Here is a 109780-nt window from a genome sequence, read left to right as displayed (position 1 = left end):
GTATACTTCTAGGAAAGAATCTGAATATTTGAATGCTGTGATAAACTTTCAAACACTTAGACAACTTGTTTGTGCTTTAGATGTCTGATAAATGGAGGACATTATAATTAGTACTGTTTACTTTTTAATTTGACGTGAGCCTAAACACCCTTCCTCCGCCCTCTAAAGAATATCAATGTTCTGTTGAAAGTCATCTCTTGGGAATCAAGACGCAGATTTTGGGAGGAGTGGTGTAGTGGTATAATTAGCTATTTAATTTGATAGAGTTAAAGCATCCTCCTTCCACCTGCTGCCATACCAACTGTGTCAATTGTCTAGCAACAACAAGGTTGTAATGGTAGCATTCCATTCACAGTAACCCAGGGGCAAGAGGGTCAAACTAATGTACCCACACCCTGGCTTAAAAGTCTGTTACCAGGCCCTTTACTACATTCTCTGTCATCTGTATGTAGTGGTCAGCTCATTGCATAGCAGCCTTGTGTAGTGATGCAGGGCTGTCTTATGGTAATGCCCGTTGACATCAGAGTGCAGTGATGGTGGGAGAATAAAATGTATAAAACCTGCAGGCCATATATACAGTGCAACTGGTTTCCCTGGTTGGTTTAAGACTAATGACTGGTGAGCAGGGACAAGCTCTCTACAACACAGATTCCAGTCAGTCACCACCAGCTGGAAGTGTTTCTCTCTCCACAGTCAAATTACACATCTGAGGGTACTACCTGGACCCATGAGCTGCCCGCTCCAGCTGTCTGCAGCATTGATCTCCCTTCCTCTCTCACACACCCTACAAGGCATCCCCTCTCAATCCACTCTCTCTCATCACTAGCGGGCAGTGTGGATGATTGCCATTTGGCCAAGAATGTTAACCTCAGAGAATTCAATTATCTGGTTAAATGAGATGAGCAGTAAGTAGGCAGTGAAGTTGATGAGGCTCAACAGGAAGCCAGCTATACAGACCGTGTCAGACATAGCTGGTCAAAGCACAAGTGCATGATGGAAATGGATGCTCAGATAGGATGGCAGCAAAATGTATCAGATAAATCAGGCAAGTCAAACAAACAGCTTCTTTGTGTTATGTAAGTGTAACAGTTTCGCTTCAGTCCCTCTCATCGCCCCTACCTGGGCTCAAACCAGGGACCCTACGCACACATCAACAACAGTCACCCTTGAAGCATCGTTACCTATCGCTCCACAAAAGCCGCAGCCCTTGCAGGGCAAGGGAAACAACTACTTCAAGGTATGGCGTAGCATACCGTATATATATTTTTTCTTTGCATATCTTTTAAAAATATTTTTCTAAACCTCAACTTCAAAATGTTTTCTAAATTATTTTTCTTTACTTTCGAACCGGAATCCCCCAACAGAAGCTAACTACTGCCAGCGGTCATCAGCTAACCTCTAGCTAGGAAATCTCTCGCCAGTTTACACAACACGATTCAAACCAGAGCATCCCGGCCTTATTTACTCTCCATATCCCCGGATTCCTACCGCAAGCTCTGAACCTTTTCACCCGGACCATCGCAGCTAGCTAGCTGCAATCCGAGTGGCTACTCCTGGCTAACGACTTTGTCCCGAAGCAAGCACCAATTAGCCTAGAGCTAGCCCATGCTAGGCCCATCTCCCGGCTAGCTGAATAGGTCCATCAGCCAATTTCTTGGGCCACTATACCTATTTTGCCAATTGGACTGGGCCCCTTTACTACATGGAACCCTACAAATCCAACACGGCTGGTCTGCCAACAGAATAGCATGAGGAGGCTCTGCACGAGGAGGCTACAACAGACTTCTTCCGTCGCGACGTCCCTCTAAGGCCCTTCTGCTAGCTTGCTAGCCCCGGCCCTCTAGCTGCCTGAATCGCCGTGTCTCCAGCCAGCTTAACTACTCATTGGACCCCTATGATCACTCGGCTACGCATGCCTCTCCCTAATGTCAATATGCCTTGTCCGTTGGTGTTCTGGTAAGTGATTATTGTCTAATTTCACTGTAGAGCCTCTAGCCCTGCTCAATATGCCTTAGCTAACCCTTTAGTTCCACCTCCCACACATGCGGCGACATCACCTGGTTTAAATTATGTTTCTAGAGACAATATCTCTCTCTTCGTCACTCTATGCCTAGTATTACCTACACTGTATTCACATCCTACCATACCGTTGTCTGTACATTATGCCTTAAATCTATTCTATCAAGCCCAGAAACCTGCTCCTTTTAATCTCTGTTCCGAACGTACTAAACAACCAGTTCTTATAGCCTTTAGCCATACCCTTATCCTACTCCTGCTCTGTTCCTCTGGTGATGTGGAAGTTAATCCAGGCCCTGCAGTGCCTAGCTCCACTTCCATTCCCCAGGCGCTCTCATTTGTTGACTTCTGTAACCGTAAAAGCCTTGGTTTCATGAATGTTAACATTAGAACCCTCCTCCCCAAGTTTGTTTTATTAATTGCTTTAGCACACTCTGCCAACCCTGATGTCCTAGCCGTGTCTGAATCTTGGCTTAGGAAGACCACCAAAAACCCTGAAATTTCCATCCCTAACTATAACATTTTCCGACAAGATAGAACTGCGAAAGGGGGCAGAGTGGCAATCTACTGCAGAGATAGCCTGCAGAGTTATGTCATACTATCCAGGTCTGTGCCCAAACAATTCGAGCTTATACTTCTAAAAATCCACCTTTCCAGAAACAAGTCTCTCACCGTTGCCGCTTGCTATAGACCACCCTCTGCCCCCAGCTGTGCCCTGGACACCATCTATCTTCAGAGCTCGTGCTGCTAGGTGACCTAAACTGGGACATCCTACAATCTAAGCTTGATGCCCTCAATCTCACACAAATTATCAATGAACCTACCAGGTACAACCCCAAATCCATAAACATGGGCACCCTCATAGATATCATCCTAACCAACTTTCCCTCCAAATACACCTCTGGAGTCTTCAACCAAGATCTCAGCGATCACTGCCTCATTGCCTGCATCCGTAAATCGGTCTGGAGTCAAACGACCACCCCTCATCACTGTCAAACGCTCCCTAAAACACTTCAGCGAGCATGCCTTTCTAATCAACCTGGCCCGGGTATCCTGGAAGGATATTGACCTCATTCCGTCAGTAGAGGATGCTTGGTTGTTCTTTAAAAGTGTCTTCCTCGTCATCTTAAATAAGCATGCCCCATTCAAAAAATATTGAACCAGGAACAGATATAGCCCTTGGTTCACTCCAGACCTGACTGCCCTTGACCAGCACAAAAACATCCTGTGGCCTACTGCACTAGCATCATATAGCCCCCGTGATATGCAACTTTTCAGGAAAGTTAGGAACCACCACAAGACCATGGAGAATAGGAGCACCTCCTCCCAGCTGCCCACTGCACTGAAGCTAGGAAACACTGCCACCACCGATAAATCCACGATAATTGAGAATTGCAATAAGCATTTTTCTACGGCTGGCCATACTTTCCACCTGGCTACCTCTTCCCCGGTCAACTGCCCTGGACATGCCCAAGCCTCCGCAATTTCTCCTTCACCCAAATCCAGATAGCTGATGTTCTGAAAAAGCTGCAACATTTGGACCCCTACTAATCAGCCGGGCTAGACAATCTGGACCCTCTCTTTCTAAAATGATCTGCCGAAATTGTTGCTACCCCTATTAGTAGCCTGTTCAACCTCTCTTTCGTATCGTCTGAGATCCCCAAAGATTGGAAAGCTGCCGCGGTCATCCCTCTCTTCAAAGGGGGAGACACTCTAGACCCAAACTGCTACAGACCTATATCTATCCTATCCTGCCTTTCTAAGGTCTTCCAAAGCCAAGTTAACAAACAGATCACCAACCATTTCGAATCTCACCGTACCTTCTCCACTATGCAATCTGGTTTCCGAGCTGATCATGGGTGCACCTCAGCCACGGTCAAGGTCCTAAACGATATCATAACTAGAGGTCAACTGAATATGATTTTTCAACGCCGACACCGATTACTGGAGGACCAAAAAAAGCTGATACCGATTAATCAACTGATTTTTATATATTTGTTATAATGACAATTACAACAATACAACACTTTTATTTTAACGTAATACATCAATAAAATCAATTTAGTCTCAAATAAATAATGAAACATGTTCAATTTGGTGTAAATAATGCTTTTGCTTTTGCATTACTTACACCAAACTGAACATGTTTCATTATTTATTTGAGACTAAATTGATTTTATTGACAAAGTGTTGGAGAAGAAAGTAAAAGTCCAATATTTGCCATGTAAAAATAGCTAACATTTAAGTTCCTTGCTCAGAACATGAGAACATATGAAAGCTGGTGGTTCCTTTAACATGAGTCTTCAATATTCCCAGGTAAGAAGTTTTAGGTTGTAGTTATTATAGGAATATTTCTCTCTATACCATTTGTATTTCATATACCTTTGACTATTGGATATTCTTATAGGCACTATAGTATTGCCAGCCTAATCTCGGGTGTTGATAGGCTTGAAGTCATAAACAGCGCAATGCTTGAAGCACAGCGAAGAGCTGCTGGCAAATGCAGGAAAGTGCTGTTTGAATGAATGCTTACGAGCGTGCTGCTGCCTACCACCGCTCAGTCAGAATGCTCTATCAAATATCAAATCATAGACTTAATTATAAAAACACACAGAAATACGAGCCTTAGGTCATTAATATGGTCAAATCCGGAAACTATCATTTCGAAAACAAAACTTTTATTCTTTCAGTGAAATACAGAACCGTTCCGTATTTTATCTAACGGGTGGCATTCCTAAGTCTAAATATTGCTGTTACATTGCACAACCTTCAATGTTATGTCATAATTATGTACAATTCCGGCAAATTAATTACGGTCTTTGTTTGGAAGAAATGGTCTTCACATAGTTCGCAACGAGCCAGGCAGCCCAAACTGCTGCATATACCCTGACTCTGCTTGCACAGAACGCAAGAGAAGTGACACAATTTCCCTAGTTAAAAGAAATTCATGTTAGCAGGCAATATTAACTAAATATGCAGGTTTAAAAATATATACTTGTGCATTGATTTTAAGAAAGGCATTGATGTTTATGGTTAGGTACACATTAGTGCAACGACAGGGCTTTTTTCGTGAATGCGCTTGTTAAATTATCACCCATTTGGCGAAGTAGACTGTGATTCGATGATAAATTAACAGGCACCGCATCGATTATATGTAACGCAGGATAAGCTAGATAAACTAGTAATATCATCAACCATGTGTAGTTAACTAGTGATTATGTTAAGATTGATTGTTTTTTATAAGATAAGTTTAATGCTAGCTAGCAACTTACCTTGGCTCTTTGCTGCACTCGCATAACAGGTAGTCAGCCTGCCACGCAGTCTCCTCGTGGAGTGCAATGGAATCGGCCATAATCGGTGTCCAAAAATGCTGATTACCGATTGTTATGAAAACTTGAAATTGGCCCTAATTAATCGGCCATACCGATTAATCGGTCGATCTCTAATCATAACTGCCATCGATAAGAGACAATACTGTGCAGCCGTATTCATCGACCTGGCCAAGGCTTTCGGCTCTGTCAATCACCACATTCTTATCGGCAGACTCAACAGCCTTAGTTTCTCAAATGACTGCCTCGCCTGGTTTACCAACTACTTCTCTGATAGAGTTCAGTGTGTCAAATCGGAGGGCCTGTTGTCCGGACCTCTGGCAGTCTCTATGGGGGTGCCACAGGGTTCAATTCTCAGGCCGACTCTCTTCTCTGTATACATCAATGATGTCGCTCTTGCTGCTGGTGATTCTCTGATCCACCTCTACGCAGACGACACAATTCTGTATACTTCTGGCCCTTCTTTGGACACTGTGCTAACTAACCTCCAGACGAGCTTCAATGCTATACAACTCTCCTTCCGTGGCCTCCGACTGCTCTTAAATACAAGTAAAACTAAATGCATGCTCTTCATCCGATCGCTGCCCGCACCTGCCCACCCATCCAGCATCACTACTCTGGACGGTTCTGAGTTAGAATATGTGGACAACTACAAATACCTAGGAGTCTGGTTAGACTGTATACTGTCCTTCCAGACCCACATTAAGCATATCCAATCTAAAATTAAATCTAGAATTGGCTTCCTATTTCACAACAAAGCATCCTTCACTCATGCTGCCAAACATACCCTCGTAAAACTGACTATCCTACCGATCCTCGACTTCGGCGATGTCATTTACAAAATACCCTCAACACTCTACTCAACAAATTGGATGCAGTCTATCACAGTGCCATCTGTTTTGTCACCAAACCCCCATATACTACCCAACACTGCGACCTGTATGCTCTCATTGGCTGGCCCTCACTTCATACTCGAGCCCATCCAACTACCTCATCCCCATACTGTATTTATTTATTTGTTTTGCTCCTTTGCTCCCCAGTATCTCTACTTGTACATCTATCACCCCAGTGTTTAATTGCTATATCGTAATTAACTTGCCACTATGGCCTATTTGCCTTACCTCCCTTATCCTACCTCATTTGCACACTTTTTTTCTACTGTATTATTGACTGTATGTTTGTTTATTCCATGTGTAATTCTGTGTTGTTGTATGTGTCAAACTTTTTTTTTTTTTTTTTTTTTAATTTTTATTTATTTATTTATTTTATTAATTTCAAATCAATACATAAAATCACATGAGGGAACACAAGCATACATAGATTACAAACAATAGACAATCGAGCTAGGGGGTACAATATCACATTACAATTACACAAGGACCTTAAGGGACATGCATATACTTACAATTCAAACAGCTTTTTTGTTAGTAGAGCATTTAACTGTCTTAAAATACAGTTCAATTTATTTTTGTAGGGTACGAAAATGTGGTTTTCTGTTTGTAAATTTACATTTGTGTATATGAAATTTGGCCAAAAGAATAATAAAATTAATTACATAAAAATGATTCCGCTTATTTCTATTGTATGTGAAGAATCCAAACAGTACATCTCTCCACAATAGTGTAAAATCTTCATAAATGTGTTCAATTATAAACCTACTGATGTCTTGCCAGAGTTTTCTTACATGAACACAATGCCAAAAAAGATGCACAACTGTTTCTGGGTGGTCATTACAAAAGGAGCAATTTGAGTTGATGTTTTCCTTAAACTTCTTCATATAGTGGTTGGCAGGATAATATTTATGAATAATTTTAAAGGAAACTTCCTTAATTTTGTTAACAAGTAGGTATGTGTGTGGCAACATCCAAACTTTTTTCCAACAGATATTCTCAATAAATCCATTCCAATAAGGCATGACATAAGGTATAGATACAACATCCTGCTGAAACAAGGTTCGTATCGCTCTGTTGTTGAATGGACCAAAAGAGAAACAAATCTTTCCTACTGATGAATCAACAGAGTCAATAGAAGGTAGGCTCTGAGGGTCAGGTCTTGACATGTTCCTGAATAACATAGCAACACCTGAGGGAATGGCATCTAAAACAATTGCAAAATCTTTAGGTGTTACAGGGACCTTGTAAAGTGATAAGAATTCTTTATAACTGAGTAAAAGACCCTCTGCATTTACCAGTTGGCTCACCAATAGGATATTATTTCGGAACCAATATTCTAAAAACAGAGAGGTATTTTTATACAATATATCCCGATTATTCCATATATAATATCTGTGTGGAGAAAAATTGTGTTTATAAATTAAGGACCATGACAAGAAAACCTGCCGATGAAAAGCAGAAAGTTTCACTGGAACTTTGTCAATATTATAATTGCAAACCAACATGAAGTTAAGGCCTCCAAAAGTAGAGAAGACATGATGAGGAATAAAATTCCAGATAGAAGTGGGTCTTCTTAGAAATTGTTTTATCCAATTGATCTTAAAAGTATTATTTAAAGTAGTAAAATCCAGAAAATTCAGTCCTCCATTCTCATAAGTGTTCATTACAACAGTTTTCCTAATGTAATGGGTACGGTTTCTCCAAAGAAAGTTGAAAAGCATCTGGTCTATCTCCTTGCTTATTTTACGGTCAAGATATAAAGATAGCGCACCATATGTTAGTCTAGAGATACCTTCAGCCTTGGTTATTAGGACGCTTCCTTTAAAAGATAAGTCCCTCTGTAGCCATTGATTTAGCTTCTTCTGTTTTTTTTAATAAGAGGGTTAAAATTTAGAAAGCCTCTAGACTTCTGATCCTTTGTAATGGTTATGCCTAAATATGTAAGTGCTTCTTTTACTGGAATACCATAATATGAAGGTGTCACACAATCTTTGACAGCCATGAGTTCACATTTCTTAATGTTAAGATATAGACCAGACGCTTTGGAAAAGGATTGTATCACATTGATCGATATGGGAATTTGGTTAGCGTCTTTCAGAAAAAGTGTAGTATCGTCAGCCAAGCTGTATGTATGTGTATATGTATGTATGTGTTGAACTGCTCCGCAGGTCTCAGAGCGAGTGACGTCACCGATTTGAAATGCTATTAGCGCGCAGTGTTGCCAATTTAGCGACTCAGTCGCTATATTTAGCGAGTATTCAGACCTCTAGCAACTAATTTTCAAAAAAGCAACTAGCGACAAATCTTAGTGACTTTATTGGAGACTTTTGGAGACTCTGACATGAAAGCACGTATTGTTCTTACTCTTCTCAACGAGCAGCGGATGCTGCCGTGGGCCCCACCCCGTCCCAAAGCACTCACATCCCATCCTGGTTTACAATAAAAAACTATTAACCTGAATTAGGGCCAGACTAGTTACCATAATTTTCTCACATTGCCATTGACAGTTTCTTCTATTGTCTCTTTTTGGTCCATTTAGATTGTATACAAAAAAATGTAAAAAATGTTATGGTTAAAAATGTTCATGTTTTACTGTGACTTGTTGTAGGCCCCTAAGTGGACCCTAAGGTTAAAAACCAAATTAAGAAAATTAACCTAAAAATATATATATTTTTTAAACGAAGTGTCTCTTTTGGGTCACATTTGCCGGTCCCAAGCCCGGATAAAGGAGGAGGGTTGGAATTGTGACATAAAAAATAAAATTAACCTGTCTACGATACTGGTTCCCAATTGGGAATCACCCCTCCCACGTGCAGCTGAAACGGTGGCGCATGGAACGCAAAAATATTCTTAAAAATATTTAACCTCCACACATTAACAAGTCCAATAGCTCAAATGAAAGATAAACATCTTGTTCATCTAGCCAGCAAGTCAGATTTCTAAAATGTTTTACGGCGAAAACATAGCACATATATATGTAAAACCACCACCAGACACAGCTCATTTCAATAGCCAAAACATGCAATCAACAAACGCAGGATTAAAAAATAAATCGCTCACTAACCTTTTGAAAATCTTCATCAGATGACAGTAATATGACATATTACACAGTACATATTTTTTTTTTTCAATAATATGCCATTTATATCCATAAATGTCCATTTACAGTGAGTTCACCTTCAGAAATTACTCAAAAACGCCCGCAGGAAATCTATGTAGCGCGGCAAGATAACGTAAAATAGACATCATAAACTTTGACTAAATATACATGTTCTACATATAGTTAGAAAGATACACTGCTTCTTTATGCAACCGCTGTGTTAGATTTATTTTTAACGTTACAGAAATCGCACACTATTCCATATTGTGAGACAGCGCTCAGTTCCAAGCTACATTTCCACGTAATGTTGGAGTCAACAGAAACACAGATTTAAGCATAAATATTCCCTTACCTTCGATGGTCTTCGTTCAGAATGTTCTGGAAGGCTTCATACTTACCCAATACATCGTTTGGTTTCAAGTCTTGCGTCTTTGTATTAGCTACTGCTAATAACATCAGCTGAAATGCACCCAAAACGTCCTCTGGTCCGGATAAGTTGCGCATCAAAACTTCAAAATTACACATTATATGTCGACTAAACAGGTCAAACTAAGTGCAGAAGCAAGCTTTATGATGTTTTAGACGTGCAAAACAAACTTCAATTCAATCGCCCATCGTCTGCCCTTCTCTTCAGTGCTGGAAACAAAGGAATGACTGTGACCAATTCGCGCCCATACGCACAGCCTATTCTCTCGTGGCACGCACTAATTTCACTCCCATAGGGTCAATTCTCGCAACGGTTTGAAGCTCTAATGAAAGAGGACATCTAGCGGAAGAGATAGAAAGTGTCCGCAGAATCATAGCTGGTTGGGAAGGGTGGGGGCCATGACGTCAAAGTTGCTCCAACTTTCATGGCCACAAAAACTAGTTTGGAAGAATGCCTGCCCTGTGAGTTCTGCTATACTTACAGACATAATTCCAACGGTTTTAGAATCTTTAGAGTGTTTTCTATCCAATAATAATTTTTATTTGCATATATTAACAATTTTTGACAGATTTTTTTTCCAGTTTACTAGGGGTACCCAATCTCTCCAAAGGGGGCGTATGTCTGCCATATCCTCAACAGGTTTAAAAGAATCGACAGAAGTTCATTTGTAGTTCTAAACATATAGGGTGTTTTTTTACTCACTTTTTTGTCTCTCCCACAAAGTTATTAATCTCTCCGACAACATCCATCACAATTACATGCACATGGCCGATTATGCAAATTAGGTGATGACGTCATTTAGCGACTTCTATCGATTTTTAGGACAGCCAATAGCTACTTTCCTTACTAAGGACTTGGCAACACTGTAATAGCACGCACCTCGCTACCCATTTCACACCGGTTACATAAGGACAGTCTCGTGGTTAAAACAGACACACCTTCATACAGTTTGTTCTGTGTTTTTGCGTGTCCATGAATCCCACATAAGTCTTCCATGGTAGTGTGTAATCAAACAGTACTCTGTGGTCGCGATGGCAATCTGTTTTGTTGTTCTATGGCTCCTTCATTTCTGTCCTTTTGCCAGAGACAGCAGTGAAGCAGAACTGACAGACATGCAGAGTGGAATCAGGCCCTCTGTTTGCTTGTGTTTGTCTCCAGGAACAGGATTTGGCCTTTTCAAATATGTCAGCTTGGTTAAAATTGTTCACCTGTTCATAGCAGTAACTTACGAGGACACCTATGTCCAGAACTCTGCTCGGTACCAATTATTTATAATTTGAAAAAAATATTGATAATATATATAATTTGTACACAAGAAAATAAATTGATCATCTTCTAAATATTGCTTCCAGCATTGATCAAAGATCAGAACACTATTATTCTTGACCTGACTGAGTTCTATTCACACCTGCCTCTCTGCGAACGAGTGGAATCATGAAGTGGTTTGTTTGTCTGGTCTATTCATTCCTTTTCAGTAGATGCTCTTATCCAGAGCAATTTACAGTAGTGAGTGCATACATTTTCATACTGGTCCCCCATGGGAATTGAACCCACAAACCTAGCATTGTAAGCAACATGCTCTACCAACTGAGCCACATCATCACAAATCATACAAACCTAAATGACCAACGTATTTACATTAAGGATTGTAAGGATGGTCAATTAATACTGCACAAAACGGTGGGTTTCCATGTTTTTTTATCAAAAAATATATTTAATTTGATGTGGAAGTTTTGTATCTTTGCCTATCCCTTTGCACCTTTTGATGTAAATGCTTGAGGACAAGGTTTTGTTCTTTGTGGATTCCATTAGAATGACAATCACAGAGAAAGGGACAGGGCAACACCTCTTACAATTCTAACTATTGAATCCTGCAAGATACTGTTCTTAACTATACAACAAAAAATTATTGTGCCTGCTCTACAGAGGTATATCAGTTGAAAAAATATATATAATAAATGTATTCTGATTTTTCAGGGGGTGCTGGCTATGGACATCCCCCAAACAAACTGACTCTGGGAGAATGAGTGCACAACTGCAAACAAGTCGATTATAAATATGTCAGTCAGTCAGGGGGATAGCCTCTGGCAGAAACTTCTATTGGCAGTAACTGGCAGTAACGTTGAAGGGCTCTGGTTAGTATCACTTAGCTTGCTAGAAGGATGAAGTAAGAGGCTAATGTTAAACGAAGCCTAACTCAGCAGGAGCAAAAATTACACAACTAAGTTCTCGTAATAACTTTGCTTTACAGAGAGTAGGCTACTACTGAGACAGAGTGAGTGATATGGCACTGGTGGGCGGAGGCAGGCTGCAATGCATGCAGGAGGAACTAGAGGAGACAGAGAGGAAGCAAGCAGAGAGAGGGTCAGAGAGGTTAGTGTAGTGGTTCCCAAACTTAGGGTTGGGGTCCCCTGAGAAAAAGCTGTACTAATCTTATCTCCACATGCAAAACCTGGACCTGTACAAATCAGCTGGGCTAGACAATCTGGACAATCTGGATGTGTAACTCTGTGTTGTTGTATGTGTCGAACTGCTTTGCTTTATCTTGGCCAGGTCGCAGTTGTAAATGAGAACTTGTTCTCAACTAGCCTACCTGGTTAAATAAAGGTGAAATAAATAATAAACATGGCATATCTTCTCTATAGGCCTACATTAAAATGCAATCAGTACAGTTCTAAAAATGTAATACATTTTAGTTTTGATGCTGATGCTACATGTCAGTGTGAATAATTTATCATGTTTCCCCCCTTTTCAGAGGTATAACATTACAATTGTATAGCTAATAGGCTATGTGTTTGTAGATCGACTGAGGTGAATAAGCCTACAGCAGCCAAGGTGATCATGTCTGGGGTCATTTTTTCTTGTTTTTGCTGTTCTTCAAATACCATTTTAAAGTTTTTTTAAATTGTATAGAAATGCAGTAAATGAGCTTCAACTTAAAAAATAAAAAAAATCCTCCTCCATCCCCTTCCAGGCCTCATTAAAACTCAAACCCTGGTTACGGCCCTGCACCTGTTGTCCACAATGGATGCCACGTGAGGAGGAGGCTGTCACACAGCTTCTCCAGTCAAAACAAACAGTACTCGTATTACGATCTACCCGTAGGAACTGATTTGGGATCAGTTTTCCCCTCTCTGGTCCTGATCTTTCCACTGTAAGCTTCACAATAGCACTGGCCCTTTTCCAGCAGCTCAGGACTATTTCTCAAAGCAGGGACACACTGGCCAACTAACTTTACTATTTTTCCCAAATATTTGGAAAATATGGTTAAGTATTGACTTAAAGCACTCAGACACAGTTATATTTACACACACTATTTCATTTAGTGATGTCTTAATTGCTTTTGCTGTTAAACTCTCTCTTTGATCCGGCCCAAAGCAGAGAGTAGAATGTGGGTCTTGAGTAGTTTTATGGAGGCAGTCTTGACAACACAGTAGGGGCAGTAGTGAGTTATATGGCGCCCCCAAGTGGCACAATATTGCCACACCACCACAAAGTTGGGGAAAGTGAAGTGAAAGATGATACATTTCTTCCATTGCAGAATAATCCTTGATTGGACTCTACATGCTTTCTTTATATCTTAACAAACCTGGATAGATTCAAACTCTAGAGATGTGATTTAACAACTAAGACACTTGATCTTACTAATCTAGTCAAGATCAAATTGTTCCATTAAAGGAAAGATTTGTTGATCAAACTATGTTTTTATTTAAGGTGTGGATAAGGTAGTACTTGAGTGAATAAAAACAGTACAAAATGTAATTCAAACTGAAAAACACAGATATGAGACATGAATGAGACATGTGAAACACACTTAAGTCCCACAAAAATGCAGCATTGTGAAAAGCATACTAATTCAATTTAAAGGCCTTTCCAAGAAATATATCTATCTTCGACCAAACTATAAACCTTTTCAAATAGAGCTGTTGTCCTTAGTAAAGCCAATGTGAGCTCAGTATCAGAGTCATTGTCAGTACTGTACTGAGCTGACAGAGCAGAGGGATGCAGGTGATTCTCTAACTGTCCATCAGAGGAAGTCAGAACACTGAGATAGCAAGTTCAAACTTGGATTCCACAGCTTTTATGTTCCATTCTCCAGGTGACAGTTGGATGTAATCCAGCCCCCAGTGTCCTCTTTCCTAAACATAACATAGAGGGAGACTTGTCACTGCACTCTAAGGAAGTCTTCACATCACAAGTTGGCTCAGCTCAGAAGAGCGGGGACCTGGAGGACAATCTCCATCTCTGCCTCAGCTCCTGTTTTGAGTGTTCCCCTCTCAGGAAACAATCCCAGACATTGTGTGGCTTAGTCTAAGTGAGAGTTCCCCCTGCTGGGCTGGAGTGTGAGGCGCTGTGGCGTTTTCTGCAGAGCTGCCTTGGCCGCGTGAGGACGCATAATAGCCGGCCTCCCTGGTGGTCTGCACAAGACGATTGGTTGAAGCCCGTTGACAGACTGCACAGAAGCTCCACCTGTTGGTGACCTGAGCCCTCTGACCAGTGGGCTGGAGGCTGGCCTGTGGGGCATGTGGTAAGTAGTCTTGAGCAGCAGAGGGACTTTGGGCCTCACAGCCTCCTGGAGCCCCTGGCTCTCCAAGATGCGGACTCCTGTGACCGTCTCTGAGTCTGTATGGTCTTCAGCAGGCCTTACAACAGCCCCAGCCACCCCACCACTGAGCCTCAGTCTGTGTGCTCGCAGCACTGACAGCCTCCGGCTACCAGGGGCTGATGTGGCACTTTGAGGGGGAGAGGGCGACAGAGTGCAGTCAGGGGACAGGGAGAGCCGGGCCACTTCAGGGGATTTGGCTTCTCTCGGAAACACATCTATAAATTAAACATAGTTTATTAGAGAACATTTCAGACTGTGTTGTGGTAGTGTGATCTCAAGTTATTCTGTGTTCAAATCCCTGGATTTATATTTAGGTTTCTTGGTTTTATATTTCATATACTGAGTAGGTTTGGCATGTTTGATAGCCTTCTTAACCAGAGATGAGAGAGACTCGCCTGGAGAGGGGGACTGGGAAGACGAGTCTGTCGAGTCAGTGTTTAACCAGTGACTCAAACCAGCGCTCTCTTTTTTTCCCTCCTCTTCTTCCTCCTTGCCACTGAAAATGTTGAGACTTTCATCATCCTCCTCTTCATCACCATTGAGGATGGTCAGTATCTGAGGCCCATCCCTCTCCATGGCTAATAGACGTCTGGAACATAAAGCAATAGAAAACAGTGAAAAGTTGGTTCAGTCATTTCTCACACAGACAGTGAGTGAGTGAGTGAGTGAGTGAGTGAGTAGGTGGTCAGTACTTGTTATGCTGTTCCCTCCAGGCCCTGAGCTCAGAGAACACATCACTGCCCTGGCATCCTTCTTGCTCCTCAAGGTCATAGGTGTGCTCCGGAACATGGAGGGGCGGGGTGCTAGGAGTGGACACAGGGGAGGGGGCTGCATTCTGCATAAGGAGGATGTAAGGGAATTTGATTAAGCTGGCCCGGGCGCCTAGGTAGGCGGACTTTGCACCGGTTGAAAAGTGATTGCATTCATTTTTGAACCAGGCTGCCTTCCGGCGAAGTCGGCTCAAAATAAAATTGACGTAGTTTAAGCACGTGGAGTAATCAGTAGCATTCTGTGTTTTCACATACAAAAGTTATTACTTTTCATGAAAATGTATTATCTGCATTCCCAATGAAAACTAGTTAAATTCTAACAGATATTTTATGCTGTACATTCCTGGTTGAATTAACGTTGTTTCCACATTATTTAACCAAAAAATACAATGTGTTGACGTTGAATCAATATGGAAAACTGATTGGATTTGCAAAAAGTCATCAACGTGAGGGAATTTAGTATTTCTTTCAGAGAACTTTTAACCTAAATCCAATGACATGGTGAAATGTTTTGTTGATTTTACCTTGAATTCATGTTAGTTGACAACTCAACCAAATGTAAGTCAAAACTAGATGTTGAACAGTGGGATGCTACCTTGTTGACCAAACGACAGAGATAGCTGTTTGATTTCCGCAGGGCGCGCCTCCCTCACCGGCTTCGCCCGATCACGTGACGGGCCATAGCCCGGGTCAACCCTGGCTAGCTTAATAAAATCCCCTGGATGAGGATGAGGATGATGGATGAGGTTCGCGATAGAAGAGGGATAGCGAGACGGAGGGAGCCAGAGACTAATAGAGGGATAGGAATAGTAAGGATGAAGAGATAGAAAAATAATACAGAGGGAGACAAAATACAGAGAAGATCTGAAAGAGAAATTAGGGATAAAGATTAAAGAGAGAGAATGACAGCTCAAGAGAGAGAAGAGTGTGACAGCAGTTTGAGAGTGAGTGACGGATGGCAGGTCTATAGAGATGACAAAGTGACAGATCGCCTGGCATTGGCAGTGCTCCATCTGTCATGTCACCGGGGCAACAGCTGCATCCCTCTATCACCCTCCCCTCCTTTCTCTGATAATTATCTCTTTCTGTTCATCCTGACATCACATTAGAGAGACAGGGGGAGATGTCACGTCACCCAGTCATAATGGCCTGTCACAAAGAGGGGTAACCACAGGTAGTATAGCGGTTAAAGACAGCATGTTCGAAACCTGCCGTTCTACCCTTGATCAAGTGTGAGAGAAAAAGTACATATTTACCTGATTTATTTGATATTAATGGTTAACAATTAATATTGAACTAATATTAAGACATTTCTGTCCTGCTAATGCTGTGTTTTTATGGTCTCCACTCTAGTTCTCTGCAACTAATCTGGGCGTATGGTCACCAGAGATGGCTTGAGCTGACAAACGAGTTAAAGACTGCATTACATAGAAAATAATGTGTTTTACTAGAGATAGCTTGGGAGTAGAACAATCCCTCACCGCGGGGGTGACACACCAACCATGACTAAGCATTCTTAGTGTCAGCCTATATATAGTCAGCTATATAAAGAACTCTGCATTTGTGTAAGGGTTAGGTTACTCGGTCCAACACTCAAGGGTTTTGGGTCAACCAGCCTCATTATTGCAATAATTAATCGATATTGAAAAAAGATAATTGTTTGAAGAAATGACAAGGTCTATCTCACTTGATTAGAATATTCCATGACACAAGGTAGTTGACCCCAACAACAACTGCTCCTCGGATGACGCGAGCGTCGATTAAGGCAGCCCCCCGCACCTCTCTTGATTCAGAGTGGTTGGGTTAAATGCGGAAGACAAATTTCGGTTGAATGCATTCAGTTGTGCAACAGACGACATATCCCCTTTTCCCCTACGCATAACTACTCCCCTTCACTCTGGGCCACTTTCCCCTGAAGCTGGAAGACAGAGTGTCAAATCTCTGCTGTGGTCAATGTGCCAGAGAGGACTCAAGTTTGTCAAATAAGGATTGAGATGCTGCAGTTAATTAGTTTCATGCTAATGATGGGTCAACAAACCCTCATCTTCTGTCGCCTGGCTCTGAGGGCCTGGACAGGGCTCCCACAGAACAAGACCTTCCCTGCACCTGGAGAGAAACAAAAACCATTCCATTACAATGGAGGATAGCCAATCAGGGATGGGATTGTCACAATATAGGAATTTAGAAAAATTGATAAAAGGTATAAGGCATAGTATGCCTGAATTCTGGGGTTGGAAAATCAAAGATCTCTGATTTAAAAATACATAATGAATCTTCAGACACTGTTACAAGATGTCCTCATGGTGGCAGTGTTGCATAATTATACAGGTGAACGGTACTTTTTCAAAAATAAGTAAAAAATAAATCAGAAACGGCTAATTAACACAAAAGGATACAAAACAATACGCCTGATTCATTATATGGACCTATTCAGGGACATAAACTGAAGCTTTATATGTGGAGATGGTAGGGCTTTCAGTGCCAAGGACACCAATAAAGTGTCTCACCGTGTGTCAGAATGCTAGCGTCTGGGTCCACAGAGACTGGATCTGCATCAGCAGAACCAGATCTGGACCCAGGAGGGGAGAGGGCTCTGTACCCAGCCGCTGATAAGGGTCGCGACCCAGAGAGGGGTGTGGAGCCGGCTGCTGAGAGGGGCCTGGCAGTGACTGGTCGGCTGGAGGGACGGGAACTGGAGAGGCTGCTAGCTAGGTGCTGGCCAGAGCTGGGTCTGGAGTAGACACACACACTGGCTGCTCTCTTCTCTATGGCCAGACAGGGAAGAGGGAAAATATTGCATATCAAAACACAGAGTAGCAGAACTGGCCTGGTGGATCTACTGTTCAGATACAGTACATTTGGAAAGTATTCAGACCCCTTGACTTTTTCCACATTTTGTTATGTTACAGCCTTATTCTGAAATTGATGATTTTTTCCCCCTCATCAATCTACACACAATACATACCATAAGCAAAAGCAAAAACATTTATTTAAAATGTTTGCAACAAATGTATAAAAAAAATAAAAAACAGAAATATCACATTTACAGAAGTCTTCAGACCATTTAATCAGTACTTTGTGGAAGAACCTTTGGCAGTGATTACAGCCTTGAGTCTTCTTGGGTATGACGCGACAAGCTTGGCACACCTGTATTTGGGGAGTTTCTCCCATTCTTCTCTGCACATCCTCTCAAGCTCTGTCAGGTTGGATGGGGAGCGTCGCTGCACAGCTATTTTCAGGTCTCTCCAGAGATGTTCGATCGGGTTCAAGTCCGGGCTCTGGCTGGGCCACTCAAGGACATTCAAAGACTTGTCCCGAAGCCACTCCTGTGTTGTCTTGGCTGTGTGTTTAGGGTCGTTGTCCTGTTGGAAGGTGGAACTTCGCCCCAGTCTTGAGGTCCATTCTGTACTTTGCCCCGTTCATCTTTCTTTTGATCCTGACTAGTCTCCTTGTCCCTAACGCTGAAAAACATCCCCACAGCATGATGCTGCCACCACCATGCTTCACCGTAGGGATGGTGCAAGGTTTCCTCCAGACGTGGTCAATTCAGGCTAAACAGGTCATTCAACAGAGAACCTTGTTTCTCATGGTCTGAGAGTCTTTAGGTGCCTTTCGGCAAACTGCAAGCGGGCTGTCATGTGCCTTTTACTGAGGAGTGGCTTCCGTCTGGCCACTCTACCATAAAAGCCTGATTGGTGGAGTGCTGCAGAGATGGTTGTCCTTCTGCAAGGTTCTCCCATCTCCACAGAGGAACTCTGGAGCTCTGTCAGAGTGACCATTGGGTTCTTGGTCACCTCCCTGACCAAGGCTCTTCTCCCCCAATTGCTCAGTTGGCCGGGCGGCCAGCTCTAAGAAGAGTCTTGGTGGTTCCAAACTTCTTCCATTTAAGAATGATGGAGGCGACTGTGTTCTTGGGGACGTTCCATGCTGCAGACATTTTTTGGTACCCTTCCCCAGATCTGTGCCTCGACACAATCCTGTCTCGGAGCTCTACGGACAATTCCTTCGACCTCAAGGCTTTGTTTTTGCTCTGACATGCACTGTCAACTGTGGAACCTTATATGTGTGCCTTTCCAAATCATGTCCAATCAATTACATTTACCACAGGTGGACTCCAATCTAGTTGTAGGAACATCTCAACGAAGATCAAAGGAAACAGGATGTACCTGAGCTCAATTTTGAGTCTTATAGCAAAGGGTCTGAAAACTATGTAAATAACATTTCAGTTTTTTATTTTTCAATACATTTGCAAACATTTCTTAAAACCTGTGTTCGCTTTTTCATTATGGGGTATTCTATGTAGATTGATGAGGGAAAAATATAATTTGCTCTATTTTAGAATAAGGCTGTAACGTAACAAAATGTGGAAAAAGTCAAGGGGTCTGAATACTGAACACAAATGCACTGTACACACACAGACAGATATGCACACAAGCAGATGCAAGCACATAGATCCATACACACACACACACACACACACAGATGCGCACACACACACCCTCAGCTGTCTCTGTAGAGCTGCAGTCTTTAAAAGACTCTCTGAGCAGGGCCCAGTCTTCCCCCATGGAGCTGCTAGAGCGAGACCCCGCCTCCTCCCTGGCATGCATGTCGTCTAGGTAACGCAGCTGTGGGACCAGCTCCCTCACCAATGACCGGTAGCAGTACCCCTCCTCCTCCTCCTGGGAAAAGCAGAAGACAGCATACACAAAATAAAGGAGGAGGGGGGTTGGTTGTATCTGGAAGAGAGCCCAGCCCACACCTCATTAGACTAATCATGTTTCATATGAGCAGATGAGAAGTTGAATTAGGCTAAGTTTGATAAAACAGGGCCCACCTCTGGACGACTGTGATAAAGAATGATAGATGATACAGTAATAGGACTGCATAAAAGGCTTCAAGGTTGTACCTTTAGTTGTGATTTGAATGGTTGATAAAGGCCAAGGTAAGTCCAACCTTTCAAAGTTAGCCTTTCAATGCCAAATAAACAACACTTAACACCAGTATACCATAACATAACACAGCATAACATAACATAGAGCTTTAAGGCACAATGAATGTGTAACTTCTGTTCAAAGGAGGAGACAAAGAACATGGTTCTGAGTGGGCCGATAACAGAGTACTAATAAAGGCAATAATCTGCACTTTGTACTGTGCTTTGATCATTTATAAGCACTGAGAGACAGCTCAGAGAAGAAAGGGGAGAGAGAGAGAGAGACGATTCTGCTGCTGCTGAGAGATCAAACCCACAGAGAGAGGGAGTGAGATGGGGAAGAGGGTTTTAGAGAAGTGGGGGGGGGAAGAGGGGGTTAGAGAAGGGGGGAGAGAGAGAGAGAGAAACCCAAGGACCCCACTCTCAGTGCTTGGACCAGGCCTAATGCATATTCAGATCAGTCTTCCCTCCCTCACTGCCCCAGTTTCCTAAGTCCTGCTGCTGACGGGGTAGGTGAAAATAAACACATTCACTCTGTCCCAAAAACCCTACAAAGCACTCACAGCCTCACAGGCCAAGCTCCTGGGCTCTCCTAAAAACCCACAATTGGTAAACAAGATAATATGTGGCACAGGAACTAGACTAAAGCATGGAATGATATGGGCAGGAAGCATCGTTCAGTCATACCACTTCATTGTGTCATTGTGCGATAGTAAAACCTTAATAAACCACTTTAATATGGGCTCAATCCCATCACTCAAAACATATATGCTAAAACCTTACTACAGTATATTCTCCACCCTGCCCAGTTGAGCAAGATTTATACTAACCATCACCACTTTACCATAGCTGGTACCATCCCTACTTACACAAGCAAAACAAAGTTAAGCCTATATGAAATACAGTGTAGGATAAGAAACCCCAGGTGCATAGGCTCCCTAGGCCTGGACTTTGTCAAATGAGAGCAGCCTGTTTTGGTGTTTGTTTTGCTTTGAACACCACTTCCCTGTTCCCTGCTCTCCAGTTCCACTCCATTCTGTCTGATGCAGACAGACAGATAGACAGACAAGGACAGACACACAGGTAGGTTTGTCAAACATTTGATAGTACTTAGCACCTCTGAACAGTGTCGCCAAACTCTTTTGTTTACACACAGCAAAGACCTTGAAAGTTGTCAGCCACAGCCTTGTTAAAATACTACAAACCAGAAGGTGGCAGTAGCGTTGTTTGGCCTTGCATATCTGTGCATGGTCTAGATTCCAAGCTTTCTACACCATTGTTTCGATTTTGTAGAAAGCCCTTGATGATACTAGTCAGATGGCCACAGCTAGTTAACTACCTAGCAAGAAGACAAGGGAACCATTTAATTCGTAATCCCATACTGCCAGTGCCAGCCCATAGCCAAAATGTTTAGCTAGCTAGCTAAGGTTTGAATATTCGCTAGCGAGCAAAACAGCTAGCTAGCTAAGGACACTGCACTAACTCAGCAGCTAACACAGGAAACTATCTAACCCGTTGTGATTTAATTATTATGTCAACACTAGCTATAGTGGTTAGCTAGCATGGCGGAAGTATTTTGTGTTGTGTGCATTGCGTCTGTGCACTTACAGTGCATTCGGAAAGTATTCAGAGCCCTTTCCTTTTTCCACATTTTGATACGTTACAGCCTTAATCTAAAATGGATCAAATAAAATACATTTCCATCAATCTAAATTGAGCTCGAGCACTCAAAATTGAGCTCAGGTGCATCCTGTTTCCATTGGTCATCTTTGAAATGTTTCTACAACCTGATTCGAGTCCACCTGTGGTACATGTTATTGATTGGGCATGATTTGGAAAGGCACACACCTGTCTATATAAGGCCCCACAGTTGACAGTGCATGTCAACGCAAAAACAAAGCCACGAGGTCGAAGGAATTGTCCGTAGAGCTCCGAGACAGGACTGTGTTGAGGCACAGATCTGGGGAAGGCTGCTAAAACATTTCTGCAGCGTTGAAGGTCCCCAAGAACACAGTGGCTTCCATCATTCTTAAATGGAAGAAGTTTGGAACCATCAAGACTCTTTCTAAATCTGGCCGCCCGGCCAACTGAGCAATTGGGGGAGGAGGGCCTTGGTCAGGGAGGTAACCAAGAACACGATGGTCACTCTGACAGAGCTTCAGAGTTCCTCTGTGGAGATGGGAGAACCGTCTCTGCAGCACTCCACCAATTAAGCCTTTATGGTAGAGTGGCCAGACGGAAGCCACTCCTCAGTAAAAGGCATATGACAGCCCGCTTGGAGTTTGCCAAAAGGCATCTAAAAGATTCTCAGACCACGAGAAACAAGATTCTCTGTTCTGATAAAACCAAGATTGAACTCTTTGGCCTGAATGCCAAGCATCACATCTGGAAGAAACCTGGCACCATCCCTACGGTGAAGCATGGCGGTGGCAGCGACTAGGAGACTAGTCAGGATCAAGGGAAAGATGAATGGAGCAAAGTACAGAGAGATCCTTGATGAAAACCTGCTCCAGAGCACACAGGACCTCAGACGGGGGCGAAGGTTCACCTTCCAACAGGACAACAACCCTAAGCACACAGCCAAGACAACGCAGGAGTGGCTTCAGGACAAGTCTTTGAATGTTCTTGAGTGGCCCAGCCAGAGCCCGGACTTGAACCCGATCGAACATCTCTGGAGAGACCTGAAAATAGATGTGCAGCGACGCTCCCCATCCAACCTGACCGAGCTTGAAAGGATCTGCAGAGAAGAACCGGAGAACTCCCCAAATACAGGTGTGCCAAGCTTGTAGAGTCATACCCAAGAAGACTCAAGGCTGTAATCGCTGCCAAAGGTGCTTCAACAAACTGAATACTGAATAAAGAGTCTGAATACTTATGTAAATATGATATTTTCATTTTTTTATAGACATTTGCAAAAATGTTGAAAAACCTGTTTTTGCTTTGTCATTATGGGGTATTGTGTGTAGATTGATGGGGGAAAAACAATTTAATCAATTTTAGAATAAGGCTGTAATGTAACATAATGTGAAAAAAGTAAAGGGGTCTGAATACTTCCGAATGCACTGTCTCTAGCTACCATCCCATAGCCTGCATTGCATATGAAGTGTGACTAAACTAATCCGTGGACATAGAGAAAATTAACATTTGTGCTCGCTGATTGGCTAAAAGTCAAGTTGTTGGCCACTGACGAGCATTGGCATATTCGTTGCTACCGGGTTGCATGCAGGTACCACTTTTGTTCTAGCAAGAGAAGGAACGGCTTCTCACTGTGATAAGTAGCTTTCGGCGGTGAGATTCTTGGTGTATTTCATACTTTAAAGCAGCCTGGGATCACATCCAGACTCACTGCATTTTGGCCAATATCATCTGGGCCCATCTGAGAGAGCATGGCTCACAGCCAGAGCCCGGCATGGCTCACAGCCCCCCATACACACACATACACAACTTGAGTATCTATGATGATTCAGTAATGAATTCAATAATATACACAATTGTGGAATTGTGGTGAGGGTTAGAAGATACAGTAGGAGTGTGTATAGGTGAGGTACCTGTGTGGCGTTGGGGTGGGGGAACATACAGACGGGGTTTCCCTCTAGGGTAAGTGTGCGGAGCTGGGAGCAGAGGCCCAGGTACTGCACCTGCACCAGGTCATTCACATCATTCCCTTCCAGGTCCAACAGCTGTAGATTCTCCAGCATGCTCACCTGACTCAGGTCCGACACACTGTTATAGGCCACATACAGCTCCTAGCGTAGGGAGAGAACATACCAACACAGGTTCAGATTTAGTGTCGCTCAACTGTTATTTGCACATAGTCAAATGCATAAGACTTCAACTTTTGTTGAATTGTGAGATTTTCACAGGTGAGCAAGGTGGGTAGAAGCCAGGTGGATTAGGCAGGTGGAACAAGTCTATCCTCTAGTTCATGATGGTCTACTGCAAAAGTTTTCCAGTAGCAACTCTACCTTGAGAGAGGAGAAGGAGGGAATCCCATCCAGGTCTGCCAGGTTGCAGCGAGACATCCACAGCACCTGCAGATGGGACAGCGTGGTTCCCAGGTCCCTGGGAGACATAGACAGCCATGATCCAGAGGCAAGGGTGGAATTGTACCAACAGAACATCAGGTGCCGCGACATATGGTTTATGAATTTATAAAATGTGAAATGCAAATCAAGGATGGAAAGAAAATAAATTGCCCTGTAACATGAGTCCTAACTTTTGAACGGTTTAGGCTAGAGACGAGAAGTTTTCTGCAATGTAAAAGGTACAACGTGGCGTTTTTTTTATGGTACACTACATGGCCGAAAGTATTTGGACACCTGCTCGTTGAACATCTCATTCCACAATCATGGGCATTAATATGGAGTTGGTCTTGTTGGAAAGGTGGCACGTTAAAAGCCACTGAGCTCTTCAGTACAGGCCATTCTACTGCCAATGTTTGTCTATGGAGATCGCATGGCTGTGTGCTCGATTTTACACACCTGTCAGCAACGGGTGTGACTGAAATAGCCGAATCCACATACTATTGGCCATGTAGTGTATCAATAGGCGGTGGTACAGCGAATCCTAATCAGACTTGCCCGAGCTCAGGGTTGGGTAGGTTACTTTCGAAATGTAATCCATTACAGTTAGCTGTCCAAAATTGTAATCAGTAACGTAACTTTTGGATTACCCAAACTCAGTAATGTAATCTGATTATATTCAGTTACTTTTTTGATTACTTTCCCCTTAAGAGGCATTAGAATAAGACAAAAATGTATGTTACCAATTGAACAACATCTATTGCAGGATAAATCAATGTTAAAGTTTTCATAGCTGGCCATATATGGATGTTCAATTTTACTTTATGGGTTGGTTATATGTAGGCTTCTTCTAAGTCATCGCTTTGTACCACATATATGATTAAATTATATATATATATATATTAATGTAAAGATAAGTCACAAAATGGATGTAGCAACTACAGATTACCCCTTTAACTCTATCAAAAGTTTACAAGTTTAAGCATGTGTCCATTAGGCCTATGGAACATTTTTATCGGCATGAATTAGATTGAGCAATAAAAGCCTTACTTTTATTCCATAGTCTGGGATCCGCACTGTGCAGCTGTTGCATTTTTCACTGGCTGTCCACTGGTTTCAAAAACAATGATTGATTGACAGCTTAAACTTCTTGAATTCAACCATTATTGGGTTCAAATACACATTTAGATTTGTGAACAGCCATAGCAAATAGCTAAATGAGAGAGCAGCAGTGCGATTCACATCAATGTGCTATGTAGATATCAATAATAAGTGATATCCGTATCACCGTAGACTACACCACTGCTGTCATCCTTACCTCCAAGTGTTTATTCAAATTGGATCATCTTTGGATGCCGACAGCAGTCGCACCATTGGAAGTCATACAAAAGGCATATTCTTGCTCTTTTCCCGCGATCCATCAAACACATTTGGTGTGTCATCATAGTGGTCTCTGACTTGTGGTCAGACTCGCTAAGGTAGAACAAACTTAAACATGCGCCTTTTTACAATGCTGATTTTAAATGTCATTGGGAAAACAACGATATTTTTTCCGCAAACATTCTTTCTGAATTTAAAAGTAATCCTCAAAGTAATCATCTAGGTTTTCAAAAGTATCTGTAATCTGAGTACAATATTTTAGCTGGTACCGTAACGGATTACATGATATCCTACTGCCCCTTTTCCCAATGCATGTCCACACTTGTATTTTGTTTTTATTATGGATCCCCATTAGGTGCTGCCAGAGCAGCAGCTACTCTTCATGGGATCCAACAAAATTAAGGCAGTTTATTCAATTTTAAAACATTACAATACATTCACAGATTTCACAACACACTGTGTGCCCTCAGGCCCCTACTCCACCACTACCACATATCTACAGTACTAAATCCATGTGTATGTATAGTGAGTATGTTATCGTATGTGTGTATGCATGTGTCTGTGCCAATGTTTGTGTTCCTTCACAGTCCCCACTGTTCCATAAGGTGTTTTTTTAATCTGTTTTTTAAATCTAATTTTACTGCTTGTGTCAGTTACATGATGTGGAATAGAGTTCCATGAATTCATGGCTCTATGTAGCACTGTGTGCCCCCCATAGTCTGTTCTGGACTTGGGGACTATGAAGAGACCTCTTGCGGCATGTCTTGTGGGGTCTGCATGGGTGTCAGAGCTGTGTGCCAGTAGTTTAGACAGACAGCTCGGATCATTCAACACCTCTCATAAATAAAGGTAGTGATGAAGTCAATCTCTCCTCCACTTTCAGCCAGGAGAGAGTGGCATGCATATGATTAATACTAGCTCTCTGTGTATATCCATGGGCCAGCCGTGCAGCCTTGTTCTGAGCCAATTGCAATTTTCCTAAGTCCTTTTTTGTGGCACCTGACCACAAAACTGAACAGTAGTCAAGGTGTGACAAAACTAGGGCCTGTAGGACCTGCCTTGTTGATAGTGTTGTTAGGAAGGCAGAGCATCGCTTTATTATAGACAGACTTCTCCCCATCTTAGCTACTACTGCATCAATATGTTTTGACCATGACAGTTTACAATCTAGTGTTACTCCAAGCAGTTTAGTCATCTCAACTTGCTCAATTTCTACATTATTTATCACAAGATTTCATTGAGGTTTAGGGTTTAGTGAGTGTTTTGTTCCAAATACAATGATTTTAGTTTTAGAAATATTTAGGGCTAACTTATTCCTTGCCACCCACTCTGAAACTAACTGCAGCTCTTTGTTAATCGTTGCAGTCATTTCAGTTGCTGTAGTAGCTGACATGTATAGTGTTGAGTCATCCACATAAATAGATACTCTGGCTTTACTCAAAATCAGTGGCATGTCGCTGGTAAAGATTGAAAAAAGCAAGGGGCCTAAACAGCTACCCTGGGGGATTCCTGACTCTAACTGGATTATATTTGATAGGCTTCCATTAAAGAACACCCTCTGTGTTATGTTTGGCAGGTAACTATTTATCCACATTATAGCAGGGGGTGTAAAGCCATAACACATACGTTTTTCCAGCAGCAGACTATGATCGATAATGTCAAAAGCTGCACTGAAGTCTAACAAGACAGCCCCCAATCATTTTATCATCCATTCCTCTCAGCCAATCATCAGTCATTTGTGTAAGTGCTGTGCTTGTTGAGTGTCCTTCCCTATAAACATGCTGAAATTCTGTTGTCAATTTGTTTACTGTAAAATAGCATTGTATCTGGTCAAACACAATTTTTCACAGAAGTTTACTAAGGGTTGGTAACAGGCTGATTGGTCGGCTATTTGAGCCAGTAAAAGGGGCTTTACTATTCTTGGGTAGCGGAATGACTTTAGCTTTCCTCCAGGCCTGAGGGCACATGCTCTCTAGTAGGCTTAAATTGAAGATGTGGCAAATAGGAGAAGCAATATTGTCTACTATTATCCTCAGTAATTTTCCATCCAAGTTGTCAGACCCTGGTGGCTTGTCGTTGTTGATAGACAACAATAATCTTTTCACCTCTTCCACACTGACTTTACGGAATTCAAAAGTACAATTCTTGTCTTTCATAATTTGGTCCGATATACTCGGATGTGTAGTGTCAGCGTTTGTTGCTGGCATGTCATCCCTAAATTTGCTTATCTTGCTAATGAAGAAGTCATTAAAGTAGTTTGCAATATCAGTGGGCTTTGTGATGAATGAGCCATCTGATTCAATAAATGAAGGAGCCAAGTTGGCTATTTTCCCCAAAATTTCATTTAAGGTGCCCCAAAGCTTTTTACTATCATTCTTTATATAATTTATCTTTGTTTCATATGGTAGTTTATATGTATTTTTTATTTAGTTTAGTCACATGATTTGTTAATTTGCAGTACATTTGCCAATCAGTTGGGCTGCCAGACTTAATTGCCATACCTTTTGCCTCATCCCACTCAACCATACAATTTTTAAATTCCTCATCAATCCAAGGGGATTTAACAGTTTTTACATTTTATTAATGGGTTCATGCTAATTAGTAACAGGAATAAGTAGTTTCATAAATGTGTCAAGTGCAGCGTCTGGTTGCTCCTCATTACACACTATAGACCAGCAAATATTCTTTACATCATCAACATATGAATCACTACGACACTTCTTGTATGACCTCTTAAAAAGTATATTAGGCTCAGCCTTTGGAAGTTTGGTTTTCCTAGATATGGCTACTATATTGTGATCACTACATCCTATGGATTTGGATACTGCTTTAAAGCAAATATCTGCAGCGTTAGTAAAAATGTGATCAATACATGTTGATGATTTAATTCCTGTGCTGTTGACCCCTCCATCTGCCACTATCCCATCTCTCTCTCCCCTGCACTCTCTTCCCGCTCTACCCAGCCTCTGTTATCTGTCCCCCTGGACCTCCACTCAGCACACTCCTCACAGTCCCCCCCAACTGGCCTCCAGAACCCAGCCAGCACACGGCACTCTCAATAACCCCTCCAGCATTCCAATCCCAACTCTTCCCAGCCATCGCATTCACTCCCAGGGCCATAGATTACATTTCAATTGATCTATGACTTCTGGTCAGCACCAAATTTGAGCATACTCTCAAAAGTGCCCCCCCCCCCAACCTTAGCAGCCTCAGGAAGCACACTCTCCACTTTCCCACCTGACTTCTCACAACACCAGCAGCCCCAGTATCCAGTTGTCCCTGACCACCATCCTCCCTCCCCGACACTCTCTCCTCCTCAGCCCCCGCAGCTCAGAGCAGGAAATGCTATCAGGGGCTGTTCACGTCCGGCCGGCCCTTAGCTGCTCATCACAGGGTGGGTCACACAGTTCTCCATCTCCACTCTGCTCCTCTCCTCTCTTATCCCTTGTTCATGTACAGCTCTATCTTCCCTCTCCTCTCTTATACTTCACTCCCTCTACAGGACTCCCAGGATGCGTTACACAGGTATATTTCTTCCCTCTGCTCCTGCCCTTTCCTCTTGTGTTCTCTGCTTCCTGTTCCCCAGATGCATCTGACTTCATCTTCATCCTACAACGACAGGCTTTGTCCAGTAGCACCTTGTCAGTCTTGCCTGGTTCCCCGATCTGTGTGCATTGTACCACTATACATACAAATGAAAAAGGTTCTAGCTAAAGCAAAAACTGTTCTGGCAACCAGACTACTGTCTGTCTGCTGTGCGATTTACAGGTGGGGTGCATCTGCTCCACAGACAGAGGACCTCAGTCAGATTTGCTGCTCCCCCTCGTCCTACTGTCACAGCTCCCTACGTCCTGCCTAAGTGGAAATAAAGACTCTGCACCTGTACTGTGTGATGTTCCCATCCCATGCCCAACCAACAGGGTCTCAGTCTTCAAAGCACAGCGCTTAACCATATCCCTGTCCTCTAGAGCCTCCTACTCCAGGGTGTTTCCTGATGCAGACAACCAGACCAGGGTGAAGCGTGACAGGGATCCCCATGGGGCGACACTAGCTCTGGTTCCAATTATGGCTCTCTTTGTGGGAGGCTGGGATTGTACAATCTGAGCCACTGGCTTGATCCTATTCTTTAACTTTTATTGTTGGTGACACCTGCTGCTACAGTCTAGTTCCACCCTCAACTTCTGGATTTGTCTCTGTACTACTGTGCTGTTTGTTGCTCTTTGGCTATCTGCCAAACTTTTTGGTTTTTACTTTTAATGCATTTTAACTATGTTTTTTCCTAATGCTAATTTTTTTATGAAACTTTTTCACCCCAGACACTTTATCTAGACATGGACCTACAGGACCTCCACTAGGCGAAAAAGCTAGTGAGTAACATTAACACTATGTCATCTGTACTCATAATATACACGAGAACTATTGCTTTATGGTGAGGATAGCCGTGTTGCAAGCACAGCTTCATATGCAATCGTTAGGCAAGGGCAATTTAAGTGTAGGAAAGGATGAAACAGCGTCTGTGCCACCAGTAAATTCAGATTGTAGTATAAATCCCCCCACAGTCCCCGCAGCCGGAACATATTCTCTAGGCTTCTAGAAAGAAATGCTGTCGGCATGCTCAACCGGTGTTGCTCATTCAGCCGACAAACTTTCAACCGGTTCTCCCCATTAAGCAGCCAGTCGGAGTCAGAGGCCAAGCCTTCTCAGGTCTCTCCTCCACCTGTTACGGTGTCTGAGCCGTCGGAGCCTCCCACCATTAGCTCTGACAAATTGAAAACCTTAGTCTTTGGCGACTCCATTACCCACAATATTAGACTTTAAAATAATTATCCAGCGATCATACACAGGGGGCAGTGCTTCCCGATAAAAAGACTAATCTGAAGATGGTGCTGGCTAAGGCTATTGTAGAGAGTATAGGGATATTGTTATCCACGCCGGCACCAACGGTGTTAGGATGAAACAGTCAGAGGTCACCAAGCGCAACATAGCTAGAAAGATGTGTCGGCATCGAGTAATTGTCTCTGGCCCCCTCCCAGTTAGGGGGAGCGATGAGCTCTACAGCAGTCTCACAACTCAATTGCTAGTTGAAAACTGTTTTCTGCCCCTCCCAAAATATAGAATTTGTAGATAATTGGCCTTCGTTCTGGGACTCACCCACAAACAGGACCAAGCCTCACCTGCTGAGGAGTGGCGGACTCCATCCTAGCTGTAGGAGTGGTTTCATTTTATCTATCAACATAGACAGGGCTCCACAATGAGATAGGGTGCAGGCCGCAATCTGTTAGCCAGCCTGCCAGCTTAGTGGAGTCTGCCACTAGCACAGTCAGTGTAGTCAGCTCAGCTATCCCCATTGAGACCGTGTCTGTGCCTCAATTTAGGTTGAGCAAAACTAATCATGGCGGTGTTCGCCGAAGAAATCTGACTGGAATAAAGACCTCCTCCGTTACTGTCATTATTGAAAGAGATTGTGATACCTCACATCTCAAAATTGGGTTACTTAATGTTAGATCTCTCACATCCAAGGCAGACCCCGAGCAAGGTACAAATCTGTCGTTCTGCCCCTGAACAGGCAGTTAACCCACTGTTCCTAGGCCGTCATTGAAAATAAGAATTGGTTCTTAACTGACTTGCCTAGTTAAATAAAGGTCAAATTAAAAATAAAAATACATTCTTGATGTGATTGGCCTGACTGAAACATGGCTCAAGCCTGATTAATTTACTGTGTTAAATGAGGCCTCTCCTCCTGGTTACATTAGTGACCATATCCCACAAAGGTGGAGGTGTTGCTAACATTTACGACAGCAAAATTCAAATTACAAAAAAATGACTGTGTTTTTGTATTTTGAGCTTCTAGTCATGAAATCTATGTAGCCTACTCAATCACCCTGTTAACAGGCTCCTCCTACAGCGTTCCTCTCTGAGTTCCCTGAATTCCTATCGGACCTTTTAGTCATGGCAGAAAATATTCACATTTTTGGTGACTTTAATATTGACATGGAAAAGTCCACAGACCCACTGGGTTTTGTCCAACATGTCTCCGGACCTACTCATTGCCACAGTCATACCCTGAATCTAGTTTTGTCCCGTGGAATAAACATTGTGGATCTAAATGTTTTTCCTCATAATCCTGGACTATCAGACCACCATTTTATTACGTTTGCAATCGCAACAAATAATCTGCTCAGACCCCGACCAAGGATCATCAAAAGCCGTGCTATAAATTCTCGGACAACCCAAAGATTTCTAGATGCCCTTCCAGACTCCCACCACCTATCCAAGGACATCGGAGTGCAAAAATCGGTTAACCACCTAACTGAGGATCTAAATGTAACCTTGTGTAATACCCTAGATGCAGTCGCACCCCTAAAAACCAAAAAAAACATTTGTCATAAGAAAATTGTTCCCTTGTATGCAGAAAATACCCACGCCCTGACTAGCTTGGAAACACAGTACCGTGCAATATTGAAGAGGCCTCACCGCTGCTCGATAATCCTATTTTTCCAGCCAAATTGAGGAGAATAAGAAAAATCCAAAATGTATTTTTGATACTGTTGCAAAGCTAACTAAAAAACAGCATTCAACAAGAGAGGATGGCTTTCACTTCAGCAGTAATGAATTCATGAACTTCTTCAATGAAAAGATCATGAAAATTAGAAAGCAAATTACGGACTCCTCTTTGAATCTGCGTATTTCTCCAAAGCTCAGTTGTCCTGAGTCTGCGCAGAACTGCCAGGATCCTAGGATTTTTTAATCCTGTATATCGACACATTCATGAAAATAGTCTTGGCCTCTAACCCATCAAGCTGCATACTGGACCCTATTCCAACTAAACTACTGAAAGAGCTACTTCCTGTGCTTTGCCCTCCTATGTTGAAGATAATAAATGGCTCCCTATCCACCGGATGTGTACCAAATTCACTAAAAGTGGCAGTAATAAAGCCTTTCTTGAAAAAGCCAAACTTTGACCCCTGAAATGTTTTAAAACTATCGGCCTATATCGAATCTCCCATTCCTCTCACACATTTTAGAAAAAGCTGTTGCACAGCAACTCACTGCCTCCCTGAAGACAAATAATGTATATGAAATGCTTCAGTCTGGCTTTAGCACTGAGACTGCACCGAAGGTGGTAAATTACCTTGTAATGGCGTCAGACCAAGGCTCTGCATCTGTCCTCATGCTCCTAGATCTTAGTGCTGCTTTTGACACCATCGATCACCACATTCTTTTGGAGAGATTAGAAACCCTAAATTGGTCTACACAGACAAGTTCTTGCCTGGTTTAGATCTTATCTGTCGGAAAGATATCAGTTTGTCTTTGTGGATGGTTTGTCCTATGACAAATCAATTGTAAATTTTGGCATTCCTCAAGGTTCCAGTTTAGGACCACAATTGTTTAAACTATATATTCTACCTCTTGGTGATGTCATTCGGAAACACAATGTCAACTTTCACCGCAATTTAAAAAAAATAAAAAAAATAATCACCTTTATTTAACCAGGTAGGCTAGTTGAGAACAAGTTCTCATTTGCAACTGCGACCTGGCCAAGATAAAGCATAGCAGTGTGAACAGACAACAACACCGAGTTACACATGGAGTAAACAATAAACAATAAGTCAAAAACACAGTAGAAAAAAAAAAAAAAAGAGTCTATATACATTGTGTGCAAAAGGCATGAGGAGGTAGGCGAATAATTACAATTTAGCAGATTAACACTGGAGTGAAATTATCAAATGGTCATGTGCAGGTAGAGATACTGGTGTGCAAAAGAGCAGAAAAGTAAATAAATAAAAACAGTATGGGGATGAGGTAGGTAAATTGGGTGGGCTATTTACCGATGGACTATGTACAGCGATCGGTTAGCTGCTCAGATAGATGTTTAAAGTTGGTGAGGGAGATGAAAGTCTCCAACTTCAGCGATTTTTGCAATTCGTTCCAGTCACAGGCAGCAGAGAACTGGAACGAAAGGCGGCCAAATGAGGTGTTGGCTTTAGGGATGGTCAGTGAGATACACCTGCTGGAGCGCGTGCTACGGGTGGGTGTTGCCATCGTGACCAGTGAACTGAGATAAGGCGGAGCTTTACCTAGCATGGACTTGTAGATGACCTGGAGCCAGTGGGTCTGGCGACGAATATGTAGCGAGGGCCAGCCGACTAGAGCATACAGGTCGCAGTGGTGGGTGGTATAAGGTGCTTTAGTAACAAAATGGATGGCACTGTGATAAACTGCATCCAGTTTGCTGAGTAGAGTATTGGAAGCTATTTTGTAGATGACATCGCCGAAGTCAAGGATCGGTAGGATAATCAGTTTTACTAGGGTAAGTTTGGTGGCGTGAGTGAAGGAGGCTTTGTTGCAGAATAGAAAGCCGACTCTAGATTTGATTCTAGATTGGAGATGTTTGATATGAGTCTGGAAGGAGAGTTTACAGTCTAGCCAGACACCTAGGTACTTGTAGATGTCCACATATTCTAGGTCGGCACCATCCAGGGTGGTGATGCTAGTCGGGCGTGCGGGTGCAGGCAGCGAACGGTTGAAAAGCAGGCATTTGGTTTTACTAGCGCTTAAGAGCAGTTGGAGGCCACAGAAGGAGTGTTGTATGGCATTGAAGCTCGTTTGGAGGTTAGATAGCACAGTGTCCAAGGAAGGGCCAGAAGTATACAGAATGGTGTCGTCTGCATAGAGGTGGATCAGGGAATCGCCCGCAGCAAGAGCAACATCATTGATATGTACAGAGAAAAGAGTCGGCCCGAGAATTGAACCCTGTGGCACCCCATAGAGACTGCCAGAGGACCGGACAACATGCCCTCCGATTTGACACACTGAACTCTGTCTGCAAAGTAGTTGGTGAACCAGGCAAGGCAGTCATTAGAAAAACAGAGGCTACTGAGTCTGCCGATAAGAATATGGTGATTGACAGAGTCGAAAGCCTTGGCCAGGTCGATGAAGATGGCTGCACAGTATTGTCTTTTATCGATGGCGGTTATAATATAGTTTAGTACCTTGAGCGTGGCTGAGGTGCACCCGTGACTGGCTCGGAAACCAGATTGCACAGCGGAGAAGGTACGGTGGGATTCGAGATGGTCAGTGATCTGTTTGTTGACTAGGCTTTCGAAGACCTTAGATAGACAGGGTAGGATGGATATGCGGACGACACACAACTGTACATTTCACTGAAACACGGTGAAGCCCCAAAATTGCCTACCCTCGAAGCCTGTGTTTCAGACATAAGGAAGTGGATGGCGGCAAATGTTTTACTTTTAAACTCTAACAAAACAGATATGCTAGTTCTAGGTCCCAAGAAACAAAGAGATCTGCTGTTGGGATCTAATAATTAATCTTGATGGTTGTACAGTCGTCTCAAATAAAACTGTGAAGGACTTCGGCGTTACTCTGGACCCTGATCTCTCTTTTGATGAACATATCAAGAATATTTCAAGGACAGCTTTTTTCCATCTTCGTAACATTGCAAAAACCTGTAACTTTTTGCCCAAAAATGATGCAGAAAAGCTAATCCATGCATTTGGCACTATTAGACTACTGTAATGCTCTCCTCTCCAACTTCCCGGATAAAGCACAAACTAAACAAGGCTGCTAGAATCTTGACTAAAACCCCAAAATTGTATCATATTACTCCAGTGCTAGCCTTCTCTACGCTGGCTTCCTGTTAAGGCTAGGGCTGATTTCAAGGTTTTACTGCAAACCAAAATAGCATTACATGGGGTTGCTCCTACCTCGCTCCCCACGATTTGGTCCTGCCGTACATACTAGGGATAAACAATATCAGTAATCAGTGAACATATCGGAATCGGACGATATTAGCTAAAAATGCCAACATTGGTATCGGTACCGTAAGATGGCGCCGGAGAAGAAGGCAGACGTTTTACGTGCCCCCAGCCGATTGTGTTTTTTGTTTTGTTTATTTGCAACTTGTTTTTTAACTTATTTTGTACATAATGTTGCCGCTACCGTCTCTTATGACCAAAAATAACTTCTAGACACCAGGACTGCGATTACTCACCACGGACTAGCATAATTATTTTTTTCCTTTCATGACTGACGAGCCAGACACAAAGGATATACTGCTTCCTCGGGAACAGGCTCGATCCCCGTGATCTGCGTGAAGAGGAGGCGGAGAATGAGGGGTCGAAGGTCAGGCTGCCTTCTGAGAATTTGTAGGTTATCGAATAAACCCCCATTTCCCTCCATTCTGCAAGCATACGTGCAATCTTAGGAGTTACGCAGAAGATTAAACTACCAACGGGACATTAAAAACGAACATCTTAAGTTGTGGCTGAACAACGACAATATCAACATACAGCTGGCTGGTTATACGATGTACTGGCAGGACAGAACAGTGGAGTCTGGTAATACAAGGGGTGGCGGTATATGTATTTTTGTAAACAACAGCTTGTGCACGATATCTAAGGAAGACTCAAGTTATTGCTCGCGTGAGGCAGAGTATCTCATGAAAAGCTGTAGACTACACTACCTGCTGATAGAGTTTTCATCTGTATTCTTTGTAGCTGTTTACATACCGCCACAGTCAGAGGCTGGCACTAAGACAGCATTGAATGAGCTGTATTCCGCCATAGGCAAACAAGAAACCGCTCACCCAGAGGAGGCGCTCCTAGTAGCCGGGGACATTATTGCAGGGAAACTAAAATCCATTTTACCAAATTTCTATCAGAATGTTAAAAGCGCAACTAGAGGAAAAATAACTCTGGACCACCTATACTCCATACACACAGACGCATACAAAGCTCTCCCATGCCCTCCATTTGGCAAATCTGACCATAATTCTATCCTCTTGATTCCTGCTTACAAGCCAAAATTAAAGCAGGAAGCACCCGTGACTAGATTAATAAAAAAGTGGTCAGAGGAAGCAGATGCTAAGCTACAGGACTGTTTTGCTACCACAGACTGGAATATATTCCGGGATTCTTCCGATGGCATTGAGGAGTACACCACATCAGTCATTGGCTTCATCAATAAGTGCATTGTCGTCCCCACAGTGACTGTACGTACATACCCCAACCAGAAACCATGGATTAAAGGCAGCATCGGCACTGAGCTAAAGGCTAGGGCTGCCGCTTTCAAGGAGCGGGACTCTAACCCGGACGCTTATAAGAAATCCCGCTGTGCCCTCAGACGCACCATCAAAGAGGCAAAACCATTACAGACTACAAAGGGTAGCACAGCCGAGAGCTGTGCTACAGATGAGATAAACTACTTCTATGCCTCGCTTCGAGGCAAATAACACTGAGACGCATGAGAGCACCAGCTGTTCTGGAAGACTGTGTGATCATGCTCTCCGCAGCCGATGTGAGTAAGACCTTTAAACAGGTTAACATTGACAAGGCCGCAGGGCCAGATGGATTACTAGGACGTGTACTGCGAGCATGAGCTGACCAACTGGCAAGTGTCTTCACTGACATGTTCAACCTCTCTCTGTCCGAGTCTGTAATACCAACATGTTTAGGCAGACCATCATAGTCCCTGTGCCCAAGAACACTAAGGTAACCTGCTTAAATGAATACTGACCCATAGCACTCACATTTATAGACATGAAGTGCTTTGAAAGGCTGGCAATGGCTCACATCAACACCATCATCCCAGAAACCTTAGTGCCAAGTCTTTGTCCAAGAGGCTTCTAAACAGCTTCTACCCCCAAGCCATAAGACTCCTGAACATCTAGTCAAATGGCTACCCAGACTATTTTCAGTGCCTCCCCCCCTCTTTACACCAAGAGGCTTCTGGCTTCTTAACCTCTCTGACCTGTAAGAGATATTTCTGAGAGCAGTGAAGAGGTAGGGTGGGTCAGTCCGGTGGTTGTTTGGTCAAAAAGGTTGTGGTGTAGTGTATTAACCTCTCTGGGATATGTGGGACGAGCTTCATTTGTTGGCACTCCAAAATGTTCCATAAACATCACAAATGGTCCTTTTGTTCGATTAATTCAATCAATATATATCCAAAATGTCAATTTATTTGGCGTGTTGGATCCAGAAAAACACTGGTTCCAACTTGCGCATCGTGACTACAAAATATCTCAAAAGTTAACTGTAAACTTTGCCAAAACATTTCAAACTACTTTTGTAATAAAACTTTAGGTATTTGTTCACGTAAATAATCGATAAAATTGAAGACGGGATGATCTGTGTTCAATACAGGAGTAAAACAAACTGTAGCATGCTTTCTGGTAACGCGCCTCTTTCTAACAGTACACTTCAAGTGACCCTCGTTCAAGATGGCCGTACTTCTTCATTACACAAAGGAAAAACCTCAACCAATTTCTAAAGACTGTTGACATCCAGTGGAAATGATAGGAACTGCAAGAAAGTCCCTTAGAAATCTGGATACCCAATGAAAGCTCATTGAAAAGAGAGTGACCTAAAAAAAAAACACATCTGAATGATTTGTCCTTGGGGTTTCGCCTGCTAAATAACTTCTGTTATACTCACAGACATGATTCAAACAGTTTTAGAAACTTCAGAGTGTTTTCTATCCAAAATCGACTAATAAAATGCATATCTTATTTTCTGTGGATGGGTAGCAGGCAGTTGAATTTGGGCATGCATTTCATCCGGACGTTAACAGCTTCTACCCCAAGCCATAAGCCATAAGCCTCCTGAACATCTAGTCGAATGGCTACCCAGACTATTTGCAGTGCCGTCCCACGTAAAAATGTTGCGCTATACGTGCAAAACAGCATTCTAAAACTAGCCCATTTGAAAGAGTAACATTTGAAAGAGTAACAAAATTTAGGCGAGACAACTTAAAGACGAAATCCATTAATGCCAAGATAATGGAATTCATGGTCCTTGATAATCAACCGTTCTCTGACGTGGGTGATGTTGGCTTTCGCCGACTTAGGAGCACCGGTGCACACTACCAAGTGCGCTATTTTTCAGATGTTGTCCTACTGGAGTTACACAGTAATAGTGTCACTGCTATTAGCTTCACGACATACGAACTATGGAACGCCGTTAGGGTCTTTGCGTGTCAAAAAAGATACAGTAGCACTGTCAAAGCTGTACAAAAAAAGTCTGCAAACAAGCAAACACAGGCCACGAAGGATTTGTTTACAATACCGCGTTGGTAATAAAGCATAACTTGTTCGACCGCAACTTCTGGGATAGCTAGCTTTAGCTTGGTACCTAGCTAGAACCAAGACAACCAGCCTGAAAACAATGACCAGTAGAACATAGTCATTTTCATTATTCTTAGCAATGATTTAGTCCTTGTGTGTAAGTATTAGCTAGGTTGCCACTTGTTGTTCACCTATTGAAATTGAACTTCAGTTCATGAAAATAAATAGCTAGTCAGCAACTTAACCCTGGTGCCCAAAGTTAACGTTATAAGCAAAGAACTAGCTTAATCTGGCCAGTGAGGCTCGACCACATCAGGTTATGTGGAACAACAGTGGAATTTGCGGTTTGCCTTCAAAATTAAAGTCTCATTGACAGTAATGCAAATTAAAACAAATAGTAGAATTATGCCATACTTTTATTTTGAAGGCTAACCGCAAAGTCCACTATTGTGGCTAATCCTTATTGTGGTTAGCTTCATATAGATGGGTCCGACCACCATATATCAAATAGGAACCGTCTTATAAATTAGGGTTATTTTAGATGACACCTAGCTATATAGTTAGCTAGCTATCTATAGCTACTGAAACAGATGTTGTGTTATTTGACGTTTATATCTTTTAAGACACGCAAAGACCGAAACGGTGTTCCATAGAAATCCTGGTTGAGAATGAAACGACTGATCAACGAAACAGATTTTGATTATGTTTTACTGGTAATGGGGACATACGTAAATGCCAACAAAATAACTTTTTGGTCTGTGTGTGTGTAATCTTTATTTAACTAGGCAAGTCAGTTAAGAACACATTCTTATTTACATCCCGGATGACGCTGGGCCAATTGTGCTCCGCACTATGGGACTTCCAATCACGGCCGGATGTGCAACAACCTGGATTCAAACCATGCTCTAGACTGCTGTGTCCATGTGTGTGTGATAACTATTTAACTGTACTAGCTTTAAAGGCCGCTAAAATTGTAAATATCGGTTATCGATATCGTATTTTTTGAAAATGAAAATATTGGATATCGGTATTGGGCAAAAATGTCATATCGGTGCACCACCAGTACATACCTACACATACGCTACGGTCACAAGACGCAGGCCTCCTTATTGTCCCTAGAATTTCTAAGCAAACAGCTGGAGGCAGGATTTTCTCCTATAGAGCTCAATTTCTATGGAATGGTCTACCTATCCATGTGAGAGACTCGGTCTCAACCTTTAAGTCTTTACTGAAGACTCATCTCTTCAGTAGATCCTATGATTGAGTGTAGTCTGGCACAGGGGTGTGAATGTGAACGGCAAGGCACTGGAGTAACGAACCACTCTTGCTGTCTCTGCCTGGCCGGCTCCCTCTCTCCACTGGGATTCTCTGCCTCTGACCCTGTTACGGGGGCTGAGTCAGTGGCTTACTGGTGCTCTTCCATGCCGTCCCTAGGAGGGATGCGTCATTTGAGTGGGTTGATTCACAGAAGTGATCTTCCAGTCTGGTTTTGCGCCCCCTCAGGCTAGTGCGGTGGAGGAGATCTTTGTGGGCTATACTCAGCCTTGTCTCAGGGTAGTAAGTTGGTCTGATATCCCTCTAGTGGTGTGGGGGCTGTGTTTTGGCAAAGTGGTTGGGGTTTTATCCTGCCTGGTTGTCCCTGTCCTGGGGTGCCTGTCCGGAGGTAGTGTCCTGTCTGAATTTAAGTATGCTTCCTCTAATTCCGATTAGAGCAATTAGGAAGCATTTAAGTACGCTTCCTCTTCCTCTGATTTTTCCAAGATGTCGCAGTAGTTTTGTTTTTGTCCCATGTAAATAGTATTTTTGGTAAATTTTGAATACTCATTTCAATCTCCTTTTTCCATTTTCAAATTAAATATACCTTCCTGCAACCCGCCTCACCCAATGTGGTATGGATCTGCTATTTTTTAGACCTTATCACTGGAACCTCCATCAGAAGCTAGCTGTCAGAAGCTAGCCAACTAATTAGCTACTTAGTCATTGGCTAACACTGCTAGCGGTCTTTACCTTTAGCACGGACACCAGCCGCTTTAGCACGGATAGCCCAGATAATACCTGCCAGTCTGCACAGCGCAATATCAGCCCTGAGCATATCGGACTGCTTCTTTTTTCCACTACATCACCGGATTCCTGCCGCAAGTTCTGGACCATTACACCGGATTGTCACAGCTAGCTAGCTGCTACCGAGTGGCTAACGCCCTTGTCCAGAAGCATGCACAAGCCTCGAGCTAGCCCCATCTCCCTGCTAGCAAACAAAGTACACCAACTATAATACCTCTCTTGCCAATTTGGCCTGGACCCTTTGTCAACACGGAGCCCCGCCGATCCATCACGACTGGTCTGCTTATCTGCTAATGTAATTCAACTGATGTGCTCTCAACCGGCCTCTGCGTTGTGGATGTTGTGAAGATCTGCCAAACTTACCCTCATAATACTGACTATCCTACCGATCCTTGACTTCGGCAATGTCATTTACAAATTAGCCTCCAACACTCTACTCAGCAAATTGGATGCAGTCTTTCACAGTGCTATCTGTTTTGTCACCAAAGCCCCATATACGATCCACCATTGCGACCTGTATGCTCTCGTTGGCTGGTCCTCGCTACATATTCATCGCCAAACTCACTAGCTCCAGGTCATCTATAAGTCTTTGCTAGGTATAGCTCGGCCTTATCTCAGCTCACTGGTCACCATAGCAATACCCACCTGTAGCACACGGTCCAGCAGGTATATTTCACTGGTCATCCCCAAAGCCAACACCCGCTTTGGCCGCCTTTCCTTCCAGTTCTCTGCTGCCAATGACTGGAACGAATTGCCAAGATCACTGAAGTCGGAGACATACATCTCCCTCACTAACTTTAAGTGTCAGCTGTCAGAGCAACTTACCGATCGCTAGAGCTGTACAAAGCCCCTGTAAATAGCCCATTCAACCAACTACCTACCTCATCCCCATATTTGTTTTTGTGCTCTTTTGCACACCAGTATTTCTACTTGCACATCCTCATCTGCACATATCACTCCAGTGTAAATTGCTAAATTGTAATTACTTTGCCACTATTGGCCTATTTAATGCCTTACCTCCTTACTTCAATTGCACACACTGTGTACAGATTTTTCTATTGTGTTTTTGACTGTACGTTTTTTTAATCACATGTGTAACTCGTTGTTTTTGTCACACTGCTTTGCTTTATCTTGGCCAGGTCACAGATGTAAATGAGAACTTGTTTACAACTAGCCCACCTGGGTTAAATAAAGTGAACTAAAAAATAAATAAATAAAATTAAAATAATTCTCTCTCTCTCTCCCCTCCCGGAGGACCTGAGCCCTAGGATCATGCCTCAGGACTACCTGGCCTGATGACTTTTAGCTGTCCCCAGTCCACTTGGTCGTGCTGCTGCTCCAGTTTCAACTGTTCTGCCTGCGGCTATGGAACACTGACCTGTTCACCAGACGTGCTACCAAGTCCCGGAAGTGCTGTTTTCGACTTTCTCTCTCTACTGCACCTGCTGTCTCGGTCTCTTGAATGCTCGGATATGAAAAGCCAACTGACACTTACTCCTAAGGTACTGACCGGTTGCAGCCTCTACAACAGTGGTTCTTAACCTGGGTTCGATCGAACCCCAGGAGCAAAAAAAAAAAAGTGGTCAGACGAATATGTACAATATGGATTCACATGTATAATGGAACGTGATGGGAGTCAGCGTCCTAACTGCATGATTTGCAATGCCAAGTTGAGCAATTCTAGTCTAGCACTGGCAAAACTAAGAACACTTCCTTAAGATGCATGGAGATGGAAAATACAAGAACACAACGCTCGCTGAATTCAGGGTGAAGAGAGCCAGATTCGATGAAAAGGCTACTCTGCCTGTTCTCGGCTTTGTACCCATCAACAAACCGATCCTCACAGCATCGTACAAAGTTTCTTACCTGATAGCAAACCACACACCATTGGTGAAACACTCATAAAACCAGCTGTGTTGAAGATGGCGAATATCATGCTGGGAAAAGAGGCTGAAGTTAAGTTATCCAAATTCCTCTTCCAAATGACACCATCAGCGACAGAATAGAGGACATGAGCAAAGACATCTTGGCTCAAGTAGTTGCAGTTCTGATTTCAAGCCCGGCAAAATTCAGCCTTCAACTCGACGAGACCACAGACATTTCCAATCTAAGCCAGCTTGCTGTATTCGTGCGCTATGTGAAAGACGTTGTGATAAAGGAAGATTTTTTTTATTTTGTAAGCCTCTTACAACAACAACTAAGGCAGCCGATGTGAAGAAACTTGTGGATGACTTCTTCAAAGACAACAATCTTTCATGGGATATGGTTTCTGCAGTTTGTACGGACGGAGCTCCAGTCATGCTGGGAAGAAAGTCTGGTTTTGGTGCGCTAGTGAAAGCCGATGCACCACACATCATTGTTATGCATTGTATTCTGCACAGGCATGCGTTGGCAACAAAAACCTTGCCTCCAAAACTGGCAGAAGTATTAAAAATTGTAGGGAATGCGTGAACTATGTGCGAACTGAGGCACCGCATCTTCAGTGAGCTGTGTAAAGAAATGTGCTCTGAATTCAAAGTACTTTTCTACCATTTACCATTCTAACGTTCGGTGGTTATCCCGGGGACAGGTGCTGAATCGTGTCTTTGCCGTGTGTGTGGAATTAGCCCTGTTTTTGCAAGGGCACCAACATTGTCATGCAGATTGCTTCAAAAATTCTGAGTTCATTCTCATTTTAGCGTACATGGCTGATATCTTCGCAGCTCTCAATCATCTCAATCAAAAGATGCAGGGCGGTGGAGTCAACATCATCGAAGCGGAGGAAAACCTGAAGGCTTTTCAAAAAAATCTACCGTTATGGAAACGACGAACAGAGAACGATAACTTCGCAAACTTTCCCCTGCTGGACGACTGTGTAAGTAAGATCGAAGATGTATCTGGAATCGGAGACATTTCTGTACCCGCGGAACTGAAGCAAGCAATTGCCACGCACTTAGATGAGCTTGCAAAGTCTCTCGACGGATACTTCCCTACAAGAGAGTCATATCCAGAATGGGTGAAACAGCCGTTCACGTTTAGTGTTGAGACAACAGACGTCAATGATGAATACCTCGATGAAATCATTGAAATTCAGCAGAGCCAGGTTCAACAGCAACTCTTCAGAACAACACCGCTTTCAACGTTTTGGTGTCAACAAATGGTAACGTACCCTGTTATTGCTAAGAAAGCTCTGGAGATTTTCATACCGTTTGTTATAACATATCTTTGCGAGCAATCCTTTTCGAGGATGCTGGGCATAAAAATGAAGAAAAGGAAGACTTTGTTGCGAAAATGTGCCAAGGTGAAGCCGCACATTTCTGAACTGGTCTCTGAAAGGCAACAGCAGAAGTCACACTGATTTGCAGTAAATATTCATTATGTTTTTGTGTGAAAATCATGTTTTGACGATTTTGTTCTTTGAACACAGTGATGTTGATGCACGGTTGCACGGTTGATGCACCAGTAAAATATATACCTATGTTTTGAATTTGAAAAAATCATATTTTATTTTTCCAATTAAGAAGGGTTCGGTGAATGCGCATATGAAACTGGTGGGGTTCAGTACCTCCAACAAGGTTAAGAACCACTGCTCTACAACCACTGTGATTATTATTTGACCCTGCTGGTCCTCTATGAACATTTGAACATCTTGAAGAACAATCTGGCCTTAATGGCCATGTACTCCTATAATTTCCACCTGGCACAGCCAGAAGAGGACTGGCCACCCCTCAGAGCCTGGTTCCTCTCTAGGTTTCTTCCTAGGTTCCTGCCTTCCTAGGGAGTGTTCCCTAGCCACCATGCTTCTACATATGCATTGCTTGCTGTTTGGGGTTTTAGGCTGAGTTTCTGTATAGCACTTTGTGGCATCTGCTGATGTAAAAAAAAAAGGCTTTATAAATACATTTGATTGATTGATAGGAAACCCATACACAGTGGGTCTGCTGCTTTGTCCCCTATCATAGAGACTGAGCATATACAATTGAAGTCGGAAGTTTACATACAGTTAGGTTGGAGACGTTAAAACTTGTTTTTCAACCACTCCATACATTTCTTGTTAACAAACTATAGTTTTGGCAAGTCGGCTAGGACATCTTTGTGCATGACACAAGTAATTTTTCCAACAATTGTTTACAGAAGGATTATTTCACTGTATCACAATTCCAGTGGGTCAGAAGTTTACATACACTAAGTTGACTGTGTCTTTAAACAGCTTGGAAATGCACAGAAAATTGTGTCATGGCTTTAGAAGCTTCTGTTAGGCTAATTGACATCATTTGAGTCAATTGGAGGTGTACTTGTGGATGTGTTTCAAGGCCTACCTTCAAACTCAGTGCCTCTTTGCTTGACATCATGGGAAAATGAAAAGAAATCAGCCAAGACCTCAGAAATTTTTGGGGGGATCTCCACAAGTCTGGTTCATCCATTTTCAAACGCCTGACGGTACCACGTTAATCTGTACAAACAATAGTATGCAAGTATAAACACCATGGGACCACACAGCCGTCATACCACTCAGGAGACACTTTCTGTCTCCTAGAGATGAACGTACTTTGGTGCGAAAAGTGCAAATCAATCACAAAACAACAGCAAAGGACCTTGTGAAGATGCTGGAGGAAACAGGTACAAAAGTATCTATATCCACAGTAAAACAAGTCCTATATCGACATAACCTGAAAGGACGCTCAGCAAGGAAGAAGCCACTGCTCCAAAACCGCTATAAAAAAGCCAGACTACGGTTTGCAACTGCACAGGGGGATAAAGATCGTACTTTTTGGAGAAATGTCCTCTGATCTGATGAAACAAAAATAGAACTGTTAGGCCATAATGACCATCGTTATGTTTGGAGGGAAAAGGAGGATGCTTGCAAGCCAAAGAACACCATCCCAACCGAGAAGCACGGGGGTGGCAGTATCATGTTGTGAGGGTGCTTTGCTGCAGGAAGGACTGGTGCACTTCACAAAATAGATGGCATCATGACCCCAAGCATACTTCCAAAGTTGTGGCAAAATGGCTTAAGGACAACAAAGTCAAGTTATTGGAGTAGCCATCACAAAGCACTGACTTCAATCCTATAGAAAAGTTGTGGGCAGAACTGAAAAAGCGTGTGCGAGCAAGGAGGCCTACAAACCTGACTCACTTACACCAGCTCTGTCAGGAGAAATGGATCAAAATTCACCCAACTTATTGTGGGAAGCTTGTGGAAGGCTACCTGAAACGTTTGACCCAAGTTAAACAATTTAAAGGCAATGCTACCAAATACTAATTGAGTGTAGGTAAACTTATGAACCATGAAATAAATAAAAACTGAAATAAATAATTCTCTCTACTATTATTCTGACATTTCACATTCTTAAAATAAAGTGGTGATCCTAACTGACCTAAGACAGGGCATTTTTACTAGGATTAAAAGTCAGCAATTGTGAAAAACTGAGTTTAAATATATTTGGCTAAGGTGCATGTAAACTTCCGACTTCAACTGTACGGGCCTACCTGCCTTTTTACTGTGAAGTACTGCTAGCAGTAGTATTTGTAGTACTTGGAATGCAGAAAGTGCTTTGTTTTACCTAGTCAAAGAGAAGTAAAAAACTACAACGCATAACTATAATAGACATACAGAGACAGAGCACTATAGTGGAACTTTCCACTTACCTCACTGACATTATCATACTGTTGTTCATTTTCAGCTGCACCAGCTTGGGCAAGTAGGCACCTGCAAGATGATAAGATAGAGAGACGTTCCTCACACGTCACAGAGGGCCGATGACTTGATTGGGTCTTAAACAGATGGCTGGCTCCCTCCCAGCCATGCCTCAACAGGCCTACAAACTCCATTCATTAGCAGAGAGATTGCGAGTGAGATGGACTCTACTGCTAGTGCACAAGCCAGACGCACGTGATTCACCCCTGTGCAGACAAACTTCAGTCATGCCTGCACACGTTGTGCAACTGAGGTTTTCCTAAGGACATAGGTGAGCATGATGGTGCGGTTCTTTCTGGTCTTATCTTTTAAACCAGTGAGAAGAGAGGGGGAGGGAGTTGTGCCCAGTGAGAGAGCTTTGGTACAGTACAAACCTGAGGGTGAATTTGGCATGTTCTGTTTTGTGTGTCACACAGCTACAGTGATTTTTGTCTGGTCTTTATCTATGTCTGACGAGAAACCATGTCTGTATAGATTGTGACGGTCTTCATGTATCTATGCTATAAGTCATTACATGAACTCATCAAGTGTGAGTCGATCAACCCTGTACATTTCCACATTTGCAGTAGGTATGGCATAACGCCCACTTCGTGTTTGATTAAAAACGAGGATTCACATACAGTACTATTGATATACACTTCATATACAATACATAGTCCCCTATAAATTCAAATACTGCATGCAAAAATATGTATATATCTATTTGTAATATAATACAAATACAGTATGGGCCTACACATGTAGTGGACTGAAAGGGTAGTGTATGCTGCTTGACCAGTGATTGTCTCTCACCAAAGTTGCCCAGAGTGCTCTCCTGAGTGTCCACACACATTTCCAGGGAAGTGACCTGAACTAGGTCTTCTGTTCCCGACAAGGCTTTCTGTGGGGTCAGAGAGAAATATGTCATGGTCTTTATCAAATTGATTCTCTTAGCTGACATTATGTAACAGCACACTGGTTGAATTAATGTTGTTTCAACGTAATTTGTCATCCTATTGTGATGTGGAATCTACGTGGAAAGCATTTGGATTTGCAAAAAATTATCGACCAGTACTGTTTATCTAAATTTCAACCCGTGTTGCAAACATTGAAATTAGTGTAAAACTTAACTTAAATACAATGACTTAACCTGACTAACAGGTTGTTACATCAATCTAATTTCAACATAGTCACCAGAACAGAACTATGTATACATTAAAAGTGCATAGAAAATTCCATGTAGAAAAGTAAACAATATTTTTCATCCTATATACAATATACTTTATATTGGGTGGTTTAATTTATGTAGAATTTCATGATTATTTTTATGTTTACCTTGTTTCAATGTTGATAGTAAAATGATATGTTTGAATCAACATTATTGTTTCAACGTCATGCCATCAACCTAAATAAAGAGGTGTATTGAAACAAAATCTGAAGCCACAGTCAAACGAACAGTGACTTGTGCTGGTTTATGAGGGATAATGAACTTCATTGATAACAAGTCTTCCATCCAGATGCCTACCTCTAAGTATAACCTGGTCTCAGTGCCTTTTTGTATTATTCTGTACGTAAATCTGAGACTCCTTTTAGCATGATATGCTACTTTTTGTATGGTATGTATTAAATTGTGGATGTCCATTATGCATTTGCATGATACAGTATTATACGAATTCTAGCTAGCTGGCTAACGTTAGCTACGCTAGGGGTTAGGTTAGGGTTAAGTTTAGGAGTTACAGTGCATTCGGAAAGTATTTAGACCCCTTGACTTTTTGCACATTTTGTTACGTTGCAGACCTTATTCTAAAATGTATTAAATAGTTTTTGTCCCTTTTGTCCCTTTTTGTCCACACACAATACCCCACAATGACAAAGCAAAAACAGGTTTTTAGAATTTTTGGTAAATGTATATAAACAAAACTGAAATATTACATTTACATAAGTATTCAGACACTTTACAAATGCTTACTTACAAGCCCTTAACCAACAATGAAGTGAAGAAAAACATACTTAAAATAAAAAATAATTAAAGAGCAGCAGGTAAATAACAATAGCGAGGCTATATACAGGGGGTATCGGTACAGTCATTGTGCAGGGGCACCGGTTAGTCGAGGTAATATGTACACGTAGGTAGAGTTATTAAAATGACTATGCAAGAAAAAGGTATGGCAACAAAAAGTATGTGAACCCTTTGGAAATACCTGGATTTCTGCATAAATTGGTCATAACATTTTTGCTGATCTTCATCTAGGTCACATCAACAGACAAGCAGTCTGCTTATACTAATAACGCACAAACAATATGTTTAATTGTCTTTATTGAACACACTGTGTAAACATTCACAGTGCAGGGTGGAAAAAAATATGTGAACCCTTGGATTTAATAACTGGTTGACCCTCCTTTGGCAGCAATAACCTCAGCCAAACGTTTTCTGTAGCTGTGGATCAGACCTGCACAGCGGTCAGGAGGAATTTTAGACTATTCCTCTTCAAAAAACTGTTTCAGATCAGCAATATATCAGCAATATTCTTGGGATGTCTGTTGTGAACTGCTCTCTTGAGGTCATGCCATAGCATCTCAATCGGGTTGAGGTCAGGACTCTGATTGGACCACTCCAGAAGGCGTATTTTCTTCTGTTGAATCCATTCTCTTGTTGATTTACTTATGTGTTTCGGGTCATTGTCCTGTTGCATCACCCAACTTCTGTTGAGCTTCAATTGGCGGACAGAGAGCCTAACATTCTCCTGCAATATGTCTTGATAAACTTGGGAATTAATTTTTCCGTCAATGAGAGCAAGCTGTCCTGGCCCTGAGACAGCAAAGCAGCTACAAACCATGATGCTCCCTCCACCATACTTTACAGTTGGGATGAGGTTTTGATGTTGGTGTGCTGTGCCTTTTTTTCCCTACACATAGTGTTGTGTGTTCCTTCCAAACAACTCAACTGTAGTTTCATCTGTCCACAGAATATATTTTGCCAGTAGCGCTGTTAAACATCCAGGTGCACTTTTTCAAACTTCAGACGTGCAGCAATGTGTATTTTGGACAGCAGTGTCTTCTTCCGTGGTGTCCTCCCATGAACACCATTCTTGTTAAGTGTTTTACGTATCGTAGACTCATCAACAGAGATGCTAGCATGTTCCAGATATTTCTGTAAGTCTTTAGCTGACACTCTAGGATTTTTCTTAACCTCATTGAGCATTCTGCGCTGTGCTCTAGCAGTCATCTTTGCAGGACGGCCCCTCCTAGGGAGAGTAGCAACAGTACTGTACTTTCTCTATTTATAGACAATTTGTTCTACCGTGGACGATGAACATTTAAGAAATACTGGTGGATGTGTTCATACCAACCCTTACCACCTGGGGCATGCCCGTCAGGAAGTCCAGGATACAGTTGCAGAGGGAGGTGTTTAGTCACAGGGTCCTTAGCTTAGCGATGAGCTTTGAGGGCACTCTGGTGTTGAATGCTGCACTGTAGTCAATGAATAACGTTTTCACATAGGTGTTCCTTTTGTCCAGGTGTGAAAGGGCAGTGTGGAGTGCAAGAGATTGCATCATCTGTGGATCTGTTTGAGTGGTATGCTAATTCCTCCAGTATGGGGTGAGTAATCGCTGTCCTGATATCTAGAAGCTCTTTTCTGTCATAAGACACGGTGGCAGAAACATTATGTACAAAATAACGTGAAAAAACATACAAAATAGCACAATTGGTTACGGGATCGTAAAACAGCAGCAATCTCCTTCGGCGCCATTGCTTGATCTGGCGGCTTCTTGGGTTTGACGCTACAAATTTAGCACACCTGTATTTGGGGAGTTTCTCCCATTCTTCTCTCCACATCCTGTCCAGCTCTGTCAGGTTGGACGGGGAGTGTCGCTGCACAGCTATTTTCAGGTCTCTCCAGAGATGTTCAAGTCCGGACTCTGGCTGGGCCACTCAAGGACATTCAGAGACTTGTCCGGAAGCAACTCCTGCATTGTCTTGGCTGTGTGCTTAGGGTCGTTGTCTTGTTGGAAGGTGAACCTTCGCCCCAGTCTGAGGTCCTGAGTGCTCTGGGGCAGGTTTTCATCAAAGATCATTCTGTACTTTGCTCTGTTCATCTTTCCCTCAATACTGACTAGTCGCCCAGTCCCTGCCGCTGAAAAACATCCACCACCATGCTTCACCGCAGGAATGGTGCCAGGTTTCCTCCAGACGTGACGCTTGGCATTTAGGCCAGAGTTATTTCTTGGTTTCATCAGACCAGAGAATCTTGTTTCTCATGGTCTGAGAATCCTTTAGGTGCTTTTTGATAAACTCCAAGCAGGCTGTCATGTGCCTTTTACTGAGGAGTGGTTTCTGTCTCGCCACTGATTGGTGGAGTGCTGAAGAGACGGTTTTCATTCTGGAAGTTTCTCCCATCTCCACAGAGGAACTCTGGAGCTCTGACAGAGTGACCATCAGGTCCTTGGTCACCTCCCTGACCAAGGCCCTTCTCCTCTTGTTCAGTTTGGCCGGGCAGCCAGCTCTAGGAACAGTCTTGGTGGGGGAAGAATTTAGCTAAAAGGGTTAGGGTTAGGGGAAGTGTTAGCTAACATGGTCAGTAGTTGCAAAATAGCTTTAAAAAAGTAGCAAGTAGTTGGAAAGTTGATAATTAGCTAAAGTTGATGAGATTCGAACTCACAACCTTTGGAAACAAGCTGGGCTATCATGTCAACACATTTAGACATTGATCAGCTTTCATACTCATTTTTGTAGACCAGCTAAATAACATTAAATATTTGAAAGTAACTAACTTTCCTTAACAAGCTGTCTGTGAATGTACAGTGCCTTGCGAAAGTATTCGGCCCCCTTGAACTTTGCGACCTTTTGCCTCATTTCAGGCTTCAAACATAAAGATATAAAATTGTATTTTTTTTTAAGAATCAACAACAAGTGGGACACAATCATGAAGTGGAACAACATTTATTGGATATTTCAAACTTTTTTAACAAATCAAAAACGGAAAAATTGGGCGTGCAAAATTATTCAGCCCCTTTACTTTCAGTGCAGCAAACTCTCTCCAGAAGTTCAGTGAGGATCTCTGAATGATCCAATGTTGACCTAAATGACTAATGACGATAAATACAATCCACCTGTGTGTAATCAAGTATCTGTATAAATGCACCTGCACTGTGATAGTCTCAGAGGTCCGTTAAAAGCGCAGAGAGCATCATGAAGAACAAGGAACACACCAGGCAGGTCCGAGATACTGTTGTGAAGAAGTTTAAAGTCGGATTTGGATACAAAAAGATTTCCCACGCTTTTAACATCCCAAGGAGCACTGTGCAAGCGATAATATTGAAACGGAAGGAGTATCAGACCACTGCAAATCTACCAAGACCTGGCCGTCCCTCTAAACTTTCAGCTCATACAAGGAGAAGACTGATCAGAGATGCAGCCAAGAGGCCCATGATCACTCTGGATGAACTGCAGAGATCTACAGCTGAGGTGGGAGACTCTGTCCATAGGACAACAATCAGTCGTATATTGCATAAATCTGGCCTTTATGGAAGAGTGGCAAGAAGAAAGCCATTTCTTAAAGATATCCATAAAAAGTGTCGTTTAAAGTTTGCCACAAGCCACCTGGGAGACACACCAAACATGTGGAAGAAGGTGCTCTGGTCAGATGAAACCAAAATTGAACTTTTTGGCAACAATGCAAAACGTTATGTTTGGCGTAAAAGCAACACAGCTGAACACACCATCCCCACTGTCAAACATTGTGGTGGCAGCATCATGGTTTGGGCCTGCTTTTCTTCAGCAGGGACAGGGAAGATGGTTAGAATTGATGGGAAGATGGATGGAGCCAAATACAGGACCATTCTGGAAGAAAACCTGATGGAGTCTGCAAAAGACCTGAGACTGGGACGGAGATTTGTCTTCCAACAAGACAATGATCCAAAACATAAAGCAAAATCTACAATGGAATGGTTCAAAAATAAACATATCCAGGTGTTAGAATGGCCAAGTCAATATCCAGACCTGAATCCAATCGAGAATCTGTGGAAAGAACTGAAAACTGCTGTTCACAAATGCTCTCCATCCAACCTCACTGAGCTCGAGCTGTTTTGCAAGGAGGAATGGGAAAAAATGTCAGTCTCTCGATGTGCAAAAATGATAGAGACATACCCCAAGCGACTTACAGCTGTAATCGCAGCAAAAGGTGGCGCTACAAAGTATTAACTTAAGGGGGCTGAATAATTTTGCACGCCCAATTTTTCAGTTTTTGATTTGTTAAAAAAGTTTGAAATATCCAATAAATGTCGTTCCACTTCATGATTGTGTCCCACTTGTTGTTGATTCTTCACAAAAAAATACAGTTTTATATCTTTATGTTTGAAGCCTGAAATGTGGCAAAAGGTCGCAAAGTTCAAGGGGGCCGAATACTTTCGCAAGGCACTGTAAATTCAGAGTGAAGTTGGGTTTATGTAGGCAACATTGACATCCGTTTCACCCAAATGACACCATTTCAAAGAGTAGCTAGGTATACTATCATTCATTCATGGTTGATTGTATATTAAGAAGTAATTATCATTAGACATAAATAGGATGCCAAATTAATGATATTAATAATAAACTTTCACCTTTGGATATTGTCTTTTATATGAAGGATGGTTAGTTGACTTCAAATGTAATCTACAAGTTAAGAATTAAGAATAGGACTAAATCAAACTTATTTCAAGCACATTATTATTGCTATTCTTTAACTTCGATTTTTAGTTGAGAAGGAGACATGAATCCATCTTATCAATCAACTGGATATTGAATTGTGAACGCAACCAAACATCAACGTTTCATGCTTGGATAATATATTTATATATACACACACTACCGTTCAAAAGTTTGGGGTCACTTAGAAATGTCCTTGTTTTTGAAAGAAAAACACTTTCTGTCCATTAAAATTACATAAAATTGATTAGAAATACAGTGTAGACATTGTTAATGTTGTAAATGACTATTGAAGCTGGAAGCGGCTGACTTTGAATTGAATATCTACATAGGCGTACAGAGTTCCATTATCAGCAACCATCACTCCTGTGTTCCAATGTCATGTTGTGTTAGCTAATCCAAGTTTATCATTTTAAAAGGATAATTGATCATTAGAAAACCCTTTTCCAATTATGTTAGCACAGCTTTAAACTGTTGTTCTGATTAAAGAAGCAATAAAATTGGCCTTCTTTAGACTAGTTGAGTATCTGGAGCATCAGCATTTGTGGGTTTGATTACATGAAACAAAGAACTTTCTTCTGAAACTCATCAGTCTATTCTTGTTCTGAGAAATGAAGGCTTTTCCATGCGAGAAATTGCCAAGTAACTAAAGATCTCGTACAACGTTGTGTACTACTCCCTTCACGGAACAGCGCAAACTGGCCCTGACCAGAATAGAAAGAGTGGGAGGCCCCGGTGCACAACTGAGCAAGAGGACAAGTAAATTAGAGTATCTAGTTTGAGAAACAGATGCCTCACAAGTCCTCAACTGGCAGCTTCATTAAATAGTACCCACAAAACACCAGTCTCAATGCCAACAGTGAAGAGGCGACTCCGGGATGCTGGCCTTCTTGGCCGAGTTGCAAAGAAAAAGCTCAGACCCACTGTCAATAAAAATAATAGATTAAAATGGGCAAAAGAACAGACACTGGACAGAGGAACTCTGCCTAGAAGGCCAGCATCCCGGAGTCACCTCTTCACTGTTGGCATTGGGACTGCGTGTACTACTTAATGAAGTTGCTTTTCTTTCAAAAACAAGGACATTTCTAAGTGACCCCAAACTATTTCTGATAATTATGCTGAAATTATGTTAATGTAACAAATCTGTAAGTCAGTTTAAGTCATTGTATATAAGTTGAAGTTTTACCCTAATTTAAATGTTTATAACGCTCGTTGAAATTAGATGTAAACAGTACTTGCTGACTTTTTGCAAATCCAAATGTGTTTTCCACATAGATTCCACGTCACAATAGGTTGACATACGAGGTTGAAACAACATTGATTCGACCAGTGTGTGCCCAGTGGGAGTGTTCTGCAGTAATTACTCTGGCTTTTGGAGAAAAAGAAACCAGTGAAAGCTTACCTTCCACAGGCGTTGACAACATTCTAAATTCTACTCATGACTGTGTCTATTGTCTGTCTGTCACTGGAGGAGGTAGCCAGGTTCTAGGTTAACACCACAGATGATTATGGATGGGAGTGTTTGCACACCATGCCTTTTGGCTCAGCGTAATCAGAACGGTGCACAGACACCAGAGATAAATCAAAACCTCCCCAATAGCTTTAATGGCCACATCTCAGTAGGCACACCTATGTCTCCTCCCTCCTAGAGACCAATCTCACTGACAAGGCTAACAGCATTCCCACCAGGCAACAGCACCACAGCTTAATTTATAGTATAAACTAGCCCATCAAATAATTTCAAAAGTGACGCTGAAAGAGAGGGAGAAGAGTGTTCGTTTGCGCAGTGTTTGTTTTGATAAAATGCTAACCAACACACTCCATTTAAAAGTAACACTGCAAGGAAAGATTATCCAGTGTGCCATTCATCAACCTCTGATGCAAGTGAGACTTTTATTAATGTCCCCTCATATGTCCACTCAGCAATCAAGATAATGGAGCATGTTAATAGCTGTCAGAACAGTGTCACGTCGGAGTCATAGCTCATTCGCTTAGTCACGTGTCTGTTCCTTCAAGCATCTTTTAAATGCATAGGAATATAGGAATGTACAGGCGTGGACAAAAGATTTGAGAATGACACAAATATTAATATTCACAAAGTCTGCTGCCTCAGTTTGTATGATGGCAATTTGCATATACTCCAGAATGTTATGAAGAGTGATCAGATGAAATGCAATCAATTGCATAGTCCCTCTTAGCCATGCAAATGAACTGAATCCCCAAAAAACATTTCCACTGCATTTCAGCCCTGCCACAAAAGGACCAGCTGACATCATGTCAGTGATTCTCTCGTTAACACAGGTGTGAGTGTTGACGAGGACAAGGCTGGAGATCACTCTGTCATGCTGATTGAGTTCGAATAACAGACTGGAAGCGTCAAAATGAGGGTGGTGCTTGGAATCATTGTTCTTCCTCTGTCAACCATGGTTACCTGCAAGGAAACATGTGCTGTCATCATTGCTTAGCACAAAAAGGGCTTCACAGGCAAGGATATTGCTGCCAGTAAAATTGCACCTAAATCAACCATTTATCGGATCATCAAGAACTTCAAGGAGAGCGGTTCAATTGTTGTGAAGAAGGTTTCAGGGCGCCCAAGAAAGTCCAGCAAGCGCCAGGACCGTCTCCTAAAGTTGATTCAGCTGCGGGTTCGGGGCACCACCAGCACAGAGCTTGCTCGGGAATGGCAGCAGGCAGGTGTGAGTGCATCTGCACACACAGTGAGGCGAAGACTTTTGGAGGATGGCCTGGTGTCAAGAAGGGGAGCAAAGAAGCCACTTCTCTCCAGGAAATACATCAGGGACGGACTGATATTCTGCAAAGGGTAGAGGGATTGGACTGCTGAGGACTGGGGTAAAGTTATTTTCTCTGATGAATCCCCTTTCCAATTGTTTGGGGCATCTGGAAAAAAGCTTGTCCGGAGAAGACAAGGTGAGCGTTACCATCAGTCCTGTGTCATGCCAACAGTAAAGCATCCTGAGACCATTCATGTGTGGGGTTGCTTCTCAGCCAAGGGAGTGGGCTCACTCACAATTTTGCCTACGAACACAGCGATGAATAAAGAATGGTACCAATACATCCTCAGAGAGCAACTTCTCCCAACCATCCAGGAAGAGTTTGGTGACGAACAATGCATTTTCCAGCATGATGGAGCACTTTGCCATAAGGAAAAAGGGATAATTAAGTGGCTCGGGGAACAAAACATTAAGATTTTGGGTCCATGGCCAGGAAACTCCCCAGACCTTAATCCCATTGAGAACTTGTGGTCAATCCTCAAGAGGCGGGTGGACAAAGAAAAACCCACAAATTCTGACAAACTCCAAGCATTGATTATGCAAGAATGGGCTGCCCTCAGTCAGGATGTGGCCCAGAAGTTAATTGACAGCATGCCCAGGGCAGATTGCAGAGGTCTTGAAAAAGAAGGGTGAACACTGCAAATATTGACTCTTTGCATCAACTTCATGTAATTGTCAATAAAAGCCTTTGACACTTTTGAAATGCTTGTAATTATACTTCTGTATTCCATAGTAACATCTGACAAAAAATATGTAAAGACACTGAGGCAGCAGACTTTGTGAAAATGTAGATTTGTGTCATTCTCAAAACTTTGCCCACGAATGTATATAGCTTTCTGTCTTCATACGGGTAAGGAACCCAAAAATATGACTCAGCAATGTCGGCAATGCAGCCCATATCGCAACCAATAGGTTTTCTGCCGAATACAATTGGGCGATTCCATGCCAGCGTAGGCTAAAAATATATTTTTGGTATCTCAGATTGTTCTGGTAGGATGTTTGACATGCTTTTTACATTTGTATCAAATGTTTTTTAATAATTTATTTTTTATGATAGTGGAAATTTTAGACCTACAGCGCCTTCCGAAAGTTTTCACACTAAAGGTTGACCGATTAATCGGAATAGCCGATTAATTAGGGCCAATTTCAAGTTTTCATAACAATCGGTAATCTGCATTTTTGGACACCAATTATGGCCGATTACATTGCACTCCACGAGGATATTGCGTGGCAGGCTGATGACCTGTTATGCGAGTGCAGCAAAGAGCTAGCTAGCATTAAACGTATCTTATAAAAACAATCAATCATTCTTAACATGATCACTAGTTAACTACACATGGTTGATGATATTACTAGTTTATCTAGATTGTCCTACGTTGCATATAATCATTGCGGTGCCTGTTAATTTATCATCAAATCACAGCCTACTTCGCCAAATGGGTGATGATTTAACAAGCGCATTCGTGAAAAAAAGCCCTGTCGTTGCACCAATGTGTATCTAACCATAAACATCAATGCCTTTCTTAAAATCAATACACAAGTATATATTTTTAAACCTGCATATTAGTTAATATTGCCTGCTAACATTAATTTATTTTAACTAGGGAAATTGTGTCACTTCTCTTGCGTTCTGTGCAAGAGGAGTCAGGGTATTTGCAGCCGTTTGGGCTGCCTGGCTCGTTGAACTGTGTGAAGACCATTTCTTCCTAACAAACACCGTAATTAATTTGCCAGAATTGTACATAATTATGACATAACATTGAAGGTTGTGCAATGTAACAGCAATATTTAGACTTAGGTATGCCACCCATTAGATAAAATAGGGAACGGTTCTGTATTTCACTGAAAGAATAAACGTTTTGTTGTTTGAAATAATAGTTTCCGGATTTGACCGTATTAATGACCTAAGGCTCGTATTTCTGTGTGTTATTATATTAAAATGAAGTCTATGATTTGATATTTTATAGAGCAGTCTGAGCGATGGTAGGCAGCAGGCTTGTAAGCATTCATTCAAACAGCACTTTCCTGCATTTGCCAGCAGCTCTTCAAGCATTGCGCTGTTTATGACTTCAAGCCTATCAACTCCCGAGATTAGGCTGGCAATACTATAGTGCCTATAAGAACATCCAATAGTCAAAGGTATATGAAATACAAATGGTATAGAGAGAAATAGTCTTATAATTCATATAATAACTACAACCTAAAACTTCTTACCTGGGAATATTTTAGACTCATGTTAAAAGGAACCACCAGCTTTCATATGTTCTCATTTTCTGAGCAAGGAACTTAAACGTTAGCTTTTTAACATGGCAAATATTGCACTTTTACACTTTGTTTTTGCATTATTTAAACCAAATTGAACATGTTTCATTATTTATTTGAGACTAAATTTATGTTATTGATGTATTATATTAAGTTAAAATAAAGTGTTCATTCAGTATTGTTGTTACTAAAAAATATATATAAAAAAAAAAATACAAAATCGGTATCGGCTTTTTTTGGTCCTCCAATAACCGGTATCAGTGTTGGAAAATCATAATCGGTCGACCTCTAATTCACACCCTTTAACTTTTTCCACATTTTGTTGTGTTACAGACTGAATTTAAAATAAATGACATTTAGATCTGTTTGTCACTGGCCTATACACACACACACACACACACACACACACAAAATACCCCATAATATAAAAGTGTAATTATGGTTTTTGAAATGTTTACAAATTAAAAGCTGAAATGTGTTGAGTCAATAAGTATTCAACCCCTTTGTTATGGAAAGCCTAAATAAGTTGAGGAGTAAACATTTACTAAACAAGTCACATAAGTTGCATGGACTGTGTACAATAATAGTGTTTAACCTGATTTTTGAATGACTACCTCATCTCTGTACCCACACAATTATCTGTAAGGTCCCACAGTCGAGCAGTGAATTTCAAACAGATTCAACCTCAAAGACCAGGGAGGTTTTGTAATGCCTCGCGAAGGGCACCTATTGGTAGATGGGTAACAAAACAAAAAAAAGAAAAAACATTGAATATCCATTTGAACAAGGTGAAGTTATTAATACACTTTGGATGGTGTATCAATACACCCAGTCACTACAAAGATACAGGCGTCCTTCCTAACTCAGTTGCCAGAAAGGAAGGAAACCACTCAGAGATTTCACCATGAGGCCAATGATGACTTTAAAACAGTTAGAGTTTAATGGCTGTGATAGGAGAACACTGAGGATGGATCAACAACATTGTATTTACTCCACAACACTAACCTAATTGACAGAGTGAAAAGAAGGAAGCCTATAAAAAAAAAATCCAAAACATGCATACTGTTTGCAACAAGGCACTAAAGTAATTCTGCAAAAAATGTGGCAGATTGTTAACTCTTTGTCCTGAATACAAAGTGTTATGTTTGGGGCAAATCCAATACAACACAGTTCGAAGTACCACTCTCCATATTTTCAAGCACAGTGGTGGCTGCATCATGTTATGGGTATGCTTGTAATCGTTAAGCACTGGGCAGTTTTTCAGGATAAAAAATAAAATGGCATGGCAAAATCCTAGAGAAAAACCTGGTTCAGTCTGCTTAATGCTAGACACTGAGATTAATTCACATTTCAGCAGGACAATAACCTAAAACACAAGGCCAAATCTACACTGGAGTTGCTTACCAAGAAGACAGTGAATGGCCGAGTTACAGTTTTAAAAACGTATGGCAAGATCTGAAAATGGCTGTCTATTAATAATCAACAACCAATTTGACAGAGCTTGAAAGATTCTGAAAAGTATAATGGGCAAATGTTGCACAATCCAGGTGTGGAAAGGTCTTAGAGAATTAAAAATGTATGCACTCATTACTGTAAGCTTCTCTGGATAAGAGTGTCTGCTAAATGACTAAAATGTTACCCAGAAAGACTCACAGCTGTAATCGTCGCCCAAGGTGCTTCTACAAAGTATTGACTTAGGGGTGTGAATACTTCTGTAAATCAGTATTTCTGTATTTAATTTGTTAATAAATTTGCTAAAATTTCTAAAAAAGGTGTTCACTTTGTCATTATGGGGTATTAGAGTATGTGTATATGGGTGTGGGGGGAAAACGATTTAATCAATTTTGAATTTAGGCTGTAATACAACAAAATGTGGAATAAGTCAAGAGGTATGAATACTTTCTGAAGGTACTGTACTTTATACATGACTCCTATAAGACCTTATGGTCCGTGAACTGTTTATGATACAGACAACATATTGGTGTCATTATACTCCTTATAGTGTGCTCTAGCATATGGAGTATGTATAGATTCTGAAATAGAAATATTCACATGAATTTATTCAACTTTAAAAATCAAAATACCCTTTTTGATTTGGTTCATTTTAAAACATATTGTTTGGAATAATAGGCCTATACACTACGATAACATAAAATGTCCAGAGTGGGCTCTCTGCTAATTCTGAAGTTATGATAAATGTTATGAGCACCACCAACACAGTGAATGGGAAAATGTATTGCTGGTGATTTGCTGCATATGCAAACCTAAAGGAAGGCTGTGATTGGGTTAATGATCTATAGTGTCAATTTCTATGTATAAAATGGGTAATTTCCTTAAAAGTACCAGAGAGCTAACTCTGGTACTCATGATTGTCTCATAAATGGTTTGTGATACAAATGTAAAAAGCATGTCAAACATATTCTTCCTCCCAATGAAGTTTATGTTAGAATCTGAGATAGCAAAAATATTTTAGGGCTACGCTGGCATGGAATTGCCCAATTATAGAATTGTGTTGATGCACTAAATTCAGTCAAGCATGCTTCCACAGCTATAATTAGCCTATAAAAAGGGCCACACCCCTCCCTTTACCAATAGGAGCCCCACCAGCTTTTCTGGAGAGAGGTAGAGCTCCACCTGCATGTCAGAGTCCTCATAAGCAGCAGGGGTTGGGTTCATCTGACCAGACCCACTCAGCTCAGTCACCAGTACCCTCGCTGAGTCCTGGGAACAAATCATCACTCACAGACACCTGGAAGTGGTCAAATAATGGTAAATAATAATAGGTTAGTGAAAAAAGTAACATTCTGTGCAGGGGCAGACTGGCCCATCTGGCATTTACATGAAATGCCTGATGGGCCAGTCCAGTTTTGGCCCAGTGGGTCTGTCTAACCTGGGTTTTTTTGCACAAAGGGATTGCTAATAATGGGGCCTGGAGGAAAAATGAAATACAAAAAAAAAAATAGGCCAGTGTGGGGGGCCTCAAGGGGGAAAAAAATAGAAATGCCAGGGCCGATTTCTGGTCCCAGTCTGCCCCTGATTCTCTGTGTCAGAAGGTTGGTAGCCTACGTGGAAATTCAGGGTGATGATGTAGCTCCTGTTTTTGCAATGGAAACCATGGAATAATATAGCTAGCTTTATAAACTCAAAGCATATAATATTTGGCTTATCATTATCAACTTCTGATTAACATACTGTATCTAACGTATGTTGTATCAATTCCTAAAGAAGACATTCTGAGGCACTGTCAGAAGAAGTAACTAATCTGGACATTTGGTTAGTTAGCCTAGCTAGCTAGTTAGCTAGCTGACATCCCACACTTAAAGCTAGGATATGAAAACAAGCGGTCTAACATCTCAATTGCATACAAGTTTGTTGACGTTTTGATTGGCTGCAGATAACAAATGACTGTAAAAGGCTAAATGTAATCACAAATAACTCTTCATTATGATGATCAAATATCCAACGTCGTATTTTTTTCTTACCTTATGAAGTGAACATTCTTCAGAGCATTTACAAAGACACGCACAAGTTTGCTTGACAACGCACCCAACTTCCTGGAAACGATGATAAAGTTGGCTTTGCCCCTTGGGATATGTAGTCAATATGTTATCGTATTGATCGATTACAACAACGATGATACATGACCATACATGTTCGTTTCAAAGTTTATTGGTCGCAGTTTAGCATATGTTATAGTTGGTGCAGCTAAATGCTTATGTTAGTATCTCCATTAAACTGTCAAACAAGTAGGCCTACACACATATACCAAATTAAATTTGTATGTCATCTATGTGTAACAGTATAATTTTAAACCGTCCCCTCGCCCATACCAGGGCGCGAACCAGGGACCTTCTGCACACATCAACAACTGACACCTACGAAGCGTCGTTACCCATCGCTCCACAAAAGCCGCGGCCCTTGCAGAGCAAGGGGAACTACTACTTCAAGGTCTCAGAGCAAGTGATTGAAACGCTATTTAGCGCCCACGCTAACTAAGCTAGCCGTTTCACATCCGTTACACTCACCCCCCTTTTGACCTTCCTCATTTTTCCGCAGCAACCAGTAATCCGGGTCAACAGCATCAATGTAACAGTACAAATTTAGACCGTCCCCTCGCCCATACCCGGGCGCGAACCAGGGACCTTCTGCACACATCAACAGTCACCCTCGAAGCATCGTTACCCATCGCTCCACAAAAGCCGCGGCCCTTGCAGAGCAAGGGGAACTACTACTTCAAGGTCTCAGAGCAAGTGATTGAAACGCTATTTAGCGCCCACGCTAACTAAGCTAGCCGTTTCACATCCGTTACATATGTATATATACACAGGATGAATTTACACAACATATAGAAGAATTAAGAATTATATGTAGGCTACAGCAGCAGGTATAGGCTATTGCAGTGAGCAATGTCAAGAGTCCAGTATATAAATAAATATGTGGTGTGTATAAACAGTGCAATGTACAGTAGTACAAATATTAGAATGAGATGTGTCGAGAATAAAGTAGGCCTACATAAACACAGTTCAAAACTCCATGGCAAATCGATAGAATTGCAAGAATTAGCTTCCAAACCAGAGTCTGGAATATAAAAATGTACTGTATGTATATGAATGGTGTGTATAGACAGTATGGACAGTAGGCCTATGTGAAATAGGTGTGTAAAGCAGTAGTTATATAGGATGAGCCATAACTAGAATACAGTATATACAGTGCCTTCTGAAAGTATTCATACTTCCACATTTTGTTGTTCCAGTCTGAATTTAAAATGGATTAAAGATACAAAGATACAAATACACCATAACACAATACACCATAATCATGATAACAACACCCACCAGTAGCACACGTTCCAGCAGGTATCTCACTGATCATCCCCAAAGTCAACACCTCGTTTGGCCGCCTTTCCTTCCAGTTCTCTGCTGCCAGTGACTGGAACGAATTGCAAAAATCGCTGAAGTTGGAGACTTATTTCCCTCACCAACTTTAAACTTCAACTATTTTCTACTGTGTCATTGACTTGTTTGTGTTATTGGCTTGTTTATTGTTTACTCCATGTGTAACTCTGTGTTGTTGTCTGTGTCACACTGCTTTGCTTTATCTTGGCCAGGTCACAGTTGCAAATGAGAACTTGTTCTCAACTAGCCTACCTCGTAAAATAAAGGTGAAATAAAAAAATAAAATGACAAAGTGAAAACAAGTTTAGATATTATATTTTTAATACATTTGCATAAACATAACAAGGCTATATACACACACAAGGGATACTGGTACCAAGTCAATGTACAGGGGTACAGGGTAGTTGAGGTAATATGTAACTCAATTGTAGGTAGGGGTAAAGTACTATGCATAGATAATAAACAGAGGGTAGCTGCAGCGTATGTGAAGATTGTGTGCGTGTGTGTGTGTGTGTGTTGGGAGTATCAGTGTAATATGTGTGAGTGTGTGGTTAGAGTCCAATGAGTGTCTATCAAGCCTGTGCAAGAGAATCAGTGTAAACAAATAAGAAAAAATACAAATAAAAGGGGTAATTGCAAATTGTCCAGGTAGCCATTTGATGAACTGCCCAGCAGTCTTAGGGGTAGCCCTGATATATGGCCCTGGTATAGACATCCTGATGGCAGAGAGCTCAGCTACAGTGATGTACAGTGCCTTGCGAAAGTATTCGGCCCCCTTGAACTTTGCGACCTTTTTCCACATTTCAGGCTTCAAACATAAAGATATAAAACTGTATTTTTTTATGAAGAATCAACAACAAGTGGGACACAATCATGAAGTGGAACGACATTTATTGGATATTTCAAACTTTTTTAACAAATCAAAAACTGAAAAATTGGGCGTGCAAAATTATTCAGCCCCCTTAAGTTAATACTTTGTAGCGCCACCTTTTGCTGCGATTACAGCTGTAAGTCGCTTGGGGTATGTCTCTATCAGTTTTGCACATCGAGAGACTGACATTTTTTCCCATTCCTCCTTGCAAAACAGCTCGAGCTCAGTGAGGTTGGATGGAGAGCATTTGTGAACAGCAGTTTTCAGTTCTTTCCACAGATTCTCGATTGGATTCAGGTCTGGACTTTGACTTGGCCATTCTAACACCTGGATATGTTTATTTTTGAACCATTCCATTGTAGATTTTGCTTTATGTTTTGGATCATTGTCTTGTTGGAAGACAAATCTCCATCCCAGTCTCAGGTCTTTTGCAGACTCCATCAGGTTCTCTTCCAGAATGGTCCTGTATTTGGCTACATCCATCTTCCCATCAATTTTAACCATCTTCCCTGTCCCTGCTGAAGAAAAGCAGGCCCAAACCATGATGCTGCCACCACCATGTTTGACAGTGGGGATGGTGTGTTCAGGGTGATGAGCTGTGTTGCTTTTACGCCAAACATAACGTTTTGCATTGTTGCCAAAAAGTTCAATTTTGGTTTCATCTGACCAGAGCACCTTCTTCCACATGTTTGGTGTGTCTCCCAGGTGGCTTGTGGCAAACTTTAAACGACACTTTTTATGGATATCTTTAAGAAATGGCTTTCTTCTTGCCACTCTTCCATAGAGGCCAGATTTGTGCAATATACGACTGATTGTTGTCCTATGGACAGAGTCTCCCACCTCAGCTGTAGATCTCTGCAGTTCATCCAGAGTGATCATGGGCCTCTTGGCTGCATCTCTTATCAGTCTTCTCCTTGTATGAGCTGAAAGTTTAGATGGACGGCCAGGTCTTGGTAGATTTGCAGTGGTCTGATACTCCTTCCATTTCAATATTATCGCTTGCACAGTGCTCCTTGGGATGTTTAAAGCTAAGGAAATCTTTTTGTATCCAAATCCGGCTTTAAACTTCTTCACAACAGTATCTCGGACCTGCCTGGTGTGTTCCTTGTTCTTCATGATGCTCTCTGCGCTTTTAACGGACCTCTGAGACTATCACAGTGCAGGTGCATTTATACGGAGACTTGATTACACACAGGTGGATTGTATTTATCATCATTAGTCATTTAGGTCAACATTGGATCATTCAGAGATCCTCACTGAACTTCTGGAGAGAGTTTGCTGCACTGAAAGTAAAGGGGCTGAATAATTTTGCACGCCCAATTTTTCAGTTTTTGATTTGTTAAAAAAGTTTGAAATATCCAATAAATGTCGTTCCACTTCATGATTGTGTCCCACTTGTTGTTGATTCTTCACAAAAAAATACAGTTTTATATCTTTATGTTTGAAGCCTGAAATGTGGCAAAAGGTCGCAAAGTTCAAGGGGGCCGAATACTTTCGCAAGGCACTGTATTGTGAGATTTTGAGTGAAAACCTCCTTCCATCAGCAAGGGCATTGAAGATGAAACGTGGCTGGGTCTTTCAGCATGACAATGATCCCAAACACACTGTCCGGGCAACGAAGGAGTGGCTTCGTAAGAAGCATTTCAAGGTCCTGGATTGGCCTAGCCAGTCTCCAGATCTCAAACCCATAGAACATCTTTGGAGGGAGTTGAAAGTCCGTGTTGCCCAACAACAGCCCCAAAACATCACTGCTCTAGAGGAGATCTGCATGGAGGAATGGGCCAAAATACCAGCAACAGTGTATGAAATCCTTGTGAAGACTTACAGAAAACGTTTGACCTCTGTCATTGCCAACAAAGGGTATATAACAAAGTATTGAGATAAACTTTTGTTATTGACCAAATACTTATTTTACACCATAATTTGCAAATAAATTCATAAAAAATCCTACAATGTGATTTTCTGGATTTCTTTTTCTCATTTTGTCTGTCCTAGTCAAAGTGTACCTATGATGAAAATTACAGGCCTCTCATCTTTTTAAGTCGGAGAACTTGCACAATTGGTGGCTGACTAAATACTTTTTTGCCCCACTGTATATTTGGACTTGTTTGTATTTATTTTTTGCTGAAAAGTGAACTTGTCTCCCAGTGTCCGTTGGAAAGCAGAATTAACCTAGATTTTCCTCTAGGATTTTGCTTATGCTTAGCTCTATTCTCGTAAAAAGAATTGGGTGTACATTTTTGCTGTAATTTTTACACCCTTTTCTCACCAATTACTATCTTGTCTCATCGCTGCAACTCAACAACGGGCTTGGGAACGGCGAGTCATGCATCCTCCGAAACATGACCCGCCAAACTGTGCTTCTTATTAACACCCACTCGCTTAACCCAGAAGCCAGCTGCACCAATGTGTCAGAGGAAACACCATTCAACTGATGACCGAAGTCAGCCTGCAGGCGCCCGGCCCTACACAAGGAGTCGCTAGAGCGCGATGAGCCAAGTAAAGCCCCCCTGGCCAAACCCCCCCCCCCCTAACCCGGATGACGCTGGGCCAATTTTGCACCTCCCTATGGGACTTCCGTATTCCGCTTCCAGATGGTAGTGGGGTGAACATGCTGAGGCTTGGGTGGCTGAGGTCCTTGATGATCTACTTCTTGGCCTTCCTGTGACACCAGGTGCTGTAGATGTCCTGGAGGCCAGCTGCAACCATGTTTCAGATCATTTCGTATTGTTCTGTACATAAATCCAAGACACTCCATTTAATATGATATGTTACGATTCGTTGGTATGCATTAATTAGTGGATGTCCATCATCCATTTCATTAGACATGTTAAAAATTCACAAAAATATGTTACCATTTGATATGATATGTTACAAATTCCAATTAGTTGTTGCTAACTTTGGCTAGGTGGCTAATGCTAGCTAGCTGGCTAAAGTTAGCTAGGCTAGGAATTTGGGTTAGGAGTTACATTAAAGGGTTAGGGTTAGGAATAGCTAACATGCTAAGTAGTTGAAAAGTAAATAAAAAGTAGCAAGTAATTGCAAAGTTGCTAAAATGCTAAAGTTGTCCGTGATGAAATTCAAACACTCAACCTTCTCGTTACACACCCACCCTCCTTTTGTTTTTTTCTTCAGTAACCTTCTGTCTTATGTAACCGTACCAAACATAATATACACTACACGACCAAAAGTATTTGGAGACCTGCTAGTCAAACACCTCATTCCAAAATCATGGCCATTAATATGGTGTTGGTCCCCCCTTTGCTACTATAATAGCCTCCCCTTTTCTTGGAAGGCTTTCCACTAGAACATTGCGGCGGGGACTTGCTTCCATTCAGCCACAAGAGCATTAGTGAGGTCAGGCACTGATGTTGGGCGATTAGGCCTCGCTCGCAGCAGTCAGCGTTCCAATTCACCTCAAAGGTGTTTGATGGGGTTGATGTCAGGGCTCTGTGCAGGACAGTCAAGTTCTTCCACACCGATCTCAACAAACTATTTCTGGACGGACCTTGCTTTGTCTTAAAACAGGAAAGGGCCTTCCTCTAACTGTTGCCACAAAGTTGGAAACACAGAATCGTCTAGAATGGCATTCATTGCATGCTGTAGCGTTAAGATTACCCTTCACTGGAACTAAGGGACCTAGCCCAAACCATGATAAACAGTTCCAGACCATTATTCCTCCTCCACCAAACCTAACAGTTGGACTATGCCTTTCGGGCAGGTAGTGTTCTCCTGGCATCTGCTAAACCCAGATTCGTCCGTCGGGCTGAATGAAGCATGAGAACACGTTTCCACTGCTCCAGAGTCCAATGGCGGCGAGATATACACTCAAATTTATTTATAAAGCCCTTTTCACATAAGCTGTACAAAAACATTTTGGATGCACAAAGTGCTGTTCAAAAACCCAGCCTAAAACCCCAAACAGCAAGCAATGCAGACGTAGAAGCACGGTGGCTAGCAAAAACTCCCTAGAAAGGACAGAACATAGGAACAAACCTAAGAAGGAACCAGGCTCTGAGGGGTGGCCAGTCCTCTTCTGGCTGTGCCGGGTGGCAATAACAGAACATGGTCAAGATGTTCAAACGTTCATAGATGACCTGCTGGGTCAGATAATAATAATCAGCGGTTGTAGAGGGTGCAACAGGTCAGCACCTCAGGAGTAAATGTCAGTTGGCGTTTCATAGCCGATCATTCAGAGTCAGAGACAGCAGGTGCGGTAGAGAGAGGGTCCAAAACAGCAGGTCCGGGACAAGGTAGCACATCCAGTGAACAGGTCAGGGTTCCATAGCCTTAGGCAGAACAGTTGAAACTGGAGCAGCAGCATGACCAGGTGGACTTGGGACAGCAAGGAGTCATCAGGCCAGATAGTCCTGAGGCATGGTTCAAGGGCTCAGGTCCTCCGTGAGAAGAGAAATAGAGAGTATACTTAAAATTCACCGAAGTCCTTCATAGTTTTATTTGAGACGACTGTACAACCATCAAGATTAATTATCAGATCCCAACAGCAGATCTCTTTGTTTCTTGGGACCTAGAACTAGCATCTCTGTTTTGTCAGAGTTTAAAAAGTAAAACAGTTGACGCTATCCACTTCTTTATGTCTGAAACACAGGCTTCCAGGGAGGGAAATTTTGGGGCTTCACCATGTTTCATCGAAATGTACAGCTGTGTATCGTCCGCATAGCAGTGAAAGTTAACATTATGTTTCCAAATTATATCACAAAGAGGTAGAATATACAGTGAAAATAATAGTGGTCCTAAACTGGGACCTTGAGGAACACCGAAATTTACAGTTGATTTGTCAGAAGACAAACCATCCACAGAGACAAACTGATATATTCCCGACAGCTAAGATCTAAACCAGGCTAGAACTTGTCCGTGTTGACCAATTTGGTTTTCCAATCTCTCCAAAAGAATATGGTGATCGAGTATCAAAAGCAGCACTAAGGTCTACACCACTACAGCCAACGCTTGGCAGTTATTGTACTGACGTTGCTTCCCGAGGCAGTTTTGAACTCAGTAGTGAGTGTTGCAATCGAGGACAGACGATTTTTACTCGCTACACGCTTCAGCACTCAGAGGTCCCTTTCTATGAGCTTGTGTGGCCTACCACTTCACAGCTGAGCCTTTGTAGCTCCTAGATATTTCCACTACACAATAACAGCACTTACAGTTGACCGGGAAAGCAGGGCAGAAATTTGACAAATGAACATATTGGAAAGGTGGCATCTTATGACAGTGCCACATTGACATTGAAAGTCACTAAGCTCTTCAGTAAGGCCATTCTACTGTCAATGTTTGTCTATGGAGATTGCATGGCTGTGTGGTCGATTTTATACACCTGTCAGCAACGGTTCTAATAGAGGATTTACACTTACCGGAGGCTTTCCGAAATGTGATCCGGAGGCTCCGTAAAGTGAGTTTGCAATTGCAGAGCCTCCGGAGGCTTGCCGAGGGCAAATCAAGCTCTGTACCGCATCGCTGTGTGCATCCAAAATGTTTTAACAATGTGGAGGGCTCCGTATAGCTCCGGATTGACATGATTGGTTGATGGTAGATGAGGGTGGAAGGTCCTGTTTAAATACAAATGTACTTCCTTGACAACTTCCTTCACAACAGCTCTACTCTGTTCGCGAAGAAGTTTGAACTTCTGTGGAGGCCGCATCACAGTAAATGCTATACTGCCACTGCAGATGTCAGATTGACCATGCAGAGACTTTAAGCCAATTTATGCCTGCTCCATTTGCAATCCGGAGACTGTACAGCTGGTTAGACAATTGCATAGCCTCTAGAGGTTTGTGGAATCCAAATTGAACTCCGTACCGCATCACCATGCACCTCCTAAATTTTGTAACAATGTGGAGGGCTCGCTCCGCATTGACATGATTGGTTGGTGGTGGCGGGAGGTCGTGTATAAACACAAACTCACGTTCTTGACAACTTCCTTCATAGCAGCTCTGCTCCGCAAAGTGCAAAAAGTATGAATGTCCTGACTTCTGCAGAGGCCATACACAGTAAACTCTGCATAGCCACTGAAGAGCCTTTTAAAGGCGTTGCATAGTCAATCCGATGTCTGCATTGGCCATGCAGCCTTTTTGGACATTCATACTTACTGCACTTCGCTGAGCAGCTCAGAGCTGTTGTGAAGGAATTTGTCAAGGAAATTAGTTTGTGTTTATACAGGACCTTCCACCCTCACCTACCATCAACCAATCATGTCAATGCGGAGTTATGGCGCCCTCTTCATTGTTACAAAATTTGAGAGGCACATGGTGATGCGGTACGGCGCTCAATTTGGCCTCTGGAGGCTCCGCAATTGCGTTACGCCATCCATATGGTGCCTCTGACCACATTTTCAGATCAAACATAAATTGGCTCTTAGCATAGCCTCGGGAAGTAGGGGAGCTGAGGGTGCTGCAACACCCCCTGAAAAATCTGAATAATTATCATTTAAAAATCTTTGTATTTCTTTCACAAAAGTTGTGCACTGGGCCTTTAATTGTCCTGCATTAGCTGACTGACATACGATATAGCCGAGCCAACGCAATTAAAACCTTTCAACCCCCCCAGTCTGCCAAAAAAAATCGCGGCGCCCTCACCCCCCCAACTACTTACTGTAGCGATGGCTCTTACGGACCAAGCCGAATTTCTTCAGCCTTCTGAGGTTGAAGAGGCGTTATTTCTCCTTCTTCACAACGATCTCGGTGTGGGGGGACCTTTTCATGTCCTCGGTGATGTGCACGCCGAAGAGGACCATGAAGCGTTTGACCCTCTCTACTGCGGCCCCATCGATGTGGATGGGGCGTGCTCTCTCTGTTGTCTCTTGTAGTCCACGATCAGCTCCTTTGTTTTATTGAGGGAGAGGTTTCATTTTGGTCTACACATTAGGCCTATATTAAAATTAAAACAAATCTACATTTCTAATTTAACTCCCAGGTTGACTTTATCTAGGATTAGGCTAAATTTAGAGAATAAAAATGCATAAATCACGTGAAGATTACTCCGGCATTTGTAATTGTACTGCGATATGCCCACACTGCCGCTTTATATTTTGCAGTGTTACAGATAGGCCTACCGACCAATGTAATAACGATGGTCAAAACAGGCAACTAAACAGCGGTGTATTCATTACGGAACCCGTTTAAGAACGGAAACAAACAGCAAAACGAGAGTTTCTATTTAACAATTTCAGGTAAATTCCTCATCGTTTGGTTCTGATTGTTTCCGTTTAAGAAACGTTTTGTTACAGAATCGGCGGAATGAATACACCCCTGTGCTCACCGGGGCGGTTCATACAGGGCTGGGCGTGGGCTCCAACAGACTTGACTTCATCCTCTCCGTCTTCGAAGCACATTGTGCGCTATGATTTAGCCTCGCGTACAACATTGAACGAATGCTGTAAAAATTGGGCTAAAAAGTATGAGTTCTGGAATAATAACATATTTATGTTGTCGAACACTGTTGTGAGACATTCGTTGAGAAAACGGGCCTACCATTTGTATTTCTATTCTTGGAACACTCAGAAGCTACTGAGTTGAAACATTGTTTCCAGTAGACCAAGTCACGCTCCTGATTATTGGGTAGAGCTCTGCTTGTTGTAAGTATTGCGTGCACGTTTTTCATCTATTACACAAATATAAGCTATTTGAACTGTCGCTCAATGTTATTTTTTTGTGCTTGGTCCAGTGAACCCATACAGGGGACCAAAAGTAGTGTTTACAGCTCGAGCTCGTTCACACGGCCACTGCTGCGGCGCACCTTTTTATTTTTTTTAGGACATTCACACGTACATCAGGCTGAATCTCGTTGGCAAGCACAACATTGGGAGGTGTAGCCTGACGTTTTGGCAGACAAACTGCTATTCGCGTGATCATTGACCCAAACCATAGGCATATTGGTAGGCCTATTGAATCAGTTTGTGTATATTATTTTCTCAAATATAGGAATTTAGTTCGTAGGCTAAATCCCCTGGTCAGCCCATAAACTTCACGGACAGGGGGTCATCTGCTGCTGATATATAGGCTAAGCTAAACCAAGGAAGGCATACTAGAAAATGAACCCCCTGATATTTTCATTGGCATTGTCAAGAAATTCAAGTATTAAACTGTTGCCATTTTGTATGGCCAGGCTATTCGATGAGCGCTGCAATAGTGGCTGTAGCTTGAAGACCACACAGACAAGGGTGACGCCCCGTCTTGTAGGCTACACCGAATTGTAGCACTGCGGAAGTTGCATTTAATTTTTAGGCAGTTGATTAAGAACCCGATTCTACACTGATATGATTGGTCAAGGACCAGGAATATATTATTTTTGTAGTCTAGAGACAGCCGACTAGTGTCGGCTCACCAGACCACAACGTCGCAAGTTTGTCTACGTCGCATGCCTTACATTCGAAGCTGATGCTTGGAATAACATGCGATTTTGTTGTTGAGTAGCCTGAAGTAAAAAAAATAATTAAAAAGCATGGGAGGCCTGGTATTTCCGGTAGAATATCTCACATAAGGCTAAATACAAAGCTAATTCAACAGCATTGCTATTTTAGCTACCGATGCCTACCAAGGTGTAGCGACTCATTGCTCCTCAGTGGGCTATGACATCATACATGCGGTGTTGACCAAGAGACAGATCTATGACCCATGATGTAGCCTAAAAGCATAATATATTCTCAGTCTTTATATGCCTCCATTTCATTCGTTGCAGGTCAGTTTCACCCATCGTCAGTCATTAGGTGTTTTGATAACTTCATATATTTGTTTGTTATGATGATGACCATAATTATTAGTAGTAAGTAATAATACAGAATAGACCAGTGCTTAGTAATACAGTAGACTATTATGAGTGTATGCCAAATGGAACAACCTAAGTGAAGCATGATTCATGTCAACAATAGCCCGTGAGAGCAATACCGTTTTATACAAAAAGTGATCATGCTGATCAAGGTCTCTACAGATTTACACTCAAGCTAGATACACCATTGATTTGGACACTCTTAGATTTAGAAAGGGTTCTATTCGTGTAAAGGGTATGGTGGTGGTATATAACACTTGATAATGGTTAGCTGAAGCTACATGAGGGACATGGGCACTTCTCTAATTCTTGGGAAGAGTGGCTTTGTGTTGGGGATTGTTTACTAATAGATTCAATGGATGGTCTCCCAGTTGCTTTCTATTGTCATGGAGCTGAATAGAAATAGTCTTTGTCCACTAATGGTCCTGGCTGTATTGTGTGTGTATGTGTGTGTGCTGTTTTGTCTGCAGGTCTCTTCTCAGCCTGTGTTCTTGGGGAGGACTATAGAGCAGAGGATTCTGGGTGGGTTCTTCCTTGTCCAGGAAGGCCTTTGTTTACGTAGCTCTCAGGGATGGCTCTGATTGTTGGTGGGGGTTGTCTGATGAATCATCTCACCTGATCTCTCTCTCACACACAAACACATACACAAAAACACACTTATTTACTCACCATGAAATGCTTAGTCACAAACCTGACTGTTAACAATATATGTATCTCATATTTCTTGATCAGTTATTTTTTTTGGTTCTCATTTTATGTTGCATTGACACTTAAGTGGGCCCTTCCCGCTGCACAGCCTACATGCCAGTGGCCCACAGGTGTCAGAGGCTATCAGGTTGGCAGTGTTTAGTGTGGTCATCTGTCCTATTCATCTCACCACCTGGCTCCATCACCTGATCCCTGGTTAACAACCTGAAAGGATGACCCAATGGAAAAATGTCACATTTTGCTAAGAGGCTGTTTTGAAGCTAGGGCCCTCACCTCTTCTCTCCCTCTGCACACAATGTCACTATTGGCGAGAGCAGAGGGAGCACTGCACTTCCACCCTTCCTGCTTTCTGATAAGATGCTACATCTCGATTCCAAGTCTCTTAATTAGTTGATAAACTGTTTTGTTCTGTGATCCTATTCATATCGTGTGCGGGCTTCTATCTTCACATTGTGTTCTGATGTAATGGGGTTAGTCCTGAAGGCCTCGGTATTTACCTTATCTTGTAAATGGAATGATTTTCTGATGCTGAATTGTGTCAAGGCTGGGCTACATTGTGTTGTAGCATTGCAGCTGAGCCTCATGTAGTGATGGTGCACTGGGGGGGCTTGGTCTAGGCTCCATGATGGTTTCTCAGTGTTCGATTGTGATCTTTCCCTAGAGAGGTTTCTCTTACCATCATCGCTCCATTAAAAATCTTTCCCTGCTATGGGCTTGTGGCTCTGCCAATATGGATCCTTTAACCTATTAAGTGTTTTAGTTGAGAGAGTGGCGACGCATGAGGTTCACTCTTAAGTTCTATATCCTCGATAGAGGATGTGTGGGGCCGAGAGCGGGACAGTTATTTGTGTATTCAGGTGGAAAGGTGGTCTACCTTTCCTCAAAAGAGTGGCAAGAGTAGCATACTACTAGCAAGTCAATGCTGAATACAATGAGTTGTGTTCTGCCCCAAGGTACAGTATACACTGAGTGTACAAAACACTTTTTAATCCTTGAGGCAATTGAGACATGGATTGTGTATGTGTGCCGTTCAGTGGGTGAATGGGCAATACAAAAGATTTAAGTGCCTTTGCACAGGGTATGGTAGTAGGTGCACCGGTTTGAGTGTGCAAAGAACTACAGCGCTGCTGGGTTTTCCAGCCTGCGCCCTCAGTAAGATGTCGTGTCAGATTATCCTCATGGTCCAGGCAGAGCTCTAGAGTTTCAAAAGGAACTGTTAATTCCCCAGCTCGAGGTGGCCGTGAGCTATATATATATATAACCCTACACATGTTCATGTACCACCCCTTGAGTAAAAGGGCACAACCACACAGAGATTTAGTGGAGTAGGTCATCAGACAGGGCTGTGGCCGAAGACTGAGAGTGTTTAAGACTTTTTTAATATGCGTCACCATTTCAAAAGTGCTTACGCAAGGGGTTGACTCCTCCATTCTTGACCTCTGTTATGTTAGAATTCTGGATCAATTCATTCATTTAAAAAAATCCAGACTGTGTTTACTGTAGTGGTGGGGTTTTGGAAACTGTGTATGACTGCTGTAGCTGTGTGGTGTGTGCGATTTAACCGTATGTGTGCACTGTAACAGTGGTGTGTGTGTGTGTACACTTAAGGGGCTAATTAAGACTGGTAGAGAGACTCAATGTGCTCTGGCCCTAATTACCAAACAGTCAGAAAGAGAGGAGAGGGTATGGCTGGCACCGGGCACTGCCACAGGGAGAACTCTGCAGTTTGTGTGCATCCCATGTGATGGTGTCCTCCTTCAGTAGTAGCTAGACAAACACCACAGGACTGATCCCTACAGACAACAAGTGTTCCTGGAGTCAGCAGGCAGGGCGGCATCACATATTCATCTCCCTATGTATGTCTGGATTATTAATCAGCCTCTGACAGTCTAGATTGTCAGTGCATGGCACAGCTATGTCTCCCCTCACCCATAGAGGAGTGTGTAAAAAGCTCCTCTTACCAGTAACAATTCAAATCTGCCTAGACTGCCGCTATTGGCTCTTTCCAATGTGGGCACGTCTCAAGGAGATGTCATATGATGCGACTTACATGTAATGGCATATTAGAGTTGAACTGTTATTCTCATGATAATTCAACCATCCATGATACAATTTGGAAACTATGTACTGTACTTGGTGGTGCTTTTTGAAGCTATTGTCTCAAAGCATTCCTTTCTGTTGAACCCTGACGCCTTTCACTTTCACTTCTTCACAGAAACTAGTTTCCCTCCCTGGAATCCCAGGGGTTTTCTTTCAAACTGCTCCTACTCTCTTCTGCCCTTGGCTTTGTCAGAGGAAAAAATCTCAGGAACCACATTGGTGTGATGTTTATCTATCTTCTGAGATGCACAGCATAAGTAAAAATATGTCCTAGAATGTGCCAATTGTAACTGTAAGATATTGATTGATGGGCAGCTGGTGGGGAGACTGGAGAGTCTGGCTACAGGGTCATTCAGATTAGAGGACGACCAAATATGATTAATCAACACCGATACCGATTTATTGGAGGACCAAAAAAAGCAGATACCAATTAATCGGAATATGTTTTAAAATAAAAAACAATTTGAAAAATAAATAATAATCATTTTAAATGTAAAAAAAAATGTGATAATGGCAGTTAAAACAATACTGAATGAACACTTATTTTAACTTCATATAATACATAAATAAAATCATTTTAGCCTCAAATAAATAATGAAACATGTTCAATTTGGTTTACATAATGCAAAAACAAAGTGTTGGAGAAGAAAGTAAAAGTGCAATATGTGACATGTAAGAAAGCTATCGTTTTAAGTTCCTTGCTCAGAACATGAGAACATATGAAAGCTGGTGGTTCCTTTTAACATGAGTCTTCAATATTCCCAGGTAAGAAGTTATTATAGGACTATTTCCCTCTATATCATTTGTATTTCATTAATCTTTGACTATTGGATGTTCTTATAGGCACTTTAAAGGTGTAAAAGAAAATTGGCCAAATCGGTGTCCTTAAATACAGATTTCCGATTGTTATGAAAACTTGATATCGGCCCTAATTAATCAGCCATTCCGATTCATCGGTTGACCTCTAATTCAATAGATGGGCAGTGTAATGGGGGAGGTGAAACAGGTGAGGAGAGGAGGAGCACCAAGGGGCTGGGATGGTTTGGACAGGGGAGGAGTAATCGTCACTGTCTCCCAGATTGGCCCACCTTGAGCTGGGCGATATATTGTGGATACCGGTTTGCAGGTATGGATCCAAATCCCGCCTTTAATTATATTTTGATACAGTGCTAAATTATAAGTTCTACACATTGAACTACTTCACTGTCCGTTTTGTTCTAGTTTGGTTGAGTATAAAGCCCTTTGAAACCACTTAAAACTAATTTGTTGCGATTCAAGGGTCATGCTCTATATATTTAGAATTTGAATTATTCAGTAGCAGAAAATACCGCCATACTGTCAAAACATTTGAGAAATATTCTGATATCGCTTCGGCCCACCCTGTCCATTCCGTTGATTTGGTTGTGCCTCTCATTTCCTTTGATGTTGTCCACCTTTCTTCCAGGACACACAGCCCAGTAAAAATGATCTGCCTCCCACTAAATCTCCATGTTGAAAAGGCAACAACGACCTGTGTGCAAAAAGTCATCTCCCCTGTTTACACAGAGGGATAGAGCAAAGCTGCAGCTTTTCTCTCTGGGCCAGACCTCCATCACTGTAGAATGTATCACTGCTTTTTATTCTGTTACAGCCTTCTGCTGCAGGAGATAACACTACAGTAGCCCAGGGTATGTCCAGGCTCAGCCAAGAGACACCGCAAAACATGACCTCCACCTCAGCTGCTCTATTAGCTAGTATATGCCCAGTATCTGGCTATGTTAGAGCACAGTGTGTGCATAAACGAGAAGTGTGTTGTTTTTTTTACTGAATTCATTTACTTGGAAGAAGGAAGCTAAATGTTTGCCCACATGATTGAGAGGTTGTGGTAATCCCCTCCTGTAGTGTTAGAATTATAGCCATCGGGTTGTTTTTTGCAAGCCTGTGTGTTGACATTGGCGATGGTCTAGCCGATCTAGAGAGCTACCTGTTTCCATGAAACCCCTTGGCAGTCTGGTATAGAGCCTGTTGGAACAGCTGTGCAGGAGAAGCCTTGAGGGGTTTGGAGCGGTGGAGAACAGACCAGCGGGCAGTTGCTCTGTCAGCAAGCAAGAAGCCTTCCTTCAATCATTAACATCAGTGACCCAACAGTCCACTCATCAACAAGGCACTCTGGTCTCTCTCTCACTCACACACACACACACACACACACACACACACACACACACACACACACACACACACACACACGGGCTCTAGATTAGCAGAAGTGCATGACGTTCAATTAATACACTACCACATCGAGAGACAAATATAGGAGTTTACTTGGAGTGTTTGTGTTGCCTTTGACTCCCTGCCACTGCATTAGCCTTGTAAATGGGCTGTTTTTTTGATGGTGTGTATCCTGCTGTCATCAAACTGTCCAGAGTCCAGTTTGGTGTCACTAGTTACTCCTCTCGGAACACTGCAGTACCTGTGCAGGCATATTAGTGTGTGTGGACTGTACACACAGGGCGTGTGTGTACAGTTTTTTTTTTTTAGCACATTAAGGAGTAACATGGCTTCATGGAGCTAAAACTGTAAAGGGGGACAGGAGGTTAGTGTAGGCTAGGGGATGCTGTGTTTGACTGTGTCAGGAAATACAAAAAGCAGCTGACCTGTAAGGGATATTTCTGAGAGCAGTGAAGAGGTAGGGTGGGTCAGTCCGGTGGTTGTTTGGTCAAGAAGGTTGTGGTGTAGTGTATTAACCTCTCTGACCTGTAAGGGATATTTCTGAGAGCAGTGAAGAGGTAGGGTGGGTCAGTCCGGTGGTTGTTTGGTCAAGAAGGTTGTGGTGTAGTGTATTAACCTCTCTGACCTGTAAGGGATATTTCTGAGAGCAGTGAAGAGGTAGGGTGGGTCAGTCCGGTGGTTGTTTGGTCAAGAAGGTTGTGGTGTAGTGTATTAAAGGAGTAGGATGCTTCTATCCGGTAGAAGATCCAGGGTCTGTTTGTTAGCAAGTCATCTGTGTGGGCAATGTTCCCTCTAATTTTTTCCTGGCACTGAGCAAATTTCAGGTCCGCTAAGCGCAAACTTGAACATGGTGACAGTCGCCAAGTAGGTTGCTGTGGCTATTTGATCATGATGTAGGCCTACCAGAGTTGCCTACCACAAACAATGGAGACAAATGCATCCCATAACATTTTAACATGGAAATAGCTGATCTGTCAGTAGCAGCAAATGTGTGGTGTAAAATGCAAACCTTTATTCCATGAGGTTTAGAAAAAAACATGCAGGGATTGATATTAACTGGTGTATCCACTTGTCCTTCAGACAAGGAGACGACTGAAAATGTTGTGGTGGTTGATGCAAGAAATCACTTTACAAAATAGTCGTTATTATTTGCATACCATTATTAGAGAGAAACAGACAAGTTATGCTACCCTCTGCCTATTGGCTACTTAGCTTATTTAAGACTGTCTCAATGCAACACTGCCCCTTTAAGACAAAAAAAGCTCTTTACCTGACTCGCTTTTCAAAGATAGTTAGAAATGCACACATTTTGTGCTCCTGTTGGAAGCAACCAATTGTTGACAAGAACATGGCTAACTGGACTAATAACTCACTAACTAGCAAACAATTTGAACAAATGTGCACAGGTGGCTACATTCAGCTCTCACTTTGATATCAATAAAGGTCATCTACTCGTGACCGCTAATGCTTTAAAGACAGTCCAGTTCAAAGTGAATGGCACAGATCCATATATGACCATGGCTATTTGCAAATAGGCCTACTACAGCTCTGATTGGTTATGGCGCACCGGTCTGTATAGAGTACTGCAATGCAATACACTCCTCCTCCAATGTGCTCTCTTGCACAGATAGTTTTGCATACTAAACCTTGTATAGTTTGTTTTCTTTTGGTATGTTACATTGAAAGTGGCTAATATTGTGTTGAAATTCTAGAAAGTTGAGTGAAGTTCATTCTCGTGCTTTTCTGCATTGTCTGATATTTCTTCTGCACAGTAGTCTGAGTGGAGCTGTGCATGCGCGCAGCTTAGAGGAATGTGTGTGTGGGTACAGTAGAAGACAAAGGGTAGGGCATATCCATACAGTGGGAGGAGGTGTGAGTTGGTTGGCTGTCCCATATCTTTAAAAAAAAATCTGTCGAGCTATTGGACAAGGGAGGCTCTTCTATAAACCTGTCATTATAAATTACAGGGGCAAAGAATAGTCCTTATTGCAGTCAGTTTACCCCTTCACTGACTTCATCACGGTGTCCTGCCGTAGAGAAGTGGTCATGAGAAGGATATGTAGGCTAACTGACTGATGGGAAGCTGCTGAGTGTATACCAACGCCCTTATGACTCCCCACTGCTGCTGTTTGGCTCATGTCCTTTGTCATTTCACGGGCCATTGTGTGTGCGTGAGTATGTATGGTTCGTGCAGCTTACTTGACAGTTGACACCCTGACCCAGCCTGTCAGCCACGAGAGTGAGAGTACAGTGGCTGGACTTCAGCTGAGTGTCTCTTTTAGCCATGCAACACTACCCAGAACACTGGGGTAGGGGGTTTTAGCTTGTCAAATCAGAAGCCTACTGGTTGGCTTCGTTTACTGAGGCTGGACCTGTGATGCATGTGCTGAGATCGTATGGGAAAATTACAAGTTGATAGCTTTCTGTTAGCTGTTTTTGTTTTAGGGCACTGATGTCCTATGAGTGAACCACTGTAGTCTGACACTGTTCTGTAGGTTTAGGTGACACACTAACTGTGTGTTATGACACATGGAGCAATACCATCACCAGTATCTCCTCTGTCATCTAGGCTACATTCATATCTGATGATCTGTTGGAATAACCATGGACACTAAGTTATCTCTGAATCTCTGTCAGACACGCTCCATTCTGCAATCTGTTGCAGTGAGAGACTGGATGTGTACACACCGTTCAACTCGACACCTTACTGTGTCAGGGTCTCAATACTCTTACATTGCTCCCTCCCTCTCCTTCATCACTGATCGGTGAATGGATTGGATACAGTAGATTTCCACCATATAGCTCTCACCTGTCATGTTCTGGCCTCTCAGATCAGTGGTCAAAACAGGCTGAAGGATGCATTCTAAAGGATTCACACACACCGCCTGTGTGTTTTGAGTCCCTTTCTCTCCAGTCATGTCAGATACGTGATTTTTATTTTATTTACATGTAACCTTTATTTGGCTAGGCAAGTCTGTTAAGAACAAATTCTTATTTACAATGACGGCCTACCCTGACCAAACCAGGATGATGCTGGGCCAATTGTGCGCCACCCTATGGGACTCCCAATCACGGCCAGGTATGATACAGCCGGGATGGCATGAGGAAAGGATGCATTCTTGAAGAGAACAGGGCCTGGTCCAACTGGATCATATTTACTAGGAGACATGTATAAGCAGGCAGGAAAAATGGGGAGGGACCTACCTTGTCCAATAACAAGTGCTCGGTTTTTGTTGAAAACATTTTCCGTTGCAAAACTAATGAATGCGGCCCGAATTGTTTAATGAGAGCCACTGATTTATGATAGAGTAGCCCTGTGTCATTTCTGCGCCGGACCCAACCACTGAGGGGGGTGACGAGATACACCCGGGAGACCCAATTGTTCTGACTGTGACATCATGTTGTAAAATTTCTGTGTGAATGTTCCCAGTTCAATAATTGCACGTGCGTCTCTTTATGTGGATGGCTGAGCTCGTCTGGATGTTTCATGATTTTCAATCATGTTAGGTGCCTGTATTTGTACATATGCAAAACATACATTTGTGGTCTAGGCTGACACCCTTTGGATTGTTTTGGAACTGCTCAGTGTGCGCAGCATGACTAGCTACACAAACGGGCACTCTGAAGGAGACAAAGCCATTTTATATATTTTGTATTGTAATTTGCACTTATTGTATTTGACCTAGATATTGTTTGTATGTATGAATATGTAGGCTGTGTGACATTTAAAATGTATGTAGTTCTGTCCTTGAGCTGTTCTTGTCTATTAATGTTCTGTATTATATAATGTTTCATATTTTGTGTGGATCCCAGCAGGGACGTCACAGAACCTCCGGGGCTCAGCCCTGAAGACCTGGGGCTGACTCTGGGGAAGGGGGAGTTTGATCCCCGCGCGACCGAAATGAAGCGCCCCGCACTCTGCATTGCAGGCTAGCCATTTCCAGAAACAGAACAATATTGCATATCTCACTGCTTTCTTCCATGCGCTGTCTTCTCCTGATGCCAAATAAACAACACTTAATATTAATTCAATGGGTTATGGTCAGTAAACCCATTTGAATAATATTTATACAAATATATTCTATTAGCAAGTACAAAAATACAAGTGCATAACTAGATGGTAATTTTCACGCCTCGTTGTCGGTCACATTACTGCTCACTAATGTGTAGTAAGGTGTTTTATCTGTTTTTATTGCTATCTTGTCTTACATGGGATGGCAGAGTTCCATGTAGTCATGGCTCTATTTAATACTGTGTGTTTCTCAGTCTGTTCTGGACCTGGACCTGAAGAGACCTCTGGTTGCATGTGATGAGTGTCCAAACTGTGTGCTACATTTTTGAACAGATAGTTCAGTACCTTCGACACCCCGCACAAAGACCAATTTGAGATGCAGTCATTCTCTCCTCAACTTTGAGGCAGGAGAGGTTGAGATGCATGTCGAAGTGCAATACGTGCCGCTTTGTTACCGGCCAACTGCAAATGACCTATGTCCTCTCCCGCACATGGCCACACAGCTGGGAAGTAGTCCAGGTTCGACAAAACTAAGTCCCGTAGGGCATGTCTGGTCGACTGAGATGTGAAGAAGGCAGAGCAATGTCCTATCATGGACAGACCTCTTCCCATTTTAGCAACCACTAAGTCTATCATTTTTGACCATGACAGCTTGCGATCTAGGGTTACACCCAGCAGTTTAGTTTCTTCAACTTTCTCAATCACAACATTTATTCAAGAATAAATTAGGTTGAGTGAGTGAATTGTCACAAAAACAATGCCTTTCATTTTTTTAAATAAATGTAGCACCAGCCTATTGCTAGTTACCCATTCTAAAACTTACTGGAGCTCTATGTTAAGGGTTTCAGTTATTTATTTTACTGTTGCAGCCGACGTGTATACTGTTGAGTCGTCAGCGTACATAGACGCCCAGGCTTTATTCAAGGTCAGTGGAAGGTCTTTAGTAAAAACAGAAAACAATAATGGCCCTAGCCAGCTGCCCGCGTGGTACACTAGAACAATATTAAAATGTTCGTAATAAAACAAGTATTTGCAAGCAAAACTAGCCAAGATTACCGTTTGTACAACAACTGCATTCTCACACATCATGCAACAGACGTCATCAAGCACACGCAACAGATCAGTGTACAGTCATGGCCAAATGTTTTGAGAATGACACAAATATGAATTTCCATGAAGTTTGCTGCTTCAGGGTCTTTAGATATTTTTGTCAGATGTTACTATGGAATACTGAAGTATAATTACAAGCATTTCATACGTGTCAGACTTTTATTGACAATTACATGAAGTTGATGCAAAGAGTCAATATTTGCAGTGTTGACCCTTCTTCTTTTTCTTTTTTTTCTTCTTTTTTCTTTTTAAAATTTTACCCCCTTTTTTCTCCCCAGTTTCGTGGTATCCAATTGTTGTAGTAGCTACTATCTTGTCTCATCGCTACAACTCCCGTACGGGCTCGGGAGAGACGAAGGTTGAAAGTCATGCGTCCTCCAATACACAACCCAACCAAGCCGCACTGCTTCTTAACACAGCACGCATCCAACCCGGAAGCCAGCCGCACCAATGCGCCGGAGGAAACACCTTGGTTAGCGCACACTGCGCCCGGCCCGCCACAGGAGTCGCTGGTGCGCGATGAGACAAGGACACCCCTACCGACCAAGCCCTCCCTAACCCGGGCGACGCTAGGCCAATTGTGCGTCGCCTCATGGACCTCCCGGTCGCGGCCGGTTACGACAGAGCCTGGGCGCAAACCCAGGGACTCTGATGGCACAGCTGGCGCTGCAGTACAGCGCCCTTAACCACTGCGCCACCCGGGAGGCCTACCCTTCTTTTTCAAGACCTCTGCGATCCTCCCTGGCATGCTGTCAATAACTTCTGGGCCACATCCTGACTGATGGCAGCCCATTCTTGCATTATCAATGCTTGGAGTTTGTGGGGTTTTCATTGTCCACCCACCTCTTGAGGATTGACCACAAGTTCTCCATGGGATTAAGGTCTGGGGAGTTTCCTGGCCATGGACCCAAAATATCGATGTTTTGTTCCCCGAGACACTTAGTTATCTTAGTTTGCCTTATGGCAAGGTGCTCCATCATGCTGGAAAAGGCATTGTTCATCACCAAACTCTTCCTGGATGGTTGGGAGAAGTTGCTCTCAGAGGATGTGTTGGTACCATTCTTTATTCTTCATTCTTTATTCATGGCTGTGTTCTTAACGAGAGAATCACTGACATGTCAGCTGGTCCTTTTGTGGCAGGGCTGGCAGGACTGAAATGCAGTGGAAATGTTTTTTGGGATTCAGTTAATTTGCATGGCTAAGAGGGACTTTGCAATTAATTGCATTTCATCTGATCACTCTTCATAACATTCTGGAGTATATGCAAATTGCAATCATACAAACTGAGGCAGCAGAATTTGAAAATGTATATTTGTGTCATTCTCAAAACTTTTGGCCATGACTATACTGTCTACACTCGGTCTGTTTTTATTAATTCTTATTTTTATTTCTTTCATGTCAACAACATCTTTAACCATTGGAATTTCTGATAGCTAAAGATTCCGCGACGCAGTTAGCTTTTTCAGCTGGACTGCATGTTTGTGTCCTGGATTCCTGCAAAAAAACACAATAGTTAGCATAATTGCTAACTGTTAACAGAGCAAGTTAACGCTAGCAGTGCTAGAGTCAACACCAGTGGTATGTGTCTACGTCTGGGCTCAAATGTGCTAGGTGTGAGATCTATGCAAGAGAAACAAAATAAGGTGGAACTGATATATTTTGGAACAGACAATTTGTTAATTTATCATCAAGCAGATTTGGGAAGAGATTCTCTGGCTGCTAGCTGAGCTGTGGGGAAAAACAAGATGTACTTTGATGCAGACCAGGCACACACAATTTCAGTTCTGAATGCATCTTACAGCCAAGGGGTCGATGAGTTGGGGGTCTACTGTCACCCAGGTGCCCATGTCCAAGACATCACCTCCCTCCTGCCCTCAGTATTAGACAACTATTCTAATATTGTCACCATTTGCACTCACGTTGGATTTAACGACATTGGTTTTCAGAAATCTGAGGAACCAAAGGACTTCAACATTCTCTTGGACACCCTTGTTTGCACATGGAAGAGAACACTATAGTCTAACAAAACCGCTCCCAGAATCTTAATATCAATTTATTTCAGCCAATCATCAGTCCTTTGTGTTAGTGCCGAGCATGTTGAGTGCCCTTCCCTATAATCATGCTGAGAATCTAATTAGTTTTCTATAAAATAACTGATCAAACACAATTTTTTTCTGAAAGTTTGCTATGCACTTGCAACAGGCTGATTGGTTGGCTGTTTGAACCATTTAAAGGGTGCTCTGCTATTCTTGGGTAGTGGAATGACCTTTGTCTCCCTCCATGTCCGAGGGCACACACTGTTTTTTGAGGCTTAAATTGAATATGTGGCAAACAGGAGTCACAATGTATTCCGCTACCAACCTCCGCAATTCACCATCCAGGTTGTTGGTACAAGGTAGTTTTCACCTCTTCCACACCCACTTTGTGGAACTCGACCACAGTGATTTTCTTTCGTTATTTGGTCCGTTATGCAGGAATATGAAGGCTCAGTATTTGTTGTTTGTATGTCATGCCTAGGATTCTTTTTTAAAATTGTTTTTAAGTTTGCTAAAGTGGTTGGCAATATGAAAGGGTTTTGTTATGAACAAGCCATCTGCCTCAGTGACGACAGTTGGAGCGTAGTTAGGTTTTTTTTGCCTGGAATTTCATGTGAAGTACTCCAGAGCATTTTACAATCATTCTTTTATATCATTTACCTTTGTTCTATAGTATAGTTTCTTCTTATTTTTGTTTAGTTACATGATTTCTCAATTTACTGTATGTTTGCCAATCCTCTGTTGTCAGACCTATTTGCTATTCCCTATGCATCATCCCTCTCAGCCATGCAGTTTCAACTAATCATCTATCCATGGGCGAATTTGGCAATTCTAACAGTCAGGCCTGCGCCCATCAAGAAACTATCAGTAACCAGAAGAAGCATCATACTCAACTGTCATTAAGGGGCTATTCAAATGCTCTGCTCACGCGCTACACACATGCTTTCAGAGAAACAGCACCTCTATGCTGTATATATAAAAAAAAAAACATGAGGCTTCTGATTTGTGAGGTAGGCATCAATGAGGAGCACTCGGTGTCAAACCTCTCCCTCTCTCTGTGTCTCTCTCGCGTTGTGTGGGAGTGGATTGGAACATTGAGTACCTTCAGCACATTTGACATTCCTCTGATGGGGACTCACTCAGCTGCCCTACACACACATACACATCAAACCTCTGGGCAGAGGTGGGGGTAAACAAAATAGTGAGGTAGGGGTTCAGGGAAGCTAATGTCAAACAGAACACGTGCGAATGCATAGACATCTAAGAACAGAAAACATTGTGAAATGTATGAACCTTTCTCTCCCCCTCCTATCTGCTGCTCTCTCCTCTCTCTCTCACAGCAGTGTGTGTGGGGAGCAGTGAGGATGACTGAGTACAAGTTGGTGGTGGTGGGGGCTGGAGGTGTGGGGAAGAGTGCACTCACTATCCAGCTCATCCAGAACCACTTTGTGGATGAATACGACCCCACCATAGAGGTATGTATGTATGTATGTATGTATGTATGTATGTATGTACTGTTCATTTTTTAACCATCAGTTGAGAACAAATTCTTATTTACAATGACTGCCTAACCTGGCCAAACCCTAACCCAGACGACGCTGGGCCAATTTTGTGCCGCCCTATGGGACTCCCAATTACGGGCCTGTTGTGATACACCCTGGAATCGAACCAGGGTCTGTAGTAGGGATGCACCGACGTTACATTTTTGCCCGTTACGATATCCAATATTTTCCTTGCCAAAAAAAAAACAATACCAGTAACCAATATTTCAAATTTTAGTGCCGTTTTTAAGCATTATAGTACAGTTAAATTGTTGAAACACACGCACACACTGACCAAAAAGTAATTTTGTTGGCATTTACATATGTCCCCATTACAAGTAAAACATAATCAAAACCGATTTCTTTCACTTACTTGCTGTGCTGTTTCGTTGTTCAGTCGTTTCATTCTCAACCAAGATTTCATCATACATGTCAAGCAGTGAAGTTTCAGCTCTGTCTGTCCGTGGTCTCGCTTCCCCAGTGCGCACTGTCACTGTCCGTTTCTATCTTGTCCAGCTGTGTCTAACATTTCACGTAATCCCCGTTTCTTGTCTGCACCGAAGTAGCAGTCCTTGTACCCACCGACTCGCTTGTTCACAGCCTCTAGTCGAGTACTTTTGCAAGTTTTAACTGCTGACACAGACTGGGTCTTTGTTGAGCAGACGTTTCAGTGCCATGACAGAGGGTATCACGTCTGCTGCAGACGCAGTTGATGAGCTTATTTCTTGAGTCAGTTGTTCAAATGGCACTAGGAGTGTGTTCATGTTTCCACGTTTCAAACATGTTCTCAAATGCCATTGAAATAGCAGCAGCGGTATGAGAACCAGCACATTCTGGAGCATGCAATACGGCTTTCCTCAGTACGAAATCCTCGTCGACCCTCTGTGCTGTCAGACTCAGCATGCTCATGGAGCTGACGTCGCTGGTCCAAATGTCTGTCGTGAAGCTAATAGCAGCGACGCCCATAGCAAGTAGTTCAAGGATGTGCGTTTCTCCGGTAGGGCAACATCTGAAAAATAACACCTACTTGGTGTGTACCGGGGCTCAAGGTGCTCGGCCAGTTGGCGAAAGCCAACATCATCCACGACAGAGGACTGTTGATCGTCAAGGGTAATGAATTCCATTATCTTGGTGTTAATGGATTTCGCCTTTGAGTTGTCTCGCTGAAATGTTCTTACTCTTTCAAATGACTGCTTGACTTGAACTTGTTTAGTTGTTGGGAGTGTGCGCTTAGTTTGTTTTCTGCTTTTGTTCCAAGTAGTCCCTGAATGTCTGGGGATGATGCACTTTTAAATGAGTAATTAGGTTTGTGGTGTTGAAAGATTTCACTTTCTCCCCTCAGGAAATAACAGCAGCACAAACGTTGCATATGGCCTTTTTGTTATCTTCCTTTGAAACTTGAAAATCGATCCACACAGCAGACATGGGCTAGGTTAGGAATGTTGTGTTGCACGTGTACCTCTGTATTTTTCGCGCCGTCATTGTGTTATATAGGTATGCACATCAGCTTTGACATCGGTTTTGCACATCGGAGTTAAACTAAACATCGGGCGATGTTGGCATTTTTAGTTAACATCATCCTATTCCAATATGCTTACCGATATAGCGTGCATCCCTAGTCTGTAGTGAAGCTAGTAGCACTGATATGCAGTGCCATAGACCACTGCGCTTCTCGGGAGCCCAAGTGCGTTTCCAGAGCTTCTGTCCACATCTGTAGCTGATCACTGTGGTTGATGTCATGCGGATGTGGCCCCTCCCCTGGTCTGTAGTTAACGGAGTGGAGTTGGCTAGTGTGACTACTGGCTCACTGGAGAGACCACTTAACTACCAGATCTCATTACCAAACAAGCTACTCATTATCAATTAAATTCTCCAAATGTCAGGTTAAAAAATATATATATTTTAAAACATTTTTTACTACACCGCTACTCCTAATTGAGTTCCTCTCAGTTCACTATAAGAGATTTTTAGAGACTGAGAGGGAACAAGAGAGTCTGCTTTCTCTTCTCTCCCTCTCTCTTTGTCACCACGCCTACCTCTGGCCAGACAATGTCCTTTTTGTGTGTGCATTCCTGGCCCCTATGCACTAGCACAGAAAGACCCTGCACCCTGTGCCTGTGTGTTGGGACACTAAACCCTGGCCCTGCACTCTGCCCCTTTTGATACCACTACCTCTTCTCTGGCCAGTCACACAGCATGGCTAGTCACACAGACTATCAATCAGGTCCCAGATCCAGACTCCTGCTTTAAGCCTAGTCAAGAGACCTGTGTAAATGGTTGGTTAGTATACTGAACATGCATCAATGGATTTCAGCTTACACTTCATTAGCGCATTCATTACAGATTGTAGGGTGTTCACCCGTAAAAGGATTAATTCATTCAAGGTTCATACAAATGTGTCCATTCCATAGAGAATTCAGAAAATAAATCATCCAAAACCCATGTCTACCTTATATGGTTCAAACGTTACAAAAGATTTACTCTGAGAATATAGCATGTTTAGAGTGAATATAATGTTATCACTGGAATGATCATGCAGTGCTGACTGCTCAATAGAACTCTAACATGCTGACCAGACCTCACACGCGCAATTTGTCACCCCACACCAGACGTAATCAGGACACAGGTTGAAATATCAAAACAAACTCTGAACCAATTATATTAACTTGGGGACAGGTCGAAAAGCATTAAACATTTATGGCAATTTAGCTAGCTTGCTGTTGCTAGCTAGCTTGCTGTCTAAATTGGATATAAACATTGGGTTGTTATTTTACTTGAAATGCAGAAGGTCTTCAACTCCGACAATTAATCCACAGATAAAAGGATAATCCAACTGTTTCTAGCAAATTCTCCTCCTTCAGGCTGCTTCTTCTTTGGACTTTATATGGTGGTTGGCAACCAACTTTTCTTTAAGGTGCATTACCACCACCAACTAGGCTGTGGACCTCAGTTCATCTTTCATTCACCCACGTGGGTATACGCTCCAAAAAATCAATGAGGTGATGGAACGTGGGTATATGCCAATGAGGAGATGGGAGAGGCATGACTTGCAGCAGGTTGAGCGTCAGAAATAGAAGCACGTTCTATTTTAGATCCTGGCTACGCAGACGCTCACGAGCAGTGTGGGTGCAATGATTGGATAACGTGTAAAAAAAATATATAATAATAATAATCTACACTCGTGCATGCGACCCGAGCAGTGTGGCCAGCTTGTAAAGGCGCTCAGCTTGTCAATTGAAGTTACATGCCAACTAGTGGCTCCAGGATTTCTAAATGAAATCCGCTGAATAAAAAACTAAACAAGGACTAAATATATATTTATTTACAATACTAAGAGGCTGAATTTCAGTATCCACCCTCCGCGAAGACAATCTTTTCCTGTTTTTGTCGCTCCTTTTAAATTGCCATCGAAACAACCTCTCTCAACGTAGTTTGATCGCCAATATAGGTAATGAAAGCAGTTGCAGTTGAAAATGACATGGGTATCAAGTTGATTTATGATTGGGCCAACCAGTGGAAACACCTCCAAATGGTACCACCTCACAACGCCAAATATGGACGAGATACAACCAAGAGCAGCACAGTCTAAACTAGCAACGGTCACAGCAAATTGACGTTCTTATTTCATCAACACGGTCAAGTACAAGTATATTAGGTTTATACTATTGTAGAGAACAATCTAATGATTTAGTTCTGTGTAATTTATAATGACATTGGGCAAAGTAAAATATGTTTTGACATTCATTTCATAGCACCCTCTTGAATTGCCCCGTTTTTCTCTACATTGTACAGCAGGTAGTGAATGCCCTACAGATGGTTTGTATGTTAATTTAGTGCACCAGGGGTTGCGTTTGTTAAATTGGTCCACAGCCACAGTTCCCTTTAACTTACACACATCCTTACACATCAAACCAATTTTTGTAAATCCTTAAACAGGAGTGAGCAAGTGCACACTTGGGTAGAGAATCAGTCGGCAGTCTGTCTGTAGCAGTGTAACTGGAGGATGTCCCCCCCCCTTCAGGACTCATACAGGAAGCAGGTGGTGATTGATGGGGAGACATGTCTGCTGGACATCCTGGACACTGCAGGTCAGGAGGAGTACAGCGCTATGAGGGACCAGTACATGAGGACAGGGGAGGGCTTCCTCTGTGTCTTCGCCATCAACAACACCAAGTCCTTTGAGGACATCCACCAGTACAGGTGTGTGTGTGTGTGTGTGTGTGTGTCTGACTGGCCAGGGGGCTGTATGTGACGGTGGGGGGTCATGGCTGTCTTGTGTGAAAGCTCTCTGCAGCAGCTAGCTGGGTGATGTCATGCCTTACCATTTAACACAGCTATAGAAAGCTTAGCCTTCCGCCTTGGAGTGATTATAGCACGCTGCCAATGAAATCGATCCTGCCTCAATTAGACCAGAGGAGAGAAGAGCAGAGGAGGAACACTCCCAATGACATGGAGGGGGGGGAGGAGAGTAGAGCAGGAACACTCCCAATGACATGGAGGGGGGGGGGGGAGTAGAGCAGGAACACTCCCAATGACATGGAGGGAGGGAGGAGAGTAGAGCAGAGGAGGAACACTCCCGATAACATGGAGGAGGGGGGGGGGGGGGGGGGGGGTAGAGCAGAGGAGGAACACTCCCAATGACATGGAGGGAGGGAGGAGAGTAGAGCAGGAACACTCCCAATGACATGGAGGGAGGAGAGTAGAGCAGAGGAGGAACACTCCCAATAACATGGAGGGAGGAGAGTAGAGCAGAGGAGGAACACTCCCAATGACATGGAGGGAGGGAGGGAGGAGAGTAGAGCAGGAACACTCCCAATGACATGGAGGGAGGGAGGAGAGCAGAGGAGGAACACTCCCAATGACAGGGAGGGAGGGAGGAGAGTAGAGCAGGAACACTCCCAATGACATGGAGGGAGGGAGGAGAGTAGAGCAGGAACACTCCCAATGACATGGAGGGAGGGAGTAGAGCAGGAACACTCCCAATGACAGGGAGGGAGGAGAGGAGAGTAGAGCAGAGGAGGAACACTCCCAATAACATGGAGGGAGGAGAGGAGAGTAGAGCAGAGGAGGAACACTCCCAATGACATGGAGGGAGGAGAGTAGAGTAGAGCAGGAACACTCCCAATGACATGGAGGGAGGAGAGGAGAGTAGAGCAGAGGAGGAACACTCCCAATGACATGGAGGGAGGGAGGGAGGAGAGTAGAGCAGAGGAGGAACACTCCCAATAACAGGGATGGAGGAGAGGAGAGTAGAGCAGAGGAGGAACACTCCCAATGACATGGAGGGAGGGAGGAGAGTAGAGCAGAGGAGGAACACTCCCAATAACAGGGATGGAGGGAGGAGAGTAGAGCAGAGGAGGAACACTCCCAATAACAGGGAGGGAGGAGAGTAGAGCAGAGGAGGAACACTCCCAATGACATGGAGGGAGGGAGGGAGGAGAGTAGAGCAGAGGAGGAACACTCCCAATGACATGGAGGGAGGGAGGAGAGTAGAGCAGAGGAGGAACACTCCCAATGACATGGAGGGAGGAGAGTAGAGCAGAGGAGGAACACTCCCAATGACATGGAGGGAGGGAGGGAGGGAGGAGGGTAGAGCAGAGGAACAACACTCCCAATGACATGGAGGGAGGAGAGTAGAGCAGAGGAGGAACACTCCCAATGACAGGGAGGGAGGAGAGTAGAGCAGAGGAGCAACACTCCCAATGACAGGGAGGGAGGAGAGTAGAGCAGAGGAGCAACACTCCCAATGACAGGGAGGAGAGTAGAGCAGAGGAGCAACACTCCCAATGACAGGGAGGGAGGAGAGTAGAGCAGAGGAGCAACACTCCCAATGACATGGAGGAGAGTAGAGCAGAGGAGGAACACTCCCAATGACATGGAGGAGAGTAGAGCAGGGGAGGAACACTCCCAATGACATGGAGGGAAGAGAGTAGAGCAGAGGAGGAACACACCCAATGACATGGAGGGAGGGAGGGAGGAGAGTAGAGCAGGAACACTCCCAATGACATGGAGGGAGGAGAGTAGAGCAGAGGAGGAACACTCCCAATGACATGGAGGGAGGAGAGTAGAGCAGAGGAGGAACACTCCCAATGACATGGAGGGAGGAGAGTAGAGCAGAGGAGGAACACACCCAATGACATGGAGGGAGGAGAGTAGAGCAGAGGAGGAACACACCCAATGACATGGAGGGAGGAGAGTAGAGCAGGAACACTCCCAATGACATGGAGGGAGGAGAGTAGAGCAGAGGAGGAACACACCCAATGACATGGAGGGAGGGAGGGAGGAGAGTAGAGCAGGAACACTCCCAATGACATGGAGGGAGGAGAGTAGAGCAGAGGAGGAACACTCCCAATGACATGGAGGGAGGGAGGGAGGAGAGTAGAGCAGGAACACTCCCAATGACATGGAGGGAGGAGAGTAGAGCAGGAACACTCCCAATGACATGGAGGGAGGAGAGTAGAGCAGGAACACTCCCAATGACATGTAGGGAGGCAAGAATTCCAGACGGAGATGATGGTAATCGATTCTGTCTCCACTCCATTTCTCCACTCCCCGCCTCTACTCCCCGTCTCTCTCCATTTCTCCACTAGGCTTGCATTGGGTATTACTGCTAGGTGGTGACGGTGAATTGAGGGGTTGATGTATAGATCTGACCCAGTCCATTTGGTCCCGTCACACAGTCATCTGACTGGCTGCTTGCTTAAATGATTAGCTCATTCTGTTTGCTGCCTTCCCATCCATCTCATCATATACACAGCCATAGACATTGGGCATGCACATGCCAGGCACGACAACCTGGAATGCCACCGCTAGAAATCGTCTATCCGGTTAACTGTCCTGCTTGTGACTGTGCTGAGCTCCAAACAGATCTGACCCTCACACACTCACACTCCCCTGACCTGCTGGCTAGATGGATGCTGGAGAGATGAGGTCATACTGTTTGCTGCCCCATCCCTCCTCCAGCAGTACAGCACAGCCATTAGTGTCTGACTGGTGTTGTTTATGGAGAGGAGAGGGAGGTAGGATCCTAATACATAAGGCTGAAATGACCCACGGACACCCTGTTCCTTCATTGGGAATTGATCGTGGCAACACTTTACAAAATGCATTAGTTGTGGTATGATGGTGTAACAGGTGGATATGTGCAGAGCAAGCTTATTATAGTTTGTGTTTTTATTTACATTAATTTTCTGATTGTTATTTGAAGTTCATTTGTGTTTCCATTCGTTTTCAGACCTGATTTGCTCATTTTATTTAGTTGTATAGCAATATGTCTAAGTTGTTTTACTGTTTGGGACAGAAAGCATGTGAGGGAGACTAGGAACCATTTGTGCTGTATTCTTTTTCGGGATGTTACTTCTTGCAACTGAGGGGCAGTAATGCATGAGGTGCAAATGGGTCAGGCTATAGGTTAGGTTTAATTTATACATTAAACCATCTCAATGTGACTTGAATTTAAAAGGAATAGCGCTGAGACTTGTGCAAAAATTATGGTGGAAAGAAATTCTCTTATTACACCAATCCAATGCTTTTTAACTTTTTTGTGCAAGAATTAAGCTAGATACCTAGCCATTTTTTCCATTTAGCTAGTGATGGTGATGCACAAACTAGGCCAATTTTTCCATTTAACTAGTGATGGTGATGCACAAACTAGGCCTATTTTTCCATTTAGCTAGTGATGGTGATGCACAAACTAGGCCTATTTTTTCCATTTAGCTAGTGATGGTGATGCACAAACTAGGCCTATTTTTCCATTTAGCTAGTGATGGTGATGCACAAACTAGGCCTATTTTTCCATTTAGCTAGTGATGGTGATGCACAAACTAGGCCTATTTTTTCCATTTAGCTAGTGATGGTGATGCACAAACTAGGCCTATTTTTCCATTTAGCTAGTGATGGTGATGCACAAACTAGGCCTATTTTTCCATTTAGCTAGTGATGGTGATGCACAAACTAGGCCTATTTTTCCATTTAGCTAGTGATGGTGATGCACAAACTAGGCCTATTTGAAACATCACACCCTCCTGGCTGTATTTTGAATCTTGAAAGATCTTGAAAGCCCCCTCCAAAGGCTTGAAAATACCATTTTGTTTTTTAATTCATGTTGTTTTTTATTTTTTATTTTGGCTAGTTTTGGAGTCAGAGATAATAGTTTTAGTTTTTCAAATGTTTGTTTAATTATTTTATTTCAGTTTACTGAATTGTTTGTTCATGATTCGTTTCAATTTACTATAATACACTTGGTGTAGTGGAGGGTAAACGCACTTGGCGGGAAAATTCATTGAAACTAGAGTGAGCGTAACTTTTTTTCACAGCGATCAGAGTTTACCCACCTATTTTCACCACCACAATACTGGGTATGTGTACAAGCAGTTACATACTACTACAGTTATTCCAAATGATAGTTACTGTAGTTTAAGGCCCATGTAATGTCGAGTATGGTCCTCATATTTGAAGAAACGGGTTAAACCAAGCAAGGAACTGACCAGTGTCTTTCTGTCCTCCTGTAGGGAACAGATCAAGCGTGTGAAGGACTCTGACGACGTGCCCATGGTCCTGGTGGGTAATAAATGTGACCTCCCATCGCGTACCGTGGACACGCGGCAAGCACAGGAACTGGCCCGCAGCTACGGAATTCCCTACATCGAGACCTCTGCCAAGACACGACAGGTACTCTTACACACACACACGCACACACACACAGGGAGAACAGTGCCTCAGTGCGATGTGCAGTGTATGTATGTATGTATGTGTGTGTGTGCAGTGCTGGGAACATTTTCTACAAATACACAGAAGTTATATTGTTGATGGCCATCAAGTTTACAAACTTGTAAATATGTAATACCCACCATTTTGCAGATTGTTCTGACTGTGTGTTTGGTTTATTTGCAGGGGGTGGAGGACGCCTTCTACACGCTAGTGAGAGAGATCAGGCAGCACAAGCTGAGGAAGCTCAACCCTCCGGATGAGAGTGGACAGGACTGCATGAGCTGCCGCTGTGTGGTGTCGTGATGGAGGTCGTTCAGAAACTCAGCCCATTATCAACTTTATCCCAAGCAGAATTAACAACATCGTTCACAGCAGAGAGACACTGAATCCTTACACAATGTCTTAATCATTTCTGCTTCTCTCCCACAGGTTACCAGTTCGGGGTGAGGAGTGGACCTAGTGGCAGAATGGACTTAAAGAATGATGGTGGAGGATGAAACAACAACTAACTTTGAAACGGAAGAGTACAGTCTAAGAAAAGCAGACACACCACCAGGCTGACTGTACCATAGACATTTGGGAGAGGGGGATCTTGCCCCTGCCAGGCCAGGCTAGACTAGGCTGTCTGTCCCCTCTTTGAGTCCGCCTGCCAGAGCAACACCACTAATGACTGTTTCTCACCAGTGTGATCATGCTGGGCAGCTCCAATGAGTTCCTGCTAAGTTATTGTTTTACAGTCTCAACACTGGTCTTAAAGGGAGGTGTCACCAATCCAATCCCTGGTGAGTCCCCTTCACCAACACCTCAAAACCCTGATTTTACATTTGACCCCCTGGAAAGACTGGACAGTAGTAGCCTAAATCCCCATCCCTAATTTAACCTCCCCCCGCCTCCTTGTTCCTCTCTAGAGGGGCTCTGCAGTAACCTCATTATTACGGATACAAGTATGGGGATGGAGCATGACAAAAGACACGCCAGATAGGATTTCTTTTTTTTACGGTTAGTCTAGCTGTCAAACCTTTCTTTTTTTTACGGTTAGTCTAGCTGTCAAACCTTTTTTTTACGGTTAGTCTAGCTGTCAAACCTTTCTTTTTTTTAAAGACTTTTTTGTGATCGAAGGTTTTGAAGGTGATCATACTCGGCACTGTAAAGTAAGCCAGGATGTTTATTTTGTGTGATGGGTTGTTGCTATTTTAAGACCTGTCACCGTGAGGAAGTCCTTATTCGGGGCCCTTACGAGGGCATGGCTGTGGATCAGACCGATGGATGGACTCATTTTCCCAGAGTGCCATTGCCTTCCCCCACAGAAGTGTGTGTGCGCGCACTCGTCAGTGTGCTAAAGAGTTCCCTTTGTGGAGTAATATAGTACTAGATATTGTAGGTTCTGGTGCAATAGGAATGTTTACTGTCTTACTAGGTTTAAGAATTGGGAATAAACCATCTCTCTCATCCCTATTTATTATTTGCTTGTATTTCTTGGGTGGAGAAGGGAGGGGTACATGAGTGATGTTTTACTTGCTGTTGCCTTCAAGGTTTGGCTGAATGATAGTTTGAGGGATGGGAGACTAACGTCATTCCTTGGTCCATGCAGTGCCATTATTTACCATGGGATGGTTATGTAGTGAAAGATTATTCTTGCACAGCCTTTCAGGGAAGTGGAACAAATACCCTTTGAGATTGTGCTATTTTAAAACACTGTTGGCATCCATTTCTTTCCTATTCCTTTGCTTAGACAACAGTATGTTGTTTAGTATAGTTTTACATTTCTAGATTGCAAGTATCGGTCCTCACTGTGTTTTTAAGGCTCAGGAAACGGGAATGTCTAGAAATGTCTCGCCTTTGTATCTTATGTTCCAGGATGAAATCTGTGAAATTGAAATTCTAATGCACAAGACCTGCCTTAAATGAATGGTAATATGTGGGATAAAACTGTTTTGGCCTCCTAAAATAACCTTCTCTCTCATTCTACTCGCTACTGCCTCCTCAGTTGGATCTTTGGTTCCCTGAGAAGATAATTTAATTCAAGCTGGTCATGTACGAGCCAACTTCATTTGCAAGAAAAGTCAGAGGAAAACGTTCTTCACTTTAGGGGTTCGCTTGTGATATTCCTCAATTACATTTGAATCATTTAGCAGACGCTCTTATCCAGATATGTCTGGATATTGAATGGTGTAGATAGACCTACTACCTTTTGCGCTCTATACAACACTAACCGCAGCATAGGGCTGCCAATACAAATGAACACTGCTTGGTCCTGTTTAACTTGCCTTATTATTTGTTAGCTAGTACTTCATGCCTTAGAGTAGTAAGTTTGCCTGAAGCAGGTGTTTCTGTGGTGGTCTGTCTGCTTTCCTCTGTGGATAACTGTTGTGAATCACTGGTGGTGATTGGAGATCTGCTCCTTCTGGGATTTGTTTATCTTTCCCTTGATTAACAGACATGAGGAAAAACGAACTCTGAAACAGTCCAACCAGATGAGATTCTGTACAGCATGCCCTGTCTGATTAGCTAATGGTTTTTGTGTGTGTTAGTCCAAACTAAGTTTGCCATAATTAAACAATCTTAATTCAATAAGTGTTCTTTTTACCTTCTAAGAGCCGCTGGCTTTTTATTTCCCCCTCCTGTTTTTGAAGGTACTTACCCCCACAGTTCAGCCACAGTGACCCATATACTGTAGGACATTGTGATGCCTCATTAGACTTCAGTCAAAGCCAACACCTTGACGTCTTGTCTAGAAGATAGACCTTAACATAATCACTTTATTCTGTCGCTAGAAATGCTTAATTTCACTGACTTTTTGCTGCTATCATACATGTGAGTGGTGTTCCTTAGTATACGTACAGTACGTGCTCTTGTATGTGGTTTTCCAGGAGCTGCCCCCCTCCAACAAACACTCTTCTGAATTACCCCATCTTACCTGAACACAATTACACCAGTTGGCAATTACACCAGTAAGAGATTTTTTGACCTGCTCCCTCCACCATGAGGGCCCTTCAGTCAGACAATACTCCCCAAGATCATCTCACCTTTCCTGGGTTGCTACCCTTCATATGTTGGACCCAGGGGATGAATGGGTCTGAATATGAAGATACTGCACACAGGCTTGACCGTTACCTCTGACAACAGCCACTATACCTCTTCTGGCTCTGTCTGGGTGGAACACCTCTACTGTGTTGTGTGGACCACAGATTATATTCTGGAGCTCTGAGGGATTCAGGGATGATGTTGGTCTTCTGTGTGTTTTATTCTCAATTTATTGTTGATGATTTTGGGGTCTTAACTGTGAAAAAGTGTGTTTTTAACAGAAAATATTATTTGTGTTGTATTAGTATAGGGCACTCCATAACCATAAAGTAAAGATACTCTGTACCTTGAAAAATAAATAGCCCATCTTAAACAAATGTAGGTCTTTGTCCCCATAATGATCTACTGTGTAATGTTAAACAAATCAGACCTGCTATGTAACTTGTTTATCAAGTAGACCTCTGGTGTTAGATGTGAACTGTACAGTTGTCTGAACTATAGTTGGCTGTTATATTCTACATCTCACACAATGTCCCTTGTCTGTCTATACTCTGTGCTTTGACTGACTGCCAGTTATGAGCACACATCTAAAGGTAAATGTTTAGAAATTGGACATCAGTTGTCATTGAGGAATACAAGGCCAGCAGGCCATGTCTGAAGGGAGGGGAGACTTTTTGGGGGTCAAAAACATGGGGAAAACCCCCCAGTGTCCAAGGACTGAAACCAAAAAGGGCTTGCTTCTCCCTTGTAAAACTGTAGTGTGAACATGTGAGAGAGGATGTGGGATTGGAAGTTTGATTGTGAAAATAAACTATTTAAGATGTATTTACTCTAACAAAATGGCAAATGTGCAGCAGGGCAGGAATAAAGGTGTCAAGATGAACTTATTCACCTGACTGACTGCAGTTATTTTAGCTACCATCTCTCCCTCAGTCCAGCCCTCTCCAGGCTAAAATATGAATGAATACTAACAACCCTACATGATTCATTAGAGCAGTTAATAGAACATGTAATCTGTTTAACTATTTATCCAGATAAGTGAGAATGTTTAGTGTTCAGCAGATGCAAATCACAGTAACAAACTGAATTGATGGCAAAGTTAATATTTAAAATGCACAAACATACCTACACCATCACAAAAGATATGTCAACTAGATAAATTACAAACTTGATCACCCATGACCACGATATTTCTCCACAAGAGGGCACAGAAGCGGCAATCAGAACTACACAATTTATACACATTGGCTACCACTGTTTCAGAATATTTAATTTATACAAAACTATCAATTTACATTGGTTTATTGACTGATCAGCAGTGATGCATTGCATCTAATGGATTTTCAGTGAAAATAATGAGTTTATTTTACTTCTCATTGAACACAGACAACTTAAAAGTTGATGGAAGAAATTGAGCTGTTAGGAACAGTGACTTCTTTAACCACTTCTTCCACAGAGGGCCTTTTACCAAAAGAAAGAACATGTCTAACATTTAGTTTTCATTATAGTTCTACAAATAGACTAAATGTTGAGTGACTTAAATTAAAAGGCAACAAAAGAAACCAATCAATCCACAAGAGTCTTGACCTAATAGTTAATTGTACCACACAAAATGGAACATTGTTATAGTACATTTCAGTGTCGCAAGTAACTGGCTGTCCAATTTTGAGTGAAAATGTAAATAAAAGTGTGAAGTCAACAATACTCCATCCAAAATAATGTGCCCTCCTAAACCAGTCCTGGTTCTGTTTTATATGCCCTTCACACAGCACTGTGATTGTTTGCCAGGACTTTGTACTTGAGGTAGTAGGGGTAGCACTGGCTGCTGTCAAACACAACAAATATGGTAGGATGCTTCTGATCCGCACTGGAATCGTAGTGATGCCGTCCTGACTTAGTGGGGTTGGGGAGTCGAGGGGGACGGACATAGTCAATCTTTCCTACACAGGCTTTACCCACAAGCACCTTAGCCAGGAACATGAACCCACAGTCTGTAAAGTCTCCCCCCGGCCCTCTGATGGAGTAGAGGCGGAACTGAAAAGCTTCACAGGTGAAGTAAACGCCATGGTCATAATGACTAGTGGTTTTCGCCACGCGAGGGTCGAAGTTCTGTCGGCAGATGTCCATGGCGGCGCTCTCGCATGTTCCATGGAACAGGTGTCTCTCCAGGACCACGCTACAATTGTCCTGCGTGTCCTCTGTGCTTCTTCTGCCTGGAAGACACAACATAACCCTCCATTGGAATCAATTTGATGTATTTGAAGTGCCGAATGTTATGAGGAAAGTCTTACATTCTATACTTGTCCCAATGGAAGGTGTTCTGGACCTGCTGGTGATCTGGGCCTGGCTCTCTGGCATGGTTCTGTGGAACAGGTCGTGAACCGTCCTGTAAACCAGCATCCCAGGAGGAACCTCCAGCATGGAAAAGGGGTTCCCTGGACTCCGGGTCCACATCGGTGGGTACCGGCAGCTGAAATTCTCCATAGGGTTACCTGTCCAACTGGGAGTGTCCTAGGACATTCACATTGTCTTGTTAACACTAAAATTGATTTTCACATCTCAAGGCAATGAAAATGAAAGACAGTATGAACAACATCCACATTGAAATCCAATGCAATGTGTAACGGACTGCATGCTTGTGCCTGAGGTGTTGCCTTAGGGAGTCTGGCGAGCGGAAGGTGGGTCTGCATCTGATGCGGTGGGTGGAGTCTGATGAAGTTTCTCTCTGTAAGCATCTTGAAATGTACACAGGCCCAGTCTTTACCCAGCCAGCAGCTGTCCTGACCCTTACTAAGACAGTCCAGCATGAGCTCAAGGTTCTCCTAGGTGGTTTTATTTATTTATTTTATTTTACCTTTATTTAACCAGGTAGGCAAGTTGAGAACAAGTTCTCATTTACAATTGCGACCTGGCCAAGATAAAGCAAAGCAGTTCGACAGATACGACACAGAGTTACACATGGAGTAAAACAAACATACAGTCAATAATACAGTATAAACAATACAATGTGAGCAAATGAGGTGAGAAGGGAGGTAAAGGCAAAAAAAGGCCATGGTGGCAAGGTAAATACAATATAGCAAGTAAAACACTGGAATGGTAGTTTTGCAATGGAAGAATGTGCAAAGTAGAAATAAAAATAATGGGGTGCAAAGGAGCAAAATAAATAAATAAATTAAATACAGTTGGGAAAGAGGTACAGGGGAGGAGGATGAAGTCAGCCCCAAACCACAGATCTAGAAACAGATGTTCTAGCAATCCATTTCATCCATCAGAGGTCATCAAGGAAAGGAGGAGAGGTAAGCCATCTACAGACTGAGGTATCATGGGGGCATGTTCCAGGCGTTGTGCCGGAAATTAGGTTGGCAGTTTTGGGCGAATTAGATTTAGGTGGAATGGAAGGCTTAGGTTTGGTTGAAGGGCAGGTGGAAGTCTTGGTGGAGGATCGAGTTTTGATGGAATAGGGCTGTGGACACTGGGCCTGTGGCTGGTATCTGTGCTGGGACCGTGTATATGGTCTCCGGGGCTGGGATCTCAGTTGGGGCTTGACATTAATGGTCACGGGTTGGACAGAGCCCCCAGGCTTGGGTACTCTGGGCTGCTTCTGCTGGGCACAGGAGGATTTAAGGCATTTAACCTTATGTGCACTGGAAGCCCTCTGGTTCTGGGTTTTAGATATGTTTTTGATTGTTGGAGCATTGGTTGCCGGACCTGCCTTGTTGTGGGAGCCGTATTTGGTTGCCAGACCTGCCTGGTTTTTGGAGCCGTAATTGGCTGCCGGACCTGCCTGGTTGTTGGAGCCGTTTTTGGAGGTCGGACCTGCCTGGTGTTGAGTGGAGGCTGCTGGGAGGATGGAGCCATAGCTGTTTGGGGTCTCCTGGGATAAGCTCTGGTCTTAGGCTGTTGCTAAGAGAGCGAGTGGTGGGGCGGGCCTAAGCCTGCAGTTTACGTCGACCAGGTAGCAGGTCGGAAGTTTCCTAGTTCTGACAAGCATTTGAACGCTGCAAGAGTCCACTTTTTGGTCACGTGAGTGAGGAGACAGCGATGCACACGTGCAGGTCTTGGCAACTTTTAAACATTTTTGGCAGGTGATTCTGCAACTTCGGGCTCTTTGGCCCTGCATGCTTTGATTTGTCTAGAAATCATTTTTGATAATGGCTGCGATCATACTATTCAGGAATTTATATATTTTTCTCAGACAGCCATAGACACATTTAATTACGTCATAAACATCAGTGTTAGTTAAATGAAATATCATACAATTAATTTATAACACGTCTTATACATTTGTACATGAACTTGCATTGAGTATTATTTTAGTGCTTTTTAAGGTTTTTCTAAAATTAATAATTCAACACAACGCCTGAATGTATAAAATTGCCTTTGTGACAGCTGAAAACATTTATTTATCATAAAAAATAAGATATTTCCACCCAACCTTTTTGAGCGATTATGATAACAACAATATGATTTCCCAATCTAAAATAAATCAATGTAAATGATACTAAAAAATATGGGTGTGGTGGAAATGTCAAGGTGTGGTGGAAATTACATTTATGTATAAAAAAGCGTATGAAAACAATATTTTATTGCAAACATTTTGAACAACAACCATTGTTAAACATTTCATTAATTAAAGACAAAGTAAAATTCCGAAAGTAGCCGATGGGCAGAGCTCACGGTAGACTAAGGTTTTTGAGAGAGGTGTCATCCGCCCAGACTGCAGAGGGATCATCCACATAGAAGAGCTCAGAGAGGGAAGTGAAACGGCGTCATTTGTGGTATACCCAAAACAGGTGTAGAGGGTCACCTGCTTGTGAGAATCACCAAAGTGCAACTTTATTATAATTTGTTTTATTCAGTCAGATAAACACTCCAAACAGCCTATCCGAACACTCGGAGGCGTTTTCATGGTCCTAAAGCACACCGTTGCCCTATTTTGTAGCACATTCCAATGATAAAACTGGAGGGGAACAAAAATGCAATTTCAGAATGTGGGGGAGACATCCCCAGCGAAGTTGCACCCGAGTTCTCTGCAAAGTCAATATGCACGATGATCTCCTCTTTCTGCAGATTCTCTTTTAATTCTCTCAGTTTGGAATATTGGTGTCGAATGTTGTACACGTGTTTCCCTAACTTCTCTTTCAATCCTTTGGAGAAGTCCTCCAGTAGAATATGCAGTGTGCCACACACCTTTTCACCGTCAAAATGTACAGTGAACTTCATCACGTTTCCCTCTTCGTTTTCCCTTCTCTCTCTCTTCAGCTTCGTTTTTCCACTCAAACCACCAAATCCTTCTCAAGTTCTTAGGAGTTCCCTTCATTTTCTGTTATGTATTTGTCTTTGGGGAATATTGTCTCTCCATATTCTTCATCTGTTGGTCATACCTTTTTTTGTATTTCTCAGTTTTCCGTTAAGCTTTATCAAGTTTGACATTTGTCATGCAAAGATCCCTGTTTTTAAGTGACCTCTTCCAACCTTTTTCCTTCCAACAAGTATTCGACTTCTCATTCCTGTTGCAGATGATGAGGAAGGGGTAACAGGATATGCATCAGGGGCAGGTATGATGGCCTCATGTTCTGGCTGCAAGTCCTCTGGTGACTAAGGTGTTGTGTTGCCTGATAGGTAGGTCTCCATTGCAACTGTTCTCTTTAAAGTTTGTCTTCTATTCCATTGGTTGCATTTCCATTACCATCTCTTGCTTATTTGTTCTCGCTTTGTAAACTCAGAGAGATTTTACTTGTCCCTTCTCCCAGTATCTCTCCCTGAACTTTTTGCAGATGTTCCTGGTATCGTATAGGATCTGTGACCTCTGCGCTGTTTTATGTGTCATCTTCTAAAAACAAAGAAAAATACTACTTACATTTTCTAATTGTGCACACCTTGGAACATTTTCTAGATTAAATTAATCTAAACATGATTAAATAAGCCTAAAGTTTAAAAAAAAAAAAAATTAATGTAAAAAGTAATAACATAATGGATTTTTGTCATTTCCACCATGTTCTGTTATTTCCACCACAGTGACCGTGATGGAAATAACACTTCTATTGTTTATGGAGAAAAATGACAGACTTCTTAGCATGCTTTGGCTAGTATTACAGCTAGCATATAGTTTACACTAAGTACATCAAATATATTTTAAAAATCTAAATTCTACCACAAATTAAATTAATTATAGACTGTTTGGAAATTACTGATAATAAATATATTCTCTACACAAGAAATATTTACCTCGATTTTTCTTCAATTTCTGGACATCACTTAACAGTAACAACTGTCTGCTTCAGCCATGTGCTTCAGTGGCACAATAAGTTTCCATGGTAACTAAATTAACATTCTCTTGACAAAACTCCTATTAATGAGGAATTTGTCCTCAGTGGTGGAAATGACACCAATACCAAAGGACGGGTATGTTTTGTGTAAATAACAATATAAAGGGCATACTCACAATAAATATTGATATGGATTTTATTTAATTGACTATTTCTCTAGAAGATAACATCACAATGTGTAATTATGAATGTTTTCTCATAGAAAAACATAGTAGAACCTCAAAAGTCTGGGTCAGGCACAAGGGCAAAACAGTGAAATGGAGGTATAAAATCCATCTGAAAAGTAGCTAAAATACTTGATAGAGAGGTGTTATAAAATCTTGGGTGATTGTACTGTGAACATAACATATTTGACCCTGAGGACATAGAAGTTCACACAGTTGCAGAATCACCCAGCTACGCTATTATCAAATCACATTTTATTTGTCACATGCGCCGAATATAACCTTACAGTGAAATGCTTACTTACGAGCCCATAACCAACAATGCAGTTTGAATAAAATATGGATAAGAATAAGAGATAAAAGTAATTAAAATGGGGGCATTGCAAATAGTCTGGGTAACCATTTGACTAGATGTTCAGGAGTCTTATGGTTTGGGGGTAGAAGCTGTTCAGAAGCCTCTTGGACCTAGACTTGGTGCTCCGGTACCGCTTGCCATACGGTAGCAGAGACAATAGTCTATGACTAGGGTGTCAGGAGTCTTTGACAACTTTTAGGGCCTTCCTCTGACACTGCCTGGTATAGAGGTCCTGGATAGCAGGAAACTTGGCCCCAGAGATGTACTGGGCTGTACTCACTACCTTCTGTAGTGCCTTGCGGTCGGAAGCCGTGCAGTTGCCATACCAGGCAGTGATGCAACCAGTAAGGATGCTCTCGATGGTGCAGCTGTAGAACCTTTTGAGGATCTGAGGACCCATGCCAAATATTTTCAGTCTCCTGAGGGGGAATAGGTTTTGTCGTGCCCTCTTCACGGCTGTCTTGGTGTGATTGGACCATGTTAGTTTGTTGGTGATGTGGACACCAAGGAATTTGAAACTCTCAACCTGCTCCACTGCAGCCCTGTCGATGAGAATGGACGTGCTCGGTCCTCCTTTTCCTGTAGTCCACAATCATCTCCTTTGTCTTGATCACGTTGAGGGAGAGGTTGTTGTCCTGGCACCACACGGCCTGGTCTCTGACATCCTCCCTATAGGCTGTCTCATCGTTGTCGGTGATCAGGCCTACAACTGTTGTGTCATCGGCAAATTTAATGATGGTGTTGGAGTCGTGCCTGGCCATGCAGGCATGAGTAAACAGGTTGTACAGGAGGGTACTGAGCACACACACACCTGAGGGGCCCCTGTGTTGAGGATTAGCATGGTGGATGTGTTGTTACCTACCTTTACAACCCGGGGGCAGCCCGTCAGGAAGTCCAGGATCCAGTTGCAGAGGGAGGTGTTTAGTCACCGGGTCCTTAGCTTATTGATGAGCTTTGAGGGCACAATGGTGTTGAATGCTGAGCTGTAGTCAATGAATAGCGTTCTCACATAGGTGTTCCTTTTTCCTTTTGGTGGGAAAGGGCAGTGTGGAGTGCAAAAGAGATCGAATCATCTGTGGTTCTGTTGGGACGGTATGCAAATTATGGTGGGTCTAGGGTTTCTGGGATAATGGTGTTGATGTGAGCCATGACCAGCCTTTCAACGTATTTCATGGCTACAGACATCAGTGCTGCGGGTCGATAGTCATTTAGGCAGGTTACCTTAGTGTTCTTGGGCACAGGAACTATGGTGGTCTGCTTAAAACATGTTGGTATTACAGACTCGGACAGAGAGAGGTTGGAAATGTCAGTGAAGACACTTGCCAGTTGGTCAGCGCATGCTCGCAGTATACGTCCTGGTAATCCATCTGGCCCTGTGGCCTTATGAATGGTAACCTGTTTAAAGGTCTTTCTCACGTCGGCTGCGGAGAGCGTGATCACAAAGTCTTCCGGAACAGCTGATGCTCTCTTGCATGATTCAGTGTTATTTGCCTCGAAGCGAGCATAGAAGTAGTTTAGCTCGTCTGGTAGGTTCATGTCACTGGGCAGCTCTCGGCTCTGCTTCCTTTTGTAGTCTGTAATGGCCACAGCCGAAGAGCGTCAGAGCCGGTGTAGTACGATCCGATCTTAGTCCTGTATTGACGCTTTGCCTGTTTGATGGTTCGTCGGGGGACATTGTGGGACTTCTTATCAGCTTCCGGGTTAGAGTCCCGCTCCTTGAAAGAGACAGCTCTAGCCTTTAGCTCAGTGAGGATGCTGCCTGTAATCCATGGCTTCTAGTTGGGGTATGTACGTACTGTCACTGTGGGGACGACGTCATCGATGATGAAGCCAATGACTGATGTGGTGTACTCCTCAATGCCATTGGAGGAATCCCGGAACATATTCCACTCTGTGCTAGCAAAACAGTCCTGTAGCTTTTCATCTGCTTCCTCTGACCACTTTTTTTTATTGATCTAGTCACTGTTGCTTCCTGCTTTAATTTTTGCTTGTAAACTGGAATCAGGAGGATAGAATTATGGTCAGATTTGCCAAATTGGAGGGTGAGGGAGAGCTTTGTATGCCTCTCTGTGTGTGGAGTATACAGTGCCTTGCGAAAGTATTCGGCCCCCTTGAACTTTGCGACCTTTTGCCACATTTCAGGCTTCAAACATAAAGAAATAAAACTGTATTTTTTTGTGAAGAATCAACAACAAGTGGGACACAATCATGAAGTGGAACGACATTTATTGGATATATCAAACTTTTTTAACAAATCAAAAACTGAAAAATTGGGCGTGCAAAATTATTCAGCCCCTTTACTTTTAGTGCAGCAAACTCTCTCCAGAAGTTCAGCGAGGATCTCTGAATGATCCAATGTTGACCTAAATGACTAATGATGATAAATACAATCCACCTGTGTGTAATCAAGTCTCCGTATAAATGCACCTGCACTGTGATAGTCTCAGAGGTCCGTTAAAAGCGCAGAGAGCATCATGAAGAACAAGGAACACACCAGGCAGGTCCGAGATACTGTTGTGAAGAAGTTTAAAGCCGGATTTGGATACAAAAAGATTTCCCAAGCTTTAAACATCCCAAGGAGCACTGTGCAAGTGATAATATTGAAATTGAAGGAGTATCAGACCACTGCAAATCTACCAAGACCTGGCCGTCCCTCTAAACTTTCAGCTCATACAAGGAGAAGACTGATCAGAGATGCAGCCAAGAGGCCCATGATCACTCTGGATGAACTGCAGAGATCTACAGCTGAGGTGGGAGACTCTGTCCATAGGACAACAATCAGTTGTATATTGCACAAATCTGGCCTTATGGAAGAGTGGCAAGAAGAAAGCCATTTCTTAAAGATATCCATAAAAAGTGTTGTTTAAAGTTTGCCACAAGCCACCTGGGAGAACTTTTTGAACTTTTTGGCAACAATGCAAAACGTTATGTTTGGCGTAAAAGCAACACAGCTGAACACACCATCCCCACTGTCAAACATGGTGGTGGCAGCATCATGGTTTGGGCCTGATTTTCTTCAGCAGGGACAGGGAAGATGGTTAAAATTGATGGGAAGATGGATGGAGCCAAATACAGGACCATTCTGGAAGAAAACCTGATGGAGTCTGCAAAAGACCTGAGACTGGGACGGAGATTTGTCTTCCAACAAGACAATGATCCAAAACATAAAGCAAAATCTACAATGGAATGGTTCAATAATAAACATATCCAGGTGTTAGAATGGCCAAGTCAAAGTCCAGACCTGAATCCAATCGAGAATCTGTGGAATGAACTGAAAACTGCTGTTCACAAATGCTCTCCATCCAACCTCACTGAGCTCGAGCTGTTTTGCAAGGAGGAATGGGAAAAAATGTCAGTCTCTCGATGTGCAAAACTGATAGAGACATACCCCAAGCGACTTACAGCTGTAATCGCAGCAAAAGGTGGCGCTACAAAGTATTAACTTAAGGGGGCTGAATAATTTTGCACGCCCAATTTTTCAGTTTTTGATTTGTTAAAAAAGTTTGAAATATCCAATAAATGTCGTTCCACTTCATGATTGTGTCCCACTTGTTGTTGATTCTTCACAAAAAATTACAGTTTTATATCTTTATGTTTGAAGCCTGAAATGTGGCAAAAGGTTGCAAAGTTCAAGGGGGCCGAATACTTTCGCAAGGCACTGTATATACAAAAGTATGTGGGCACCCCTTCAAATGAGTTGATTCAGCTATTTCAGCAACACCCATTACTGACAAGTTTATACAATGGAGCACACAGCCATGCAATCTCCATAGCTAAACATTGGCAGTATAAAGGCCTTATTGAAGATCTCAGTGATTTTTAAAGCACCATCACATGATTCCACCTTTCCAACAAGAGAGTTCGTAAGATTTCTGCCCTGCTGTTATTGCTGTTATTGTAAAGTGGAAACGTCTAGGAGCATCAATGGCTCAGCCACGAAGTGGTAGGCCACACAAGTTTACAGAACGGCCGCAGAGTGTTGAAGCGTGTAGTCGAGTGCTGAAGCGTGTAGTCGAGTGCTGAAGCGTGTAGTCGAGTGCTGAGGCGTGTAGTCGAGTGCTGAAGCGTGTAGTCGAGTGCTGAAGCGTGTAGTCGAGTGCTGAAGCGTGTAGTCGAGTGCTGAAGCGTATAGTCGAGTGCTGAAGCTTCTACTGTCCTGTAGGTTTTCAGTCCAAGGATGGTAGATCTCCAGGAAGAGGGTTGGGCAGCCCTGGTGTAGCGGGTAAAAATCGTCTGTCCTGGGTTGCAACACTCATTACCAAGTTCCAAACTGCCTCTGGAAGCAACATCAGCACAATAACTGTTTGTTGGGAGCTTCATGAAATGATCAACATGTGCAATGCCAAGCATCGGATGGAGTGGTGTAAAGCTTGCCTCCATTTGACTCTGGAGCAGTGGAAACGCGTTCTCTGGAGTGATGAATCACGCTTCACCATCTGGCAGTCCGATGGACAAATCTAGGTTTGGTGGATGCCAGGAGAACACTACCTGCCCTAATGCATAGTGCCAATTGTAAAGTTTGGTGGATGAAGAATAATGGTCTGGGGCTCTTTTTCATGGTTCAGGCCAGGCCCCTTAGTTCCAGTGAAGGGAAATCTTAACGCTACAGCATACATTCTAGACAATTCTGTGCTCCCAACTTTGTGGCAACAGTTAGGGGAAGTCCCTTTCCTGTTTTAGCATGACAATGCCACCATGCACAAAGCGAGGTCCATACAGAAATGGTTTGTCAGGATCGGTGTGGAAGAACTTGACTGGCCTGCACAGAGCCCTGACCTCAACCTCATCGAACACCTGTGGGATGAATTGGAACAGTGACTGCGAGCCAGGCCTAATCGCCCAACATCAGTGCCCGACCTCACTAATGCTCTTGTGGCTGAATGGAAGCAAATCCCTGCAGCAATGTTCAAACATTTAGTGGA

At 42.7% G+C, this 109780-nt stretch overlaps 2 protein-coding genes across 9 annotated transcripts; one reads left to right on the top strand and one right to left on the bottom strand.

Moving 5' to 3' along the window:
• Positions 1–13449: 13449 nt before the first annotated feature.
• On the bottom strand, positions 13450–70905 carry lrrc56 (leucine rich repeat containing 56). 7 transcript variants are annotated; one of them, XM_036956224.1, is made up of 12 exons: positions 70391–70905; positions 60602–60761; positions 47085–47172; positions 46244–46304; positions 24037–24133; positions 23620–23817; positions 19640–19820; positions 17649–17906; positions 17180–17247; positions 15064–15206; positions 14767–14960; positions 13450–14586 (listed from the first exon to the last, which is right to left on the bottom strand). In XM_036956224.1, the coding sequence occupies exons 2-12, from the start codon at positions 60746–60748 to the stop codon at positions 14072–14074; spliced, it is 1950 nt and encodes a 649-aa protein (XP_036812119.1). In that variant the 5' UTR covers positions 60749–60761; positions 70391–70905; the 3' UTR covers positions 13450–14071. The 7 variants fall into 7 exon arrangements, with proteins under 7 accessions (XP_036812119.1, XP_036812133.1, XP_021428625.2 ...); XM_036956238.1 differs by having other exon boundaries at positions 60647–60761; positions 70391–70904; XM_021572950.2 differs by lacking the exon at positions 70391–70905 and adding an exon at positions 61495–61640.
• Positions 70906–71048: 143 nt separating this feature from the next.
• LOC110496976 (GTPase HRas) lies at positions 71049–98897 on the top strand. 2 transcript variants are annotated; one of them, XM_036956246.1, is made up of 6 exons: positions 71049–71372; positions 86077–86211; positions 90299–90477; positions 94788–94947; positions 95170–95294; positions 95416–98897. In XM_036956246.1, the coding sequence occupies exons 2-5, from the start codon at positions 86101–86103 to the stop codon at positions 95287–95289; spliced, it is 570 nt and encodes a 189-aa protein (XP_036812141.1). In that variant the 5' UTR covers positions 71049–71372; positions 86077–86100; the 3' UTR covers positions 95290–95294; positions 95416–98897. The 2 variants fall into 2 exon arrangements, with proteins under 2 accessions (XP_036812141.1, XP_036812144.1); XM_036956249.1 differs by having other exon boundaries at positions 71077–71372; positions 86080–86211.
• Positions 98898–109780: the final 10883 nt, after the last annotated feature.

Source organism: Oncorhynchus mykiss, chromosome 2, assembly GCF_013265735.2.
Source record: "Oncorhynchus mykiss isolate Arlee chromosome 2, USDA_OmykA_1.1, whole genome shotgun sequence".
NCBI lineage: Eukaryota > Metazoa > Chordata > Actinopteri > Salmoniformes > Salmonidae > Oncorhynchus > Oncorhynchus mykiss.
This window is presented reverse-complemented; position numbering and strand designations above follow the sequence as displayed.

What these genes read in the sequence shown, in the direction of transcription:
- LOC110496976 (XM_036956246.1), top strand. Translation starts at nt 86,101, where the DNA reads ATGACTGAGTACAAGTTGGTGGTGGTGGGGGCTGGAGGTGTGGGGAAG. An exon ending in AATACGACCCCACCATAGAG is followed by an intron (nt 86,212 to 90,298) that starts GTATGTATGTAT and finishes CCCCCCCTTCAG; the next exon opens with GACTCATACAGGAAGCAGGT. An exon ending in GAGGACATCCACCAGTACAG is followed by an intron (nt 90,478 to 94,787) that starts GTGTGTGTGTGT and finishes GTCCTCCTGTAG; the next exon opens with GGAACAGATCAAGCGTGTGA.
- lrrc56 (XM_036956224.1), bottom strand. Translation starts at nt 60,748, where the DNA reads ATGATTTGTTCCCAGGACTCAGCGAGGGTACTGGTGACTGAGCTGAGT. An exon ending in GAGCACTCTGGGCAACTTTG is followed by an intron (nt 46,305 to 47,084) that starts GTGAGAGACAAT and finishes ATCATCTTGCAG; the next exon opens with GTGCCTACTTGCCCAAGCTG. An exon ending in TGGAGGGAACAGCATAACAA is followed by an intron (nt 14,961 to 15,063) that starts GTACTGACCACC and finishes TTTATGTTCCAG; the next exon opens with ACGTCTATTAGCCATGGAGA.